A 144,179-nucleotide genomic window follows, 5' to 3' on the forward strand; every position below is an offset into this window, starting at 1 on the left:
TATCAACAAGTCTCCTTTCTTTCTAGGATCATCTATCTGTCAAAGTGATTACATACACTCATACAGTATGCAATACTACACACCTGAGACCTGGTAATATGAGGTTTAACCTCCAAAACAGCATACTTATATGAATTGTAAAGATTACAAAACTGCTGTACTGTATATACATGATCCTCATTCAGAACCTGTGGAGCCAGGGTACCCAGCATGTAAGTCCATTTAGCTTATGATTTCAAAAGAGCTTTATCAAGATCCCCCTTTCTGACCCCCAGAGAAATGTGATTAATTCCCTCGAAGTTAGGTACGCAGCATTGCCTCCTGGTCTGGACGTCTGAAGGAAAAATCCCCTTATGTCTATAATGTTAAAACAGTTAAACTAGAGTAACTTTAATTCATCAATTTTTATATGGCTTTATAAAAATTGTGTGATAACCTTTTTAATGGTTTTACCTCAGTAGCGCTCTAGGATGCTCCCAGCCAAAGTTAGCTCACTGCTTATACGCTATGCAGCAGGCTGCCCTGTTTTAAAAACGTTTTTCCTTTCTGCGGTTGGCAGCGAAACACTGTTACAATGTTCACAATTGATACTTCACTTGTTACAACACTGATACAGGTTCACTCAGGGTATTAATGTGGTCCCCTTATACCTAGCGGGACATACACAGACAATTCTAGCACATTTACAGGCTTGCAGCAGCAGTGGGCTGCAGAGCTGACACTTCACATTTACCCCATTTGACTGAGGGGAACTTTGTTACATGACTTATACATGTGGTCCCCTTATACCTAGCGGGACACACACAGACCGTTCTAACACAATTACAGGGTTGCAGTCATTAGTGGGCTGCAGAGCTGACACTTTACATTTATCCACTATGACTCAGGGGAACCTTGATACATGTCTTATACAGCTGATACATAGCATTACTCTCGCCCCTTAGCCCTGAGGGGAGAGACACAGGCATTTTGAATATATTTGCAGTATTACCTCCCTTGCTGGGTGGCAGAGATGACACTCTACAATTCCCAATCTGGCTCAGGAGCACCCAGCCGGGCATAATATGATGGCTAGTGGTTTTATTTATTTATTTAATTGATTTGTTGGCTAGTGGTTTTATTTCTTGTTTGTTGAATAGGGGGTTTATTAATTTAATTCTTATGTTTTGGAATAACCTAATTTTTATTATTTTGCTGTTTTGGTGATAGATAATTTTTATTCATGTGTGCTATTAGGCTTTTTAATTCTTTTATTGTTGGGGTGTTTAGGTGCTTGTGTATTTCTTTTATTATTGTGTATTTTTGGCCTTAATGCTTTTTATTAGGTTGACCATTGAGTGCTATAGTGACTTATCATGCCCATATAATATGCGTATGATATACCACTGTGCCAGTTCAATGGGTAGAGGGTGGGAATAGTGTGTCCGGGGTGTGAATAGTGGGTCCGGGGTGGGTGGGTAGTTAGGCCTCCTGGTTGGGTAGCGGGGAACAGGGGTTAACCCCTTAATTACCATAGCGTTATTAATCGCTACGGTGATTAAGGGGTTAGGGGCCATTAGATTGGATTTTTTATATACTCTTGCTGGTAATAGAGGATATGGACCTGCAGTATGCTGATGAGGACGCCCTTCATGATGGCAGGGGTAAGTAGAAAGTTGTATGTACTTTATTTATGCTGGCTGGCTGTTTTATTTTGAATGGGCAAATAAGCTATTATCCATATTTGGATAATAGTTATTTTCCCCCTTAGTGTACTGTATTTGTTGGGGGGGTTGTTGGGGCAAGAGGAGATAGTAGTGTAGTTGTGGTTTTGAATGTTTATTGTGGGTAGCGATGATGGGGAAGTTTGTATTTGGCCCATGGTGGTTGTTTAAACCTACTGGATGGGTAGCGGGAGGGGTTAACCTCTTTATTAGCTTAGCAGTATTAACCGCTAAGGTAATGAAGGGGGTTTACTCCACCCGCAACCCCCCTGCAAGGCCTAAACACCCACCAAGGGCCAAAGACCACCTTCACCCACCCCCGCTACATACAATAAACATGGCACTGGTAGTTAACCCCTTCATTGCCGTAGTGGTCAGCTGCTAAGGTAATGAAGTTGCCTGTAAATGCATTTTTATTGAATGGGATTCATGCTTGGGGTCTCCAGGTGCTGAAATTAATGGGTATTAGCTCTGGAGACTCCCGGATCAATCCAAAGCAGGAAAAATTCATTTTTTTTCTAAGTCCTCTCTCACCACCTTCTCAGCAGGTTCTCCCCGGCCTCACACCTGGTGTGAGGATTTGGGCAGAAACTCGCCATTCTAGAGCCGCGATTAGCCTTGATAAACTAATTGAGGCTACTAGAATTACACGGGTTTCAGAACCTGACGATAAGTGGCTTATCGCCGCTCACCCGGCGATGTGTTTTGGACGGCTGAAAAAATGGGTGATTTATGCCTTTATTGCCCACTTATCGAGGCTTACAGAATAACAGTAGCATTTTTTCGAAAAAGACCTCAATAAGTGGGTTATCGAGGTTTATAGAATAGGCCCCTTAATGTTGATGTTCACTTTTTAGTCGACAATTTACTACATGTATATGTGTTAACTGTTACCTGTACCATTCATATATATAATTGACGAGTTACAATTAATAATTTGTTGTCACTATAAAATAATGTTACTTGATTTATGTTTTCACAATATAATGTTGTTGAATCGTTTGTTCTCATAATTGTTTCTGATTAAGGTCTACCTGTATTACCGCAATTTTTTTTTAAGCAGATAACTAATTCTGTAACCATGTAACTGACTAGCATATTGTTATGTACAGGGACTAACAAATTAAGTGGAGATATGTATATGTACAACACACATCACAGTGAAATGCTCAAAGAACTAGATTGGTCATCACTGGAGTCTAGGCACAAAGTTCACCTTTCCTGTCTTGCCTTCAAATACATTCTGGGCAAGCTACCCACCTATCTGAACAAGCTCCTCACCCCTATCACATGCAGCACTTATTGTCTGAGATCTGACTCCAAAAGACTGTTCTTGGTCCCAAGGTTCAACAAAGTATCTGGCCTCTCCTCCTCTTACCGTGCACCCCATAACTGGAACAACCTACCGGAGACTCTCACTGACGCCACCAGTCTAAGTTCTTTCAAAACTAAAGTCTCACATTTTAATCGGATACAATTAGTAGTGTGCTGTGGGACTCTCATGCTTGTTAACGAGGAAGGATTTAACCCTAACACTGCCTGCACTTACCAAGACTTATGTGCCAGGGCCAGGAAACCCATAGCCAGGGGCACTAGGCAACATATGTTTTTAGTCTTACCCAGAATAGAAATACAGATGCATTTATTAGTTATCCATCTAAAGAAGTATCTCTGACTTATAAGAATTAATAAAATAATACTGGCAAAACTATAACTTAAGGACATAGATGTGTAGATATGTATTCCAATAGGAATAATACACATGTATACCCTGGTTTATGAGAGTTATTGACACGATAGAGATGGCTTCAATCAAGTAAAGAGAAGTTTATTAGAGCAGCAAACAAAATATAACAATTACACGGTCGTACTAATTATACTTCCTTTGTACTTATTACAGGCCTAACAAAATATACAGTACCATTCATCCTATCTAATTATACAGTACATTGATATAAAACACAGATTTATATTTATAATATTTACAAGTGCACAAGAATTATGATCATATTTACCTGAAAAGAATGCCTTTTGGAATTCCAACAGGTCTCTCTAAACTCTCCCTCATGACTAACTAACTGACCCCTTCTCTGTTTAAATGTGTTTTACAGCACATTGCCCAACATGTAGGAAGTTTCTGAATGGTTGTGGAAAAATACAGGTCAAAAGTTTCCCGGGGTCTGATCTCTGCTGAGGAATTGTAATGCTTGTGCGAGCCCACAAACTAGACCAGACCCCAGTACTGAGGTGGGAAGGACAGTGCCATGTACACACAGTAGCGGGGGCGTGCCTAGAAAGCGGGTTGTTCACGTAGCCAGGTCTGGGTAGGAGAGAGAAGGTTAATCCAATATACTTGCCGAGGTCTGGGTTATAGAGAGCTGCGTAGTTGAAGTCCGTAAGCCAATGGTCTGGAGTAGAGAAGACAGCATAGTAGGAGTCAGTGAGCCTGGGTCGTGGATTGGAGAGGTAAACGTAGTGGAGGCAAGCCGGGGTCGGTACACGAAGGGTCAAACTGTGGAGAGACTAGGACAAGGCAAGGCAAAGCTAGACACAACAGAGGATCCGCACAAGGCTACACTTAGTTATGCTCAGCAATGCATCTGAGCACTGGCAGGGTATTTAAGCAACAGGAAGCCAATGGCACAGGAGGCAGAGCGGGGGCACGGTGCCAGCGGAGACCGGTATGGGTGCAGGAGGACAAGGGGCTCATTAGGGCTTGACGCGCAGCTGGGGTTTGTTGTGCGACATCACACGTGCGCGCCACGAGCGGAGAAGGCACAGCGGGTCTGAGGGGGCGGAGCCAAAGTCCGTGATGAGCAGTAAAAGGAGCGGGTGCACGCGCGCTCTGTAATGAGAGCGGGGTTGCGCGCACCAGCGGGAAGGGGAGCGGAGGCAGCGGCGGCTGCAGTACTTTGGGTAAGAGTGGAGGGAACACGTCACGTGGGACGTGTTCCCCGATTCTTCACAGGAATATGCATCTCTTTTCCCTGGGGTCTAAATATTAATTACCGAACAGAAAGGGTGTTTGAAGTTCTAGGAGACAAACATAAGAATGGATATTCCAAGGGTGTGGAGTAAACAAACCTTTTGTTTGTCAAAACCCCTCACTTCTTGCATCTCAATGTAATGTGTTTGTTCAAGGTGCAGCTAATCAGATGTACTATATTCATATCTACATCAAAGACTGCTTGTGAGTCCTGTACAAGCAATCCTCTCGGGTAACACTGCCCACCCTCTCTACCCCAAACAACTGTCTGTCATATGTGACATCACAGGCCTTATAAAAGACCCGTCACGTCTCATTTGACAGGAAAAAGACGACAAGTCAACATCAGCGAGACCTGTTCAAGAAAGAAGAAAAGAAAGAAGCTCTACTCACCGGTAACTCCTCTACAAGCAATAGAGGATGGTGGACTTCTGTGCATCATGCTGTACTTCAAACTGAGGATCATTGCTTCTTGGGTCAAGAGTTGTTGGTGCTGCAGTTGAATGGGGAGAATGAGCCTTCATCCCGGCACTGGTAAGAAACACTTTGACTATAAGAAGCCCATTGGTTGCCAGTGTGGCTGTCTGTTCCCCCATTGTTGGCATAGGTAACCATAGTGAATCACAATCAATGGATTTCTTGCCATGTGTGTTTTTATTTTATTGTATTGTGAATTATTTTGTATTGTGTTTTTTTTTTTTTGCTACACAAATGGGCAAAAGTGCAATTAGTTATATTTGATATTATGGCTTTTGCCCAGTTGTGTGTGTGGTGATGGGGGTAGAGGGGGTGAGTGATGGGGGTAGTTGCCCCAGGGAGGGTTGTTAGGTGGAAGGGGTTAACGCCTTTATTATCATAGTAGTTACTACCCGCTAAGGTAATTAAGGGGTTACTAGCCTATAGCTTGTTTTTTTATTTTACTTTTAGTGCCAATGAAGACACGAACGTGGACGAATAGGAAGACGGCCTTCATCATTGCAGTTGTTAAGTACAACTTTTATTTACTATAGGGTGGCTGGCTATTGATTTTTTTTTTTAAATGGACAATAGCGCTTTTAGCTAGATCTGACTAACGGGGCTTTTGCCCATTACTGTGTTCAGTGGGGAGGGGGTTGTTGAGGGTCGAGGGGGTGTGTAGTAGGGTGGCCATTGATAGCCACATTGGAAATCTGTTGCCCCGTAAATGATTGTGATAGTATTTCCTAGGTATTTAATTTTATAGCACTGTGTAGTATGTGTACAGTATGTGTATATTTGAATGGGCAAATGCACAATTAGCCATATTTGGCTAATAGGGATTTTTCTCATTCCTTTGTGTGGTGGTGGTGGTGGTTGAGGGAGTAGTTGCTCCTTGATGGGTGTTTAGGCCTCTGGGGGTGTGGGGGGAAGGGGGTTATCGGGATGGGTTAACAACTTTATTACCTTATTATCTTAGTGGTTGTAACCACTAAGATAATGAAGGAGTTAAACCATCCCACAACCTACCCTGGGACAACTACCACCTTCACTCATTACCTCTACTGCCAACAAACCGGCTAGTGCTATTTAACCCCTTCATTGCCATAGCGGTTAGCCACTAAGGTAATGAAACTCAGTTGTGATGTTATTTTTATTACCTAGGATTGAAGCAAGGGGTCTCCGGAGCTAAAAGTAATGCGGATAAGCTCTGGAGACCTTCAGCTTCAATTCTATATAGTAAGAATAAATTATACTCTTTCGGACGCAAAGTGAAAATCCAATCTCGCCACCAGGTGACGATAAACAAAAATGAGTATTTCACTCGCAATTTGCACCTCGGAGATTTGTGAATAGCAATTCCTGGCCAAAAATTCGAGTTTCAGTATTTTTTGAGCTAGGCTTGTCAGAGCAAGAGTGCTAGATCATTAAAAAGCCATTTACAAGCGATTTACCCTCTACTCCCTAACCCGTCTAGACTAATGCCTAATATCCCTATCAGCCAAATGTGTCTAATAGTAGTTTTGGGCATTAAGCATAAAAAAATATATACAGTACTTTTTAAAATTATAACATTAAAAATAAGTTTTACACATAAAAAAATTGATTATCACTATTGATACCTAGGCCATCTAAATTGGGGTCTACATAGACAAATTGACAATCATTGTTGGCATGTTCTAGGAATTGTAGTACTTACCCCAGCATGGACGAAGGCCGTAACTTCTGAGATTCTTGACTGAAGCCACCCCGATCTGTGTACATAACTATTAATTGAATCATAACCAAGGCTCATAAAGATTCCTATGCACCTACATGTATTTTGCTCTTTTAACTCTTCTGAGGTATGTACATTATGCAAATATGTTATTTCAACTATTTCACGTGTTATTCATATATATTGCTGGGCATAACACAGGACTTAATGTTGATGTTCACTTTTTAGCTGACAATTTACTACATATATGTGTGTTTTAACTGTTACCTGTACCATTCATTTAATTTTGACGAGTTGCAGTTAATAATTTGTCATGTCACTATAAAATAATGTTACTTGATTTATGTTTTCACAATATAACGTTGTTGAATCGTTTGTTCTCATAATTATTTCTGATTAAGGTCTACCTGTATTAATGCAATCTTATTTTAAGCAGATAACTAATTCTGTAACCATGTAATTGCCTAGCTGCTAGCACATTGTTATGCACTGTACATGGACTAACAAATAAAGTGGAGATATGTACATGTTAATGTGTCTTTAAATTATGTGTTTTTCACGTATGAATGACAGTACCATGCCATATTATAATGCTGTGAAATAGTTTAGTATTCTTAAAGGTTTCTAATATATTCATTTAGGGGGCTAATAATGTGACTTAACTATTATGTGAAGAACAATCATTATCAGTGGGTGTGTTTTAATGTGTGTTGTTATTATTATTCATTTTATAATTGCTGATTGCAACAAAATATTGCACCATGCACTTTACTGTGTTGTCAGATCACATACTATTATTATTTATGAAAGCCCCACGTATAATTTTACTCATTGGCACCTGACCATTCACACATGTGTAAAATGCTAAAGAAGCAGGGCACAATTCTGAGAACACTTGTTAAACTTTATAACAAATAAAAAATATCACTTGTGAGCACATTTGCATGTCTCAGACAGGTCGGTAACTCTGCTTTTCACCATTATCTCCTAGCATACAATGCTTCCACTGCCACCAGGGATTCTGGGAAAGGACATGCAAATGTCCACTAATCTCCACCCCTCCACTAAAGTGTTACTAGTAAGGTTAGCATGTAAGGGGCCCCACCCTGTGTGTTGATGTTCATACAAGTAATATATAGGATCATTATAGGATCCTAAATGTTAACTTTCAACAAGTTATTTTAGCAATAATGACACGTAATGTCACGCACATTATGTGTTACATTAACTTTATGAGACATTTATGTGCATAAATAGAATTTAATTTTTTTTCAAAAGTAAACATTTTGTACTTGTGTCTGAGAATATTAACAGCTATCTATCAAGTATTGTATGTTACATGTATGTAATGTAAATCAGTTGACAATAGTGTACATAAATTGGACTAAGTCATGAACATTTAATTACCTGGTTCTTCATCAGGTAAAGCTCGCACAGTATCTCTGAGGTTTGCTATTCCCACGATGATTCCAGGGCACGATTGCCATGAGGGCATTCTCATAAGGTGTGTATAGGATCTTCATTCCAGGCCATCCACCGGTTTCTCTGTTGTGTCTCCTTTCCAGTTCCATCTTTTCTTTTAATGACGGCATATCGCTTTTTGCCATTTTGGAGAGGATGTGTCATGGTGCTAACGCTGTTAACTGTAATTGTTGGCATTTTTTATGGCCATTGACGTTTTAGACACCTTCTTCATAGCACACAACAAATGTTTTGGTTAACATGGTATTCCCATTGTCTGAGAATTATACATTTTTCAGATGCTGCTTCTCAGCTTCATCAGTGATATGTGCAGCTTGGGGGCCCTGTACAATTTCCTCCCGTGGGCCTCGGTGCTGTGTCCTGTCTCCCTCACTGCTCCTCCCACACCTATCTGATCTGTCCCTCTCTTCTCCTCCCCTGTCCTCCTACCCTGATCTCCTGCTACACTCACCTCTTTACCAGTAATTATACTCTCCTCCCCATCACTCCTCACACTCCTACCACCACTCCTCCTCACACTCCAACCACCAGTCCTTCCACTCCTCTGCGCCTCACTCTTCCTCATACTCCTCTGCTCCTCACACTCCTCCGCTCCTCACTATAATGATGCTCGTCTCCGATAGGAAGTGGAACCGCAGAGTTGAGGGGGTATATGATCACCGACCAGAGCCATGAGACAGTCCTGTAAATCGTAGTTGGGATGCACGCAGATGACAAGGCGGGTGACAGAGATGGAAGGTTAGGATAACAGGCTTTGGTCAAGGCAGGCAGCAGGGGTAAAAGCTCGGGGTCACAGGCTAGGGTAAGCAACAAGGAATCCACAGGAACAGGGCTAGTATACAGGAAGATGAAGTCACGGGGGCCAGGAACACACTGGATAGAATACCATGCTCAGGCCAGGGCTAGGAATAGCTGGCTACTTTTTAAAGGAGGAGGGTTTCTGGTGTTGGTTCAGGTGGGCAAGGCTCATTGTGTTTGACTGCCTGGGGCCCATCTTGCAGCTGAAAACGAGTTAGCCTAGTGGCCAGTGCGGTGCCTCACTATAGGTGAAGGATGCTTAGACATGAATCAGCAGTCCATTGGCATTAATGTAGATCCATTTGCGCAGGCAATTATCGTACGGTTTGACTCGGTTAATGTTCCTTCAGATCGGGTTTGGAGGGTTTGGGCGGATATGGCAGTCCGAGGCTAGTTTCAGGGGTTAAAGAGCACTGTTGGTGGCAGCTGGTTGGGGTAAGTGCAGGGTAACCTTGCCAGATGAGGTACAGTTGAGATTATGCCTGGTTGTGGCATGTCTGGCGAGTGGGCAGGGCTCATTGTGCTTTCAGTACCAAGAGATCATCTCACAACTGATGTTGACTCAGCTAAGAGGCTAGAGCAAATCTGCACAACTCCAGTCCTCGAGGGCCGCAAACAGGTCAGGTTTTCAGGATATCCCTACTTCAGCACAGCTGGCTCAATTAGTGGCTCAGTATAACTGAGCCACTAATTGAACTAGCTGTGCTGAAGTAGGGAAAACCTGGCCTGTTTGCGGCAATCGAGGACTGGAGTTGTGAAGGCCTCGGCTAGGACTTTGGATGGTCATGATTTAAGCGTCATTGACCTTATTGTATCTGTGGATGGAGCACTTTGGCAGGGTTAGCACCTCCCCTTTGCTGTATTTGAATAAACGCCGCGACCATTGTACCTCCAGACCTTTGTGTGTGTGTGCTTTATTTGCGGGATGTTTCGAGGAGGGATTGGGGAAGCAGCATCACAGGCTCTGAGGTCTAGGAGAGAGAGAGAGAAGGGATAGAGAGAAAGAGAAGGGGAGAGAGAGAGAAGGGGGGAGAGAGAGAAGGGGAGAGAAAGAGAAGGGGGTGAAAAAGAGCGAGCGAGAGAGAGAGAGAGAGAGAGAGGGGGGATAGAAAGAGAAGGAATGAATGGGGGGGGGGGCGAGAAGGGGGAGAGGGCGAGAAGGTGGGAGAGGGTGAGAAGGTGAGAGAGTGGAGATGGGAAGTGAGAATGAGAGAGAAGGGTGGGAGAGAGCACAGAGGGGAGAGTGAGAGCAGAGGTTGGAGTAATAGAGAAGGGGGAACGAGGGAGAGAAGAGCGAGAGTGAGTGCGAGAGAAGGGTAGAGTGAGGGGGAAAGAAGGGGGGAGAGAGAGAAGAGTGGAAGGGAGAGAAAAGAGTGGGAGAGGGAGAAGAAGGTTAGAGTGAGGGTGAAAGAAGGGGGGAGAGAGAGAAGGGTGGGAGAGTGAGAAAAAATAAACATTTACTTAGGATATCTTATTTTATTGCTTTGGTGGCATACTCAATTAAAACATGTACAGTGAGAATTGTATTTCTGCTCTTGTCAAGCATTGCGACACCTTATTTAAAGTCAGATCAAGGCAAGTAAAACCTGTTTTATGTATTCCTGCAGGCATATTTTCACAATCTAATGGTATAACAACACTTAATAAACTAGGACCTAAAATGACCTTGTAATTTTACCTATAGACCATAGGACTATAGTCCTGAAAGGGTTCTACAAATGTCCCCTGGAAACCACTATATCTATATTTTTCAAAATATTGTATGTCTGTCCCAAAGGCCATGAATACAGAAGAGATGGGGGAGCACAATAGTTGGAAACAGGCAGTGTTATAGAACTGATAATTGCTCTTTTTTAAGGTGAAGCAGTTATAACCTGAGTGGGTGTGGTGGCTCAGGTGTCTAATGTCTAATTGGGAGGGTGGACACACATGGGTGTATGTGTGTTGGTGTAAAAGTGGAATAAAGGTATTTAAGACTTACACGGCCTTGTGTAAGCCCAGTCGCATCAGAGTTTCTTTAGGAGTCCCGTGTACTTCTGATGAGGCTTTTCTTCTTGCGATGCTGGTTCTTCTTCTTGTTTTATAGTCCACTTGCTTCGTTGGTTCACAGTGCCGCTCCAGGGGAATTTCCTCTCGTATAAACAGAAAGGAGGATAGGGTTAACACATATAATTGTATACACGTCAGTGAGGGGGGTGGGATGGTGTGTTTATAAACCACCAAGAATTGTATTCTATATAATATAGTTTGGCACTCACACGGGCTAGTGTGAGTGTTATCCTATCTTGGTATCTTGTTCAAAAGAAGTTGCCCAATCAATATCAGGTGATGAAAGGGTAGGGTATGAAGGTATTAATAATAAATATATCACAATACTCACACGGGCCAGTGTGAGTACACACTTCTAGCAGTATCTTGTTCTTTTGTTCCAGTCGTCACCAATGGTGAAAATGGGGTTAACAGATAAAAGACACTAATGTCTGGGGGGTAAAAACACTATCTTTAATAAAAACATGAAAAATAAAACAAAACAAACTCAGAATACAAACGATTCTGTGGAAGGTGAATGCAAGGGGTAGGCAGTGTGGTGTATAGTTGTAGGGGGTCTCTCTTTTCCGCGTCCGGATGGAGAGCTGCGACTTCACCTCTGCCTCCTCTGTAGTGTGCTTTAAAATGTTCCAGGTGAAGAGCAACGCGTTTCGTCCAGGTACTGGACTTCCTCAGGCTCTGTGTATGTGGTATTCCTATTCCCAGCTTCTTTTATGCCAGGTTTAGCCAATCGTGGCCTAGGTGTGGTCTCCGTTCCATTTTCTGATGCGATGCGACGTCGCCATCTTGTGAAGTTGCGCGCGCATCCCATCTTCTATTGGTGTTGCGCGTGTAATGAATTCTAGTCATTGATAAAGTTATTCATTGTTGAGGGGTCGCGTGTCTTGCTGGCATGGGCAAGGCAGCCCCATGTCCTTAGTATTGTCCGTGGATGTCTCAATAAAGTTTGTTATTGAAAAAAAGTTTGGAATTGAAAAAAATGAAAAAATGAAAAAATGACGAATGTCCCAAAGGCCAATCTGATAAGGCCAATCTGATTGGTCAGTTGGTCTGTCACTCACCCTCTGGCCAATCAGATTGGTCCGTGGACCAGCCCCTCCCCGCACGCCTCATTGGTCACACTCACCCGCCGACACAGTTACCAACGCTGCCCCCCCACACCCACAGCAAACCCCAGCCTCTGCACCGCTCCTCGGCGCCACAGCCTCACCTCTCCCCACATTCCCCCCACACCCACAGCAAACCCCAGCCTCTGCACCGCTCCTCGGCGCCACAGCCTCACCTCTCCCCACATTCCCCCCACACCCACAGCAAACCCCAGCCTCTGCACCGCTCCTCGGCGCCACAGCCTCACCTCTCCCCACATTCCCCCCACACCCACAGCAAACCCCAGCCTCTGCACCGCTCCTCGGCGCCACAGCCTCACCTCAAACGCCCCCCTCCTCCACCTCACCTCTCGACACGCCGCCTCCCGCCGAGTAACCAACGCCGCCGCCTCTCACACGTTGCCGCCGCCTCACATACTACCGCCGGGGGCACCAGCAGAGCCAGGTACCTCACCATCCCCCCGTGGCCGAGGTGGCGCCAGCAGCTATCACCACCCCACAACCCCCTCCCCCCCCGCGGCCGAGGTGGCGCCAGCAGGTATCACCACCCCACAACCCCCCCCCCGTGGCCGAGGTGGCGCCAGCAGGTATCGACCCCCCCGCCCAGCCCCTGTTCGTGACAGGGCAGAGGAAAAAGCAGAGGGAGGGTGGGGACGACACACAACAACAAACTGACTGACACACGAACTGCCTGTCTGAAACACACACACACAAACACAGACTGACAAACACACACTGACTGACACGCACACACAAACACACACAATGATGCGCACACACAGACTAACACGCACGCACACACCCACTGATTGACGCACACACCCACTGACTGACGCACACACACTGACTGACGCACACACACACACTGACTGATGCACGCACACACACTGACTGACGCGCACGCACACACACACACCCTGACTGACGCGCACGCACACATACTGACTGACGCGCACACACACTGACTGACGCGCACACACACACCCACTGACTGACGCACACACACACCCATTGACTGACGCGCACACACACACTGACTGACGCGCACACACAGACTGGCGCTCACACACACACCCACTGACTGGCGCGCACACACACTGACTGACGTACACACTGACTGACGTGCGCGCACACACACTGACACGCGCACACACACACTGACTGACGCATGCGCACAAACACTGACTGACGCGCGCGCACACACGCCCACTGACTGACGCACACATACACTAATGACGCCCACACACACACTGACTGACGCACACACACACACACTGACTAACGCACACACACACACTGACTGACTGACTGACGCACACACACTGACTGACTGACGCATACACACACACACACACTGACTGACTGACGCACACACACACACACTGACTGACTGACGCACACACACTGACTGACTGACACACACACTGACTGACTGACACACACACACACTGACTGACGTGCACACACACCCACTGACTGACGCGCACACACACCCACTGACTGACACACACACACACTGACTGACGCACACACACACACTGATGCGCACACACACGCACACACACACACACACACTGACTGACGCGCGTGCACACACACTGACTGACGTGCACGCACACACACTGACTGACGCGCACGCACACACACAGACTGACAAACACACACACTGACTGACGCGCACACACAAAAACACACAATGATGCGCACACACAGACTAGCACGCGCGCACACACACACCCACTGACTGACGTGCACACACACCCACTGACTGACGTGCACACACACCCACTGACTGACGCGCACACACACCCACTGACTGACGCGCACACACACCCACTGACTGACGCACAAACACACTGACTGATGCGCACACACACACACACTGACTGACGCGCGTGCACACACACTGACTGACGTGCACGCACACACACTGACTGACGCACGCACACACACTGACTGACACACACACTGACTGACAAACACACACACACACTGACTGACGTGCACACACACCCACTGACTGACGCGCACACACACCCACTGACTGACACACACACACACTGACTGACGCACACACACACACTGATGCGCACACACACGCACACACACACACACACACTGACTGACGCGCGTGCACACACACTGACTGACGTGCACGCACACACACTGACTGACGCGCACGCACATACACAGACTGACAAACACACACACTGACTGACGCGCACACACAAAAACACACAATGATGCGCACACACAGACTAGCGCGCGCGCACACACACACCCACTGACTGACGTGCACACACACCCACTGACTGACGTGCACACACACCCACTGACTGACGCGCACACACACCCACTGACTGACGCGCACACACACCCACTGACTGACGCACAAACACACTGACTGATGCGCACACACACACACACTGACTGACGCGCGTGCACACACACTGACTGACGTGCACGCACACACACTGACTGACGCACGCACACACACTGACTGACGCGCGCGCACACACACTGACTGACGCGCATGCACACATACTGAATGACGCGCACACACACACCCACTGACTGACGCACACACACACCCACTGACGGACGCGCACACACCCACTGACTGACGCGCACACACCCACTGACAGACGCGCACACACAGACTGGCACGCACACACACACCCACTGATTGGGGGCGCACACACACTCATTGATGTACACACTGACTGACGCGCGCGCACACACACTGACTGACGCGCGCGCACACACTGACTGATGCGCGCGCGCACACACTGACTGATGCGCGCGCGCACACACTGACAGACGCGCACGCACACACGCCACTGACTGACGCACACATACACTGACTGACGCGCCAACACACACTCACTGACGCACACACACACTGACTGACGCACACACAGTGACTGACTGACGCACACACACACTGACTGACTGACGCACACACACTGACTGACTGACTGACGCACTCACACTGACTGACGCACACACACACTGACTGACGCGCACACACTGCATGAAGCTGTAAAGGAGGGGGGAATGGAGCTGGAAAGGGGTCGGGGTACCGGACCGCTAAATGGTTGGGGAGGGACCGGACCGGTAAATGGGGGGGGAGGGACCGGACCTGTTAAAGGGGGTGGGGGGCTGGATTGATGGGAACGGGGGACAAACAGAGAGGGGGGAGACAGGGGAAGAGAGAGGGGTAGACAGGGGAAGAGAGAGAGAGAGTGGGGGAGGAGAGTGGAGAGAGTGAGGAGCAGGAACATAACATCCCGGGCAACGCCGGGTCTCTCAGCTAGTATATATATATAGAATGGAAGGGCTCCGGCGCAACTGCGCATGACAGACTCCAAGAGGTCCCGGATGAATTCAATAAACTTTATTGGCACAAGAAAACAATAGGGCTACACCACGATCTCCCTCTCTACGCGTTTCACCCTCTGGAATAGGGCTTCGTCTCGGAGTGGGGAGACGTGGTATTGTCTGAACATTTATAATAAAAAGCCCGTGAAAACGGGTGAAGATTATTAACCCCTTCATGGAAAAATTGCACATAGCAACATGACATTATCATGCAAATGTTTACAAAATACATATCCTTTAAATAGAAGCCTGCATAGTGGGTTATATCTATAATAACCACATATGGCTTATCTTATGGCTAGTCAATTAACATGAAGGTACCTTAAAAAACTGTTTGCAACATTTCAAAGTGGTGCTTTGCCCCTGATCCTATTAATCCATTAATAAACATGCAGCCTCAAATCATTTGATCTAGGTAAAGCATAAGTTGATGCATATAACACTAGTGTTAAATGGTAAGTAATAAAGAGAAACTGCTAGTTGGAATCATAATATTTATACAGGGGAAATGGCAAGAAAAAGAGGGGAAAAAAGGAGGAAAAGGGAAAGTGAGGGGGTGGGGGAGGGAGGGAAAGGGAAGCCAAGGGGAAAGGGAAAGGGAAAGAAACCAAGGAAGAAACAGACACGGTGAATACCTAATAGAATATCTTGATCAAATAATTACTCTATAATTTTAAAATTAAAATATGCAGAAAAACACGACATGTCACAAAAACCTTTATAAACAAGGAGATACACCTAATGTTATATTATAAGAAACAACGTAAATCCCATTCCATATTGATTCCATGGGTTGCAGGGTGTTTAATGCAAAAATCCAATGAGCCTCTCGTTGATACAAGATTTTTATCCGATCTCCTCCACGAGGAGGTAAAGGAATATGCTCAATGGCTACACATTGCAAAGAACCTACTAAACCCAATGGACAAGTGTTAAAATGTGAGGATACCGGATGCATCATATCATGATTACGTATAAGTCTCAAGTGCTCTAAAATGCGAATCTTAAGCACTCTGCTAGTAAGACCAACGTATTGTTTCTTACATCCACATTGTAATAGGTAAACCACAAAAGATGTCTGACAAGACATAAAGGATTTAATTGTAATGTTACGTGTTTCGTCACGGTTGGCATAATGTGTTGATTTTCTCATAAAGGAACAGATCTTACAATAACCGCATTTAAACGAACCCTGTAATTTAGGAAATAAGGATAATCTGTTTTTCTTATGGGTATTGGGCTGTAGCATACTTGGTGACAAAAGATTGCCTAGTGTAGCCGCTTTGCGAAAGACTACACGAGGGCCAGTGCAAACCATTTCTTGTAGCAATGGGTCCAAGGATAATGTGGCCCAATGCTTCTGAATTATTGATTTAATGGCATTGGCTTGTTCGCTGAAATTGGTAATAAAGTAGGGCGCATCAGTGCCCTCAAACGGCATACCTGGGTCAGATCTATTTACATTCATATTGATTAGCAAATCTCTGTCATTGCCCAGGGCTATTTCATAAGCTGTATCTAGGTCCTTTTTGGCATACCCTCTCGCCAGAAATCTGTCCCTCATCTCACCCGCCCTGTGTCTAAAGGCATCAAGAGAGGAACAGTTCTGACGCAAGCGAAGGAACTGGCCTCTCGGGATGCCTCTAACCAGAGGGCGGGAGTGACAACTTTTAGCATGGAGTAATGAATTCCTGGCATTTTCTTTCCTAAAAATATCAGATTGGATAAAAAGGGGGCACAACGGTGGTTCTCGACAGGGATGATTATGTGTCAGAAGCTCAGCGGCAGCTTGATTATCCTTTCTTGTTCTTATTATTTTCTTGTTCTTATTATATTGACTTGGATTTTTTTGTCTTCTATTTGTGATCTTAGATACACGTTCATCACAGTCCATTGATTTAACTGTTTCCAGTGTCTCTTGAAGCGCAAGATCATCATAGCCCCTGGCTTTGAATCTTTTTAATAATTCATCTGCCTGTCTTTGGAAAATTTCTTCTGTAGAGCATAATCTCCGCCCCATAATCTGAGCCCCTCACAGGACCCAAAGGCCTCGGTCCCGCTGCGCTCGTTGGCGCGGGCGGCCACACGCGAGTTCCCCACCAGCAGGGGAATCCTGTGGAGCCGGTCCCGGTCCCCCCTGGCTGCACAGCTTACTGCACGCTGTGGCGCGTCAGCCCCTATGAGACACAAGAAAATGGTGATCCCTAGCGTTGACGCATCACGTGGTGTGGCTGTGAGCCAATGGGGAGGGGAGGCTTCAGGAGGAGGAGAGGCTTCGGGGAGCGGGGAGCGGGGAGGAGTGTGGAGTGACAGCAGCGTGCGTGCCTGTCTGTGTGTGTGTATGTGTGTGCCTGAGTGCGTGAGTGCCTGCCTCTGTGTGTGTGTCTGAGTGCGTGTGTGCCTGCCTCTGTCTGTGTGTGTGTGTGTATGAGTGCGTGAGTGCCTGCCTGCGTGTGTGTGCGTGTGTGTGTGTGTATGAGTGTGTGTGTGTTTTACTTACCATCAGCAGCTCCAGCCCGAGCCCGTGGAGGGAGGGGGGGGAGAGTAGCGGGTCCCTCCGCTCAAGCCACGCCGCCCCTCCCTGTCAAGCCTCCCACTCCCGCCCACCTCCCGCTCCGGCTCCCGCTCCCTACAGACTGCATATCGCGGTCTGTGTATGTCAGCGCACCGCCTGTCTGCAGTGCGGGCGCGCTGACTCTGGGAGCGGGGCCTTAGCCTAACACAATGATCACACATAGTATACAATAGAAATACCTTTACTGGCACATAATTATATCTTAACGCTCTACTAATGACTACTAAGAATACAACTACTCTCATGCCTCGCACGGCAGTACCCCACCACCGGGTTACCCCACACCGTGTCCACAGGATTATATGAGCCCCTTGGGCACTCTACCACCGTAGTGTCCACAAGTTATAGCCCCCACCCTTGTCCTGTGGTCAGCGCTGCCACTATGATGTATGTACTTTTTTGGTGAACTTTAAATGATATAGGTACCTGCCGGGTGCTCCAGCACCCGGGCGCGCCAATTGTACTACAAGGGATCCGCCAATCCAGCGATATCCTCCTCGACGAGCCCGCCTCCGCGTGGGGTGGTGTCCCGTTGGTTTCTCCCACCTTGAAGACAGTCTCTGTTTCAGCAAAGATGATTTGGTCCCAGACCACACGTATCCGATCTGCGCAGTGTGCAGCTGTGTCCCTGATATACTTAATAACTAATGGGGCAAAATCCCTACCTAAGGGCCTGTCCCTGTAGCCACCACAAGCTAATTGGTGGAGTCAGGTCTAGCTGGGGCCTAGGGGAAATCTGGCCTAGTGCAGAGGGTCACAGACCCCTGCACAAATACCTCCTAACCCTATCCTGTCCCAGCACCAACTGACTCTTCCTTTTTCATTGCGCAAAATAGTATCTCCTCCTGCAGGAGACCTGGCCGTGCGATTGGCTCCCTGGCATCATGTGGTACTCCTGACCCGAAGCACTATGGAGCTTGTGGTCCCCGTGGATTCTATTCCTCTGTACCACTCCTTGTACTCTCCTCCACACCACTCCTCACATTCCTACCACCACTCCTCCTAACACTCCAACCACCAGTCCTTCCGCTCCTCACTCTTCCTCATACGCCTCTGCTCCTCATACTCCTCGGCTCCTCACTATAACGATGATCGTCTACAATAGGAAGTAGAACCGCAGAGCTGAGGTGGTATATGATCACCGACCTTAGCCAGGAGACAGTCCTGTTAGAGTAAATTGTTGTCGGGATGCACGCAGAGGTCAAGGCGGGTGGTACAGATGGAAGGTCAGGATAACAGGCTTTGGTCAAGGCAGGCAGCAGAGGTGCAAGCTCGGGGTCACAGACTAGGGTCGGCAACAAGGAATCCACAGGAACAGGGCTAGTATACAGGAAGAAGAAGTCACTGGGGTCAGGGACACACTGGATAGAATACCATGCTCAGACCAGGGCTAGGACTAGCTGGCTACTTTTGAAAGGAGGAGGGGTTCTGATGTTGGCTCAAGTGGGCAGGGCTCATTGTGTTTGACTGCCTGGGGCCCATCTCGCAGCTGACAACGAGTTAGCTTAGCGGCCAGTGCGGTGCCTCGTTTTAGGTGAAGGATGCTTACACATGTGCCAGCAGTCCATTGGCATTAATGTAGATTAATTTGAGCAGGCACCCTTCAGATCGGGTTTGGAAGGTTTTGGCGGATCTGACAGTCCGTTGGTGGAGGCTAGTTAGGGTAAGTGAAGGGTGAAGGATAACCTTGCGAGGTGAGGCACAGTTGAGATTATGCCTGGTGTTGGCATGTCTGGCTCATGGTGCTTTCAATACCAGGAGCTCATCTCACAACTGATGTTGTCTCAGCTGAGAGGCTAGGACTTTGGATGGTCCTGGCTAGCAGGTCATGATTTAAGCATCATTGACCTTACTGTTTCTGTGGATGGAGCACTCTGGCAGGGTTATCACCTCCCCATTGCTTTAATTGGATAAAAGCCATGGCAATTGTACCTCCAGACCTTTGTGCGTTATTTGCGGGGAGTTTCGGGGAGGGGTTGGGAATGCAGCATCACCGGCACTGAAGAAAGCATTGAGCCCCAGGTAAAGTGTGGCATGACCACAAGGCCCAAGCTCTCCACTCCTGCCCAGACTCCACTCCTGCCCAGGGAGAGTGGGAGAGTGGGGTGCAGTGGGGTAGTAGGGGTCATAGACAAGCAGTGAGGGGTGGTCCCGCATCCCTTACTGTGTTTTTCCCACCCTCCCCTGTTTGTTAAATTCTGTTTTGTGTGCGTTATACTTGTATTAAATATATTTAATTTTTAGGTATCTGTTGGGGTTATGCTGCTCTATCGTGGTGGCTGATTGGGGGGTAAGTGCAGGGTAACCTTGCCCGACAGGTCTCGGTTACTGTAATGCCTGGTGGTGGCATGGTTGGTGAGTAGGCAGGGCTCATTGTGCTTTGAGTACGTGGGACCCATCTCGCGGCTATTGTAGGGTCAGCTGAGAGACTGGGACTATGGACGGTCATGGCTAGTGGGCCATGATTTATGTGTTATTGGCCTTATCTGTGGGTGGAGCACTCTGGCAGGCTTAGCACCTCCCTTTGCTGTATTTGAATAAAAGCCGCGACCATTGTACCTCCCGACCTCTGTGTGTGTGCTTTATTTGCAGGATGTTTTGAGGAGGGATTGGGGAGGCAGCATCACAGGCTCTGAGGTCAAGGAGAGAGAGAGAGAAAAGGGATCAAGAGAAAGAGAAGGGGGGAGAGAGAAAGAGAAGGGGGAGAGAAAGAGAAGGGGGAGAGAGAGAGAAGGGGAGAGAAGGAGAAGGGGGGAAAGAGAGAGAGAAGGGGGAAGAGAGAGAGATGGGGGGAGAAAGAGAAGGCGAGAATGAGGAGGGGGTGAGTAGGGGAGAAAGTGGAGATGGGGAGTGAGAATGAGAGAGAAGGGTGGGAGAGAGCACAGAGGGGAGAGTGAGAGCTTAGCGGGGAGAGAGAAAGGGGAACAAGGGAGAGAAGGAGTGAGTGAGTGAGTGAGTGAGTGAGTTAGAGAGAAGGGTTGAATGAGGGAGAGAAAAGGGGGAGTGAGGGTTAAAGAAGGGGGAGAGAGAGAAGGGGAGTGAGAGAGAGAAGGGTGGAAGAGAGAGAAAAGGGTGGAAGAGGGAGGGAGAAGGGTAGGAGAGGGAGAGAAAGTAAACATTTACTTATGCAATCTTATTTTATTGCTTAGGTGGCATACTCAATCAAAACATGTACAATGGGAATTGTATTTCTGCAATATGATTATGTATTTCTGCAATATGCTCTCTTGTCAAGCATTACGAGACCTTATTTGAACTCAGATCAAGGCAAGTAAAACCTGTTTTAGTACTCCTGTCAGCATATTTTCACAATCTAATGATATAACAACACTTAATAAACCAGGTGTGATGGTGAGGGGGTACCCAGGCCATTAATAAAGGTATTTGGCCCGGCTGGGTGCCCATGAGCCATATTGGGAAAATATAGATTGTCAGCTCTGCAGCCCAGTAATGGCAAAAACACTATGCATTCAATAAACATGTATGTGTGTCTCCCACATAATTTCTGCAGCCAGAATTTCTCAGGATATTCCACGCTATAGACACCGCAACAGCAGCGGGTCAACAGCGATGGTGCTCACCGGAACAGGAGTGTCGATCTCCGGATCCACCCTGGCAGATGAATCTCCACCAGCAGCTCTGGAGGAATTGTCATAGCAGCATTGGAAAAAGTACTGGCCGTTACTTCTGTGGCCAATGCACCCACGTTGAGTTGCTGGGCTGATGCACCCGCATTGAGCTGCTCAGCTGATGCCCCCACGTTGAGCTACTGGCCTGATGCACCTGTGTAGCGGGCCAGTTCCTTCACCATCAAGGAGTGCGAGAAGGTTCATTTCTCCCCGGCCACCTCAGAGACAGGTAAGTCCCACTTAAATTTGCAGTATGGAGCAGGACTGGGAAGGCGACTTTCTGTCCCGGCAGCATTCTCCAGCGATTCGGCTCCGGAGACGGAGTAGTGATCCCCGCAGTGAGTTATGGTGGGAGCACCTGGCACAGGGTGGAACAGTTCACATATCAAGGCCAGATAACCTTTACCTATGCCCACCGGTAGCCTTTCTACACATAATTGTAGTTGTCGAATCACATTGAGGACATTTTGTTCCAGTCCTGGATAGGTCGTAGTATCGACCTACCCCAGCGGTTGGAAGTAAGGCACATCGCACTGCTTGCAGTGTGAAGTAACCTCCAGTTCTCCTCCCGGCCAGTCTCATATACTGTAGGGCACAGCAGTTGAAGGAAATCCTTTCCATCGATATTAAGCAGCAAGATCCCTCCAGGTAGTCTTTGGGCTGTTTGTTCAGCCATGATAGCAGACGAGGTAGCACGGACCAAATCAGACACTGTTCTGACTTGGGTAGTCACCACGTGCGTATGTTTTGTGTGATAGCTGCATCTGGCTACACCCCACATGGTGGCAAGTAGGTCAGTGTCTCCTCCCTCTTGTAGATCCAGGAGTCCCAGACACTGCAGAAAGGGTCCAGATAGGGCTTTGGCGCCAAGCCCCAAATAACTTGCAAAACTAGTGCTTGTATCTTAGCTGTGCAAAATCTGTGCACGGTTCTCCCGATTTTGGCGGGAACCACACTCAGACCTCAGGATCCTCCTTGGCTGATCCAATTTCAATTTGTGCATGCTGATAGCTCCTTCTTGAGGGTTCTGGTCCCGGGCCAGACATCCACATATGGCAGCTCCGCATGCACTAATAGGACAGTAGTTGAGGTTACACTGGAGACCCCAATCTTGGAGCTCTAGTCCGTCAGAGTCATCCCTGGGCGATCTCCGCATGCCATCGGCTGATACCATGTTTTTCACACACATCTCAGCCCTGGAACAGTTCCATAAAGGGTAGTACATGCTGTCATTGCCTTCTTGGGGGTTCTGACCTGGGACAAATATCCACACCTGGCCAACTCCACGTGCACTCGGCTGATACCATGGGGTGCAAGCACATCTCAGCCCTGGAACAAGCAACAAAGTCGTGGGGTACACACTGATAATCTCAATCTTGGAGCTCTAGTCCGTCAGAGTCATCCCTGGGCGATCTCCGCGTGCCATCGGCTGATACCATGTTTTTCAGACACATCTCAGCCCTGGAACAGTTCCATAAAGGGGAGTACATGCTGGCATTGCCTCTTGGGGGTTCTGACCTGGGACAAATATCCACACCTGGCCAACTCCACGTGCACTCGGCTGATACCATGGGGTGCAAGCACATCTCAGCCCTGGAACAAGCAACAAAGTCGTGGGGTACACACTGATAATCTCAATCTTGGAGCTCTAGACCAGAGACATCCCTGGGCTATTACCACATGCACCCGGTTGATACCATGTTTTTCAAGTACATCTCAGCCTTAGAACAATGCAGAGGGACATGGCTCTGATACAGTGATTTTCAGGCACTTCTCAGATATAGAATGTGTCCCAGTCGTCTAATGGCTCTAATACAGTGAGTGCCCCCTTCACTTTTCATATTAGCAGAGGTGAGTTTGCAATCATGAACTGATACTACCCCAGGAACCACCTCAGGGAGCTTCTCTGTTTGCAACAGTTGTGAATATGTGGCTTGGATACAGTGACTGGTCCTTCACTTCTCCCTCAGCATATATCCCATTCCTCTTTTCTGTACTGCCTGTCCCTTATTGTCCATCTTAGCAGCGCCTCCAAATGTAACACCCCTATCCCCTCCTCCCCTAAGGAAGATCTGATGGTACTTGTGTATTCTGGTACAAGGGTGCTCATCTTTATGCTCACAGAAGGGCTGAGTCTCCGCATTGGTATGGGTTGTAGGATAACAGGACATGTTTTCAGGATGGTGCAGTGCCTCCATCCTGCAGGACTCTGCCAAAGACAGGGATTCATCCCCACTGGAACCTTGGTAGTAAATGAGTCACAGGTCAGGAATGGTTGTTGCGGGGGACCAAGACTTATACCCAAATTAATACCGGGATTCTGGACTGAGCACACAAGATGAGTAAAATAAATTGTAATTTATTTCTTTTCAGACAAACACACAAATCTTCACAATACACTGGATTAAACCCTTACTGGGATGGGGGAACGAAATCAAATGTCATTGGAACGAAACAAAGTCTCGGGGAACCCCTGCACGCTCACAAGTGGGTGTGCAAATTGATCCGTGTAACAGTTCCTTACTAGGGGCGGAACTTGACAGCCCGCTATCTCCGCCAAAAGGAATACGTTTGTTCAGTCCTTACAGGGTTCGTTCAGGAACACTTAGCTCTAACGAATTCCAGAAGAGGGTGTAAATCTTCGTTGTAGGTTAACCTTCCACACTCCGGAACTGCTGACGCTAAACCTTGGACGTTTCTTGGCAAAATCTTAGATGAATCTGCTAGGGACTGGCCAGTAGGCATTTTTATTGTATTGTATTGTATTGTATGTCTTTATTTATATAGCGCCATTAGTGTACATAGCGCTTCACAGTAGTAATACATGTGGTAATCAAATAAATAACAGATAATATAAATAACAGATCATGGGAATAAGTGCTTTAGACATAAAAGTAACATTTCGGAAGAGGAGTCCCTGCCCTGAGGAGCTTACATTCTAATTGGTAGGTAGGGAGAACGTACAGAGACAGTAGGAGGGAGTTCTGGTAAGTGCGTCTGCAGGGGGCCAATCTTTATGTATCCTGTGTTCAGAATATCCACAGTGCTATTCATATGCTTCTTTAAGCAAGTGTGTCTTAAGGTGGGTCTTAAAGGTGGATAGAGAGGGTGCTAGTCGGGTACTGAGGGGAAGGGCATTCCAGAGGTGTGGGGCAGTCAGTGAAAAAGGTTTAAGGCGGGAGAGGGCTTTAGATACAAAGGGGGTAGAAAGTAGACATCCTTGAGCAGAACGCAAGAGTCGGGATGGTGCATAGCGAGAAATTAGGGCTGAGATGTAAGGAGGAGCAGAAGAGTGTAAAGCTTTAAAAGTGAGGAGAAGAATGGAGTGTGAGATGCGGGATTTGATCGGAAGCCAGGAGAGGGATTTCATGAGGGGAGATGCTGAGACAGATCTAGGAAAGAGTAGAGTGATTCTGGCAGCAGCATTTAGGATTGATTGTAGGGGAGACAGGTGAGAGGCAGGAAGGCCAGACAGCAGGAGGTTACAGTAATCAAGACGGGAGAGAATGAGGGCCTGAGTCAGAGTTTTAGCAGTCGAACAACAGAGGAAAGGGCGTATCTTAGTTATATTGCGGAGGAAAAAGCGACAAGTTTTAGAAATGTTTTGAATGTGAGGGGCGAATGTGAGAGAGGAGTCGAGTGTGACCCCTAGGCAGCGTGCTTGGGCTACTGGGTGAATGATTGTAGTTCCAACAGTAATGTGGAAGGAAGTAGTAGGGCCAGGTTTGGGAGGAAGTATGAGGAGCTCTGTTTTAGCCATGTTGAGTTTAAGGCGTCGGAGGGCCATCCAGGATGATATAGCAGAGAGACATTCAGAAACTTTGGTTTGTACAGCAGGTGTAAGGTCAGGTGTTGAAAAGTATATTTGTGTGTCGTCGGCATAGAGGTGATAATTAAACCCAAAAGATGTTATTAAGTCACCTAGAGAGAGTGTGTACAGAGAAAAGAGAAGAGGTCCCAGGACAGAGCCCTGGGGTACCCCCACAGAGAGATCAATGGAGGAGGAGGAGGAGGTGTTAGCAGAAGAGACACTAAAAGTACGATGGGAGAGGTAGGATGAGATCCAGGATAGAGCTTTGTTCCGAATACCTAGAGTATGGAGAATGTGGAGGAGAAGAGGGTGGTCCACTGTGTCAAATGCTGCAGAGAGGTCGAGTAATATGAGCAGAGTGTAATGACCTCTGTCTTTGGCAGCATGGAGGTCGTCAGTTATTTTGGTGAGGGCTGTTTCGGTGGAGTGAGCAGTGCGGAAGCCAGATTGTAGAGGGTCTAGGAGAGAATAGGTGTTGAGAAAATGGAGCAAGCGAGAGAATACAAGACGTTCAAGTAATTTAGAGGCAAAAGGCAGGAGGGAGACAGGTCGATAGTTAGAAAGACAGGTAGGGTCAAGCTTGCTGTTTTTGAGTAATGGTATGACTGTTGCATGTTTGAAGGAGGATGGAAAGGTTCCAGAGCAGAGGGAGGAGTTAAAAATGTGTGTAAGCGTAGGGATTATAGTAGGAGCTAGAGGTTTTAGGAGATGGGAGGGAATGGGGTCAAGGGTCCTATACCTAACATGCACAACCAATCCTGCCCATGGGAACATTTCTCCCACCTATCCCCGACTTGCCAGTACTTTGCAAAGAGGGCAGAAGTTGCTTCCCGGTTTGCACGGAGCATGTGCTAACCTCACACTTAAGCTCCTTAGCATACCGGGTCCCACCCCTTACCTGGCGACAGCAAGTCTGGGGTTTGGCTACCAAGTGTGAAGCGCCCATACTTCACAGCGGTATCTGGTACTTACAATATGCCGACCATCCTAACACCTTGGATGTCTGAGGCTTTTCAGCTCCGAGCTTCTCATAGACGCACCCTGCAGGGTGCCTTTGAAGCACGGAGATGAAAAATCCCTCAGCTCATTCAACCTTAACATATTTACATGTTAAAGGATTCAGGACAGGAAAGGTTTCTTGCCTTTACATTTTAAAAACACTATACAATACAGTTTATTCATAAATGTATGTTCTGCTTGTGCAACAATTATAAATCTTATATGTATGTTGATGGTTTCTTTTTACTTAGCTGCACTCCAAAAATTAGAGTGCTAGCTTTTTCCTACCGCAAGTTATCCACTTAATTGAACGGGCTGTGATGTGGACTGCGGTTTGACCTGGTTCCCACGCCAATACGTTCAGCTTAAGTGGCTAATGAAACCGGTGGATACATTCTGACAGAAAAGCACTTCAGCTTGACCGCAAACACTTATCCAATTGACTTTGCGGTTTAGAGGTCTACGACTTAGGAAGTGATATCTATACTTCAAAGCGGCCACCCATTCATAGGCACGCTTCTTCACTTAGCGCTTGGTTCAGCGCTAGAGGCTCCCCCTTATGTCACAAACATAGTAAGTACATTTTCTTTCATTTATTCTACAGTAGCTAGTGGCTAAGCTGCAAAATAGGGACAATAACGGTAGTGTAGAGGAAAACATGTTATGATGGGGACAATACCGTTTAACTCCTTCAGTCCCAACAGGGATTAGGGTTAACCAGCTGGGCATACTACCTTTATTATTGGCCTGATTAACCCCCTCCTCCACAAGGGTATAACAAGATTTATTGGCAGACCAGCACATAAAGTTGCTTCACTCTCTCATGCAAGAGAGGTGCAGTCAATAGATGTCCCTAAGACACACTCCTCCCAAACTGCATGCCTCCGTCCCCTAACAAGGCCCCCAGGAGCTTTCCAGAACTTGTGGATGTCAACAACAAGTTCGTCTTTATTTTTGGGTGTAGCATGTGTTCTTAACTAAAGAATGTATAAATCAATTAATTGGTATACAACCCGGCCTGATGAAATCAGCCAAGATCCTGGAGGTGCTCCATGAACAGTGGGATCAAATATATGAAAAATAAAAACAAACACAAAACATAGCGTAATACTGTAACAGATAAACGAACTAAAATAGACAAACGCTACACAATACAATGAGCTATCAAGATCTACAATACTAATGAAAGCAAACAGGTGAATGGCACAAATGAGTGACATTTATTAAAACACAAATTTAAAATATATATTAATATCCATATATGAAATGTCCCATATAGACCACAGATAAAAAAAAAAGAAAAATAGTTGCGCCAACCGTAATTAAGATGAAATGTAAAGTTCAGTCCCACATAAAAGATGGAGTCCTGCTGCCAGAGTTTCTTAGAGGTGATTCACTAACCTCTATAGTTAACAGTCATAAAAGAAAAGGATTCCCCGGCGCGTGGTTCCACTTTAGCTCCGGGACACATGAAATTATAAAGGAAAAAAACACAATCAGAAGTATTTAAAATACAATAAAAAACCTTGATTGAACTTGATAGAAAATACACTTACATAAAACAATGTTTCTTCAATAGGGATAGGGGAGACTTCCTGGTGATACAAACAGCCAGCAGTTTAAGGCATTGGGAAGGATACATCCAGAATCCACAAGCCGTCCTCCAGAGTCCCTGGTTGTCAGTGTGGATCCTGCTCCAGCAGTCAGAGTAGTTCTTTGCAGGGATATACCAGCATTGGTTGATTTCCTGGTGCTTGTGCACAGACCAGGTCTCTCCCTCGGGCTGTTCTCCTTGCCACAGCTTCCGTGTTCCCCCTTCGCGCATGCGCGTCAGTCGCAGTGCTGCCTCCAAAATGAATGAAGCTGCAATTCCTCAATACGGTGGCCTGTGATGCCCAAAATTTGTCAAACGCGTTTCGCCCTTTGTCACTGAGGAAGCCAACCAGGGACTCTGGAGGACAGCTTGTGGATTCTGGATGCATCCTTCTCAATGCCTTAAACTGCTGGCTGTTTGTATCACCAGGAAGTCTCCCCTATCCCTATTATTTATTTATACATTCTTTATTTTTCATATCACTGTTAATATTGCAGTTACTATTGCTTTATATTATATAGATTTTCGGGCGCCAGAAATATCTTTTTCACTACGGTTACTTTTCTCTGACCAGATAGTCAGAGTTCTATTTCAGGCAGCCGCCTGATATCTTATGACAAAGATGAGATATTAGGGGGTCTGGCATAACAACATAACAGCATTTAGGATGAAGCCATTTTGTGTGAATATTTCAATCCGCCATCTTGTCTTGTCTTTGTGAGTCTAATTTCTGTGTTTCATTTCTGTATAAACAAATGTGTGAAGCAGAGAATGGTATGTTTTCGCTCTTATTGACTCTTCCTCATCCAATCAGCTTCAAATTGAAAGTGTAAACAGGCTAAAAGTTATGAGAACCCATGAGATAAGCTTAGATTCTTGCAGTAGAATTTATTCTCATAACATATTGCTAGGCGACAGAATAAGCACATCCCATTTAACCCCAGAATGGTTTCTAGCTGACAGGTAGTTATACAATATTATTATGTATTACAAAATGACATCAGCTTTAGTATTGTTATGTATTACAAAATGAGGTAATGTTTAGTGACGTGCAAGCCCCCCCATAAAGGGGTGGAGCTTTAGGATTTAGGGTATAAATATATGGCATATCGTGTTATTATTTAGAGAGCTTTTGTTTTGAAGCTGTCTCCGTTGTGCACTTGACTTGAATAAATTCACGTGTTATTCTGTTTCAAAATAACCTCACACTGTGTTTTTTATTTACGCTTTCCACAGATGGCGCAATCCGAAGTAGGGACTCAATATCATCGGAATCGAGCACCCGGATGAAACACTCCTCCATCACTCAAACCTGAGCTCACATATGAATCAAGGTAAGGCTACCTGCATTTTTTAGACAAACAGCCTGATTAAATAGTTTTGAGTGGTGCGGGGAGCTGATTTTTGAACGGTGTCTTATCTGATGTGACGAGTAAGAATCCCTAGCAGTTTCACGTGAATTTATTATTCTCTGTTCCTGTATTCATTTTAAAGTGTAAGAGTTGTTAAGAGTTGTTAGGGGCTAAGGTAAGAGTCCCATTAAAGGTTTTGGTGTTTTGGTGATGAAAGTGAGTGTTTTTGTGCTTAAAGGGATTGTTTTCAGACCGTCCTGGGTTGTGATAAATATTTTTGTTGTCTGAGCAGGAAGGGTCCCTGTTTGTACATTTGCTCTGTTTTTGTCATTTACTTACCAAGTGAGTTCATGGATATCTGGTTAGAAAGTCTTATCTGTATCCATGTTATAAAAGTATAAGGTTTATCAGGACTGGGTTGGACCCGCTGAAGTGATTCAAGTTTTTCTTTGGTATAGTTATAATGAGAAAATGTGATTGGGGAACAGTCTCGTGACAGGTCCTTATCTGCATATTTACACTATTCAGAACAATAACATGCCAAAAGAGTTGTACGTAATCAGCTTGCGTTGATTATTGTAACGCTAAATTGTACAGGTCAATTAACAGTTGATTGCTGTAGCCGAAGTATTGTACAGGTCAATTAAATTTGATTTCTGTAACCGAAGAAGTATTGTACAGGTCAATTAAATTTGATTTCTGTAACAGGGGAATAATGGGAAACCAAAAATTCTCAAAGGATTGTGTGTCTGCAGACGAAAATAATAAAGAATGAATACAGAGAACGAAAAGAGACAATATAAATATTTTGTTGGCCAGTGAATGGCACTGTTTTTGTTTGTACTATTATCAACTAATTACGCAGATGTTTAAATGAAAGAGGGGTCTTTTTCTGTGGGATTGATAAGCTCAGGGAGCGCCGTCTCGTGTGTTTTTGAATCCCACAGGGAAACATACCTTACATTAATATGGGACAAAAGAATTCTGTTGAGGGACAGAAGGGTCCCGCTGTATTAATTTTTACCATTGCCAGGACAGAAGTTAATATAATAACAAGTGAAAAAGAAAGTGAATAGGAAAGAAATAGCAAGTGAATTTGCCGATAGATAATTAAGGCATATGTGGTGTTGAGGAAGTAGATATTGAGGGTTATTTTTATGACAGGTTTATATGCAAAAAAAATTGGGATAAAATTAGAGACTGTGTGTATATTGTTTGGAAGGGACAGAAAGTGTTATAAGTGTAAAAAGGTAGGACATGTTGCCAGTAATTGCAGAGCAGCCCTAAGAGAGAGAGTAGAAGAAAAAGAATGGAATTGAAAAGATTTGTTCGTACTGGCCACACGAATAGGTCTTTTGAACCAGAAAATATTCTTTTTCCTTCTGTTCTAATGGCAACTAGAAAGAGAATAAAAGCAGGTTATTTATATGAGAAGCTGATTCGCTGTGTAGGAGAGAAGTTTGTGTCTATGTTCTTTGGGTGTCTGTATTGTGTGTGTTCTGTATTGTGTGTAACCAGTAAAAACACATGGAATATTTTGTGTTTAAAAATATGGGTAAAAGCTCATAAGCATTGTTTGAAGTATATATTGTATTGTATGTTTTCATGTATAGAACGCCATTAATAGGCTCAGCGCTTCACAGGAGTGGTTCATGTCGTAATGATATAGTTATCAAATGGTAAAGGTAAGAGGTCATAGAATAAGTGATCCAGACAGAAAAGTAAAAGTTGAGCAAAGAGAAGTCACTGCTCTGAGGAGCTTACAATCTACTTGGTAGGTAGGGAGAGCATACAGAAACAGTAGGACTTGATTAGAAACCAGGAGAGGAATTTCAGGAGGGGAAACGCAGAATCAGAGTTTAAAGAGTAGAGTAATTCTCGCAGCAGCGTTTGGGATAGATAGTAGGGAAGACAGGTGAAAGTCAGGAAGCTGGGATAGCAGGGGATTACAGTAATCAAGAGGGGAGAGAATGAGGGTCTGAATCAGAGTTTTTAATAGTTGAGCAACAGAGGAACAGGTGTATCTTTGTGATCTTGTGGAGGAAAAAGCGACAGTTATAGAAATGTTTTGAATGAGAGAGGAGTTGGGAGTGACCCCTAAGCAGCATGCTTGAGCTACTGGATGGAAGATTCAAGAGTAATGTGGAAGGAGATAATAGGGTCAGGTTTGGGAGGAAGTATGAGGAACTCTGTTTTTGCCATGTTAAATTTAAGGCGAAAGAGGGTCTTCCAGGATGAGATAACAGAGAGACATTCAGAAACGTAGGTTTGTATGGCAGGTGTAAGGTCAGGGATTGAAAAGTAAATGGTGGTGTTGTCAGCATAGAGGTGATATTTAAACCTAAGAGATGTTATTAGGTCACCTAGAGAGAGTGTGTACAGAGAAAAGAGAAGAGTGTGGTCCACAGAGGCAAATGCTTCAGAGAGGTGGAGTAATAGGAGCAGAGTGTGATGACCTCTGTCTTGGGCAGCATGTAGTTCATGAGTTATTTTAGTGAGAATTGTCTCCGTGGAGGGAGCAGTGCAGAAGTCATATTGTAGAGGGTTAAGGAGAGAATGGGTGTGAGAAAATGGAGCAAGCAGGAGAATGCAAGACAAGTTCAGTAGTTAGAAAGAGAGGTAGGGTCAAACTTGCTATTTTTGAGTCATGGTATAACTATTACATGTTTGAAGGAGAATGGAAATGTAGCAGATTAGAGGGAGAAGAGGAGATCAACAGTGATGGTGACACTCTTTTGAGGCAGTCGAAAAAGAGTTAAGGAAAGCAGGTAGAGAGTTGGAAGCAAAGTAGGATAGGAGGAAAAAGAGGGAATGTTCTGGTGTATGGATTCAACCTCTTTCTTAAAAATAGTCAGCAAAAGTCCTGAGGTGAGATGAAGGAAGAATTTGTGTGGGGTAGACTTATGAGTGTTGATTAATGGAAAGAAATAGGTTTGTGTAGCTTGAGAAAGGACAGAATTGCAACAGAATAGCATAAATTTGTAGTGAATTAAATCAGTGAAACTATGAAAGTTCATACAGAAGGCATTAAAGAGAACTGAGTGGAGGGAGATAGCATGAGCGTGTGGCGTTATTTGTGTGTTAAGAAGTTATATGAACCTCAGCTATATAAAAGCCCGTTGGTTAATTTTTGAAAGGTCATAAAAAATGTAGTTCTTAGGGCTCTGGATAAAGCTCCATGTATTTAAACTTTAAGCAAAAGTTCCAATCCAATAATAATTATTTTTCAGGAGGAAGCCGTGGTGTACCGTATCTTATCTTTTCAGGGTCAATTGGCGAAACGCCCAGAAACAAAATGGCTCTTTGCCCAGAAACAAGTCTTATAGAAAATATTTTTTCTTTAGTCAGATGAATATGCAGAGTGTCTTTAAAATGATAAAGCTGACCGTGTGCTCAGCACTGTGCAAAGAGATTATATAAAGCAAGACATTAGTGTGAAGTCTTATACAAAATCATTTGTCTATTAACTGAATATGTGATATATTTTATAACTTTTAACCATTTATTTTTCCATAGGTGTACAATTTTATTATAAGCAGTAGTTATTGTTAAAATATTTGTAGAATGTTTTGCCAAAGTGGTGCATTGGGAGTCACCTCTCATTTTTGGATATGTTCTAGGTATAGAGTTAAAGGACAGGTGATACATAGTTACAAATACAATTACATAAGTGAGCAGGGTATATATTATATGCAAGGCATTTCACATTTTAGCAGAATAGTTACAATGGAGTGTTTGGGGTGGAGGCCTGACTGGAATTGGCTAGGGGTATTTGTCTTAGTATAGTAATTGTTTAATTGGGAGTGAACACATTTTTGTCCATGACTTTGGATAGTAGTGTATTGCAATGTATGACTTATATATATAGCGTCAATAATGTTCTCAGCACTTCATAAAGAATACAGTAGAGGGAATTATGATAGAATAGTAAGTGCAGCAAAATCAGACAATAGGAAAGGAAATCCCTGCCCTTAAGAGCTTACAATCTAAGGTTTAAGGGAAATTTACAGAGATAGCAGGTGAGGGAATAAGTGCTGTAGATGGCAGTGCTTGGCCACAATGGGTGTGGTAGGAGTGACTGTGTGTGAAATAATAGCCATGAGTGCAGGCTATTGGGATGTTTAATTTGTGGGGCAAGTTTTAAGGTTAGTTAGTATTTTATGAAAAAGTTGATACCATTTGCATCGGAGGAGATGATAGTGAGGCATGAATGAGAGCAAGTGTGTATTGGGAGAAGAGATATTGGTCTGTAGTTTGAGACAGTGTTTTTGTCCCCACTTTTGAAGATTGGGACAGCTCTGGTAGTTTTCCAGGTCTTAGGGATATGGCCTGTAGACAGGATAGAGTTGATTATGGAAGCAATTGGTTTGACAATGACTGAGGCCCAAAGCCTTAGGAACTTAGATTGTAGTACAGTAAAGTCCACATTAGCTGCTTAGTTTTAAATATGAGGAGCATTAATAGGAGATACCTCTGTCTATATGCGGATGTTAAGACAGTAGTCAGTAGTTCAAAAGAACAAATTAAGGACCATCTATTGGTAATAAAACAATTAATAAGTATTGTATGCCACTAATATATTTTTTGAGTCTCTCTAGGCATAAGGTATGATAAAAGTGCACCTACACGAGACGAAGTTAAAGGTCAAGTAGTTCCTAAACGAGCATGCTCTTCATCCCAGATGAAAGGGCCCATACTAACCACCAATACAGCAATTAAAGTGGCAGAGTTCTTTCCCTGGACCCAAAGTACAGTAAAGCTCATTCCAGCTCCACCAAAGACCAAAGTCATCTAAAGCACAGCCGCATCAAGTTAACGTCTTGCCGAGTCAAAACTCTAACCGTTAACCAACGAGGAAAATAAGATACCAGGCAGAGGCCTGGTCTTATCAGGAACATTTCATTTTTTCAAAGACTCAAAACATTTTATTTTTCAGAGACTCAATATTTTTATTCTTTAGAGTGTGTTTAAGTTAGAAATTTAAGGTGTATGTAGAATTGAGCCTTGATGGGAGGATTGGTTTCCTGGAAGCGTGGCTTGTGAAAGCTCTTGTATGTGTTTTGGCAGTACTCATCACTCTCTATGTATGTGTCATGTGCAGCAAAACTTTGATCCAGAAGTGTGTTGCACCTCCACCGAGAGGAGGGGGTCACCCAGGGGGTGTGTCAGCCACAAGGATAGGATCATAAGTCAGCCATGTTGACCATCGCAGACATTGTCTGTTCTGATATTCAGAGTGAATGATGTATACAATGCGTGCAGAGGTGAGGATCATGCATTTCGCTTCCACAGATACCAAACCCCTTCAATTCTCAGTAATAGCTGAAAATATATGATGATAGAGATAGATGCAATTTCCTTTATCTAGCAACTGCATATCCAAAGAAAGGTTGCTTGCATAAAATAAGGTTTTTAGTATTATGTGTATAATTTCTGTATTTTCCAATTTTTTAAGGGAACCTCTTTAAAGGGTGTATCACACACTAGGAACAAGAATCAATTTATGGGTCAAGTGTCTCCACCAAACAATGAAACCTGTGTAAAAATGTATGTTCAGTCAGATAACAATTTACAGGAAGGATGTGGCCTTAATTTTGCAGTTTTTAATTTCATCATTAAACCAAGAACAGGTTCAGATCAGGCTTATGGCCTTACAAAACAGAATGGCTTTAGATTACATTTTAGCATCAAAAGGAGGTGTATGTGCCCTAATTAAAGAACAATGTTGTGTTTTCATCCAAGATCAGAGTGGCTAGGTACAACATGAGTTAGATAAGATAGGAGAAATTCAAGAAAGACTTAGGAAGGAAGGTGACACAGACTGGGACCTTTTGGGGCTGACTGGATAGGTGGGATCACTAGGAGCGAAATTTTTGAATGCGGTAATGTGTGTGAGTGTGATACCCGTTGTCATCTATGTTTGTGTTACGTTTGTCAAAGCCATGATCCACAAATATGCAACCCCCTCTGCAGACATGATGCCATTGTTTGCTGAACCAATCTACAGCAGTCCCTTGAAGACAGAAGATGCCAAGTACAATGTTCTAACTCCGGAAAAGAATTTGGCTATAACGCCATACTACGAGACTATGACTACATTTGGCAGGCACCCTCGTGCACTGTCCTACACCCTCAAGCAGCATTATGAGATGATGGAGCACCCTTGTGCCTCCCAACGTGTTTCTGGACTAACATCATACCAATAATTCTAAAAAAAACAATGTTTTAAAGAATCAGAGGAGGGACTGACAAAGATGAGATATTAGGGGGTCTGGCATAACAACATAACAGCATTTAGGATGAAGCCATTTTGTGTGAATATTTCAATCCGCCATCTTGTCTTGTCTTTGTGAGTCTAATTTCTGTGTTTCATTTCTGTATAAACAAATGTGTGAAGCAGAGAATGGTATGTTTTCGCTCTTATTGACTCTTCCTCATCCAATCAGCTTCAAATTGAAAGTGTAAACAGGCTAAAAGTTATGAGAACCCATGAGATAAGCTTAGATTCTTGCAGTAGAATTTATTCTCATAACATATTGCTAGGCGACAGAATAAGCACATCCCATTTAACCCCAGAATGGTTTCTAGCTGACAGGTAGTTATACAATATTATTATGTATTACAAAATGACATCAGCTTTAGTATTGTTATGTATTACAAAATGAGGTAATGTTTAGTGACGTGCAAGCCCCCCCATAAAGGGGTGGAGCTTTAGGATTTAGGGTATAAATATATGGCATATCGTGTTATTATTTAGAGAGCTTTTGTTTTGAAGCTGTCTCCGTTGTGCACTTGACTTGAATAAATTCACGTGTTATTCTGTTTCAAAATAACCTCACACTGTGTTTTTTATTTACGCTTTCCACAGATGGCGCAATCCGAAGTAGGGACTCAATATCATCGGAATCGAGCACCCGGATGAAACACTCCTCCATCACTCAAACCTGAGCTCACATATGAATCAAGGTAAGGCTACCTGCATTTTTTAGACAAACAGCCTGATTAAATAGTTTTGAGTGGTGCGGGGAGCTGATTTTTGAACGGTGTCTTATCTGATGTGACGAGTAAGAATCCCTAGCAGTTTCACGTGAATTTATTATTCTCTGTTCCTGTATTCATTTTAAAGTGTAAGAGTTGTTAAGAGTTGTTAGGGGCTAAGGTAAGAGTCCCATTAAAGGTTTTGGTGTTTTGGTGATGAAAGTGAGTGTTTTTGTGCTTAAAGGGATTGTTTTCAGACCGTCCTGGGTTGTGATAAATATTTTTGTTGTCTGAGCAGGAAGGGTCCCTGTTTGTACATTTGCTCTGTTTTTGTCATTTACTTACCAAGTGAGTTCATGGATATCTGGTTAGAAAGTCTTATCTGTATCCATGTTATAAAAGTATAAGGTTTATCAGGACTGGGTTGGACCCGCTGAAGTGATTCAAGTTTTTCTTTGGTATAGTTATAATGAGAAAATGTGATTGGGGAACAGTCTCGTGACAGGTCCTTATCTGCATATTTACACTATTCAGAACAATAACATGCCAAAAGAGTTGTACGTAATCAGCTTGCGTTGATTATTGTAACGCTAAATTGTACAGGTCAATTAACAGTTGATTGCTGTAGCCGAAGTATTGTACAGGTCAATTAAATTTGATTTCTGTAACCGAAGAAGTATTGTACAGGTCAATTAAATTTGATTTCTGTAACAGGGGAATAATGGGAAACCAAAAATTCTCAAAGGATTGTGTGTCTGCAGACGAAAATAATAAAGAATGAATACAGAGAACGAAAAGAGACAATATAAATATTTTGTTGGCCAGTGAATGGCACTGTTTTTGTTTGTACTATTATCAACTAATTGCGCAGATGTTTAAATGAAAGAGGGGTCTTTTTCTGTGGGATTGATAAGCTCAGGGAGCGCCGTCTCGTGTGTTTTTGAATCCCACAGGGAAACATACCTTACATTAATATGGGACAAAAGAATTCTGTTGAGGGACAGAAGGGTCCCGCTGTATTAATTTTTACCATTGCCAGGACAGAAGTTAATATAATAACAAGTGAAAAAGAAAGTGAATAGGAAAGAAATAGCAAGTGAATTTGCCGATAGATAATTAAGGCATATGTGGTGTTGAGGAAGTAGATATTGAGGGTTATTTTTATGACAGGTTTATATGCAAAAAAAATTGGGATAAAATTAGAGACTGTGTGTATATTGTTTGGAAGGGACAGAAAGTGTTATAAGTGTAAAAAGGTAGGACATGTTGCCAGTAATTGCAGAGCAGCCCTAAGAGAGAGAGTAGAAGAAAAAGAATGGAATTGAAAAGATTTGTTCGTACTGGCCACACGAATAGGTCTTTTGAACCAGAAAATATTCTTTTTCCTTCTGTTCTAATGGCAACTAGAAAGAGAATAAAAGCAGGTTATTTATATGAGAAGCTGATTCGCTGTGTAGGAGAGAAGTTTGTGTCTATGTTCTTTGGGTGTCTGTATTGTGTGTGTTCTGTATTGTGTGTAACCAGTAAAAACACATGGAATATTTTGTGTTTAAAAATATGGGTAAAAGCTCATAAGCATTGTTTGAAGTATATATTGTATTGTATGTTTTCATGTATAGAACGCCATTAATAGGCTCAGCGCTTCACAGGAGTGGTTCATGTCGTAATGATATAGTTATCAAATGGTAAAGGTAAGAGGTCATAGAATAAGTGATCCAGACAGAAAAGTAAAAGTTGAGCAAAGAGAAGTCACTGCTCTGAGGAGCTTACAATCTACTTGGTAGGTAGGGAGAGCATACAGAAACAGTAGGACTTGATTAGAAACCAGGAGAGGAATTTCAGGAGGGGAAACGCAGAATCAGAGTTTAAAGAGTAGAGTAATTCTCGCAGCAGCGTTTGGGATAGATAGTAGGGAAGACAGGTGAAAGTCAGGAAGCTGGGATAGCAGGGGATTACAGTAATCAAGAGGGGAGAGAATGAGGGTCTGAATCAGAGTTTTTAATAGTTGAGCAACAGAGGAACAGGTGTATCTTTGTGATCTTGTGGAGGAAAAAGCGACAGTTATAGAAATGTTTTGAATGAGAGAGGAGTTGGGAGTGACCCCTAAGCAGCATGCTTGAGCTACTGGATGGAAGATTCAAGAGTAATGTGGAAGGAGATAATAGGGTCAGGTTTGGGAGGAAGTATGAGGAACTCTGTTTTTGCCATGTTAAATTTAAGGCGAAAGAGGGTCTTCCAGGATGAGATAACAGAGAGACATTCAGAAACGTAGGTTTGTATGGCAGGTGTAAGGTCAGGGATTGAAAAGTAAATGGTGGTGTTGTCAGCATAGAGGTGATATTTAAACCTAAGAGATGTTATTAGGTCACCTAGAGAGAGTGTGTACAGAGAAAAGAGAAGAGTGTGGTCCACAGAGGCAAATGCTTCAGAGAGGTGGAGTAATAGGAGCAGAGTGTGATGACCTCTGTCTTGGGCAGCATGTAGTTCATGAGTTATTTTAGTGAGAATTGTCTCCGTGGAGGGAGCAGTGCAGAAGTCAGATTGTAGAGGGTTAAGGAGAGAATGGGTGTGAGAAAATGGAGCAAGCAGGAGAATGCAAGACAAGTTCAGTAGTTAGAAAGAGAGGTAGGGTCAAACTTGCTATTTTTGAGTCATGGTATAACTATTACATGTTTGAAGGAGAATGGAAATGTAGCAGATTAGAGGGAGAAGAGGAGATCAACAGTGATGGTGACACTCTTTTGAGGCAGTCGAAAAAGAGTTAAGGAAAGCAGGTAGAGAGTTGGAAGCAAAGTAGGATAGGAGGAAAAAGAGGGAATGTTCTGGTGTATGGATTCAACCTCTTTCTTAAAAATAGTCAGCAAAAGTCCTGAGGTGAGATGAAGGAAGAATTTGTGTGGGGTAGACTTATGAGTGTTGATTAATGGAAAGAAATAGGTTTGTGTAGCTTGAGAAAGGACAGAATTGCAACAGAATAGCATAAATTTGTAGTGAATTAAATCAGTGAAACTATGAAAGTTCATACAGAAGGCATTAAAGAGAACTGAGTGGAGGGAGATAGCATGAGCGTGTGGCGTTATTTGTGTGTTAAGAAGTTATATGAACCTCAGCTATATAAAAGCCCGTTGGTTAATTTTTGAAAGGTCATAAAAAATGTAGTTCTTAGGGCTCTGGATAAAGCTCCATGTATTTAAACTTTAAGCAAAAGTTCCAATCCAATAATAATTATTTTTCAGGAGGAAGCCGTGGTGTACCGTATCTTATCTTTTCAGGGTCAATTGGCGAAACGCCCAGAAACAAAATGGCTCTTTGCCCAGAAACAAGTCTTATAGAAAATATTTTTTCTTTAGTCAGATGAATATGCAGAGTGTCTTTAAAATGATAAAGCTGACCGTGTGCTCAGCACTGTGCAAAGAGATTATATAAAGCAAGACATTAGTGTGAAGTCTTATACAAAATCATTTGTCTATTAACTGAATATGTGATATATTTTATAACTTTTAACCATTTATTTTTCCATAGGTGTACAATTTTATTATAAGCAGTAGTTATTGTTAAAATATTTGTAGAATGTTTTGCCAAAGTGGTGCATTGGGAGTCACCTCTCATTTTTGGATATGTTCTAGGTATAGAGTTAAAGGACAGGTGATACATAGTTACAAATACAATTACATAAGTGAGCAGGGTATATATTATATGCAAGGCATTTCACATTTTAGCAGAATAGTTACAATGGAGTGTTTGGGGTGGAGGCCTGACTGGAATTGGCTAGGGGTATTTGTCTTAGTATAGTAATTGTTTAATTGGGAGTGAACACATTTTTGTCCATGACTTTGGATAGTAGTGTATTGCAATGTATGACTTATATATATAGCGTCAATAATGTTCTCAGCACTTCATAAAGAATACAGTAGAGGGAATTATGATAGAATAGTAAGTGCAGCAAAATCAGACAATAGGAAAGGAAATCCCTGCCCTTAAGAGCTTACAATCTAAGGTTTAAGGGAAATTTACAGAGATAGCAGGTGAGGGAATAAGTGCTGTAGATGGCAGTGCTTGGCCACAATGGGTGTGGTAGGAGTGACTGTGTGTGAAATAATAGCCATGAGTGCAGGCTATTGGGATGTTTAATTTGTGGGGCAAGTTTTAAGGTTAGTTAGTATTTTATGAAAAGGTTGATACCATTTGCATCGGAGGAGATGATAGTGAGGCATGAATGAGAGCAAGTGTGTATTGGGAGAAGAGATATTGGTCTGTAGTTTGAGACAGTGTTTTTGTCCCCACTTTTGAAGATTGGGACAGCTCTGGTAGTTTTCCAGGTCTTAGGGATATGGCCTGTAGACAGGATAGAGTTGATTATGGAAGCAATTGGTTTGACAATGACTGAGGCCCAAAGCCTTAGGAACTTAGATTGTAGTACAGTAAAGTCCACATTAGCTGCTTAGTTTTAAATATGAGGAGCATTAATAGGAGATACCTCTGTCTATATGCGGATGTTAAGACAGTAGTCAGTAGTTCAAAAGAACAAATTAAGGACCATCTATTGGTAATAAAACAATTAATAAGTATTGTATGCCACTAATATATTTTTTGAGTCTCTCTAGGCATAAGGTATGATAAAAGTGCACCTACACGAGACGAAGTTAAAGGTCAAGTAGTTCCTAAACGAGCATGCTCTTCATCCCAGATGAAAGGGCCCATACTAACCACCAATACAGCAATTAAAGTGGCAGAGTTCTTTCCCTGGACCCAAAGTACAGTAAAGCTCATTCCAGCTCCACCAAAGACCAAAGTCATCTAAAGCACAGCCGCATCAAGTTAACGTCTTGCCGAGTCAAAACTCTAACCGTTAACCAACGAGGAAAATAAGATACCAGGCAGAGGCCTGGTCTTATCAGGAACATTTCATTTTTTCAAAGACTCAAAACATTTTATTTTTCAGAGACTCAATATTTTTATTCTTTAGAGTGTGTTTAAGTTAGAAATTTAAGGTGTATGTAGAATTGAGCCTTGATGGGAGGATTGGTTTCCTGGAAGCGTGGCTTGTGAAAGCTCTTGTATGTGTTTTGGCAGTACTCATCACTCTCTATGTATGTGTCATGTGCAGCAAAACTTTGATCCAGAAGTGTGTTGCACCTCCACCGAGAGGAGGGGGTCACCCAGGGGGTGTGTCAGCCACAAGGATAGGATCATAAGTCAGCCATGTTGACCATCGCAGACATTGTCTGTTCTGATATTCAGAGTGAATGATGTATACAATGCGTGCAGAGGTGAGGATCATGCATTTCGCTTCCACAGATACCAAACCCCTTCAATTCTCAGTAATAGCTGAAAATATATGATGATAGAGATAGATGCAATTTCCTTTATCTAGCAACTGCATATCCAAAGAAAGGTTGCTTGCATAAAATAAGGTTTTTAGTATTATGTGTATAATTTCTGTATTTTCCAATTTTTTAAGGGAACCTCTTTAAAGGGTGTATCACACACTAGGAACAAGAATCAATTTATGGGTCAAGTGTCTCCACCAAACAATGAAACCTGTGTAAAAATGTATGTTCAGTCAGATAACAATTTACAGGAAGGATGTGGCCTTAATTTTGCAGTTTTTAATTTCATCATTAAACCAAGAACAGGTTCAGATCAGGCTTATGGCCTTACAAAACAGAATGGCTTTAGATTACATTTTAGCATCAAAAGGAGGTGTATGTGCCCTAATTAAAGAACAATGTTGTGTTTTCATCCAAGATCAGAGTGGCTAGGTACAACATGAGTTAGATAAGATAGGAGAAATTCAAGAAAGACTTAGGAAGGAAGGTGACACAGACTGGGACCTTTTGGGGCTGACTGGATAGGTGGGATCACTAGGAGCGAAATTTTTGAATGCGGTAATGTGTGTGAGTGTGATACCCGTTGTCATCTATGTTTGTGTTACGTTTGTCAAAGCCATGATCCACAAATATGCAACCCCCTCTGCAGACATGATGCCATTGTTTGCTGAACCAATCTACAGCAGTCCCTTGAAGACAGAAGATGCCAAGTACAATGTTCTAACTCCGGAAAAGAATTTGGCTATAACGCCATACTACGAGACTATGACTACATTTGGCAGGCACCCTCGTGCACTGTCCTACACCCTCAAGCAGCATTATGAGATGATGGAGCACCCTTGTGCCTCCCAACGTGTTTCTGGACTAACATCATACCAATAATTCTAAAAAAAACAATGTTTTAAAGAATCAGAGGAGGGACTGACAAAGATGAGATATTAGGGGGTCTGGCATAACAACATAACAGCATTTAGGATGAAGCCATTTTGTGTGAATATTTCAATCCGCCATCTTGTCTTGTCTTTGTGAGTCTAATTTCTGTGTTTCATTTCTGTATAAACAAATGTGTGAAGCAGAGAATGGTATGTTTTCGCTCTTATTGACTCTTCCTCATCCAATCAGCTTCAAATTGAAAGTGTAAACAGGCTAAAAGTTATGAGAACCCATGAGATAAGCTTAGATTCTTGCAGTAGAATTTATTCTCATAACATATTGCTAGGCGACAGAATAAGCACATCCCATTTAACCCCAGAATGGTTTCTAGCTGACAGGTAGTTATACAATATTATTATGTATTACAAAATGACATCAGCTTTAGTATTGTTATGTATTACAAAATGAGGTAATGTTTAGTGACGTGCAAGCCCCCCCATAAAGGGGTGGAGCTTTAGGATTTAGGGTATAAATATATGGCATATCGTGTTATTATTTAGAGAGCTTTTGTTTTGAAGCTGTCTCCGTTGTGCACTTGACTTGAATAAATTCACGTGTTATTCTGTTTCAAAATAACCTCACACTGTGTTTTTTATTTACGCTTTCCACAGATGGCGCAATCCGAAGTAGGGACTCAATATCATCGGAATCGAGCACCCGGATGAAACACTCCTCCATCACTCAAACCTGAGCTCACATATGAATCAAGGTAAGGCTACCTGCATTTTTTAGACAAACAGCCTGATTAAATAGTTTTGAGTGGTGCGGGGAGCTGATTTTTGAACGGTGTCTTATCTGATGTGACGAGTAAGAATCCCTAGCAGTTTCACGTGAATTTATTATTCTCTGTTCCTGTATTCATTTTAAAGTGTAAGAGTTGTTAAGAGTTGTTAGGGGCTAAGGTAAGAGTCCCATTAAAGGTTTTGGTGTTTTGGTGATGAAAGTGAGTGTTTTTGTGCTTAAAGGGATTGTTTTCAGACCGTCCTGGGTTGTGATAAATATTTTTGTTGTCTGAGCAGGAAGGGTCCCTGTTTGTACATTTGCTCTGTTTTTGTCATTTACTTACCAAGTGAGTTCATGGATATCTGGTTAGAAAGTCTTATCTGTATCCATGTTATAAAAGTATAAGGTTTATCAGGACTGGGTTGGACCCGCTGAAGTGATTCAAGTTTTTCTTTGGTATAGTTATAATGAGAAAATGTGATTGGGGAACAGTCTCGTGACAGGTCCTTATCTGCATATTTACACTATTCAGAACAATAACATGCCAAAAGAGTTGTACGTAATCAGCTTGCGTTGATTATTGTAACGCTAAATTGTACAGGTCAATTAACAGTTGATTGCTGTAGCCGAAGTATTGTACAGGTCAATTAAATTTGATTTCTGTAACCGAAGAAGTATTGTACAGGTCAATTAAATTTGATTTCTGTAACAGGGGAATAATGGGAAACCAAAAATTCTCAAAGGATTGTGTGTCTGCAGACGAAAATAATAAAGAATGAATACAGAGAACGAAAAGAGACAATATAAATATTTTGTTGGCCAGTGAATGGCACTGTTTTTGTTTGTACTATTATCAACTAATTGCGCAGATGTTTAAATGAAAGAGGGGTCTTTTTCTGTGGGATTGATAAGCTCAGGGAGCGCCGTCTCGTGTGTTTTTGAATCCCACAGGGAAACATACCTTACATTAATATGGGACAAAAGAATTCTGTTGAGGGACAGAAGGGTCCCGCTGTATTAATTTTTACCATTGCCAGGACAGAAGTTAATATAATAACAAGTGAAAAAGAAAGTGAATAGGAAAGAAATAGCAAGTGAATTTGCCGATAGATAATTAAGGCATATGTGGTGTTGAGGAAGTAGATATTGAGGGTTATTTTTATGACAGGTTTATATGCAAAAAAAATTGGGATAAAATTAGAGACTGTGTGTATATTGTTTGGAAGGGACAGAAAGTGTTATAAGTGTAAAAAGGTAGGACATGTTGCCAGTAATTGCAGAGCAGCCCTAAGAGAGAGAGTAGAAGAAAAAGAATGGAATTGAAAAGATTTGTTCGTACTGGCCACACGAATAGGTCTTTTGAACCAGAAAATATTCTTTTTCCTTCTGTTCTAATGGCAACTAGAAAGAGAATAAAAGCAGGTTATTTATATGAGAAGCTGATTCGCTGTGTAGGAGAGAAGTTTGTGTCTATGTTCTTTGGGTGTCTGTATTGTGTGTGTTCTGTATTGTGTGTAACCAGTAAAAACACATGGAATATTTTGTGTTTAAAAATATGGGTAAAAGCTCATAAGCATTGTTTGAAGTATATATTGTATTGTATGTTTTCATGTATAGAACGCCATTAATAGGCTCAGCGCTTCACAGGAGTGGTTCATGTCGTAATGATATAGTTATCAAATGGTAAAGGTAAGAGGTCATAGAATAAGTGATCCAGACAGAAAAGTAAAAGTTGAGCAAAGAGAAGTCACTGCTCTGAGGAGCTTACAATCTACTTGGTAGGTAGGGAGAGCATACAGAAACAGTAGGACTTGATTAGAAACCAGGAGAGGAATTTCAGGAGGGGAAACGCAGAATCAGAGTTTAAAGAGTAGAGTAATTCTCGCAGCAGCGTTTGGGATAGATAGTAGGGAAGACAGGTGAAAGTCAGGAAGCTGGGATAGCAGGGGATTACAGTAATCAAGAGGGGAGAGAATGAGGGTCTGAATCAGAGTTTTTAATAGTTGAGCAACAGAGGAACAGGTGTATCTTTGTGATCTTGTGGAGGAAAAAGCGACAGTTATAGAAATGTTTTGAATGAGAGAGGAGTTGGGAGTGACCCCTAAGCAGCATGCTTGAGCTACTGGATGGAAGATTCAAGAGTAATGTGGAAGGAGATAATAGGGTCAGGTTTGGGAGGAAGTATGAGGAACTCTGTTTTTGCCATGTTAAATTTAAGGCGAAAGAGGGTCTTCCAGGATGAGATAACAGAGAGACATTCAGAAACGTAGGTTTGTATGGCAGGTGTAAGGTCAGGGATTGAAAAGTAAATGGTGGTGTTGTCAGCATAGAGGTGATATTTAAACCTAAGAGATGTTATTAGGTCACCTAGAGAGAGTGTGTACAGAGAAAAGAGAAGAGTGTGGTCCACAGAGGCAAATGCTTCAGAGAGGTGGAGTAATAGGAGCAGAGTGTGATGACCTCTGTCTTGGGCAGCATGTAGTTCATGAGTTATTTTAGTGAGAATTGTCTCCGTGGAGGGAGCAGTGCAGAAGTCAGATTGTAGAGGGTTAAGGAGAGAATGGGTGTGAGAAAATGGAGCAAGCAGGAGAATGCAAGACAAGTTCAGTAGTTAGAAAGAGAGGTAGGGTCAAACTTGCTATTTTTGAGTCATGGTATAACTATTACATGTTTGAAGGAGAATGGAAATGTAGCAGATTAGAGGGAGAAGAGGAGATCAACAGTGATGGTGACACTCTTTTGAGGCAGTCGAAAAAGAGTTAAGGAAAGCAGGTAGAGAGTTGGAAGCAAAGTAGGATAGGAGGAAAAAGAGGGAATGTTCTGGTGTATGGATTCAACCTCTTTCTTAAAAATAGTCAGCAAAAGTCCTGAGGTGAGATGAAGGAAGAATTTGTGTGGGGTAGACTTATGAGTGTTGATTAATGGAAAGAAATAGGTTTGTGTAGCTTGAGAAAGGACAGAATTGCAACAGAATAGCATAAATTTGTAGTGAATTAAATCAGTGAAACTATGAAAGTTCATACAGAAGGCATTAAAGAGAACTGAGTGGAGGGAGATAGCATGAGCGTGTGGCGTTATTTGTGTGTTAAGAAGTTATATGAACCTCAGCTATATAAAAGCCCGTTGGTTAATTTTTGAAAGGTCATAAAAAATGTAGTTCTTAGGGCTCTGGATAAAGCTCCATGTATTTAAACTTTAAGCAAAAGTTCCAATCCAATAATAATTATTTTTCAGGAGGAAGCCGTGGTGTACCGTATCTTATCTTTTCAGGGTCAATTGGCGAAACGCCCAGAAACAAAATGGCTCTTTGCCCAGAAACAAGTCTTATAGAAAATATTTTTTCTTTAGTCAGATGAATATGCAGAGTGTCTTTAAAATGATAAAGCTGACCGTGTGCTCAGCACTGTGCAAAGAGATTATATAAAGCAAGACATTAGTGTGAAGTCTTATACAAAATCATTTGTCTATTAACTGAATATGTGATATATTTTATAACTTTTAACCATTTATTTTTCCATAGGTGTACAATTTTATTATAAGCAGTAGTTATTGTTAAAATATTTGTAGAATGTTTTGCCAAAGTGGTGCATTGGGAGTCACCTCTCATTTTTGGATATGTTCTAGGTATAGAGTTAAAGGACAGGTGATACATAGTTACAAATACAATTACATAAGTGAGCAGGGTATATATTATATGCAAGGCATTTCACATTTTAGCAGAATAGTTACAATGGAGTGTTTGGGGTGGAGGCCTGACTGGAATTGGCTAGGGGTATTTGTCTTAGTATAGTAATTGTTTAATTGGGAGTGAACACATTTTTGTCCATGACTTTGGATAGTAGTGTATTGCAATGTATGACTTATATATATAGCGTCAATAATGTTCTCAGCACTTCATAAAGAATACAGTAGAGGGAATTATGATAGAATAGTAAGTGCAGCAAAATCAGACAATAGGAAAGGAAATCCCTGCCCTTAAGAGCTTACAATCTAAGGTTTAAGGGAAATTTACAGAGATAGCAGGTGAGGGAATAAGTGCTGTAGATGGCAGTGCTTGGCCACAATGGGTGTGGTAGGAGTGACTGTGTGTGAAATAATAGCCATGAGTGCAGGCTATTGGGATGTTTAATTTGTGGGGCAAGTTTTAAGGTTAGTTAGTATTTTATGAAAAGGTTGATACCATTTGCATCGGAGGAGATGATAGTGAGGCATGAATGAGAGCAAGTGTGTATTGGGAGAAGAGATATTGGTCTGTAGTTTGAGACAGTGTTTTTGTCCCCACTTTTGAAGATTGGGACAGCTCTGGTAGTTTTCCACGTCTTAGGGATATGGCCTGTAGACAGGATAGAGTTGATTATGGAAGCAATTGGTTTGACAATGACTGAGGCCCAAAGCCTTAGGAACTTAGATTGTAGTACAGTAAAGTCCACATTAGCTGCTTAGTTTTAAATATGAGGAGCATTAATAGGAGATACCTCTGTCTATATGCGGATGTTAAGACAGTAGTCAGTAGTTCAAAAGAACAAATTAAGGACCATCTATTGGTAATAAAACAATTAATAAGTATTGTATGCCACTAATATATTTTTTGAGTCTCTCTAGGCATAAGGTATGATAAAAGTGCACCTACACGAGACGAAGTTAAAGGTCAAGTAGTTCCTAAACGAGCATGCTCTTCATCCCAGATGAAAGGGCCCATACTAACCACCAATACAGCAATTAAAGTGGCAGAGTTCTTTCCCTGGACCCAAAGTACAGTAAAGCTCATTCCAGCTCCACCAAAGACCAAAGTCATCTAAAGCACAGCCGCATCAAGTTAACGTCTTGCCGAGTCAAAACTCTAACCGTTAACCAACGAGGAAAATAAGATACCAGGCAGAGGCCTGGTCTTATCAGGAACATTTCATTTTTTCAAAGACTCAAAACATTTTATTTTTCAGAGACTCAATATTTTTATTCTTTAGAGTGTGTTTAAGTTAGAAATTTAAGGTGTATGTACAATTGAGCCTTGATGGGAGGATTGGTTTCCTGGAAGCGTGGCTTGTGAAAGCTCTTGTATGTGTTTTGGCAGTACTCATCACTCTCTATGTATGTGTCATGTGCAGCAAAACTTTGATCCAGAAGTGTGTTGCACCTCCACCGAGAGGAGGGGGTCACCCAGGGGGTGTGTCAGCCACAAGGATAGGATCATAAGTCAGCCATGTTGACCATCGCAGACATTGTCTGTTCTGATATTCAGAGTGAATGATGTATACAATGCGTGCAGAGGTGAGGATCATGCATTTCGCTTCCACAGATACCAAACCCCTTCAATTCTCAGTAATAGCTGAAAATATATGATGATAGAGATAGATGCAATTTCCTTTATCTAGCAACTGCATATCCAAAGAAAGGTTGCTTGCATAAAATAAGGTTTTTAGTATTATGTGTATAATTTCTGTATTTTCCAATTTTTTAAGGGAACCTCTTTAAAGGGTGTATCACACACTAGGAACAAGAATCAATTTATGGGTCAAGTGTCTCCACCAAACAATGAAACCTGTGTAAAAATGTATGTTCAGTCAGATAACAATTTACAGGAAGGATGTGGCCTTAATTTTGCAGTTTTTAATTTCATCATTAAACCAAGAACAGGTTCAGATCAGGCTTATGGCCTTACAAAACAGAATGGCTTTAGATTACATTTTAGCATCAAAAGGAGGTGTATGTGCCCTAATTAAAGAACAATGTTGTGTTTTCATCCAAGATCAGAGTGGCTAGGTACAACATGAGTTAGATAAGATAGGAGAAATTCAAGAAAGACTTAGGAAGGAAGGTGACACAGACTGGGACCTTTTGGGGCTGACTGGATAGGTGGGATCACTAGGAGCGAAATTTTTGAATGCGGTAATGTGTGTGAGTGTGATACCCGTTGTCATCTATGTTTGTGTTACGTTTGTCAAAGCCATGATCCACAAATATGCAACCCCCTCTGCAGACATGATGCCATTGTTTGCTGAACCAATCTACAGCAGTCCCTTGAAGACAGAAGATGCCAAGTACAATGTTCTAACTCCGGAAAAGAATTTGGCTATAACGCCATACTACGAGACTATGACTACATTTGGCAGGCACCCTCGTGCACTGTCCTACACCCTCAAGCAGCATTATGAGATGATGGAGCACCCTTGTGCCTCCCAACGTGTTTCTGGACTAACATCATACCAATAATTCTAAAAAAAACAATGTTTTAAAGAATCAGAGGAGGGACTGACAAAGATGAGATATTAGGGGGTCTGGCATAACAACATAACAGCATTTAGGATGAAGCCATTTTGTGTGAATATTTCAATCCGCCATCTTGTCTTGTCTTTGTGAGTCTAATTTCTGTGTTTCATTTCTGTATAAACAAATGTGTGAAGCAGAGAATGGTATGTTTTCGCTCTTATTGACTCTTCCTCATCCAATCAGCTTCAAATTGAAAGTGTAAACAGGCTAAAAGTTATGAGAACCCATGAGATAAGCTTAGATTCTTGCAGTAGAATTTATTCTCATAACATATTGCTAGGCGACAGAATAAGCACATCCCATTTAACCCCAGAATGGTTTCTAGCTGACAGGTAGTTATACAATATTATTATGTATTACAAAATGACATCAGCTTTAGTATTGTTATGTATTACAAAATGAGGTAATGTTTAGTGACGTGCAAGCCCCCCCATAAAGGGGTGGAGGTTTAGGATTTAGGGTATAAATATATGGCATATCGTGTTATTATTTAGAGAGCTTTTGTTTTGAAGCTGTCTCCGTTGTGCACTTGACTTGAATAAATTCACGTGTTATTCTGTTTCAAAATAACCTCACACTGTGTTTTTTATTTACGCTTTCCACAGATGGCGCAATCCGAAGTAGGGACTCAATATCATCGGAATCGAGCACCCGGATGAAACACTCCTCCATCACTCAAACCTGAGCTCACATATGAATCAAGGTAAGGCGACCTGCATTTTTTAGACAAACAGCCTGATTAAATAGTTTTGAGTGGTGCGGGGAGCTGATTTTTGAACGGTGTCTTATCTGATGTGACGAGTAAGAATCCCTAGCAGTTTCACGTGAATTTATTATTCTCTGTTCCTGTATTCATTTTAAAGTGTAAGAGTTGTTAAGAGTTGTTAGGGGCTAAGGTAAGAGTCCCATTAAAGGTTTTGGTGTTTTGGTGATGAAAGTGAGTGTTTTTGTGCTTAAAGGGATTGTTTTCAGACCGTCCTGGGTTGTGATAAATATTTTTGTTGTCTGAGCAGGAAGGGTCCCTGTTTGTACATTTGCTCTGTTTTTGTCATTTACTTACCAAGTGAGTTCATGGATATCTGGTTAGAAAGTCTTATCTGTATCCATGTTATAAAAGTATAAGGTTTATCAGGACTGGGTTGGACCCGCTGAAGTGATTCAAGTTTTTCTTTGGTATAGTTATAATGAGAAAATGTGATTGGGGAACAGTCTCGTGACAGGTCCTTATCTGCATATTTACACTATTCAGAACAATAACATGCCAAAAGAGTTGTACGTAATCAGCTTGCGTTGATTATTGTAACGCTAAATTGTACAGGTCAATTAACAGTTGATTGCTGTAGCCGAAGTATTGTACAGGTCAATTAAATTTGATTTCTGTAACCGAAGAAGTATTGTACAGGTCAATTAAATTTGATTTCTGTAACAGGGGAATAATGGGAAACCAAAAATTCTCAAAGGATTGTGTGTCTGCAGACGAAAATAATAAAGAATGAATACAGAGAACGAAAAGAGACAATATAAATATTTTGTTGGCCAGTGAATGGCACTGTTTTTGTTTGTACTATTATCAACTAATTGCGCAGATGTTTAAATGAAAGAGGGGTCTTTTTCTGTGGGATTGATAAGCTCAGGGAGCGCCGTCTCGTGTGTTTTTGAATCCCACAGGGAAACATACCTTACATTAATATGGGACAAAAGAATTCTGTTGAGGGACAGAAGGGTCCCGCTGTATTAATTTTTACCATTGCCAGGACAGAAGTTAATATAATAACAAGTGAAAAAGAAAGTGAATAGGAAAGAAATAGCAAGTGAATTTGCCGATAGATAATTAAGGCATATGTGGTGTTGAGGAAGTAGATATTGAGGGTTATTTTTATGACAGGTTTATATGCAAAAAAAATTGGGATAAAATTAGAGACTGTGTGTATATTGTTTGGAAGGGACAGAAAGTGTTATAAGTGTAAAAAGGTAGGACATGTTGCCAGTAATTGCAGAGCAGCCCTAAGAGAGAGAGTAGAAGAAAAAGAATGGAATTGAAAAGATTTGTTCGTACTGGCCACACGAATAGGTCTTTTGAACCAGAAAATATTCTTTTTCCTTCTGTTCTAATGGCAACTAGAAAGAGAATAAAAGCAGGTTATTTATATGAGAAGCTGATTCGCTGTGTAGGAGAGAAGTTTGTGTCTATGTTCTTTGGGTGTCTGTATTGTGTGTGTTCTGTATTGTGTGTAACCAGTAAAAACACATGGAATATTTTGTGTTTAAAAATATGGGTAAAAGCTCATAAGCATTGTTTGAAGTATATATTGTATTGTATGTTTTCATGTATAGAACGCCATTAATAGGCTCAGCGCTTCACAGGAGTGGTTCATGTCGTAATGATATAGTTATCAAATGGTAAAGGTAAGAGGTCATAGAATAAGTGATCCAGACAGAAAAGTAAAAGTTGAGCAAAGAGAAGTCACTGCTCTGAGGAGCTTACAATCTACTTGGTAGGTAGGGAGAGCATACAGAAACAGTAGGACTTGATTAGAAACCAGGAGAGGAATTTCAGGAGGGGAAACGCAGAATCAGAGTTTAAAGAGTAGAGTAATTCTCGCAGCAGCGTTTGGGATAGATAGTAGGGAAGACAGGTGAAAGTCAGGAAGCTGGGATAGCAGGGGATTACAGTAATCAAGAGGGGAGAGAATGAGGGTCTGAATCAGAGTTTTTAATAGTTGAGCAACAGAGGAACAGTTGTATCTTTGTGATCTTGTGGAGGAAAAAGCGACAGTTATAGAAATGTTTTGAATGAGAGAGGAGTTGGGAGTGACCCCTAAGCAGCATGCTTGAGCTACTGGATGGAAGATTCAAGAGTAATGTGGAAGGAGATAATAGGGTCAGGTTTGGGAGGAAGTATGAGGAACTCTGTTTTTGCCATGTTAAATTTAAGGCGAAAGAGGGTCTTCCAGGATGAGATAACAGAGAGACATTCAGAAACGTAGGTTTGTATGGCAGGTGTAAGGTCAGGGATTGAAAAGTAAATGGTGGTGTTGTCAGCATAGAGGTGATATTTAAACCTAAGAGATGTTATTAGGTCACCTAGAGAGAGTGTGTACAGAGAAAAGAGAAGAGTGTGGTCCACAGAGGCAAATGCTTCAGAGAGGTGGAGTAATAGGAGCAGAGTGTGATGACCTCTGTCTTGGGCAGCATGTAGTTCATGAGTTATTTTAGTGAGAATTGTCTCCGTGGAGGGAGCAGTGCAGAAGTCAGATTGTAGAGGGTTAAGGAGAGAATGGGTGTGAGAAAATGGAGCAAGCAGGAGAATGCAAGACAAGTTCAGTAGTTAGAAAGAGAGGTAGGGTCAAACTTGCTATTTTTGAGTCATGGTATAACTATTACATGTTTGAAGGAGAATGGAAATGTAGCAGATTAGAGGGAGAAGAGGAGATCAACAGTGATGGTGACACTCTTTTGAGGCAGTCGAAAAAGAGTTAAGGAAAGCAGGTAGAGAGTTGGAAGCAAAGTAGGATAGGAGGAAAAAGAGGGAATGTTCTGGTGTATGGATTCAACTTCTTTCTTAAAAATAGTCAGCAAAAGTCCTGAGGTGAGATGAAGGAAGAATTTGTGTGGGGTAGACTTATGAGTGTTGATTAATGGAAAGAAATAGGTTTGTGTAGCTTGAGAAAGGACAGAATTGCAACAGAATAGCATAAATTTGTAGTGAATTAAATCAGTGAAACTATGAAAGTTCATACAGAAGGCATTAAAGAGAACTGAGTGGAGGGAGATAGCATGAGCGTGTGGCGTTATTTGTGTGTTAAGAAGTTATATGAACCTCAGCTATATAAAAGCCCGTTGGTTAATTTTTGAAAGGTCATAAAAAATGTAGTTCTTAGGGCTCTGGATAAAGCTCCATGTATTTAAACTTTAAGCAAAAGTTCCAATCCAATAATAATTATTTTTCAGGAGGAAGCCGTGGTGTACCGTATCTTATCTTTTCAGGGTCAATTGGCGAAACGCCCAGAAACAAAATGGCTCTTTGCCCAGAAACAAGTCTTATAGAAAATATTTTTTCTTTAGTCAGATGAATATGCAGAGTGTCTTTAAAATGATAAAGCTGACCGTGTGCTCAGCACTGTGCAAAGAGATTATATAAAGCAAGACATTAGTGTGAAGTCTTATACAAAATCATTTGTCTATTAACTGAATATGTGATATATTTTATAACTTTTAACCATTTATTTTTCCATAGGTGTACAATTTTATTATAAGCAGTAGTTATTGTTAAAATATTTGTAGAATGTTTTGCCAAAGTGGTGCATTGGGAGTCACCTCTCATTTTTGGATATGTTCTAGGTATAGAGTTAAAGGACAGGTGATACATAGTTACAAATACAATTACATAAGTGAGCAGGGTATATATTATATGCAAGGCATTTCACATTTTAGCAGAATAGTTACAATGGAGTGTTTGGGGTGGAGGCCTGACTGGAATTGGCTAGGGGTATTTGTCTTAGTATAGTAATTGTTTAATTGGGAGTGAACACATTTTTGTCCATGACTTTGGATAGTAGTGTATTGCAATGTATGACTTATATATATAGCGTCAATAATGTTCTCAGCACTTCATAAAGAATACAGTAGAGGGAATTATGATAGAATAGTAAGTGCAGCAAAATCAGACAATAGGAAAGGAAATCCCTGCCCTTAAGAGCTTACAATCTAAGGTTTAAGGGAAATTTACAGAGATAGCAGGTGAGGGAATAAGTGCTGTAGATGGCAGTGCTTGGCCACAATGGGTGTGGTAGGAGTGACTGTGTGTGAAATAATAGCCATGAGTGCAGGCTATTGGGATGTTTAATTTGTGGGGCAAGTTTTAAGGTTAGTTAGTATTTTATGAAAAGGTTGATACCATTTGCATCGGAGGAGATGATAGTGAGGCATGAATGAGAGCAAGTGTGTATTGGGAGAAGAGATATTGGTCTGTAGTTTGAGACAGTGTTTTTGTCCCCACTTTTGAAGATTGGGACAGCTCTGGTAGTTTTCCACGTCTTAGGGATATGGCCTGTAGACAGGATAGAGTTGATTATGGAAGCAATTGGTTTGACAATGACTGAGGCCCAAAGCCTTAGGAACTTAGATTGTAGTACAGTAAAGTCCACATTAGCTGCTTAGTTTTAAATATGAGGAGCATTAATAGGAGATACCTCTGTCTATATGCGGATGTTAAGACAGTAGTCAGTAGTTCAAAAGAACAAATTAAGGACCATCTATTGGTAATAAAACAATTAATAAGTATTGTATGCCACTAATATATTTTTTGAGTCTCTCTAGGCATAAGGTATGATAAAAGTGCACCTACACGAGACGAAGTTAAAGGTCAAGTAGTTCCTAAACGAGCATGCTCTTCATCCCAGATGAAAGGGCCCATACTAACCACCAATACAGCAATTAAAGTGGCAGAGTTCTTTCCCTGGACCCAAAGTACAGTAAAGCTCATTCCAGCTCCACCAAAGACCAAAGTCATCTAAAGCACAGCCGCATCAAGTTAACGTCTTGCCGAGTCAAAACTCTAACCGTTAACCAACGAGGAAAATAAGATACCAGGCAGAGGCCTGGTCTTATCAGGAACATTTCATTTTTTCAAAGACTCAAAACATTTTATTTTTCAGAGACTCAATATTTTTATTCTTTAGAGTGTGTTTAAGTTAGAAATTTAAGGTGTATGTACAATTGAGCCTTGATGGGAGGATTGGTTTCCTGGAAGCGTGGCTTGTGAAAGCTCTTGTATGTGTTTTGGCAGTACTCATCACTCTCTATGTATGTGTCATGTGCAGCAAAACTTTGATCCAGAAGTGTGTTGCACCTCCACCGAGAGGAGGGGGTCACCCAGGGGGTGTGTCAGCCACAAGGATAGGATCATAAGTCAGCCATGTTGACCATCGCAGACATTGTCTGTTCTGATATTCAGAGTGAATGATGTATACAATGCGTGCAGAGGTGAGGATCATGCATTTCGCTTCCACAGATACCAAACCCCTTCAATTCTCAGTAATAGCTGAAAATATATGATGATAGAGATAGATGCAATTTCCTTTATCTAGCAACTGCATATCCAAAGAAAGGTTGCTTGCATAAAATAAGGTTTTTAGTATTATGTGTATAATTTCTGTATTTTCCAATTTTTTAAGGGAACCTCTTTAAAGGGTGTATCACACACTAGGAACAAGAATCAATTTATGGGTCAAGTGTCTCCACCAAACAATGAAACCTGTGTAAAAATGTATGTTCAGTCAGATAACAATTTACAGGAAGGATGTGGCCTTAATTTTGCAGTTTTTAATTTCATCATTAAACCAAGAACAGGTTCAGATCAGGCTTATGGCCTTACAAAACAGAATGGCTTTAGATTACATTTTAGCATCAAAAGGAGGTGTATGTGCCCTAATTAAAGAACAATGTTGTGTTTTCATCCAAGATCAGAGTGGCTAGGTACAACATGAGTTAGATAAGATAGGAGAAATTCAAGAAAGACTTAGGAAGGAAGGTGACACAGACTGGGACCTTTTGGGGCTGACAGGATAGGTGGGATCACTAGGAGCGAAATTTTTGAATGCGGTAATGTGTGTGAGTGTGATACCCGTTGTCATCTATGTTTGTGTTACGTTTGTCAAAGCCATGATCCACAAATATGCAACCCCCTCTGCAGACATGATGCCATTGTTTGCTGAACCAATCTACAGCAGTCCCTTGAAGACAGAAGATGCCAAGTACAATGTTCTAACTCCGGAAAAGAATTTGGCTATAACGCCATACTACGAGACTATGACTACATTTGGCAGGCACCCTCGTGCACTGTCCTACACCCTCAAGCAGCATTATGAGATGATGGAGCACCCTTGTGCCTCCCAACGTGTTTCTGGACTAACATCATACCAATAATTCTAAAAAAAACAATGTTTTAAAGAATCAGAGGAGGGACTGACAAAGATGAGATATTAGGGGGTCTGGCATAACAACATAACAGCATTTAGGATGAAGCCATTTTGTGTGAATATTTCAATCCGCCATCTTGTCTTGTCTTTGTGAGTCTAATTTCTGTGTTTCATTTCTGTATAAACAAATGTGTGAAGCAGAGAATGGTATGTTTTCGCTCTTATTGACTCTTCCTCATCCAATCAGCTTCAAATTGAAAGTGTAAACAGGCTAAAAGTTATGAGAACCCATGAGATAAGCTTAGATTCTTGCAGTAGAATTTATTCTCATAACATATTGCTAGGCGACAGAATAAGCACATCCCATTTAACCCCAGAATGGTTTCTAGCTGACAGGTAGTTATACAATATTATTATGTATTACAAAATGACATCAGCTTTAGTATTGTTATGTATTACAAAATGAGGTAATGTTTAGTGACGTGCAAGCCCCCCCATAAAGGGGTGGAGCTTTAGGATTTAGGGTATAAATATATGGCATATCGTGTTATTATTTAGAGAGCTTTTGTTTTGAAGCTGTCTCCGTTGTGCACTTGACTTGAATAAATTCACGTGTTATTCTGTTTCAAAATAACCTCACACTGTGTTTTTTATTTACGCTTTCCACACTTATATTATTGAGATTATCTGGGTTTTTTGTACATTAACTTATTATTTTAATTCACTATTATACACACCATTTATTATTAATATTTTATTCTATATTCTTTAGAATTAGCGCTACCTATCTGTTTTTTCATGTGTTCTTAACTGTTGCTTTAGTGCCTGCCAAACCAGTTCTATTGGGTTCATATTAGCCAAATCTGGTGAGGTACTTTCCAAGTTCATTCCATTCTGCATTATAAATGCAGCTGAAATGGTATGTGTATGCTCATTGTCATTAAAGAAACGATGCCCAGAAGCAAAGTGTATTGCAATATATAGTATTATAGTGCTGCCTGTGTATATAGTATAATATATAGTGCTGCCTGTATAATAATATCATCTTGGAAGAACAATTTGTATACAATCAAATAATTTGACAACTCAACCCAAGACTCATCGAACAATATTTACCAAGTACAGTAACTTTAAACATTATGTAAAAATGTATTTCGTAAAACACATGGCTTTCCTATTCCAGTATTGCACTACAGTACTTACACACTCCACTCAATCCCCTCCGGCATATACTATATATTGTATGTAGCCCTGTTTCCTCCTAAACACAGAGAGCTACTGGTGCTGCCTTTTACCTGTTGGCTCACAGGGGCCTAAGCCTCCACCACGGGGAGCCTGGGGTGATGTACTTACAATCTTGGTGCAGCGCCTCCATCTGACAGGGATCCAACGTAGTGGGAGGAGCACTTCACAGGACCCAAACACAATGATCACACATAGTATAAAATAGAAATACCTTTACTGGCACATAATTATATCTTTGCGCTCTACTAATGACTACTAAGAATACAACTACCCTCATGCCTCGCACAGCAGTACACCCCCACACACCGTGTCCACAGGATTATATGAGGTCCTTGGGCACTCTACCACCGTAGTGTCCACAAGTTATAGCCCCCACCCTTGTCCTGTGGTCAGCGCTGCCACTATGATGTATGTACTTTGTTGGTGTACTTTAAATGATATAGGTACCTGCCGGGTGCTCCAGCACCCGGGCGCGCCAATTGTACTACAAGGCATCCGCCAATCCAGCGATATCCTCCTCGACGAGCCCACCTCCGCGTGGGGTGGTGTCCCGTTGATTTGTCCCACCTTGAAGACAGTCTCTGTTTCAGCAAAGATGATCTGGTCCCAGACCACACGTATCAGATATGCGCAGTGTGCAGCTGTGTCCCTGATATACTTAATAACTAATGGGGCAAGGTCCCTACCTAAGGGCCTGTCCCTGTAGCTGCCACAAGATAATTGGCGGAGTCAGGCCTTGCTGGGGCCTAGGGGAAATCTGGCCTAGTGCAGAGGGTCATAGACCCCTGCACACATACCTCCTACCCCTATCTTGTCCCAGCACCAACTGACTCTTCCTTTTTCATTACGCAAAATAGTATCTCCTCCTGCAGGAGACATGGCCGCGCGATTGGCTCCCTGGCATCATGTGGTACTCTTGACCCTAACTACAATGGGGCTTGTAGTCCCCGTGGAGCCTATTCCTCTGTACCACTCCTTGTACTCTCCTCCACACCACTCCTCACATTCCTACCACCACTCCTCCTCACACTCCAACCACCAGTCCTTCCGCTCCTCACTCTTCCTCATACTCCTCTGCTCCTCATACTCCTCCGCTCCTCACTATAACGATGATCGTCTACAATAGGAAGTAGAACCGCAGAGCTAAGGTGGTATATGATCACGACCATAGCCAGGAGACAGTCCTGTTAGAGTAAATTGTTGTCGAGGTGCACGCAGAGGTCAAGGCGGGTGGTACAGATGGAAGGTCAGGATAACAGGCTTTGGTCAAGGCAGGGGCCCATCTCGCAGCTGACAACGAGTTAGCTTAGCGGCCAATGCGATACCTCGCTTTAGGTGAAGGATTCTTAGACATGTGTCAGCAGTCCATTGGCGTTAATGTAGATTCATTTGCGCAGGCAATTATCGCACGGTTTGTTAATGTTCCTTCAGACCGGGTTTGGAAGGTTTTGGCGGATCTGACAGTCCATTGGTGGAGGCTAGTTAGGGTAAGTGAAGGGTAACCTTGCGAGGTGAGGCACAGTTGAGATTATGCCTGGTGTTGGCATGTCTGGCTCATGGTGCTTTCAATACCAGGAGCTCATCTTACAACTGATGTTGTCTCAGCTGAGAGGCTAGGACTTTGGATGTCCTGGCTAGCAGGTCATGATTTAAGCATCATTGACCTTACTGTTTCTGTGGATGGAGCACTCTGGCAGGGTTATCACCTCCCCATTGCTTTAATTGGATAAAAGCCATGGCAATTGTACCTCCAGACCTTTGTGCGTTATTTGCGGGGTGTTTCGGGGAGGGGTTGGGAAAGCAGCATCACCGGCACTGAAGAAAGCATTGAGCCCCAGGTAAAGTGTGGCATGACCACAAGGCCCAAGCTCTCCACTCCTGCCCAGACACTCCGAGGAGAGTGGGGTGCAGTCGGGTAGTAGGGGTCATAGACAAGCAGTGAGGGGCGGTCCCGCATCCCTTACTGTGTTTTTCCCACCCTCCCCTGTTTGTTAAATTCTGTTTTGTGTGCGTTATACTTGTATTAAATATATTTAATTTTTAGGTGTCTGTTGGGGTTAGGCTGCTCTATCGTGGTGGCTGATTGGGGGGTAAGTGCAGGGTAACCTTGCCCGACAGGTCTCGATGCCTGGTGGTGGCATAGTTGGTGAGTAGGCAGGGCTCATTGTGCTTTGAGTACGTGGGACCCATCTCGCGGCTAATGTAGGGTCAGCTGAGAGACTGGGACTATGGACGGTTATGGCTAGTGGGCCATGATTTATGTGTTATTGGCCTTATCTGTGGGTGGAGCACTCTGGCAGGGTTAGCACCTCCACATTGCTGTATTTGAATAAAAGCCGCGACCATTGTATCTCCAGACCTTTGTGTGTGTGCTTTATTTGCAGGATGTTTTGAGGAGGGATTGGGGAGGCAGCATCACAGGCTCTTAGGTCAAGGAGAGAGAGAGAAGGGGTAGAGAGAAAGAGAAGGGGGGAGAGAGAGAGAAGGGGGGAGAAAGAGAAGGCGAGGAGGGGGTGAGAAGGGGAGAGAGGAGATGGGGAGTGAGAATGAGAGAGAAGGGTAGGAGAGAGCACAGAGGGGAGAGTGAGAGCAGAGAGGGGAGAGAGAAAGGGGAATGAGGGAGAGAAGGGTTGTGAGTGAGTGAGTGAGTGAGAGAGAAGGGTTGAGTGAGTGAGAGAGAAGGGTTGAGTGAGGGAGAGAAAAAGGGGAGTGAGTGTTAAAGAAGGGGGAGAGAGAGAAGGGGAGTGAGAGAGAGAGAAGGATGGAAGAGAGAGAAAAGGGTGGGAGAGGGAGAGAGAAGAGTAGGAGAGGGAGAGAAAATAAACATTTACTTATGCAAGCTTATTTTATTGCTTAGGTGGCATACTCAATCAAAACATGTACAGTGGGAATTGTATTTCTGCAATATGATTTTTAATATTGCTTCTGTCTTGTCAAGCATTACGAGACCTTATTTGAAGTCAGATCAAGTCAAGTAAAACCTGTTTTAGTACTTCTGTCAGCATATTTTCACAATCTAATGGTATAACAACACTTAATAAACCAGGTGTGATGGTGAGGGGGTACCCAGGCCATTAATAAAGGTATTTGGACCGGCTGGGTGCCCATGAGCCATATTGGGAAAATGTAGATTGTCAGCTCTGCAGCCCAGTAATGGCAAAAACACTATGCATTCAATAAACATGTATGTGTGTCTCCCACATAATTTCTGCAGCCAGAATTTCTCAGGATATTCCATGCTATAGACACCGCAACAGCAGCGGGTCAACAGCGATGGTGCTCACCGGAACAGGAGTGTGGATCTCCAGATCCACCCTGGCAGATGAATCTCCACCAGCAGCTCTGGAGGAATTGTCATAGCAGCATTGGAAAAAGTACTGGCCGTTACTTCTGTGGCCAATGCACCCACGTTGAGTTGCTGGGCTGATGCACCCGCATTGAGCTGCTCAGCTGATGCCCCCACGTTGAGCTACTGGCCTGATGCACCTGTGTTGCGGGCCTGTTCCTTCACCATCAAGGAGTGCGAGAAGGTTCATTTCTCCCCGGCCACCTCAGAGACAGGTAAGTCCCACTTAAATTTGCAGTATGGAGCAGGACTGGGAAGGCGACTTTCTGTCCCGGCAGCATTCTCCAGCGATTCGGCTCCGGAGACGGAGTAGTGATCCCCGCAGTAAGTTATGGTGGGAGCACCTGGCACGGGGTGGAACAGTTCACATATCAAGGCCAGATAACCTTTACCTACGTCCACCGGTAGCCTTTCTACACATAATTATAGTTGTTGAGTCACATTGAGGACATTTTGTTCCAGTCCTGGATAGGTCGTAGTATCGACCTGCCCCAGCGGTTGGAAGTAAGGCACATCGCACTGCTTGCAGTGTGAAGTAACCTCCAGTTCTCCTCCCAGGCAGTCTCATATAGGGCACAGCAGTTGAAGGAAATCCTTTCCATCGATATTAAGCAGCAAGATCCCTCCAGGTAGTCTTTGGGCTGTTTGTTCAGCCATGATTGCAGACGAGGTAGCAGGGACCAAATCAGACACTGTTCTGACTTGGGTAGTCACCACGTGCGTATGTTGTGTGTGATAGATGCATCTGGCTACACCCCACGTGGTGGCAATTAGGTCAGTTTCTCCTCCCCCTTATAGATCCAGGAGTCCCAGACACTGCAGAAAGGGTGCAGATAGGGCTTTGGCGCCAAGCCCCAAATAACTTGCAAAACTGGTGCTTGTATCTTGCAAACTCTGTGCACGGTTCTCCCGATTTTGTCGGGAACCACTCTCAGACCTCAGGATCCTCCTTGGCTGATCCAATTTCAATTTGTGCATGCTGGTAGCTCCTTCTTGGGGGTTCTGGTCCCGGGCCAGACATCCACATATGGCAGCTCCGCATGCACTAATACGACAGTAGTTGAGGTCACACTGGACCCCAATCTTGGAGCTCTAGTCGGTCAGTCATCCCTGGGCGATCTCCGCGTGCCATCGGCTGATACCATGTTTTTCACACACATCTCAGCCCTGGAACAGTTCCATAAAGGGGAGTACATGCTGGCGTTGCCTTCTTGGGGGTTCTGACCCGGGACAAATATCCACACCTGGCCAACTCCACGTGCACTCGGCTGATACCATGGGGTGCAAGCACATCTCAGCCCTGGAACAAGCAACAAAGTCGTGGGGTACACACTGATAATCTCAATCTTGGAGCTCTAGAAAAGAGACATCCCTGGGCTATTACCACATGCACCCGGTTGATACCATGTTTTTAAAGTACATCTCAGCCTTAGAACAATGCAGAGGGACATGGCTCTGATACAGTGATTTTCAGGCACTTCTCAGATATAGCATGTGTCCCAGTCATCTAATGGCTCTAATACAGTGAGTGCCCCCTTCACTTTTCATATTAGCAGAGGTGAGTTTGCAATCATGAACTGATACTACCCCAGGAACCACCTCAGGGAGCTTCTCTGTTTGCAACAGTTGGGAATATGTGGCTTGGATACAGTGACTGGTCCTTCACTTCTCCCTCAGCATATATCCCATTCCTCTTTTCTGTACTGCCTGTCCCTTATTGTCCATCTTAGCAGCGCCTCCAAATGTAACACCCCTATCCCCTCCTCCCCTAAAGAAGATCTGATGGTACTGGTGTATTCTGGTACAAGGGTGCTCATCTGTATGCTCACAGAAGGGCTGAGTCTCCGCATTGGTATGGGTTGTAGGATAACAGGACATGTTTTCAGGATGGTGCAGTGCCTCCATCCTGCAGGACTCTGCCAAAGACAGGGATTCATCCCCACTGGAACCTTGGTAGTAAATGAGTCACAGGTCAGGAATGGTTGTTGCGGGAGACCAAGACTTATACCCAAATTAATACCGGGATTCTGGACTGAGCACACAGACAAACACACAAATCTTCACAATACACTGGATTAAACACTTACTGGGATGGGGGAACGAAATCAAATGTCATTGGAACGAAACAATGTCTCTGGGAACCCCTGCACGCACACAAGTGGGTGCGCAAATTGATCCGTGTAACAGTTCCTGGCTAGGGGCACAACTTGCCAGCCCGCTATCTCCGCCAAAAGGAATACGTTTGTTCAGTCCTTACAGGGTTCGTTCGGGAACACTTAGCTCTAACGAATTCCAGAAGAGGGTGTAAATCTTCGTTGTAGGTTAACCTTCCACACTCCGGAACCGCTGACGCTAAACCTTGGACGTTTCTTGGCAAAATCTTAGATGAATCTGCTAGGGACTGGCCAGTAGGCATTTTTATAGGGTTACGGGTCCTATACCTAACATGCATAACCAATCCTGCCCATGGGAACATTTCTCCCACCTATCCCCGACTTGCCAGTACTTTGCAAAGAGGGCAGAAGTTGCTTCCCGGTTTGCACGGAGCATGTGCTAACCTCACACTTGAGCTCCTTAGCATACCGGGTCCCACCCCTTACCTGGCGACAGCAAGTCTGGGGTTTGGCTACCAAGTGTGAAGCGCCCATACTTCACAGCGGTATCTGGTACTTACAATATGTCGACCATCCTAACACCTTGGATGTCTGAGGCTTTTCAGCTCCGAGCTTCTCATAGACGCACCCTGCAGGGTGCCTTTGAAGCACGGAGATGAAAAATCCCTCAGCTCATTCAACCTTAACATATTTACATGTTAAAGGATTCAGGAAAGGAAAGGCTTCCTGCCTTTACATTTTAAAAACACTATACAATACAGTTTATTCATAAATGTATGTTCTGCTTGTGCAACAATTATAAATCTTATATGTATGTTGATGGTTTCTTTTTACTTAGCTGCACTCCAAAAATTAGAGTGCAAGCTTTTTCCTACCGCAAGTTATCCACTTAATTGAACGGGCTGCGATGGGGACTGCGGTTTGACCTGGTTCCCACGCCAATACGTTCAGCTGAAGTGGGTAATTTTGTGGATACATTCTGACAGAAAAGCACTTCAGCTAGACCGCAAACACTTATCCAATTGACTTTGCGGTTTAGAGGTCTACGGCTTAGGAAGTGATATCTATACTTCAAAGCGGCCACCCATTCATAGGCACGCTTCTTCACTTAGCGCTTGGTTCAGCGCTAGAGTCTCCCCCTTATGTCACAAACATAGTAAGCACATTTTCTTTCATTTATTCTACAGCAGCTAGTGACTAAGCTGCAAAATAGGGACAATAACGGTAGTGTAGGGGAAAACATGTTATGATGGGGACAATACAGTTTAACCCCTTCAGTCCCAACAGGGATTAGGGTTAACCAGCCGGGCGTAATACCTTTATTATTGGCCTGATTAACCCCCTCCTCCACAAGGGTATAACAAGATTTATTGGCAGACCAGCACATAAAGTTGCTTCACTCTCTCATGCAAGAGAGGTGCAGTCAATAGATGTCCCCAAGACACACTCCTCCCAAACTGCATGCCTCCGTCCCCTGACAAGGCCCCCAGGAGCTTTCCAGAACTTGTGGATGTCAACAACAAGTTCGTTTTTATTTTTGGGTGTAGCATGTGTTATTAACTAAAGAATGTATAAATAAATAAATTGGTATACAACCCGGCCTGATGAAATCAGCCAAGATCCTGGAGGTGCTCCATGAACAGTGGGATCAAATATATGAAAAATAAAAACAAACACAAAACATAGCGTAATACTGTAACATATAAATGAACTTAAATAGACAAACGCTTCACAATACAATGAACTTTCAAGATCTACAATACTAATGGAAGTCGACAGGTGAATGGCACAAATGAGTGACATTTATTAAAACACAAATTTAAAATATATATTAATATCCATATATGAAATGTCCCATATAGACCACAGTTGTGAAATACCCATTTACCAGATGGAAAGTGGTAATGTGCAGTGGATAGATTGGAGAGTATCCCCTCTCATCTGTAGTGCTGGGAACTTCCTAGGTAGCTGCTTGACCCCTTGGTATGGCTAAGAAAACATCAAGGCAGATGGATCCACGACCATGCAGAGATGCACAAGTGGTCCCTGATACTCAGCTGCTGTTTGAGAGCCCACTCGCTGTTCTGTGCCATACACCTTCTGGAAGCGTTCGGAGGCCGGCCCTTGTGCATCTCTGCACTCTCTCTAGTTCTATAATGTCTTTTCTTAGGATTGGTGCCCAAAATTGTACTCCATATTCAATGTGTGGTCTTACTAATGCTTTGTAAAGGGCATAATTATGTTTACTTCCCTTCCATCCATTGCCTGTTTTATGCAAGATAAGATCTTGTTTGCCTTTGCAGCTACAGAATGACATTGGGCACTATTGCTAAGCCTGCTGTCTACAGGCACTCCTAAATCCTTCTCCATCAAGGATTCCCCCAATATATCCCCATTTCATTTGTAAGTCGCCTTTTTATTCTTGCATCCCAAATGCATAACCTTACATTTATCTGTATTAAACCTCATTTGCCATTTACCTGCCCAGGTTTCCAGTCTTTACAAGTCCTTCTGAAGAGAAATTACATCCTGCTCTGATTCTATTACCTTACACAATTTAGTATCATCAGCAAAGATGGAGACTTTGCGCTCGATGCCAACCTCAAGGTCATTAATAAACAAGTTAAAAAGCAGGGGTCCCAGTACCGATCCCTGAGGTACTCCACTCGCGACTTTAGCCCAACCTGAAAAAGTTCAATTTATGACAACCCTCTGTTGTCTGTCCTTTAACCAGTTTTCAATTCAGGTGCATATATTATTACTCCAATGTTCCTTATTTTGTACACCAACCTATTGTGTGAAACCGTATCAAAAGCCTTTGCAAAATCTAAGTAGACCACATCAACTGCATTTCCCTGGTCTAAATTCCTACTTACCTCCTCAAAGAAACAAATAAGGTTAGTTTGGCAAGATCTATCCTTCATAAATCCATGCTGACTATTACTAATAATTTTGTTTTCCATTAAGTATTCCTGAATGTTATCTCGTATTAAACCTTCAAGTAGTTTCCCTACTATTGAAGTCAGGCTTACAGGTCTGTAATTTCCCGGTTGTGCTCTAGCTCCATTTTGAAATATAGGCACCACATCTGCTTTACGCCAATCTTGTGGTACTGAGCCTGTGGAAATGGAGTCCTTGAATATTAAATATAATGGTTTGCTTATTACTGAGCTTAACTCCTTGAAAACTCTTGGATGTATGCCATCGGGGCCAGGTGCCTTATTTACTTTAATTTTTTCAAGTCGCTTATGAACTTCTTCCTCAGTTAACCAATTGTTCATTAATATGGAGATTGTGGCTTCCTCCTGCGGCACTACTATTGAACTTGATTCTTCCCTGGTAAACACAGAGGCAAAGAATTTGTTTAATACCTCAGCTTTTTCCTTATCTCCAATAATCTGCCTACCCATCTCACACTGAAAGGGTCCTATATTTTCTTTTCTCATTTTTTTGTTATTAATGTACTTAAAGAACTTTTTAGGGTTGACCTTACTTTCTATTGCAATGCTTTTTTCATTATCCATTTTTGCTAATTTGATTGCCCTTTTGCAATTTTTGTTACATTCCTTATAATTCTGATACGATGTCTCCATCCCTTCTGACTTAAAGAATCTAAACGCCTTCCTCTTCTTGTCCATTTCCTCCCCTACCTGTTTATTTAGCACATTGGTTTTGACTTATTTCTTTTATACTTATAAGTGGGCTTTTCTAACAATGTTTTAAAGACTGACCATTTATCTTCTACCCTTTTCCCTGCAAAAACATCATCCCATTGTATTACTACTAGATTAGACCTCAGTTTATTAAAATCTGCCTTACTAAAGATTAAGGTCTTTGTTGAACTCAAGAAATCTATTTTTTGATAATTTATTTCAAATTAGACCATGTTATGATCACTGTTACCCAAATGTTCCAGGACTTGAATATTTGTTATTACTTCTACATTGTTTGATATGACCAAATCCAGTATTGCCCCTCTCCTGGTTGGTTCCTCAATAATTTGGGTCATATAATTGTCTTTAAGCACCCCCAAAAACATTTTGTTGTAACGCTAATCTCATTGCCCCAGTCTATGTCTGGATAGTTAAAAAAAAACATTATGCAAATATGACCCAGTTTTGATGCCTTTTCCATTTGCAAAAGTATTTTAGCTTCCTCAATCTCACAGATATTTGGTGGTTTATAGCATATTCCCACAAACATTTTCTTAATACTTTTACCTCCACTGCTAATTTATGTCCACAAAGTCTCTACATTTTCATCATTCCCTTCATAAACATCATCCCTTATAATAGGTTTTAGATCCGGTTTAACATATAAACATACTCCACCTCTCCTTCTATTTGTTCGATCCTTCCGAAAAAGGGAATAACCCTCTAAATTAACTGTCCAGTCATGAGTTTCATCCCACCATGTTTCAGCAATGCCTATGATATCATACTGCTCCCTTGCAGCTATTAATTCAAGCTCCCCCATTTTATCTGTCAGGCTTCTTGCATTAGCAAGCATGCATTTAAGTTTTTTTTTAAGCCTGTACTATTATCTTATCTGCTCCTTCCTTTCTGCGCCCACTTGGTTTAGTCTTTAGAAGTTTTCTAGTATATCTGTATTTACAATGGGTATCTCACTCCTTGTCAAACTCGCACTTGCCCCCATTCTACCTCCATACCACCTTGTATCCTCCTCTATTCCATTTAGTTCATTGTCTGTTTCATTCCCCTCCCCCCTCCATCCTAGTTTAAAATCTCCTCCAACCTTTTTAGCATTCTCCCCCTAGCACAGAAGATCCCTCTTAATTGAGGTGCAATCCGTCTCTAGAATATAGATGGCACCTCTCAGAAAAGGAGTCCCAGTGCTCTAAAAACCCAAACCCCTCCTTCCTGCACCACTTTCTTAGCCATTCATTAACCTCTTTGATCTCTGACTGTCTCCCTGCGGTAGTGCATGGCACTGGTAGTATTTCAGAAAATACTACCTTGTAGGTCCTTACCTTAAGCTTTTGGCCTAGATCCCTGTAATCATTTTTTAGGACCCTCCATCTTTCTCTAACTTTGTCATTGGTGCCAACGTGTACCAAGACCGCCGGGTCAATCCCAGCCCCCCCCTAACAATCTGTCTACCCGATCCGCAATGTGCCGAACCCGAGCACCCGGGAGACAACAAACTGTTCGGTTCATGCGGTCACGGCAACAGATTGCCCTATCTACCTTCCTAATAATGGAGTCCCTTACCACCACAATCTTTCTTTGTATCTGAGCATCCTGAGTCCCCACTGTGCTGCAGGAACTATTCCCCTGGCTGCTAGAGGAATTAGTCTCCCCCAGCCTTGACATTTCTGCCCCGACATTCCCAAAATCTTCACTCAACATGGCAAATCTATTGGGATGTGTCAGCTCAGAAACAACCTGCCTCTCCCTATTGCCCCTGCTTCCGCTTCTAACTGTCACCCAGCTACCTACCTGCTCCTCTCTAATGGCAACCAAGCTACCTACCTGCTCCTCACTAACAGCGCCACCATCTGCACCACTAGTCGAAGCAAGGGCCTGCTCAGTGAGCTCTAATTCCCTTTCAAGATTGCCAATGTCCCTCAATATTGAAAGTTGCCTCTTCAGATCAGCAATATCTGATTCTAAAGAGACCACACGCTCACACCTCTCACAGCGGTATGCTCCTTGGAACAGCTGCTCCAAGTGCACATACATGTGGCAAGATGTGCATTTAGTGGCATTTTCAATCCTGCTCATTCTAGCAACTATGAAGTTTAGAAGTACTAACAGTAAACTGTACTTCAATATACTATACCCTGTTTAACCGCGTCCTTGTTCAAACTGCTTCTGGTTCTAACTGCACACACTTTAAACAACCAGCAATTCAAATCAACCACACGGATCAGTCAGTACACGCAAGCTCAGAATTCGTTAGAAGCCTCTGTTTATATAGGGACACCCACCAGGTGTGTTAGGTTATCAATTAACCAACCACACCCACTCTGCCTCAGGCAGGAGAACGGGGGGGGGAGGGGGGAAGTTACAGGCTTCAAATTACAGCACACTTTAAAAATAAATTAACCCACTGCACACTCCCCAAAAACAGTCACCCCTGCTAGTATACCCAGTACTTCCCTTTCCTTCTGGTTCTAACTGCACACACTTTAAACAACCAGCACTTCAAATCAACCACAGGGATCAGTCAGTACACGCAAGCTGATGTACTTACAATCTTGGTGCAGCGCCTCCACCTGAGAGGTATCCCAAAGTAGTGGGAGGAGACTGCATGACAGCCCCAGCGCTCGTTCCCTCACCCCTGTCCTAGGACCTGGCATCAAATGACGCCGTGGGTCATGTGACGTCACGTGACCCCACAGCGTCATTTGATGCGCGTTGCCATGGCTTCACGTCACATGACCTACGGTGTCGTTTGACGCCGTGTTGCCATGGCGACACGTCGCTGAACAACCGGCAGAGAGCAGGTAAGAGAAGTTACAGAGGCCTCACGCCTCCCCCGGTATTTAATTTAAGTTGCATTGGGGAAGAGTGCAGGGCCTCTGTAATCGCTGCACCCCCCCCATGAAAATCTTGTGCCCCCCAGTTTGCGCACCCATGGCATGATGGAGAACTCTTTACAAAATAAACATGCAGAGGGATCTGCCCCTTTAACTAGTGTTTTACACAGTAAAGGTGTACTTGACTCTGCCAAAGGTCTATCCAACTCTCATCTCATGGTCCTAACACAGGTATGTTTATACCATGCTTGAAGGAAGGCGAGTCTGACACGAAAACGTTTCTTAAAGTAGATTGCATTTAGTGGCTCAGCACGCAATTAGTAATAATAGTACAGCATTGCCTTCGTGTGCTGAAGATAGGCCCCTGGGGTGGACAAATGATCTCTCCTAAAGCACTAGTATATATACTTGGAGAAGCACATTATCTCTACTTCATTCTCAATTCATTCTTACTCATGCATATTACATGTTCCTGCACCCTAGTTCTATCTTATGTCAGCACTTTCTTGTTATGTCCTTTCTGTGGCTTAGTGTGGTGGGCTTGGTGGGCGTGTTCCTTTGATAGCGGTGAGTCGAAGTAATCATGTTGCAAAACATCTTTATCTTCGGCAAGATCAATTATCCATAAACTTTGTGCAATTCTTTTTATTTGCCTATATCTTGATAAGATTTTTTGCTCATCTTCTTCAAACCAACCTTATTCTGTATTAAAACATGAACCCATCCCTTGCTGGTCCATGCTTGCACAGTCTCATCCTATTACTCCGTCTCTCTCTTATGGTCTCTTTTCGGCCCTTGCAATACAACAATGCTGCTGCATCAAGATTGACCTCACTTCAGTGATTTTCTCTTCTCAGAGCATCCACTATTGTTTGGTTTACCTGCAATCAAATTGTGAAAGATGTTACAAAACACTCCTTTAACAAAATGTAACAATCGCTGCTCTGTGCATGTGTAGTAAGCAGTGTAACATCAATTCCACCTCGCTGCAGCCACTGTTGAACCTGAACCTTGTTTTTTCCTCTCCTCTTCATGTCTTGCAATTTTTTGCATTGTGAACTTGTTTGCAAAAATGCTGGTGCAGTATACAGAATGTTGCAAAAGATCACCAAATCATTGCATAAAATGTGCCAGTCTCTGGATATGAGCGGACGTTTGTGACACCCAGGTACAGAAAAATGAAGCCATAAACCAATCAAAATGATCGAATTATCGACCTCTTACAACCAATTATCTAATGCCAATACTACACTATCTTAATCAGGTGATGACTCACGACTATAATAAGAGGTGCAGTTTTACATGTCCCCCAAGCCTCTTTTGAGACCTTTTCCCTAGCACACTATTGCCGTACAGCACTGTGCAGTAGCATAAATCCTGAAAAATGATATGGTGCACGCATTGTTAATGTCATATTTCATTGTCCAAAAAGTAAATATGTTCATAAGACTTCAGCTGCCATGTCCTACATTTTGCCTGTTTACTACACTCTGTAGCAATTTAAATAAAAGCGTATTTATTAATACAATACTGAGCTCTAAAGAAAAATGTCAACAGGTAAAAAGAAAGTTAGCAATAGACATAAGGAAACAACACAAAAATGTTTTGCAGTATGGTAAACATGATATTTTGCGTAATTTTTTTGTCACGGCTGTTTTATTACATGACGAGTTGTTTCATATAATGATATGTCTTCTGTGTAAGAAAAGGACACACCTGTCTTTATTTCCTTTAAGACTGTGTGCCAATACAATGCAAATTACTCCACCTATATATTTTGTCTCATATAAATAGATGGGTGATAGAAATAAACTTGATGCTACTGGTAGCTGGAGGCAGTCATGGACATCTTTAGTAAGTACCTCTTCTCTTTGGTGGTCACCTTTAAATTGCAACTACCATGTGTTGTCTTTTTCAGTATTTCCAGCAATAACTTACTTACAGATAGGGCTTTCAATGTCTACTTTAGATAGGTGTGGTGCCACCTTTAGAGATTTGTTTAGCATTTTCTATAGGTAAATGGGAAGAAAATGCTAAAATGTAGTTAAGTGATGAGAAAACAGGCATGTTCTTGTTAGTACATATATGTGGATGTTAGTGGAAATAGAACCCCTGTAGCATGACACTGTTGAAGTCTTTCTATACAATAGTTGTTTATAGTGAAATATAACAAATATATTGCAGTGGACACAGAACAGATATCTTGGTATACACATGTAACATATATTAATGTTGCACTATGCCTTATCTTTTTATAGCTCAAGTATTAAATGTATCTTTGATGTAAAAAGAGTAAGAATTTACTGCTTGTCTTTGGAGGTTTTGTGGAAAAGTTTCAAACGTCTTTTTTGTTTTTATCTCAAATCAGTAAAAAAATTAGTAACAAATTCTGATTCCTTTTTTTACCTCTATGAAAAAAAACTAAATGTTTAATCAAAAACGTGGGTGCTAATTTAAATTGTATAGCATATTGTATAAAAGAGGAAAAGCAGGTTGCACGCATAAGAACACATGTCATGCGTGCACTACAATCCTGGGGATCCCACAGTTTTGCTATTGTTTATTTTACTTACATTTGTTTTTTCCCCAGTGCTTCTCTCACTTTCATTCATAGCAACAATATGTGGGTCCAATGGTGATTTAGGCATACTGAAGGGTTGCTTTGAAGATCCTGAATATGAGGAGTTACTTGATATTGCCAAGAATGGATTGCACAGAAGCAAGTCACCCCGTCGAAAACATATTGTAATTGTTGGTGCAGGAATGGCTGGACTTTCGGCAGCAAAGGTTTTATTGGAAGCTGGTCACAGAGTAAGCAGCTGAACTTTTAGCAACGCAGAGTAAAATCTCATTATCCTCTCACAATTGCACCCACATCCATAGTATCATCCATAGTATCTATCAAGTATGTAGATCTTCAGAATGTACATACAAATAATACTTTTCAGCTATACCTCTGCTCACTTATAGCATTTCTTTAACACTTACAGATTCTTTGAGGAGCAATCACATTATACACATGATACACACGATACACACAAAAATACAAACACACACACATATAGCTTTTTTTCAGGAGTTCTGTGCCTTTTTTCCGTAACCATGTGATACATTTAATGTGATACATTATTGTGATCATTTAAAAAAAATGTTTTATGTTTTATAAAACGATTAGAATGTAATAATTATTATTTACAAAATTAATAACATACATCTGAAACTAATTTGAAATAAATTACCTCACATCAGAAGTCCCTCACCTTATTCTAGAAATAAATCACTGTACATATCAATATACAGTAATAGGCTTCCTCAGAAAGATTCATGCACAAAATCAAATGTTATGTGTTTCCTCTGAGAAATAAATACATTTTTATTTTCAATGAGCATGTGCTTATACTGTTATCATATACTTGTTTATCTAATATTAGCCCCATCATTACAAAAAGAATAAAGGGAAATTAATTATGAAAGAAACCTCCTTAAAGGAGCATTCTCTCTTGCCATTTTGTGTTGTAATAAATGTAGTTGTTCTATAAATTAAAGACAGTGTAATTGTCTAAGCTGCCAATCGATCCGTTCTCCCGTGATTGATCGGCAAAGATCAGCAAAGATTCTGCCCAACATGGCTGCCTATTTCAGAAGAAGAAGTGCTGGGCTTTTCTAAATGGTTGCTCTAGAAAGCCAAGGAAGCTTAATACATTGAAACTCAATGAAAAGAGCATAAAGAGTGGGGAAAACGCAGTAAGGTTGATCTACTACTACACAACTGATTTACAAAGATTTGAAAAAAAATATTCTACTTGCCTACACCGTTTCTACATTTATCTCATGCGACTGTTCGATGCCATTAGTTCACTTGGTGCTTGGTTAAAATTCTCTAGAACGCTCTGACAACAGAAGTTTTCTCATTTACTGCTCCCATCTTTGAAACTCCCACATAATTTCCCAACACATCTTCACCCAGCCCTCAGGGCACCACTGAAAGCCCAAGTTTGGATTCTCATAGATTGTGATACCTGTCAATGGACCAACAAACAGGTTTTTCATAGATGAAGCATTCATACATTTAAAACTATACAGGTTTCTTTTTCCTGTGTACTGAGCTGACCCTGAGACTGTGCTGAATGAAGCACATTTAACGTCATTAAAACCTTATTCTCTTCTTTATAACAACATGTACATTGGTCCTGATGGTGACAGTTCATATTTAGTTTGTGGGGGAGAAGTGGAGGGGAAATTAATTTTCAGAGAAGCACCTAGATTTTTAAACTTTAGAACTTTAAAATCAGTTTATTTTATGTCCACTTCATTTTTTTAAATGTTATTTTTACAATTTTGATGAGATTCTGCAAAACTAGTTTTTAAATCAACATTTAGCAAAGATTGCATAGTACTGGCATATTTCACAGTTATGTAATGTGATCAGGGTGATACAGTCTAGAGTATTTACCCTGTAAAAGGTTTTCCCCACCCTCTGGGAGATCTCTCTTTTTCAGGGTGTCTTGTGCTGGTTACCTGCTGGCTCAGAGAATCGCTGAGTTTCCGCTGGTGTTAGTGGGGAAGACAGGACAGGTTTTTGGGGTGATGGTTGGTTCTTTCTCAGTGGTGCGGCGCCTCCATCTCCAGCAGGATCCAGGAGTACTGGAGAAAATCTCTGCAGGAGAACTCTCTTCTGCTAACTCCCCCTGATTAATTGCAGTCTCAGGCAGGAGTATATTATATAACTGAATCACTTTATTCTTCACATCACTAAATACAGCATGTAACTGGGTTCACTTCTCTTCCCTCCTCTGAAAGGTCCCGGAATCAACCCAGGAGGCTTGAGGCCCTAATGGTCTATCCTCTGCTCTTCCCCCATCCCCTGGTAGGATGAGGGGTTGTTTTCCACTCCCCTAAGGGAGGGGATGGAAGGTGGTCAGAGCCCTGACTCCATGCTCCCTGGAACTCCCTCTCAGCAGAGAGAACCACTACATTTAGGTAGTGCAACCCTTTATATACCCAGGGGGGAGGTCCAAGGTCTGAGCCCCTGATAGGACAGAACACACACCCAGTCCCACCCCCCTGTCACTCAAGGGAGCTGCTTACTGCAGGGGAAACCCCGGATTAATCCTAACACTGCCTGCACTGGTACCAGGGTTTATGTGTTAGGTGAATAAAACAGATAATGCGCTCATTAGTGGTAATATATATGTTAAGTGATATTGTGAACAAATATATATACAACCTTAATAGGGAGGTTTTATGCTGCAGTTTCAGGGGGATGGCTCAGCTGTCCAACTAATACAGAAAAAAGAAAAAAACAGCGCAAAAAAACCTCATGGTGTAGTATTTAAAAAATATTTATAGAATAAAAAAGGTGATTATTGCACGTACATCAGGATAAAGCATATAACAACAGGACATGTTTTGGACATGTTACCACTCTGGGAAACTGCTCCGTGTAGGCTCACTGTCTCTCTGGATGGTCCTCTTATCTTCAATAACCGTCCCAGCAAGGGGTGCGCACCTCATTAGGAATTCACCCCACAGTGTGAGTCTCTGGTCTCCAGCGGGTCACTCGGCGGGAAGTTCAAACCTCTGTGAGGGATCTCCCGTCAGCTGTGATTGCAACAAGCGCTTAACTTCGGTGCTTCTGTCTCTGTGGTCTCTCTGCTGCAGTCGGATCTCAGGGTCTCCTATGTTTGCAATGGTCTGATTTCCAGCTTTGTAGTGTTCAAACACTTCGTTGGTCCATTAAAAGGTATTGTATCTCAACCTAACACAAAAACACATACAGCTTGATCTGGAAAGGAAACTTTTGAAAACCCCAAATATAATGTATCCAGGGTGCTCTGTAAATGGGAAACACATTCAATCCATATTTTATATTTCAGGTCACTGTACTGGAGGCCAGTAAACGTATAGGAGGTCGTGTTGAAACACACAGAGATCCAGATGGCTGGTATGGAGAGCTGGGGCCCATGCGTTTGCCACTTCCTCACAGGTACAAATATATGCAACCAGTTATGATTTTGCTGGAAGAGGGATATCTAATTGCTTATAAGTGACCAGCACATACCAAAGATCGCAACATTGTATTCTAGAGGAGAGGAATTAGCAATAATTACTTAAGTTTATATTATAGTTTATTTTAGACAAGAAATGCCATTCTAGGGCTCTGTTTTTGTTATCTTATTTTAAGTGTTTGTCAATATACTAGCTTTGAATTACAGAGACTGCTTTTATATAGGAATTGCAATAAGCCATATAACATTCTCCAATATGCATAAAATATGCTTTTTTATTTAGGTTTCTCTGCAAATCTCTCCACAAAAGTGTAGATAAGAAAAACAACAAAAACTAGTTCCACAGATAATGCAATGTATACAAAGAGCTTACAATCTAACTCCCTGTTCCTCCGGCACCAAAATGAAAGTGAATATTTGTGCATCATTGTAACCAAATCATACCAGTCCAAAGATATCGACGTCAAATATTCAAAATACATGTCTGTTCATTCTTATAGGATTGTACGTGAATATATACAACAGCTCGGTCTAAAACTGAACCCATTTATTACATCAGATGAGGACAATTTTTATTTGTTTAACAATATAAGAAAAACACAGAAGGATGTCATGGTGAATCCAAACTTATTCGAATTTGATCTCAGTCCTTCAGAGGAAGGGAAATCTATTAGTACCCTGTACGATGAATCAGTGCAAAAGGTATGTGTTACTTCTTTACTAATTGGATTGGATATATATTGAAAGTTAAAACAAAATTGTGAAGTAGTGAATACAGTACATGTGACACCATTAAAGGAAAATTATGTAGTTGACAGCTGAAACCATCATAGTTATGCTAGAATGTTTCCTGCCATATATTTATTCCATGGCATAGTCCGTGGCCAATCAAGCACAATGGACAAATGTCTACTAACAAGATAATCATAAACATGTCTGGCAGCTCTGTCTCCAATGTATGAAACATTCCTTCTACGACCAAGTGAACAAAAGACCGTGACCTATTTAATGAGGTAAATATAGGTGTCCCGACAAGTATTTTAAAATGCTAAACGTTAATGTCTCCATAGTAAGGAAATACTGGAGTTTATAATCTTTGCTTAATCCCTAGAGAGATGACTGTTTGCAAACGGTGGTAAATGGAACATTCTGATGTTCTCCTTTTTCTTGTGTTACTTAATCTAATTATGTCGTCATTAGCCAAGAGATAAAGTGGAAAAGCAATAATTACCAGATAAGATTTTGAATTACACGGACCCAAAGGAAATAGAAACCTATTTATTAAAAAATATTTACTTCAGGTGTGATTGCATCTTTATATTAAAGTCCATAACATTAAAATGTTGTAAAAATAAATCATATTAAAAAAATAAATATATACATAAATACAGGCCTGGAAAAATATCACTAACATCCACCAGTCCAGATAAAAAGTGAATCCTCCCCCCATTTACATTTATACCCACACAGATCCCCTTTTCTCTTGACCACACGGCTTAAAGCTGCAGTTCAGGCAATATCCTGCATGTGTGTTTTTTTTAATAAATCAGTTCTGTAGTAAGAAAAAATACTTTTAGCATTTTCTTTTTTTTAAAAAACAACTTTGAAAGACCAATTTTCTTGTATTCTATTTTAACAAGCGTGCTTGTTCTTATAGCAACGATTTACATTCCCCATATTTAAAGATGTCGCCAAACTTTGCCGATCAATAGACGGAGAACGAATTGACCGGCAGCTATGCAGTTCTTTAGGTAATTAGAGATTGCCCACATGAAACTATTGAAGTAAAAAAATAAATTAAAACAAAAAAGACTGAACTGCAGCTTTAAAGGCCGGAGCTACAGGCTGTGTAGAGGAAAAGTGTCTGTAACTCATCTACCCCTTTAAGTGGAAGCCGTAACCAAGACAGTACAGCTTACATGTGATAAGGATAACAATGTTACTACATTACAGACTATTCCATTAGACTTTGCTAGGGGAAAATGATTTTCCTGAGACAAGCAATGGTAAAATCTAACATTAATTTCGGGATGGTATAAAGTATTACAGTATTATGGAGTAAGATTGAAACAATTTAAATAAAAAGACAGACACAATTAGAAGAAAAATTGTACAAAACATATGAGCAGGAGGCAGCCACATTAACACTTTTGCAACCAGATACCTGCAACACATTTCAGAGCAATTACAGCATCATTTTACCGCTGTATAAATTAGTGGTAGGCAACATCAGATTCCTCAAAGGCTGTATGAGTGGTCCTTAAGTCATCAAAAGGGCCGCACATCACACACAGACACATATACAGTAAACTATATAAACAAAAATAAATGTTTGTCCGCAGCACTCCTCTACAGTTACAAATACTTTCTTTATTGAATCCAGCAGAACATACAGTACAAAAACTCCACGCGTCCACCCGTTTCTGAAGTGATCAGTGGACTACTGATTGCTCACGGAGGGGGCGTGGCCATGATGTCACGCAGCTGGTTCGCCCTCATTGTCTGAACCACCGCAGTGACGTGCCGCGCCAAAAGACACATTTCTTGTCTTTGGTAATGGGGTTGCGCCATCTCGCTTTGTAAGCGCGTGCACACACACTGACTGTGGCCGGCCCCAACGAGGGCCAACTCTTTGTTTGTGCCGCGCACTACATCGCGCTCACTGGGGACGAGGCATTACACTGCTAGGTAATTAACAAAGTCATTAGGCAGCTCAGGGATTAGGAAGAAGCTATGAACCACACCAGCAACACCTCAACTCTATGCTGTGATGGTCAGCGGTTGGGGCCTGCAGGTGAAGCCTCTGAGGGCCACATGTAGCCCATGAGCCGCCTGTTGACGACAAATGATATAAATCCTTAGTAAGACCACACCTTGAAATGGAGTATGATTTGGGGCATTATAGACCTGAAAATGTACAGAGAAGAGTCACAATTGAATAAAGGGACTGATAAGGTCAGACATGAAAAAGGCTATCCAAATTAGATTTGTTTGCATTAGAAAACTGGCTACGATAAAGGGAATATGATGATTTACATATATATTCAAGGTCCGTAGAATGAACGTTTAAGTTACATTTTCATCCCAAGGACAGTACAAAAACCACAATGTCCTCCTTTAAGCTCTTTCACGTGGGAGTTTCCTAACCAGCCAATCAGAGCGATGCTGGACTTTGTGAATCCAGGCAAGCGGGGTGCTGAATCAACCAATGGGCATGTGCAACTTGGCACCTCTGCCCCTGGTTCCCTCAATGCCCCCCGCGGTGACAGGCTCCTCCAAGTCTGACAGAACAACTGGCCGACAGGACTTGGGGGCTCAGCCTGTTCCTGCTGCCCATCTGCTTTTCACACCTCAGACATCCTCTGTGGCTTTCATCTCCGATGTCCTGTTCAGACTTACTGGCACCGAGTTGGTAGCCCCAGTGGCCGGTCAGAACATTAGTTCTGAATGTCCCAGCTCATTTACTGTGCACAAAGCATATGTGTACTTAACACACTTTGTTAATAAAATATTAACTTTAAAAACCTAAGTCTTTCTGGTATGGGGAATAGAATAAAAAGCTGCACTTTGTTTTCACTAGCCATATTCCCCACACACTATTGCATAGACAGTATGGATTATAAGAATCCTCTCACAACCTTATAATGTTTGGTTGGAGCACCTCATTACCCCTATACCGGTTCCAGATGACCTGGTAATTTACTGGGTATCCCATTAACCTAAGGACCCTTGACTGTTCCAGGGACACCTCACATCCCTGTGCCCCTTTTTCCTTTGTAGTCTGTGCTGAAGCAGGGAACCAACCCATGAACCCCTATGCAGGTGACTGGTGCATTAACTGGTGGTTCTGGGTGACTGGGGCATTAACTGGGCACCCCACTTAACCAAGGGACCCCACATAGTTACCAGGACACTTTGCATCCCTATGCCCCATTTACCGTTCTAGGCTATGCTGAAGCAGGGAACCAACCCATGAACCCCTATGCAAGTTCTGGGTGACTGGGGCATTAACTGAGTTTCCACATTAACCTAGGGACCCCTTGACTGTTTCAGGGACACCTCACATCCCTATGCCCCATTTACCTTTCAGATCTGTGCTAAAGCAGGGAACCCCTAGTGGTGAGTCGTGCAAGCGTTTTCAAAGGGAGATTTTGCTGGGACAATGTGCCTATATGTATCCAGAAATCAAGCATGTTTCTCGGGTACATTTTTGGGGTGTCCAGCAACTCTCGACCCCGGCTACCTAGACACATTCTGACAACACTTTCTCCGCAAAACCCTCCTTGAAACTCATTCCACAGCAATCCCTGCTTGCTGACACTCATAGAAAGGTAAAAACACATCAAATACTTTATTGTCACACAATACATTTTATGCATTACACAGTATTGGGCTCAAGAGCTGACTCTTCTTGAACCCTTATTACGGATCAGGGGTAACCAAACGGGCTTAAACCTTTATTTGAGAGCCTGGTTACCGCCCTACCGTCACAATGACCACTCCTCGGCGTGATCACGCGATTGCAGCGTTACTGATGACGTGTACGGAAGAGGAGTCCTTCTCATTTTCCGTTCCTGCACTGGCCAGATCCCGTTAATCGCTCCACATGGGAGCAAAACGCAATCTTCCCTAGGAAAACAAGTTAAAAACCCATGATGTACTCACCACATTATGGGGCCCCTGGAGTCCAAGACCACATGACGCTCCTTAGTTGTAAAGTGATTTTAATAGTCATAAGTGGAACTACATTAACCACCATCTGTCATGATATACTATGTACATCTTTTTTTGTCCAGCTGCTTGATGAAATGAAAGGAAAAGAGTGCCCTGAAATACTGGAACAATTCAACAAAGCTTCCAAACAGGTACACTTCAAGCTATTCTTACATGACTTTTGATTTTGCATTTTGTCCCTATACAACACTGTATTTGAAAACCATTATATTGACAGTACCAAATTAGCATTGTAACAAGCGCAGAAACTAGTAATATCACTGAATACGAACACACTAATTGAGAACATTCTAGTGGATATGAATATTGAAATATTACTAATTACCAAAATGCAAGAAAAGCTGCTACATTGTACATTGAATAGTGAATGGCGAGGATTAAAAATGGTAGATCAACAAGGCAGAAAAGAAGGTAATAGTAATAAAGTAGGATAAAATAATAAGACTGCATGGATTAATTTATGTTGTATATGTTAAAGACTGATGATAGTCTCACTTGGGGACTATACACAATATTTTTTATTCATTCATGCTTGCAATCTTATTTTATCTTACATTTTTCATTTGCAACACAGCAGAGTTTGTACTTTATATATTTTTTGCGTTTTATAAATAGGGCACTTTATTGCTACTGATATTTGTTTTCTTTTAAAAGGCTTTCCTGGTTGAAGAAGGAAGTCTTAGCCGAGGCGCTGTCCATATGCTCGGGGACTACATGAATATGAGAGCTCAGTACTACATCTCATTTTTTGAATCTATTCTAGGAGAGATTATTTTCAATAACACCAGGTAAAAAAGAAAATCTGACATGGGTATTATATAAGTAATAATACTTTGTATCCAGGTAGTGGTTAATCTATTTCCCATTCTATTTCACCAGGCTTGATGAGATAACTGGAGGTTTCGATCAGTTACCCTTGGCCATTTACAGTCATCTAGGAAATGTGGTCCGCTTAAACTCTACAGTGGTAAATGTATTGAGAAGGCAGAATTCTGTTATTGTGCAGTACCGCAAAGATAAATCCTCTGCCATAATAAGTACAGCTGCTGACTATGTGATCATCACAGCTACTGCAAAAGCTACCAGGCGGATTGCATTCAATCCTCCTCTTAGTAACAGTAAGAATGATGCGCTGAGTTATGTCCACTATGTAAGCTCAACAAAGATTTTGTTAGCATGCACTGAGCCATTCTGGGAGAAAGATGGTATATACGGAGGAAGGTCCAGTACTAATCGTCCATCACGCTTTATTTTTTACCCAAGTCATAATTTCACTAGTGGAGTAGGTGTCCTTCTGGCTTCCTACACCCTGGCAGATGATTCAATGTTCTTTGCAGCACTTAGTAATGAAGAATGTGTCAATGTGATATTGGAAGATTTAGCAGCCATCCATAAAAGGCCAAAAGAAGAACTCAGAGCATTGTGTCCAAAGGCAGTGGTGAAGAAGTGGAGCCTGGACCCATATTCTATGGGTGCATTTGCCTATTTCACCCCTTACCAATTTGGGGAAATATTTGAACAGTTATCACAAAATGAAGGAAAAATTTATTTTGCAGGGGAACATACATCTTATCCCCATGGCTGGATCGACACGGCAATAAAAAGTGGTCTAAAAGCAGCAAGAGATATCCACAGAGACGCCAATATGTTTTTACATAAGTAATTGCCATAGTGCAAAATCCTGATTGGGAGCACAGCAAGAGAAGGTTAACCAAGTTAATTGCCAATTTCATATGATTCATACCTTTTCTTATAAAAATTAAAGTGTTATTGCTTTTCAGCAGATGTCACTATATAGAAGTATAACAACTGGTATTTTAATTTTCTAATAATTTGTTATTTAGGTTGCAGGTTGCTAAATCTATACAAAAAGAATGTCAATTTTGCTTGTCAATTGTTTGTACACATAGTCCTAATTTTACGATTTATGGTGACAATTTTTTTAACAGTTTATTTTAATCCCCTTTTATTATTTGTACAGAGTTTAATCAATCACATACTAGGTTGGAAAACTAGCTATTACAAAAACAGCTTATCTTACTTAATACTGTAACTTACACAGTTATAAAATCAATATTTTAAAAATACAATAAAGATATTTTACAACTATTCTGGTGCATTGTGTTTGTTATGTTTATTATGAACTGGTGTGTTTGTGTGTGTGTGTGTGTGTGTGTGTGTGTGTGTGTGTGTGTGTGTGTGTGTGTGTGTGTGTGTGTATACAAAACAGCAAAGTAACCTAGTTTGGGCACTCTTACATCACCTGGATCATTTGATGAGTAGTCTAAAACTTATATCTTTATTAGTATCCAGTTAAAATAATGGTGGTTAAAAAATGATTAAACAAACACTTATCCTGTTGTAAAGACACTGGTGTTGTGTCCAGGATATAATTTGATTGCAGTGAGAGATGCGTATCGGATCAATCACCAGCCACTCTGCGAGAAGATTACCTCACAGGTAATTGTCCACTATCCTTAAGCAAGGACAAGCAAGCCGGGGTAACAGAATACTGCTGATGTTGTGTTCAAAAGGAGACCTTGAGGTTGATCAAACTAAGGGTAGCCTTGATCATGATATACATAGTGGCTGGCCCTTTAAAACCGGTCTGTGTGTGGTATCCTGCAGACCAAAATTAGTATCTATAAATGTACCTGTATAAGGGTAGGGAGCATAATTCTCAGCCTATTGTGGGGGTAACAATGTGCACACCCCTGGCTGGACAACCTAATAGGGTGTATAGGAAATGTATGCTGAGTCAAGAGATACTGTGAAAATGACCCATACATGGTGTCATAAATTGAACACAAATAAAAAGCTAAAATACATTGTCTGTATTTGAAGCGTGAATGGATGTCAACAAAAGGGAACAGGTTTTTGGGGGTGCTTAAAGACAATTATATGACCCAAATTATTGAGGAACCAACCAGGAGAGGGGCAGTACTGGATTTGGTCATATCAAACAATGTAGAAGTAATAACAAATATTCAAGTCCTGGAACATTTGGGTAACAGTGATCATACTGTAACATGGTCTCTTTTGAAATAAATTACCAAAAAACAGATTACTTGGGTTCAACAAAGACCTTAAAGTTTAGAAAGGCAGATTTTAATAAACAGGTCTAATCTACAAGTAATACATTGGGATTATGTTTTTGCAGGGAAAATGTAGAAGATAAATGGGCAGTCTTTAAAACATTGTTAGAAAAGCACACTTATCAGTGTATACCCTTGGGTAATAAGTATAAAAGAAATACGTCAAAACCAATGTGGCTAAATAAACAGGTAGGGGAGGAAATGGACAAGAAGAGGAAGGCGCTTAGATTCTTTAAGTCAGAAGGGACGGAGACATCGTATCAGAATTATAAGGAATGTAACAAAAATTGCAAAAGGGCAATCAAATTAGCAAAAATGGATAATGAAAAAAGCATTGCAATAGAAAGTAAGGTCAACCCTAAAAAGTTCTTTAAGTACCTTAATAACAAAAACAAATGAGAAAAGAAAATATAGAACCCTTTCAGTGTGAGATGGGTAGGCAGATTATTGGAGATAAGGAAAAAGCAGAGGTATTAAACAAATTCTTTGCCTCTGTGTTAACCTGGGAGGAATCAAGTTCAATATTAGTGCCGCAGAGGGAAGCCACAACCTCCATATTAATGAACAATTGGTTAACTGAGGAAGAAATTCATAAGCGACTTGAAAAAATTAAAGTAAATAAGGCACATGGCCCTGATGGCATACATCCAAGAGTTCTCAAGGAGTTAAGTTCAGTAATAGCCAAACCATTATATTTAACATTCAAGGACTCCATTTCCAAAGGCTCAGTACCACAAGATTGGCGTAAAGCAGATGTGGTGCCTAGATTTAAAAAGGGAGCTAGATCACATGCAGGGATTTACAGGCCTGTAAGCCTGACTTCAATAGTGGGGAAACTACTTGAAGGTTTAACACGGGATAATATTCAGGAATACCTAATGGAGAACCAAATTATTAGTAATAGTCAGCATGGATTTATGAAAGATAGATCTTGCCAAACTAACCTTATTTGTTTCTTTGAGGAGGTAAGTAGGAATTTAGACCAGGATAATGCAGTTGATGTGGTCTACTTAGATTTTGCATAGGCTTTTGATACGGTTTCACACAAGAGGTTGGTGTACAAAATATAGAAAATTGGACTCCGTAATAATATATGCACCTGGATTGAAAACTGGTTAAAGGACAGACAACAGAGGGTTGTCATAAATTGAACTTTTTCAAGTTGGGCTAAAGTCGTGAGTGGAGTACCTCAGGGATCGGTACTGGGACCCCTGCTTTTTAACTTTTTTATTAATGCCCTTGAGGTTGGCATCGAGAGCAAAGTCTCCATCTTTGCTGATGATACTAAATTGTGTAAGGTAATAGAATCAGAGCAGGGTGTAATTTTTCTTCAGAAGGACTTGGAGAGACTGGAAACTTGGGCAGGTAAATGGCAGATGAGGTTTAATACAGATAAATGTAAGGTTATGCATTTGGGATGCAAGAATAAAAAGGCGAATTACAAATTAAATGGGGATACATTGGGGGAATCCTTGATGGAGAAGGATTTAGGAGTGCTTGTAGACAGCAGGCTTAGCAATAGTGCCCAAAGTCATGCAGTAGCTGCAAAGGCAAACAAGATCTTATCTTGCATCAAACGGGCAATGGATGGAAGGGAAGTAAACATAATTATACCCCTTTACAAAGCATTAGTATGACCACACCTTGAACATGGAGTACAATTTTGGGCACCAATCCTAAGAAAAGACATTATGGAACTAGAGAGAGTGCAGAGAAGAGCCACCAAATTAATAAAGGGGGTGGAAAATCTAACTTATGAGGAGAGGCTAGCTAAATTAGATTTATTTACATTAGAAAAGAGGCGTCTAAAAGGGGATATGATAACTACAGGTAAACCCCGTTATAACGCGGCCCTCGGGGTCCACCCCGAGACCACCGCGTTAGTAACGGGGTCGCGGAAAAAAAATTGCCCGCCGCATCGGCGCATCATCATCCTCTCCCTCCAGCAGCACCCTTCACCCCGCGGGACAGGAGATGGGAGCGGGGATGTCCCTCCGGTCCCCACTTCCCCCTGTCACCGCGTGACAGCCCGCGGGACAGGAGATGGCAGCGGGAAACGGGGTGAGTACACCAACATTTAGTGTGTGTGTGTGTGTGTGTGTGTGTGTGTGTGTGTGTATGTGTGTGTGTGTGTGTGTGTGTGTGTGTGTGTGTGTGTGTGTGTGTGTGTGTGTGTGTGGTGTTAAAATGGCGGCTGAAGGACAAAAGATGTTAAATCCAGCAACGAAAGGGTTAACCAGCAATAGGCCAGGCAGTAAGCTGCAGGTACCCTTGGGCAGGAGAAGGGTTTAAAGGGATGCCTCAGGCAGGGCTGTACATGATTCATGCTGCCTTCCCATGGCGAGGGGGGGGGTGGGCTGCTGACATGTGAGGGGGGGGTGGGCTGATGACATGTGAGGGGGGGTGGGCTGCTTACATGTGAGGGGGGGTGGGCTGCTGACATGTGAGGGGGGGTGGGCTGCTGACATGTGAGGGGGGGGTGGGCTGCTGACATCTGAGGGTGGGGTGGGCTGCTGACATGTGGGGGGGTGGGCTGCTGACATCTGAGTGCTGCGAGAGCTGTGTGCTGTGAGCTGTGTGTAGTGAGAGTGTGTGCAGTGTGTAGTGAGTGTGTGTGCAGTATGCAGTGTGTGCAGTGAGAGTGTGTGCAGTGAGAGTGTGTGCTGTGTGCAGTGTGCAGTGTGAGCAGTGTGTGCAGTGAGAGTGTGTGCAGTGTGAGCAGTGAGTATGCAGTGTGTGCAGTGAAAGTGTGTGCTGTGTGCAGTGAGCAGTGTGAGCAGTGTGTGCAGTGAGCGTGTGTGCAGTGTGCAGTGTGTGCAGTGTGTGCAGTGAGCAGTGTGTGCAGTGAGAGTGTGTGTTGTGTGCAGTGTGCAGTGTGTGCAGTGGGTGCAGTGAGAGTGTGTGTTGTGTGCAGTGTGCAGTGTATGCAGTGTGAGCAGTGTGTGTGCAGTGAGAGTGTGTGTTGTGTGCAGTGTGCAGTGGGTGCAGTGAGCAGTGGGTGCAGTGAGAGTGTGTGTTGTGTGCAGTGTGTGCAGTGTGTGCAGTGTGTGCAGTGAGAGTGTGTGCAGTGAGAGTGTGTGCAGTGTGTGCAGTGTGCATTAAAAAAAAAATTAAAACGGGAGCCACGGGAAAACCGCGTTATAACCGAATCGCGGTATAACGAGGCGCGTTATAACGGGGTTTACCTGTATATACAAATATATTCGGGGAAAATACAAGGAGCTTTTCAAACTATTCATCCCAAGGGCAGTACAAAGGACTCTGGGGCATCCCTTAAGGTTGGAGAAAAGGAGATTTCACAGCAACAAAGGAAATGGTTCTTTACAGTAAGGGCAGTTAAAATGTGGAATTCATTACCCATGGAGACTGTGATGGCAGATACAATAGATTTGTTCAAAAAAAGGTTGGACATCTTTTTAGATAGGAAAGGTATACAGGGATATACCAAATAAGTATACATGGGAAAGATGTTGATTTAGGGATTAATCTGATAGCCAATTCTTGGAGTCAGGAAGGCATTTATTTTTCCCCTTATGAGATATCATTGGATGATGTGACTATGGGGTTTTGTTTGCCTTCCCCTGGATCAATAAGTTTAGATATATGATAAAATATCTGTTGTCTAAATTTAGCATAGGTTGAACTTGATGGACGGAAGTCTCATCTACTATGTAACTATGTAACAAGATTAATTGTTCTTATTAGCCTGTGTTTGTTTGTATTGTATATGTTAAGTGTTTGTCTAGTGTTTTGTGTGTTAGTCTGTTGATTGTTATATATTAGCAGTATACACTATGATTATTCTTTGCGTTTGATTTTACATGTACAGTACGTGGTGCCATCTACGGATAGTTTCAAGCTGGCTTTAGATCTATAAGATCCATCCCCATCAAGGCTTCCACGTGGTCATATTCATCAGTCTATTTGGATATTTATTTGGACTTTAAGGCGCCGGTTTGTATGTTTCTTCACTACTACCAATGGGCTATATCCACTCTACCTTACTGCATGTTGCCTGCGTTTTCTGTCACTTATTCATGTGTTACTTGGTCAGGCGGCACACTTAGTAGCAGATACCAGCTCTCACGTTATTAACACTGTGTTCTCTTCGTGACTGATCACTACGGTTTTAAGCATATGTTTGGCAAATTAGGCTTTGTACATTGATGTGCGTGCTCACATTTACTGTGGTATATTCTGCTAACCTATTTTGACCCTGTGTGTACATTTGCACATTAACACTTACCTTCTATGGTTCCAACGAGAATACTACTCCCCCCACAGATCATACATGGTCACGCTGCCAGGAGTTCATTGACCTCATTGAGGATTATTCTGTCAACACACGGCTTCATCCAGCTGTGTCATTGCTCAGCTAACACCATCACTTACAACATTAACTGAGTAGGGGGTTCTTGTGTACTCGCTGAGTTTCACTTATACACATATGTAGTGACATCCATTCACGCTACAAATACCGACACTGTATTTTAGCTTTTTATTTGTGTTCAATTTATGACATCATCTATAGGTAATTTACACAGTATCTATTGACTCAGCATACATTTCCTATACACCCTATTAGGTTGTCCAGCCAGGGGTGTGCACATTGTTACCCCACAATAGGCTGAGAATTATGCTCCCTACCCTTATACAGGTACATTTATAGATACTAATTTTGGTCTGCAGGATACCACACACAGACCGGTTTTAAAGGGCCAGCCACTATGTATATCATGATCAAGGCTACCTCAAGGTCTCCTTTTGAACACAACATCAGCAGTATTCTGTTACCCCGGCTTGCTTGTCCTTGCTTAAGGATAGTGGACAATTATTTCCATAGTGCAACCCTGTGAGGTAATCTTCTCACAGAGTGGCTGGTGATTGATCCGATACGCATCTCTCACTGCAATCAAATTAAATCCTGGACACAACACCAGTGTCTTTACAACAGGATAAGTGTTTGTTTAATCATTTTTTAACCACCATTGTTTTAACTGGATACTAATAAAGATATAAGTTTTAGACTACTCATCAAATCATCCAGGTGATGTAAGAGTGCCCAAACTAGGTTACTTTGCTGTTTTGTTTTCAAGTCATTTATTTACCTAGGGAGCACCACCATCACACACTACACTTTGAGCTGTTGCAGGGGTCACCCTTCTAGTTGCCGTATATATATATATATATATATATATATACACATGAAGGTCAGTCAGCACACTGCAGTAGAAAAGGTTATAATAGCAGATGCTAGTCCCATAGAAAATAAGTATGATACGAACCAATCCAAAGACCAGTAAAGAGACAGCACACCGCACGGGGTTAATCCAAAAATCTATATTCACAACATGAAATACACGTAAGCCAACGTTTCGGTCCCACAGAGAGACCTTCCTCAGGGCCGTGCAACCCACAAGTGCAAGTGACCACACATATATACCCTCACCCATAGTGCAATGCAAACAAAGGGAACCAATCACCAACATGCAATCAGACAGAATATGCAACATAGCTGTGCTCCGTGCCCCCTCCCCTGTTACCTGATTATCCAAATGACTCATCATGACATGAGAGTAGGCACTTAAACTATTAGGAGAAAGACACCCTTTAGACACTGGTCCCAGGGTCTACTGCCCTTGCGGGGGAAGGTCGCGCGCCGCGCATCTGCAGTGGGCCAAAACATATTGACTGCCGGAGCGCCAGCAAGGAGAGTACGCCGCGCATCACAGCTGTGAGCAGACGCCCTGAGGAAGGTCTCTCTGTGGGACCGAAACGTTGGCTTACGTGTATTTCATGTTGTGAATATAGATTTTTGGATTAACCCCGTGCGGTGTGCTGTCTCTTTACTGGTCTTTGGATTGGTTCGTATCATACTTATTTTCTATGGGACTAGCATCTGCTATTATAACCTTTTCTACTGCAGTGTGCTGACTGACCTTCATGTGAATTTATGCTTTATGGGTTGTGCACCTACGTACTCTATTCATTGCTGTACATTCCCTGCGATGGCCTAGCGGGGAGTTGTATTTAGGAAACACTTGGCCTCATCTACATATTCTATCTGCATATGGTTGTGACTATTTGTTATATGTGCAATGGAGGAATTTGCTGACATCACAGGCATTTTTTCGTCCCTATCGGATGTGGCGGGTTTCAGTGATGCAGAGGTCGCACAGATCCGCTTCACAGAGTCCTTTGATGATGTAGCAGGACCTGACAAGGCGGCTGATGTTTTCAATGAGCTCATTAAATTGAAGAAACGTGAAGTGGATTTTTATTTACATGGCCTCACCCTGTCACACTACCACAAAGCGAGGATGCTGCCAAGGGGGTTCAGGGTGAAAAATCAGCCTACCATTGGCAGATGTGACATGGATTTCTGCAAACGCTGGATAGCCATTTTAAACAAATGTTCTTTCGATCTAATGATTCTAGTCATTGACCAATCAAGCAAGGAAATTGCCAAATTGAAAAAGGACATTGCAGTAATAGAAACCAAACATGTGGACACCCTGGCAGCGGACACGGATACCAACTGGCTGGATAAGATGCAGAATACCATTGATGCCTATAGGGCAAATTTAATCAAGTTTAAGAAGGAGAAGCTCCGGCAGGTGACTGCGGACTACAAGGAGCGCAACGTCTACCGATGGCTCCTGGGGCTGGGTGAGACGAAGAGCGGTAGAAGCGGTCCACAGCGACGATACCAGCCTCGGTCTAGGCGGGGTGATGCCGCCAGGATGGGCTACACGACCAGTGATACTGATGCATCAGATGCCCCGGACAACACCTCCATGGAGCCTTTTTTAGGTCCGGGCGATGGCGGTCGAGCGAGAACTCTCCCGCAGGGCACAACGCGCACAGACCCATCAGGAGAGGTGGCCGGAGATTGGCGGTATCCCGTGCGCGAAGGAAAAGCGACAAGGGGCACCAGGCAAGCGAGACAATCTATCGGACCACTCACTGACACCGGCAGAGGTTAGCATTTTACAGAAAGGCTTATCATTTGTGCCAACCCATATGCAGGATTCCTTTGACTGGGAGGTTGATATGTACAGACTGCACAGACAATTGAAGTTAAAGGATTTCTTCTCTAAGAATATTGATATTAACTCTTCTGGAGACATTACCCCAAATCCATTTAAGACCAGGAGCACCTTTGACCCGCACTCACTGAACCCCAACATAGCTGCATTTATGAACTTGGTGACGAAAGACACACGGAAAATTCTGAAGAATCATAAGACCAGCTTTTTTAATACATCGAGAGAGGAGAGAGCTGCCCTGAGAATGCTACGGGAGAACAAGGGGATTATAGTGAGAGCAGCAGACAAGGGTGGAGGGATTGTGGTTTTAAATTATCAATACTATAAGCAGGAGATTGAGCAACAGCTTGCAGTTGTACATCATTATAGACGCCTCCCGGGGGATCCGACGATAGCCTACAAGAAGGAGATTGATGGCATCATCCGATTGGGCTTGAATAATGCCTGGATCACAGAAGAAACCAGTAAATTCCTGACTCAGGACCACCCTGTGATGCCAGTATTATACACACTACCCAAAGTACACAAATCTATAGTCGCACCACCGGGCAGACCCATCATCTCGGCCCGTGGGTCGCTGTGCCACCCCCTCTCGCAATTTGTGGACTTCTATCTACAGCCACTGGTGGTTGGAATGGGTTCATACATCAAGGACACCACGGACTTTATTGAGCAGCTCAGCCATCTTTCCGTTAACACAGCAGAATGTATTCTTGCTACGCTAGATGTGTCCAGCCTGTACACCAACATTCCCCATGCAGGGGGCTTAGAAGCAGTACGCACAAAATTGGAAGAACAGGGAGTCGAACAGGGTCCACCAGTTGACTTTCTCATGTTGCTCATTGAGGTCATCCTCCATAAGAACTTCTTTAAATTTGAGAAACACTACTACTTGCAACTTACGGGCACTGCCATGGGCTCAAATATGGCACCGTCGTACGCTAATCTGTTTATGGATTTGTATGAACGGTTGCACATATTAACTGACACCACGCATGGACGGCATATCGTCAAATACCTTCGCTATATTGACGACATCTTCATTCTGTGGACGGGCAGTGAAGAGGAGCTGCTGACATTTGTTTCTGATTTAAACAATATCCCCTCCACAATCCGTTTTACCCTCAACTACAGCTACCAGGAAATCGCTTTTTTAGACACCATAGTGTACAAAATTGGAGGCACGCTGGCTACTAGAATATACCGGAAGAGTACAGACAAGAACTCCCTTCTTTGTGCAGCCAGCCACCATCCTGTACCACTCAAGAGGGGTCTCCCATACTCCCAGTTTCTCCGAGTGAAAAGAATCACCACTGATCCAGAAGAATCCCAAAGGGCCTTGGCCCAAATGGCCGCACGCTTCCGGGAGAGGGGCTATTCGGCCAAGGACATCAATTTTGCCTTGCAAAAGGTTGGACAGGTTGATAGGGGTGAACTATTGATACCTTCGACAGGCAGACCGGTGAGCAACAGGCTCAATATAGTCAGTACATTCAGTACTGCTACCAACAGCATTAAGCGCTGCATTCGGGGCAATTGGCGCATCCTGGAGAATGACGAGAGGATTGGTGCATATGCTAGAGAGCCACCTCTATTCTGCTTTCGTCGGGGACCAAACATTGGTGACATGGTCACTGGATCTGACCCAATAGACAAATATGCCACACCCACCACTTGGTTAGCCAAAAAACCTGGTTCGTACCGCTGTCATGGCTGTACCAACTGCAACTATATGCAGCTGGGCCCTAGCTACAATCACCCGCATAGTGGCGCACCGATTAAAATCAAACAACAACTGAACTGTGAGTGTAAATTCGTGGTGTACCTTATTAAGTGTCCTTGTGGATTGCTGTACATCGGGAAGACTGTAAGGATGCTGAAAGAACGCATGGCCATGCACCGTTCAAACATCAGAAAAGCCCTACTGAGTGATGCCTCTGATGTAGACCTGAAGTGCCTACCTGTGGCTAGACATTTCAAGGAAAAAAGGCATACACTGGCCACACTTCGTTGTATGCCTATTCTGCAGGTTCCAGTCCCCCCCCGTGGGGGCGACAGGGGCAGGACTTTGCTTAAACAGGAAGCAAGGCTTATCTATGAACTAAGAACTATGACACCTGGTGGCCTAAATGAGGAACTTTCACTTAGCTGCTTTTTGTAGCAGTCTCCCTGCTTTCACTTGATTTTGCATTATGCCTTTTTTATGTTTGTCACTCATACTCTGTTGCATCACTCCCTCTGCACTTTTGCACTTCCTTTGTCCTTATATACTATGGTGATGCTATGCGCTCCTTGTGCTCTATACCTTTACCTGTCCCCCTGTGGTTCACCTTAACGCTCTGTGTATTACTATTCTGCTTAGCCCATTATTACTGTCAGTGTGTGGGTAACTGTGCACCGAGGCGGTTTTTCAGACTGCGCATGTGCGTTTTGCGCTGCCGGCGTCCCTGGTGGCCAGGGAGAGTCAATGAGGCGTCTGCTCACAGCTGTGATGCGCGGCGTACTCTCCTTGCTGGCGCTCCGGCAGTCAATATGTTTTGGCCCACTGCAGATGCGCGGCGCGCGACCTTCCCCCGCAAGGGCAGTAGACCCTGGGACCAGTGTCTAAAGGGTGTCTTTCTCCTAATAGTTTAAGTGCCTACTCTCATGTCATGATGAGTCATTTGGATAATCAGGTAACAGGGGAGGGGGCACGGAGCACAGCTATGTTGCATATTCTGTCTGATTGCATGTTGGTGATTGGTTCCCTTTGTTTGCATTGCACTATGGGTGAGGGTATATATGTGTGGTCACTTGCACTTGTGGGTTGCACGGCCCTGAGGAAGGTCTCTCTGTGGGACCGAAACGTTGGCTTACGTGTATTTCATGTTGTGAATATAGATTTTTGGATTAACCCCGTGCGGTGTGCTGTCTCTTTACTGGTCTTTGGATTGGTTCGTATCATATATATATATATATATATATATATATATATATATATATATATATATATATACACGCAGGGCCCGACAAATGGATTCACCCACTTGCCTGGTGCAAGTGCATTTTAGCCGCAAACGAGCCGTCCGCCATCATAGATGTAGCCAGGTCCCTGTCAATGCGGGGGCGTGCGCGAGCACAGTGTGCCTCTCTCTTTAATGCGGCCGGTTGCTGGGGACACGCGCGGCCCGTTGCTAGGGCCGGGTCGCTTTGCTGCGGTCCCGGCGGCTCGGGGAGCAGGGCGCCGCCTTTGCGAGTGGAGTTGCGCATGCGCAGGAGCCAGAAGCGCGTGAGGCCCACAGACAGCTCGCGCATGCGCAGTAAGGACAGTCAGCCCCAGGGTGCACAGGGGCAGAGCCACATGACCCCAGGGAGCCAATAGGGCTACAGTATCTCCCTGCTCAGGGATGGATACATTTTGCGGGCTTGGAGCATGCTAGTTAGTTGGTGACCGGAGCAGGAGGTAGGGTGCAGGAGTCAGTGACTCTCTGCACTAGGTCAGCAGCCCCCTAGGCCCCAGATAGCCCTGATTCACAGTAGCTGAGTGTTGTAGGGACAGGCCCCAGGTTAGGGACCCTGCCCCTTATCAGTATCCAGAGAAAGTTAGGGACACAGCGGACGCTGCGTTTCCCTCTTGAGGATTGGGCTCAGACCTCCGCTGCGGCTGCAGCAGTAATCCGGGTGGAATCGCCCTGGATGGTGGTTCCGGTGTCTTCGCTCATCGGATCCTTTGTGAAGCCCGAGCACTGGAGTGCTCGGCAGGTAATCCGTATCAACAAGTGCACCAACAATCCTATTAGCTTTAATAGTGATTGCGCAGTCACCCATATCCTCTCTCTTTAGACTGTGGGACATTGTGTGGGATTACTGGACACGGGGTGGGATCACCCGGTGTAAGGGGGGTAGCGTCCTGCGAGACGCAGTAGTTAGTGTCTCCTCTAGGGAGGGACACCTGTTGATATTATATGCAAGTATGTTCTATGCTCGCAAGTAAAGTCATTGGTTGTATTATATGCTGTTGTGTGATCTATATATACATATTGACCTGCGAGGATCACTCCCCCTCGGGTGGGAGCCATCGCAGGTGGAGGCACTGCACTGAGTACGAGGTTACTCTTATTATTACTATTCGTGCCCCAGGCTCCCCGTGGTGGAGGCATAGGCCCCCTGTGAGCCTAACAGGTAATGTACCACACCTGGTAACACTAAGTTCCCCGCACACACACATTATATGCGATTGTATGGGGGAATACCCGTTACATGTGGAGGCGCTGCTGAGATAAAGACCTTGGGTGTCCTATATTATTTTGGTATCAAATTGTCCGATTTAAAACGCCATCATGTCCGTGCCGTCAAAGCAAGATGTCAATGACTGGGCCTTAGCGCATCAAGTATCCCCAAGACGCACGCTTGCAGTGGCGGGAGTAGCAAATGATACAGACTTATCCACAGTGCGCACACAAGTCAGAAATTGCCCGGGGTTGACCACCGCCCGGGTGGTAGACTATAAACTGGATGCTGACGGCCGGGGGGTTACCTATCTCCTGGTCACCATGCGTGACATATGCTTAGAGACTGTTCCCCATGTATTAAACCTACCCGAGCCCTCCGCAGAGGACTGTCTCATGATCTATCCTGACACCCAAGCTTCCGAAGAAGCGTCCACTAGTAATGGACCGCACACGAGCCAGCGGGTGACCAGTACTCCTTACAGGGTAGACCCCCCTAAGGTCTCTTTCACCCCGAGCGGGTTAGGAGGTGTCGCCAGCTGGGCGAGGAGCCCACCCACCTCGCCTACCCCTGATAGACGGCCTGGCGGGCCCCCAACGATGCCTAGCATAGGAGCTGGGACCAGTAGTCAGACCCTTAGTGGAGATCTTTCCGTGAATATTATAGCCTCCCAACTAGTAGAAGCTGTAACCATCTCGGCCCAAGCACAGAACTACTGGAAACTCAAGGCCTTTTCTGGGATTCTGCCGACGCCTGCGGGAGAAGAAGGGATCGAGGCATGGAACGACCATACGCTCCAAGCAATAGCGGAGTGGTCGTGCTCCGAAGCCAGCAAAAGACAGAGGCTGGTCGAGTGCCTCCGAGGCCCAGCCGCCCGGCTTGTACAGATGCAGCGTGACATAGAAGGAGAAGTTACGGCACAGGAACTAGTGGAAATGCTCACTCAGTCCTATACCCGAGAAGACGACGAAGATGAGCTAATGGCGCAGTTTAAAGCTCTTCACCAAAAAGAAGGAGAGGATTTATCTGCCTTCGCTCGTGAACTACAGCTGTCCCTGGGGACCCTCGTGACCAAGAATATAATTTCCGCCGCCGAAGCAGAACAATACCGACTCAAACAGCTACTCAAGGGGTCGTTGCCTGATCACAACATAGCTATAATGATGCGGGCCGCACCGATCGCTGTAGTACCACCCAGCTACATGGAATTAATGGGTTACATCAGAGGACATGAGGTGCAGCGACATTTCCATGAATCAAAAAGGACCAAAGCTACCATCAAAGGTGACACCTCGGTTCCCTCTGCCCCAAAGGGTAAGAAATCTTCCACCCTGGAGGAGGAAGTGACTCACAAGTTGCCTGCCAGAGATGGTCGTGTTCCCTAGAGGTCATCTTCCACGTACAAGGGTCGTTCTGAACGCCGCAACGTAGTTTGCTACAACTGCGGGAAGAAGGGCCACTTCTCCAACGCTTGTCCGGAGAGGGAGGACCCTCCGGAGGAAAAAACCCCCGATAGAAGAAACCCAGCCTGGTCAATGGTATGCCGAGTACAAACTGCCGAGTCTGACTCAGAACCCCCTCCGGGAACCGCAGATGTCCCTGCTGATGCCGGTCCCGGTAATGACGCCTTTCTCAGGGAAGTTTACAGTCAAGTAGGCCCCGCGGCCATCGTACCTGTTGTACTGGAGGAGATCTATGCATCGGCACTGCTGGACACGGGATCACAAGTGACCATCATATACCGCAAGTTCTATGACCAGCACCTCAGACACTGCACCCTGAGGACGGCCGATCATATGAAAGTAAGGGGTTAAGTAATGAAGACTACCCCATCGATTGGATTGTAAGGGTCCAACTGGAAATACTCCAACTGAACACTGGCAAGAGACACCCCATGCATGTAGCGGCAATGGTATGCCCGGAGCCCCAAGACCAGTGCAAGTATCCGATCAACTTGGGCATCAACACTGATATAGTGCAAGCTGTAATCCGAGCGTACCTGAAAGAGACTAACGAGTTGCCGCTAGCCAATTCTCTCCTAGATCCTGTCCTACGAGAAGAGTGCAACCGGGTATATGCCCTGGAGCGTCACGGGGATCTCTACAATCGGCAACGCAGACTGATGACCATATTACCAGGGGGAGTGCAAAGGATGGCCTTCTGGTGGTGTTATCCCGAACGAGATGAGAGCGATCAGCTTTTCTCTCTGGAGAGTACCCCTGAGGAAGAAGTTAGAGAGAGTATAGGGTACTACCCGAAGTGAGGGAGTGGACGATTAAAATCCCTCTACGAACCCACGTGTATGTGCAGAATCTCTCCCCCTTTCCGATGAAATTTGATGCCGACCAGAGTTTGGGTTGCATATATCCGGTCAGCCCTGTGGAAACAATGCACCAGTTGAATGCGGCGGCAGTGAATGAGTGGTTAGTCGATCTGGACTTCAACTTCGGCGAGTCGACGATGCCCACCAAGTGGAAAGAACGGCTGACAACCCAGTTGAATAAATGACGGACTGTGTTCTCCACGAGTGAGATGGATGTGGGTTGCAGTCGCAGCGCCCAACATGCCATTCGACTGAGTGATGCCACCCTGTTCCGGGAACGCTCTCGTCGCATTGCCCCGTGGGATGTGGACGATGTGAGGAACGCCATACAGGACATGGAAACCGCTGGGATTTTGAAGGAGTCTCAAGGGCCCTACGCGTCACCCATAGTGGTGGTGCGGAAAAAGAACGGATCCGTACGACTGTGTGTCGACTATCGAACTCTGAACAATCGTACGATACCGGATCAGTACAACCTTCCATGCATTGAAGAGATCCTGAATGCTCTGAACAGAAGCCAATGGTTCAGCGTGCTCGATCTACGATCTGGGTACTATCAGGTACCTATGAATGCAGAGGATCAGGAGAAAACAGCCTTTGTCTGCCCCCTTGGGTTCTACCAATTTACACGTATGCCCCAAGGTATATGTGGGGCCCTGGCTACCTTCCAACGACTGATGGAAAAGACTATCGAGGACATGAGCCCTCGGGAGTGTCTTGTATACCTGGACGACATCATTGTCTTCGGAAAAACTCTGGAGGAGCATGAAGAAAGGCTGCTTAAAGTAATAGACCGTCTTGGAAAGGAAGGGCTGAAATTGTCCCTAGACAAGTGCCGGTTTTGTCACACCTCTGTGACCTACGTGCGGCACATCATGTCGGCTCAAGGGATCGCCACCGACCCCGCCAAAGTAGAAGCGGTCGTGAACTGGCCGCGTCCCGAGAATGTCACAGAACTACGATCCTTCCTGGGGTTCTGTGGGTATTACCGTCGCTTCGTGGAAGGGTACTTTAGTAGAGCAAAACCCCTGAACAATCTGTTGAAAATATACCCCGAAGAGACCAGAAGGAAGGCCGTATCGTCCCGCCAACCGTTTGGTGATAAATGGACGTCTGAGTGTGAACAGGCCTTCCTGAAATTGAAGAAATGTCTGAGCGAAGTATCATTAGGCAAGCCATTGAAAAGAAGAACCCAGCCCTTCTGAAGCGTGCTCCCTATGACTTGGTGGCCTTGCTCATGCGGGAAGTGGACAAATTCGAAATAGACAACTGCTTACTCTATCGAGTGTTGCAATACCACAACCACCCGGATAGGTGACAACTAGTCCTCCCTAAGAACTTGCAATACATGGTGTTGAAGTCTCTACATGATGAGCATGGACATCTCGGAGTAGAGAAGACCTTTGGGTTGGTCAGAGACTGCTTTTTCTGGCCCAAGATGTGAGAGGCCGTCGAACACCACTGTCACCGTTGTACTAGGTGTATACAGCGCAAGACCCTGCCTACCAGAGCCGCACCCATGGGCCATCTGAAGAGTTCTGGCCCAATGGATCTTGTGTGTATGGACTTTCAGTGCATTGAGCCCGATAGCCGGGGAATATGCAACTGCTGGTCATCACGGACCATTACACCCGGTATGCCCAGGCCTTCCCCACAAAAGATCAGAAAGCCATCACAGTGGCAAAAATATTATGGGAAAAGTACTTTGTGCATTATGGTCTTCCCAACCGCCTTCACTCAGACCAAGGCCGGGACTTCGAGAGCACGTTGATCCGAGAACTGCTCAAAATGCTGAACATCGCCAAATCACGAACGACATCATATCACCCCGAAGGAGATGCACTGCCAGAATGATTTAATCGAACCTTACTGGACATGCTCGGAACTCTACAGAGTGCTCAGAAAACTGAATGGAGTCGACACGTGGAGGCCCTGGTGCATGCGTACAATTGTACCCGACACGAGTCAACTGGATTCTCCCCATACTTCCTCATGTTTGGGCGAGAGGCGAGATTGCCAGTGGATGTACGTCTTAGAGTCTCAACGGATGGGATACACAATGCTACCCATTTCAAATACATGCAAAGACTTAAGGACAGTTTGCAGCAGGCCTATCAACAGGCTGAGAAATCTACGGCTAAGCTGAACGCTGGCAATAAAGATGATACGACCATAAGGTCAAATATTGGGAGCTTCGTCCTGGGGACGCTGTGTTGCTTCAGAATCTGGGAGTCCCGGGAAAACACAAATTTGCCGACCGATGGAGAGACGGTGTATATGAAATAGAATCCCAGATGCCTGGCCTCCCGGTCTATCGCATCAAAGACACTAAAGGCCGGGTAAAGGTATGGCACTGTAATCATCTTCTCCCCATTCCACAAGTGGGAGATGAGGAAGCAGAGATACTTGCCACACCGCTCAACGGTGAGTCCGACTTATCAGAGATGGGTCAAGAGACTGTCAATAACGAGACCCACTCTTAAACTCCTGAAGATCCTATGGAAGGACCCTCTCAAGGGAATACTCCGCAGAAGGGGCATCTCCCGGAGGAGCTATGGGTAAAGGGCCCCGTAGGCCAATGCCTACTAAGGTGGCACCAACAGGCCAGCCTTTGGATCCACAGAGTCCGTGCATTGTGCCTAACAGAGACTGTTCAGAGACATTTCTCCCCTCAAGGTAAGAGGCTGAGCCTCAGGACTGTGTTTATTACTCCCCCAAGGGAGTTGCAGAAGAACAGCTCCGCCGGAACCAAAGAGTCAGGTACCCTCCAACTCGGGTAACCTATGATCAAATTGGGGCACCCCATTATGAGGCTCAGCAGTGGTCTCGGAGCAAGATCCAATCTGTGATTGTGATGCTCACAGAATTGTGCAATATTGTTTAGAGTCGTGCATGTGCTAAGTTATATGATCAAACTGCATTTTTATTATATAATATCTGTACGGGGTGAGTTATGTATCCCAAGCGAGGACGTTGGGGTTTTTACCAGGGGGAGGATGTAGCCAGGTCCCCTGTTGGTGCGGGGGTGTGCGCGAGCCACAGCGCACCTCTCTCTTTAATGCGGCCGGTTGCTGGGGTCGCGTTGCTGCGGTCCCGGCGGCTCGGGGAGCAGGGCGCCGCCATTGCGAGTGGAGTTGCGCATGCGCAGGAGCCAGAAGCGCGGGAGGCCCACAGACAGCTCGCGCATGCGCAGTAAGGACAGTCAGCCCCAGGGTGCACAGGGGCAGAGCCACATGACCCCAGGGAGCCAATAGGGCTACAGTATCTCCCTGCTCAGGGATGGATACATTTCGCGGGCTTGGAGCACGCCAGTTAGTTGGTGACCGGAGCAGCTAGGGGAAGGAGGTAGAGTGCAGAAGTCAGTGACTCTCTGCACTAGGCCAGCAGCCCCCTAGGCCCCAGATAGCCCTGAGTCACAGTAGCTGAGTGTTGTAGGGACAGGCCCCAGGTTAGGGACCCTGCCCCTTATCAGTATCCAGAGAAAGTTAGGGACATAGCGGACGCTGCGTTTCCCTCTTGAGGTTTGGGCTCAGACCTCTGCTGCGGCTGCAGCAGTCATCCGGGTGGGATCGCCCTGGATGGTGGTTCTGGTGTCTTCGCTCATCGGATCCTTTGTGAAGCCCGTTGCACGCCCGAGCACTGGAGTGCTCGGCAGGTAATCTATATCAACAAGTGCACCAACAATCCTATTAGCTTTAATAGTGACTGCGCAGTCACCCATATCCTCTCTCTTTAGACTGTGGGACATTGTGTCGGATTACTGGACACGGGGTGGGATCACCCGGTGTAAGGGGGGTAGCGTCCTGCGAGACGCAGTAGTTAGTGTCTCCTCTAGGGAGGGACACCTGTTGATATTATATGCAAGTACGTTCTATGCTCGCAAGTAAAGTCATTGGTTGTATTATATGCTGTTGTGTGATCTATATATACATATTGTCCTGTGAGGATCACTCCCCCTCGGGTGGAAGCCATCGCAGGTGGAGGCGCTGCACCGAGTACGAGGTTACTCTTATTATTACTATTCGTGCCCCAGGCTCCCCGTGGCGGAGGCTTAGGCCCCCTGTGAGCCTAACAGGTAACGCACCACACCTGGTAACACTAAGTTCCCCGCACACACATTATATGCGATTGTATTGGGGAATACCCGTTACATATATATAAAAATATACACTTTTCCGGCTGGCAGTCCCTGTCAGTAGTAAATTCCGTCACTCGGCAGAGCTGCAGACCTCGCCCCCCTCCGCGGTGCTTCCACCCTGTAGGCGCAAACAAAGGAGCATTGATCTCTGGAGAGGAGAAGCCGTCCCTGGACAGATCCAGCGAGAAGTAGTGTGTGTTTGTGTGTATGTGTGTGTCGGGTGAGGAGTCAGAGCCCCGGGAGGAGTGTATGTGAGGAGGGGGGGAAGACAGCGACACCGGCCTCCAGTCCTCCCCCCTCACAGACCATTGAGCCGGAACAGTGACAGCCTCGGTACGTATATATATATATATACACACACACGCACACCACATAAAAATAAACAACCCTCCCCAATACATATAAAAAATACTCCAAGCCCCCCAATACATATACAAATTCCCCCAAGCCCCCCAATACATAACAAAATACCCCAAAGCCCCCGATACATATAAAAATTCCCCCAATACATATAACAATAACCCCAGGCTCTATAATACATATAAAATTTCACCCAAGTCCCGCAATACATATAACAATACCCCCAAGCCCCCAATACATATAACAATACCCCAAAGCTACATAATACATATAACAATTCCCCCAAGCCCCCCAATACATATAACAATATCCCAAAGAACCATAATACATATAAAAATTCCCTATAGAGAAACCCCCGCTACTGCTTACAATGGTGAGTTAATAATGATGCGTGTAGGTGTTAATGGGGCAATGCTAGGAATGATGAACAAAGGAGAAAAGAACCCCAGTAAAGCACTCATACACTGTGTTGAGATGATGGTGTAAATTTAAAAACTAGACTTTATTAGAACCATATTAAAACAATGGGGATTAATATAGGATTAAACTTTGTTTTACTACGCTTAATTACCTAAGGGATATGATAGTCCCTAGGTAGGTAGTTGTTGTTTAGTGTTGCTTGAGTTCACTAGCCCCCAGCCACCTATGTTAGGGAAGCCTGGGGGAAAACTAGAATGAGGGATTATAGTTACTATCCTTATATGGAATGCCAAATTATATACAGGTATACCCCGCTTTAAGGACATATCGCCCAATAGGCAAATGGCAGCTCCCGCATGCACCTGTCAGCACGTCCTGAACAGCAATACCGGCTCCCTACCTGTCCCGAAGCTGTGCGCAAACGGGAGACTATAGAGCCTGTTACAAATGCGTTATTTATATCAGTTATGCACGTATATGACGATTGCAGTGCAGTACATGCAGCAATAAGTGGGAAAAAGGGAGTGCTTCACTTTAAGTACATTTTCGCTTTACATACATGCTCCGGTCTCATTACGTACGTTAATGCGGGGTATGCCTGTACTTGTAGTGCATTTGGTGCAATAGTATTGAAATGACACTGCTAATGGTTGGTTGGTTGCACAGCCTATGGTTAGCAATTGAGTGTCATTTTAATCTTGATACGACAATGCATCTATGTTGCCTTAAGGTTAAATGAACAGTATAACAGTACTGCCCTAAAGATGTACATCAACGGTAGCTCTAGTCTAGGTCATGTTAGTAGAACCTGTAGCTATAGTTGGTAATGCACGGTAATAGTTATAGTAAAATGTGCTGCACTTCTAAGACCTGTTGCTAACTGCAGTAGGTGATAGACTAGATAGAACACTGTGTAGACAAATGGTGGCAGTTGCTTGATAATCTGCCCCAGACCTAAAAGGGTGTGCTATTTATCCATATAAGGTAGTAAACTGACTTGATCAATAGATTGAAATGAACATAATCTCTGACATAGAGCACCATGTATACACTGATTGCTATACCTGAAAAGCCCTGGATGAGGGGTTAATCTGCAGTGTGTAGTGATGTAAAGCACCAGTAGGTATATATATAATAATTGAGTTCACCAATTGTAAAATGTGAACTTTGCCTTACTAGCCCTGATTGGAGCTACTCTGCAGTAGCAGTGAATGGTACTGAGCAACAGCACAGGTAAGTATACTCTACAGTATCTGTGTACTTGTCAGTATATGATATGTATAATCCCTAAAAGGAAGGCTCCCTTAGAACATTGGGTAATACAGGAGTATGAACTGTGCAAGAACTGAGTCTTAGCGCTGACTTGCTCTGTCATTGATTCTGAAAATACCCCCAAGCCCCTCCATACAAATAAAAAAATACTTTCCCCCCTCTTTCCCCCCTCTTTCCCCCCCCCCCCCAATACATATGTAACAGTTTTTCTGAACCGGCCGGACCCACCCAATCTCATATTGGCCCCTGTGGTCTAACCAGTCCCCATTACAGTGTGATGTCTGGTGGTGCACCTGTTGGCAACAGGACTCCTGAGTCTCCCGCATGATGTTGTATTGGGGATTGCCAACCCAGACAGGCAGCTGAGGTAGTGTGCTTGAGTCCTACCTAGATCCAGTGCAGCGCCTCCACCTCATCAGGATCCCAGCGTCCGCTTGTGGATGGTCCTGGTGAGGAACTCCTCTGTGGTGCAGCCCCCTGTGTAATCACTCCACACTTACACACGAGGGTATCTTTTATCAGAGTCATCTTTATTAGTACGGAGGGCCAGCTGCCCTCCACAATGGGTGAACTTAGCCCTCCATTGTTCACCGTACTTCCCTTTGAAAGGTATTGTCCTCCTAATGTAGGGATTCCCTATCCCCGCAGGGATATCTATTCTGCGCCAGGTCCCTGGTCACAGTCTCATTAGTCCTGTAGTGTACCAACTCTGAACTCCTCCAACTACTTAGCAACAATCTCTGAACTAACTTCCAACTCCTCCTACCTCTAACTTTTGATCAGTGCTGTGCCTTATGTATCCTCTGGAGGCTGACACAACTCTGACATCACCAACCAGAGAGTCAGAACCTGTGACCACTCCCATCCATACATAGGGCACCTCACCAGGGTGTGAGGGCAAACCTCCATAATTACTGCTGGCATGCCCATAACTTACCAGGCCTTACTGTCAGCAGGAGAGATGACTGCAGCCATTTTACAGCATGGTTACACATATTAAAAAAAGACTTACCTTGTGGATGATCAGGCCAGGTCCAGTGGATGCCGGTAGGTGTGGGTGGGAAGGTAGATGCTGGTAGGGGTCGGGGAAAAGTGGATGCCGGTGGGGGGGAGGGGAAGGTGATGCCGGTGGGGGGAGGGGAAGGTGGATGCCGGTGGAGGGAGGGGAAATGGATGATGGTGGGGTGTGTAGGTGCCGATGGGGGGTGTGGGTGCCGGTGGGGGGGGGGGAAAGGTGGATGCAGGTAGGGGGAGAGGAGTGAGGAGCCGGCTGGATAAGGCTGGTGAGGGCCGCGTTCGCTAGGCCCAAAACGCTGCGCATAGGAGTGGAGACCGAGAGTGAGGGTGGGCACGGAGGATGGTCTGCCGGTCTGGATGCTGGGTTGGATGATGCCGGTAGGTGTGGGGGCCTGGGGGGAAGTGGAAGGTGGATGCCGGTTGGGGGGGGAAGGTGGATGCCGGTTGGGGGGGGGAAGGTGGATGCCGGTTGGGGGGGAAGGTTGATGCCGGTTGGGGGGGAAGGTTGATGCCAGTGGGGGGAGGAGGTGGATGCCAGTGGGGGCAAGGCCCTGGCTGGGGAGGGTGCGCGGAGGACAGTGCTGATGCCGGTAGTGGGAGGGGAAGGTGGATGCTGGTTAGGATGAGGGAAAGGTGCGGTGGATGCCGGTAGGGGTGAGGGGAAAGTGCGGTGGATGCCGGTAGGGGTGAGGGGAAGGTGCGGTGGATGCCGTTAGGGGTGAGGGGAAAGTGAGGTGGATTCCAGTAGGGGTGAGTGGAAGGTGGATGCCGGTAGCGGTGAGGGGAAGGTGAGGTGGATGCTGGTAGGGGTGAGGGGAAGGTGGATGCCGGTAGGGGTGAGGGGAAGGTGGATGCCGGTAGGGGTGAGGGGAAGGTACGGTGGATGCCAGTAGGGGTGAGTGGAAGGTGGATGCCGGTAGGGGTGAGGGGAAGGTGCGGTGGATGCCGGTAGGGGTGAGGAGAAGGTGAATGCCGGTAGGGGTGAGGGGAAGGTAAGATGGATGCCGGTAAGTGGGCCCGTGGTGGCTCTCAACTGGACGGGGACACACTACACAGACTGAGACCAATAAAACACAGAGAAGGACACACACACACACACACACACCAGTCAGCATGTACTTACTGATTATGTTGTATGTGAATAAGCAGCTGCACAGCCGGGAACATTCAAACTCGCTTCTCCCGCCTGTGCAGTTGCTAATATTAACTTGTAGTACATCCCACTCCCAGCCCATGAGGAGGGTCCTGATTGGATTCCCTCTCCTTGTATATTTTTCTTTTTTGATACAGGCTTTTTTTTAGACTCGTGGCAGCCGGGCCCCCTTGACTCAATGGGCCCGGGATGCCAGTTCCTTCTGTCCTCCCATTTTGGCGGGCCTGGATGGCAGTGAGATAGACCTGGGGAGGGGGGGGGCAGTGAGAGAGACCTGGGGAGGGGGGGCAGTGAGAGAGACCTGGGGAGGGGGGCAGTGAGAGAGACCTGGGGAGGGGGGGCAGTGAGAGAGACCTGGGGAGGGGGGGAAGTGAGAGAGACCTGGGTAGGGGGCGTGGCAGTGAGATAGACCTGGGGAGGGGGGGGGCAGTGAAAGAGACCTGGGGAGGGGGGGCAGTGAGAGAGACCTGGGGAGGGGGGGCAGTGAGAGAGACCTGGGGAGGGGGCAGTGAGAGAGACCTGGGGAGGGGGGGCAGTGAGACCGACCTGGGGAGGGGGGGCAGTGAGAGAGACCTGGAGAGGAGGGGGGGCAGTGAGAGAGACCTCGGGTGGCAGTGAGAGAGACCTGGGTAGGGGGGAGGGGCGGCAGTGAGAGAGACCTGGGGAGGGGGGGGGCAGTGAGAGAGACCTGGGTAGGGGGGGGCGGCAGTGAGATAGGCCTGGGGAGGGGGGGCAGTGAGAGAGACCTGGGGAGGGGGGGCAGTGAGAGAGACCTGGGGAGGGGGGGCAGTGAGAGAGACCTGGGGAGGGGGGGCAGTGAGAGAGACCTGGGGAGGGGGGGCAGTGAGAGACCTGGGGAGGGGGGGCAGTGAGAGAGACCTGGGGAGGGGGGAGCCAGTGAGAGAGACCTGGGGAGGGGGGGCAGTGAGAGAGACCTCGGGTGGCAGTGAGAGAGACCTGGGTAGGGGGGAGGGGCGGCAGTGAGAGAGACCTGGGGAGGGGGGGGCCAGTGAGAGAGACCTGGGGAGGGGGAGGGGCGGCAGTGAGAGAGACCTGGGAAGGGGGAGGGGCAGTGAGAGAGGCCTGGGGAGGGGGGCAGTGAGAGAGACCTCGGGTGGCAGTGAGAGAGACCTGGGTAGGGGGGAGGGGCGGCAGTGAGAGAGACCTGGGGAGAGGGGCAGTGAGAGAGACCTGGGGAGGGGGGCAGTTAGAGAGAGACCTGGGGAGGGGGGGCAGTGAGAGAGACCTGGGGAGGGGGGGCAGTTAGAGATACCTGGGGTGGCAGTGAGAGAGACCTGGGAGGGGGGGCAATGAGAGAGACCTGGGGAGGGGAGTGGCCGTGAGAGATATATATTGTTACGATATAAATTCTCATTCATACATTTTAATATAATAAATGTATTTCTAACACTATAGTATTGTATAAATGTAATACAATAAATAAACTCTATTATCAAAAACAAAAGTTATTAGTTTTTTTTATTAGGTATATATGCCCTTTAAAAAAATGGGGGCGGAACCCTTTCATATGTCTTAGACAGGTCTGCAACCCTGCTTTTCACCATTATCTCCTAGCATACAGTGCTTCCACTGCAGCAAGGGATTCTGTGAAATGACATGCAAATGAGCACACAGTGCCACCTTTTGTCTCAAGTCCACATTACATGGAAAACCCTTAAGCCAATGCATGCTGCTTTAAACATAGCTTTTAAACATAGCCTGGGATGATATGCAAAGCCAATAAACCCACCCACAGACAGACTGTTTTGACCTTGTGGGTCTCTTCAATGTGAGGTTGGTTGTACTGGCTTTGCAATTTGAGACATAAGTAGGTCTTCACCACACATTATTTAAGTTTTGGTGAGTGAAAAGGTGACTAAAATCCCTCCACTATATAACATATACAAATATTACTTGTGAGCACATTCACAAGTCTTAGACAGGTCTGCAACCCTGCTTTTTGCCATTATCACCTAGCATACAGTGCTTCCACTGCAGCAAATATATATATATATAAATGGGTTCCATGTGTATGTATATTCCAGGCAAAAGGTGACACATTGTGTGCTCATTTGTATGTCATTTCCCAGAATCCCTTGCTGCAATGGGAGCACTGTATCCTAGGTGATAATGGTTGAAAGGCAGGGGTGCAGACCTGTCTAAGACATGTGAATGTGCTCACAAGTGATATTCTTTATTGGCTATATGCTATACGGTGAAGGTTTTTTGTTGCCTTTTTCACCCACCATAACTTAAAATGTAATGGTATAGATACAGATATAGTTATATCCTTGGTCAACTCCTCATTTCAAAGCAACACACATATATCAAGTATTACCTTGCAGAATTCTGTCCATGGTAAAGAAAGCACATCATTAAAATAAAATAATTGTAAAATTAGCACAACACTGGGTGTTATTTTGTCAAATAAAATGATGTAGTAAAATTAACTGACAAAATGCTGCCTTTTTAAGTGAAATGAACTAGATTGTTATGCCTAGGTGTTAAATGTCACCGACACACACACACACACACACACACACACACACACACACACACACACACACACACACACACACACACACACACACACACACACACACACACACACACACACACACGTGTGTATATAGCGTCTGGGAATATGGTGCAGGTAGCTGCTGTGTGTGTGGCATATCTGGGCCACTTGATACCGGGACGAACACGGTGAATTGCCCCCTGCAAAATAATTTGCCAGTCAGCACGTTAACAAAATCGGCCAAGTTTAGGGTGGCGAAAATGTCTGGCTTTTACAATCTGCCACTATGTCACTTGATAAAAACTTTTGAGGTCAAAACGTTGTATTGGCTCAATAAATGATTTTAGATTTGCAGAAATCCGTTGTGCCCTGTGTTCCTTCTACTTTTAACAATCTGAACCAGATGTAAGAAGCCTCAATATAGCCTGCAACACATTAAAATTCAACTGTGACACAAATTTTAAAAATATTAGTGAAGTACAATGGTGAATACCTGTCTAATGTTATTGCAAATCCAGTAAATATTGCTAAATGTACAGTAAGTTGGATGCATACATTCCATGCTTAATATATTTATTTATTTCACTGGAAATATTTTTTTCACCAGCAATGCTTTAATAGCTATTTTTACCTCCTTATTTCTCAAAGTATAAATAATTGGATTTAACAAAGGGGTAAAAATGGTATAAAATACAGAAACCATTTTATCTGCTGCATATGCTACAGTGGGTCTTACATAGATAAAAACACATGATCCAAAGAATAAGGTCACCACAATAAGGTGGGAGGCACACGTTGAAAAGGTTTTCCCCATCCCTTCCCCAGATTGAGTCTTTAGTATTGTGGTAATGATTCTCATATAAGACGTAAGTAACACAATGGAGCAAATTAAAGAGATCATCCCACTGTTTGCAACAAACACTATTTCAATAATGAAGATGTCAGAGCAGGCTAATACTAACAAAGGGTGTATATCGCAGAAAAAATGATCTATATTATTGGGGCCACAAAAGGTTAGTTGGCATGTCAAAACGGTTTGGATGATAGAATGCAAAAAACTTGCTGCCCAGCAAACTGCTTCAAGCCAATAACAAACGTTTCGGTTCATGATACTAGTGTAGCGCAATGGGTTACATATTGCCACATACCGGTCATAGGCCATAACTGCAAGAAGAATGCCTTCTGTGCCTGCAAAGAAATGTAGAAAGAACAGCTGTGTAACGCAAGCACCAGAAGAAATAGTGTCACTTTTTGAAAGGAAGTCTATTAGAATTTTGGGGATAGTCACTGATGCATAGCACAGGTCTAAAAAAGACAGCCTGCCCAGGAAATAATACATGGCAGATTGAAGACGTGGTTCTACTTGGACTGTTATCATGATGAGAAGGTTTCCAGTCAATATCAGAATATACACAGCAAGCAGACAAATGAACAATGCAATCCTCAGTTTGGGGAAATTGGATAGCCCTAGGAGAGTGAATTCCACGACAGTGCTTTGATTTGCTGCCTTCATCTTCCCTGCTATATTCCTACTTCTTTCCTAGGGAATCACAGTAATAATAAAAAAAAACAGTTAATATAGTAACATAGTAGAGGCAGAACACTTCACAAGAAACAACTGTGCAGGTAGAATTTGTGTTGATTGGTGCATGCCCTTAATAGAGTGTGGCCACACTGTTCAACCAGACAAGAAACGGAAAAAGGAATAAGGACAGACCTCCAGGAGATCTTGAAATCTTTACAAGGACAAGACAAAAACATTCCCAATTCGGTGAAAAAAATCCTAACATTTCCTTTTGCTAGAGCTTGCAATCCCATTAAAATATTTCTGGTCACTCAGGGCCTTTCATCAGGTGTTGCTTTTTGTATGTGTGTGTGTTGTGTATATTTGTACTGTGTGTGAATGAGAGAATTAATTATTTAAAAGAAGACACGTTTCAATTCTGCAGAAATGTAGAAATGCCTGTATGTAATACTATTGGGAATAATCAATAGCCTCTACTTGGACTTTCTAACGGTCTTCCCCCAAAAGGATTGAGGGCCATTAATTAGCAATCCTTAATCCAATCCCGATTATTGTAGGTGAATCCCTACTTGCAAGAGAGGAAATCTGAGATTGTAATATACAAAAAAGATGAAGAGGGTGATGTAACAAGACAATTGATGTTAATTACAAACATGTTCATATTTGATCTCTTAGGGGCTTATTCAGGATCCCCCATTTATTTCAATTGGGAACTTTCAACGGAGACGATACGAATGCTTGTTTCAGCAAATATACTGTAGAATAAGCTATAGTTGGGCAATCCAATCCAAATCCGTTTCCCATATTTTACCGAATTTGCCATTCAAAATCCGTTTTGCGGTGTAAAATCTGCCGACGGATTGTTACAGTTTCAATCTGCGCAGATTAATCCAAATCCGCCATTGGATACAATCCGCTGGTGGATTTTAACAATCCATCCGCGGATTGCAATCCACTGACAGATTATTAAAATCCGTCAGCGGATTGCAGAATCCGTGGATGGATTGTTGGTGTTAAAAAAACAAATCCGCAAAAGGCAGATCCCCATGTTTGAGACGCGGAAATCCGCAGACAAAAGGAACAGGACGATTTGTGGTGAATCCAAATCCGGCCAAAAAATTTGCCCATCTCTACAATAAGCCCTTCAGCATCAATACTACCATTTTGCCCATGTGCATCAACATCAGGAACATTTTCCCTCATTTAGTGTGTGTCAATTATTCACCTTTTTCTGTCATCAAAACAAAACGGTCAGGTCTGCCCTGGGTTAATTTCCCTGGTTAAAATCTACTTCAAATTTAAAGAAAACCCCCTTGTTATGTTTCATGTTACCAGAAAGTGGTGCAGTGCATTGAAACAAAGTTTCGTATGTATTGCTATTTCACCCATTAAAGTGGAAACATTTACATACTAAAACATATTCACACCAGAGCTTGACCCCAGTGATATTGCAGTTAAATAGTTGGCCACTCGCTACCTCAGCAGTATTGTAAAGCAATTGTTTTTTTAACCTTTTTTTGTTTATGGAACCCTATAATTATATTGTGAAACTCTGCGGAACCCCAACCATCTCTAATAGTGCGGCTGAGATCAGATGCATTGTAAGGAAACCAAACCCTCTCTAATAGCGTGTCTGAGATCAGATGCATTGTAAGGAAACCAAACCCTCTCTAATAGCGCGGCTGAGATCAGATACATTGTAAGGAATCCCAACCCTCTCTAATAGCGTGTCTGAGATCAGATGCATTGTAAGGAACCCCAACCCTCTCTAATAGCCCGTTTGAGATCAGATGCATTGTAAGGAACCCCAACCCTCTCTAATAGTGTGTCTGAGATCAGATGCATTGTAAGGAACCCCAACCCTCTCTAATAGCGCGTCTGAGATCAGATGCATTGTAAGGAACCCCAACCCTCTCTAATAGCGCGTCTGAGATCAGATACATTGTAAGGAATCCCAACCCTCTCTAATAGCGCATCTGAGATCAGATGTATTGTAAATTATTCCATATTTGGTACAATTTTTAAATGACCTGAAAATTGCAGGGAACACATTAGAGATGCCCGGTTCCTAGGAACATCTGTTGAAAAAACACTGTTGTAGAGTATAGCCACTATTCAATGGGTGTGTAGGCACAAAGGAGAAAATCCTGAAGGATGTCCAAGAAACTAACAATTGCTTTAAATAAAATGTGTTCTTTGGAAATACTCCTGTTGATGCGGTGCAGCACTTTTCTCATACATTCTGGGAAATGGTAACCAGAATAACACTAAACAGCAAAAACATTACTCATAATAACATGGCAATTATTTTTAACACTGCTCCAAATTATTTTTACTTTAACATTTAGATTAATTGAAATTAGAACAGAATGATGTGTACTTTTTTATTTAGAACTAGTGTTAGTGAATATAAATGAGCAGTCTTTCTGGGGTTGACCGTGGCGGATGATTTTGGCGCACTCTCTCTTGGGCACAGACGTTTTATTCTAGTACATACCATTAACACCTGCACACCAAGTGCAGGCCATTCCTGTGTGCCCAAAAAAATGAGAAACAAATCCCTTTTGATGGTGATGACACAGACTGAGACATTTCAGGTTCATAGGCTTCTTAGAGTGTCATTTATCAAAGTCTGCCGGCTGCAAAGATTGGAGGGAAAAAACTGCACCAAATTCCTAGACTTTTTGTTGACATGGAAAACACATTTTTTGTTGTTGTAAATCTGGTGCAGCATTCTTGCCCCACTTTTGCCCCAGACATGCAGCCAGGAGACTTGGATAAATAACCCCCATATGCGGTCTGGTCAATTGAGTAACTCAGATTTTTGGTAAAGTCTTCAGTACTTACCTAGATCAATATACCAACACAATAGCGTATTCCATAGCAAAAAGGAAAAGTCTTATTCTACAGAGTAAATGTTATATGTAATCTGGGATCAAACCATGAAGCTTTGCTAAGGTGATTTAATAATGTCTCTTGCATATCTCTACAGTACAGCACACATAGAAGGTGAAACTATTGTCCACATAACTGGCATTCAAAAAGCAACCTTCTATAATGTATAAGAATGACCGTATTAACGACTGAATAAGCGACCAGAGACATTGGTGAATATCCTTACTGTAAAAATGTTGGTTAAAGACATTGGTTTTTCAGCCAATACCTGACAATGAGATCAGAAATATTGATAATAAAATTGATCAATATAAACAAAAATAATAGACAGCACTCACACAAATAGATAAATATATATAGAGCGGGGTGCCACGGTCTAGAGAGGGCCCAATCCCTCTCAAACACAATATAGTACTGAAAAAAATCCAGCACACCCTAATAATAGATTCAAAGTCAATGGTATATAACCAAATTGAAAATGTAATCAGTGCACAAATGAATCAAACAACTGACAACGCCACACTGAGTGAACAGAAAACACATAGGTAGGAACCTATGTGGGATGTGCAGGAGGATAAGGGATAAAAGGAAAATTAGAATAAGGTGGGAAAAGGAAGGGAAGGTGGGGTGAAGGGTGGAGAGGGGGAAAAACAACATAAAAGTGGGTCAAGAAGGGAAAGTTGTTTTGCCCCCTCTCCACCCTTCATCCCACCTTCCCTTCCTTTTCCCACCTTATTCTAATTTTCCTTTTATCCCTTATCCTCCTGCACATCCCACATATGTTCCTACCTATGGGTTTTCTGTTCACTCAGTGTGGCGTTGTCAGTTGTTTGATTCATTTGTGCACTGATTAAATTTTCTACTTGGTTATATACCATTGACTTTGAATCTATTATAAGGGTGTGCTGGATTTTTTGCAGTACTATAAAATTGATCAATGTTTATTTTGTTTTATTACCTTTATTTATAAATCTGTTTCACTTTCTCACTGAAGAAATTGGTGTTGTCATAATATCTACAGTATATATCACCCTCAATTCCTCCTATATACCTATCCTCCATGAAACAGACATATTATTTTAAAGCAGACACACTCACTTATAGTTTTTTTTTGTCAACTTGAGTGACTTGAGCTGCAGTCAACCAGGGTTTGAACAAAACTGCCTACAAGATAACCCTAGTTGAAAATAAAATGTGATTCACACAGTGGATCTAGACCTCACTAGTACATATAGTTATTTTATTTAAAGCCTAACTATCATATATAAAGAATGGAGCAAACTACACTTATATGCCAAAATGTTTCGTTTATTGTTATAGTTTAGTTTTGCATTGTGTTTTCACTGTATGTTCAACCAAACCTTCAGAATGTTTTTTTATAATGTTGTTTTGTGTTAGATATTTAACTAGATGGTCTGGGGTAAATATGAATAGGTTTGAGATAATGCTGCTATTTAATGTTCTTGTTTGATTTATATTGTAGCCAACATTTGATGTTGTTATGCTATGAAAACAGAAAGCTAGAGGTTCTTTTTAAAACTAGTTTACACCAGAATAAGTGACTTGAAAACTGTTAAAGCTGATTATTATAAAGCACCATTAGAGCTTGCTAAATATTACCCCCATACTTGATGTGCTAGTATTCTGGAATGCCGACAGCATTTAACACATTCTTTCTCTAAGTGTTGGTTTTTCTTTTTTTCCATTTGTACAAAATCTGTGTCTGCACCAGGAACCCCTGCAAATGTACAGCTTGTGAATGAGAATTTCTATTGCTTGCCTTAGAACACAATCCATTCAAAATACACATACAGTTGTCCATCAAGTTTTCTTTTCTAGCTGTAGTCTGTCTCTGGTATTGTGTTATTTCAACATTGAACAATTTAAAAAAACTTGTTTGTGCACCCCCCAAAACACAACCCTGTAGTAAGTACAGTATGTGTAACAAATGTAAATGTCTTAAACTCACCATTCAGTAGATGTTCTTGGCACTTAAATTCAGTAACTCAATCCTGATGGACGTAGACACAGATTCTCTGCACTAGCAAACAAAGAAGGCTGAAGATAAAATAACTGATGTTTTTAGTCATTCTTTAGCAAAGGCTGTACCCTAAGAATATCAGTGTCAATGTCTGAAGAGGTGGCAGTTGTTATAAACCTACATTCATAGTCTCTGTGTGATTAGAAGGACAGCATGGGAAATGTTCCCTTGACGGTAACTTTAAACTCTAGTCATATAATAATGCCCTTCAGATCATCTACAAACACACAGAGATAAACCTAGGGAATTACATTAGGATGAACCATAAAGGTTAGGACGTCCAAAAAGTAACAATCCAAATATTGCGTGATGGAGACAATTCTCCTGTGTTTTCACCTTTCTCTTCAAAACAAATCAAGCGAGAACCTCTGGGAGTTTTTAATTAGGCCACCTAATGTCAGGTTTCCCAAGCCATGTTTGTAAGGTTACATTTGATGTCAGTATTTCAGGGGAACACACTGATATTCTGTACTGTAGACCAGGGGAGCGCAATCTTTTTCCCCTGTGCCCCCCTGCCGGCTGTCCTGCTCTCCATGCGCCCCCCTCCCTCCGCCTTACCGTGGTCCCAGCGTCTGGGAGTCATGACGTCACATTGCCATAGGAACGCGACGTCACATGACCCCACGTCGACATTTGACGCTGCATTGCGTCTCCAGATGCCGGCTGAACCACGGTAATTAAGGTTTACAGCGGCCTTCACCGCTTCCCCGGCACTTCATTTAAGTGCCTTCGAGAAGCGCTCGGGGCCTCTGTAACCCCGTGCCCCCCACAGTTTGCGCACCGCTGCTGTAGATCATTGTAAACTAAGAGGACACTGGGAATAATCTATATATATATATTTGAAAATGTTGTATGTGCCTGTCCCTATGGGCAATCTGATTTGTCCGTCGGTCTGCCACTCAGCCTCTGGCCAATCAGATTGCTCTGTGGCCCGCCCCCTCGCATTGGCTTGCTTGCTTCTGTGGCCTCGACCGGCCCTCCTCCTCCTCGCACCGCCGCCCGGCCACTCTCTTTTACTCCCTCCTGTTCTCTGTCTCCCTGTCTCCCGCTGAGTCCCCCTGCCCCCGGGTATCACCCCCACCAGGTATTGCCCCCTGTGTAGGTCCCCCCTCCCTTTCCCCGGTGCCCCCCTGTCACCTGCCTGTTGCACGTGTGCTCTGAGCCGTCCAGCTGCCTGGCAGTGCGTGCACGCTGCGGCTGCTCCCGCTCCTCAGGCAGCAAACTGTCCTCCCGACGCCGGCTCGTGCATGCTCCGGGGCGCCATGCGCCCGGTGGACTGTGCTCCATGGTCTGCCCCCCACACCCGGTACCGCGGCTGCTCCCGCTCCTCGGGCGGCAAACTGTCCTCCCGACGCCGGGTCGCGCACGCTCCGAGTCGCCCGGCGGCCTGCACTGCATGCTCCGTGCCCCACGCCTGGGACCGACCGGTCGGAGCGCCCAGATTGGAGAGAGGCGCCTTCTGGACCGGTGGGAGCTCGGAGAATGGACGGAGGGGGCTGGTGTCCCCCGGTGGGGCGGATGGGCGTGGCTGCAGCATCCTCACTGCAGTTGTTGTTGGTGCCTGAGGACATGTCTCACAGTGTGTTTGTGTGCGTCTCACAGTGTGTGCGTGTGTGTGTGTGTTACAGTGTGTGTATGTGTGTGTGTGTTACAGTATGTGTGTGTGTCACAGTATGTGTGTGTGTCACAGTATGTGTGTGTGTGTGTGTCTGTCACTGTGTGTGTGTATCTGTCACTGTGTGTGTGTGTGTGTTTGTCTCTGTGTGTGTGTGTCACTGTGTGTGTGTGTCTCACTGTGTGTGTGTGTGTGTCTCACTGTGTGTGTGTCTCACTGTGTGTGTGTGTGTGTGTCTCACTGTGTGTGTGTTTCTCACTGTGTGTGTGTCAGGACGAGCTCACCTCAAACAAGGCGGGACCGTGGTGCTGAGGTGGGATAGGATATAACGCCACCCACAGCCATGAGGGCACGTCTTGAGAGTAGAGTGGTCTGGGAGTCCGAGTCGGTGCAGGAGAGGTACGGATGGTAGAGGGTGCTGTTAGCCAAGTCCGGGGTTAGAGAGAGAGACGTAATAATTTTACCATTTGCCGGGTTCGGTGTGCCAGAGGTGCGGAGAGTCGTATTGCCGTAAGCCAAGTTCGGGATGCAGGAGGTGCGGAGGGTCGTAGAGGAAGCCGGTTCGGTACACGAGGAAGACGTCAAAACAAGACAAGACAAGACAGGACTAGGGAGGCAGAGAGTGATGAGAACAACTGGTTCTATGCTCAGCCGACGAGTCAGTGAAACTGTACGGTATATATAGGAGAGAGGGTCCAATGGCAGCGCAGCAAGGTGGGGGTCTGTGGAAGGGCCAGGCTACGGCAGGGATAGGTCCAGCATGAGTCCCAGGGGAGGAGCCCAGTAGTAAGGCTGCATTTGATTGCAGCAATGGGTTGAGGTGCAGTGCCTTTAAGGGGTTGGTGCGCCTCCATTTGGCCTCGCCTCCGTGTAGCTGCGCTTGCGGGTGCATGACCGGGCATACCCGCAGGACCAACACTAGAAGAGGAGCATTGGCGTGCGCGCACGCGCCCACGTGGAGCTGCGATCGGCGTCCTGGAGGGAGGCTGCCTGCGTGCCGCGGGGGGACCCGGTGGAGCTGCAGGTGAGTGGGGAGCACGCCGAGGGCGGCGTGACTCCCGGCTCATTACAGTGTGTGTGTGTGTCTCACTGTGTGTGTGTGTCTCACGGTGTGTGTGTCTAACGGTGTGTGTGTCTCACTGTGTGTGTGTCTCACTGTGTGTGTGTGTCTCACTGTGTGTGTGTCTCACTGTGTGTATGTCTCACTGTGTGTGTGTCTCACTGTGTGTGTGTCTCACTGTGTGTGTGTCTCACTGTGTGTGTGTCTCACTGTTTGTGTGTATCTCACTGTTTGTGTGTGTCTCACTGTGTGCCGCGCATGGGGGGGGGAACGGAGCTGCTCGGGGGACATGCGCCCGGAGCTGTGTAGGGGGGGGGACACGGCCAGAGCTGTGTAGTGGGGGGGAATGGCCGGCGCTGTGCAGGGGGGGGAGGACTGGAGCTGCGTGGTGGGGAGGACTGGAGCTGCGCGGGGGGGGGAGGCAGAGAGGGATGGGGGGAGTGGAGAGAGGAGGGAGCAGGAGGTGTTGGTCCCGGGTAGCGCTGTGTCTCTCAGCTAGTAACTCATATAACACACTAAGGGGTCTATGCAGTAAGCAGCAAAAAAAAGCATTAGCCAGTTCTGGAACTAGCCATGTTTTTGGCGTGTTAAACTTGCTGTATACTGTAAGGGCCGAATCCCTGGCGAATGAATGTGCCACCACCATTTGATAAAATGGCTAGTAACCTTCTATTCTTGCATTCCGACAACCACCAAACCTCAAACAGAAATTAGTCAGCAGAAAACTTCACAGCGATTTTAAAAACATGGATAATGGCACAAAACCGTGCAGCAACAAACGCTGCTAACTCTGCAAACATATTTGCCAGGATCCCACAGCCAGTCACAACCATAGAACATTCAATGTTAAAGGTTCATACAGCTGCACATCCAGGAATTTAGTGTATATGATTCAGTGCAACAAATGTGACCAAGGTTGCTACATTGGGGAAACCAGCCAAAAACTACAAGGAAGAATGAATATGCACAGACACTCTATACTCCATCACGAAGAAGGAAGATACTGCTCACCTGTGGGACATCACTTCTCACAACCAGATCATTCCATAAATGATCTAAAAATCAAAATCCTCAATGGAATGTTTAAAAGCACCCAAGAACGGAAAACATTTGAACTCAGAATGATAAGACTCTTTGACACCAAAACCAAAGGACTTAATGCGGACATGGGTTTTCTCACACCCTATCAAAATTGCTTGTAATTATCCTGCTTGCCTCTATTCTTATCCACACTTTCTCTCCCCCCCCCCCAGTATCCCTCCCCCTCCCCACATTTCTTTGACACTGTCCCCTGGCTTCAAACACTTAACACCCTACCTTATCTACAGTAAATATCTGTTGTTTTTTGTTTTTTCCTCTCTCCACACTGTTTTAGCCATTGAACCATTTGTATATCAGTATTGCTTGACCTGAAGGAGAGAGGATAACTCTCGAAAGCTTGTCCTATGACATAAATTGTTAGTCCAATAAAAAAGGTATCACCGAATACTGAAGAACTAATTTATTCTGCACTATATATATATATATATATTTATATATATTTATGTATATATATGTATATATATATATATATATATATATATATATATATATATATATATATATATATGTATATATATATATATATATATATATATATATATATATATATATATATATATATATATATATATATATATATATATATATACAGTGTTCGACAAACCTATACATTTGCTCGCCCCGGGCAAGTGGATTTAACCCCCGGGCGAGTAAATATTGGCCCAAGCAGCACACGTTTGGTACTAGGTGGCGAGTAGATTTTTTTGTGTGGCGAGTAGATTTTTTGGTGATTTGTCAACCACTGTATATATATATACACACATGATGATCCAATATACAAATAAATGTCTTAGGGTTAACAAAAACATGCTTAAATAAAAATACCACTTCTCCATAACATCCACAATGAAATACAATGCTATTTCCTAAAGAAATCAAATGTAATCATCCAATCTAAAGCATCAAATGCCATCAAAAGCCTCAAATTCCACTCTAAACATTGCATTTACATTGAATACATGATGCATAATATTTAAGCTACATGTAGACGCTGCAAATCAATGGAATTAGTCAATTTATTCATGGACAGGGTATATAATACCGGACCTTTCCCCTCTCCTGACTTCCCTTTGAGAAAGTCACCCGTGGTGTGACGAAACGCGTCAGGGAGCGTCATTACGTCAGACGCATGACACTGACGTCATCACCGCGCGCTGGGACTCACTGACCCGCGCGATTGTTGCAGAGGCTTCCCAGCTTGGAACAACTCCACAGGACTCCCCCATTGATGCAGAGAAGAACTACTATCCTGGCTTTGGATTGGGACGTCACCCTGGGACTGCACAGACCATGAGGCTGCAGTTCTAAACCGGATGGTGGTGATTATATATCACAGAATGCTTTTTTATATTGTACCTTTGTAAGTGCAATTCTTATTCCCCTCCCTCCCTTCCCCTTATTAAATTTTACAATTTTACGCTATGGGTGTGCGCTCTCTCTTCCCCCTTTTCTTCTAGATTCCCTGTGGATGTGGTTTGTCCACTTTGAGAGCAGCCGGAGACCCTCTATACCAGAACTTATTGGATTCATTGGACAATTTCAGGACTGGTTTTTATACCTCCTTTTTTTCCCTATTTGTGGAGATATACATTTGTTGTATGAGTATTTATATTTGTTTTTTATTGTAAGCTTGGTTTTAGGTTTTGTTATATTATAATTGATTTATTATTCATTTTGATTTTCATATATATTTTTCATTTTTACATTTTTTTCATTTTTATTGTCATATTTCAATTTGTTTATATATACCTAATTCACAGAGTATTTACTCCTAGTGAGTCACACTACATATCTACTACCATTTGCAGAGGCGCAGCTCAGTCTTCTTTCTTTGTGTTCGTCCTAATATATATATACATATATATATATATATATATATATATATATATATATATATATATATATATATATATATAGTATACACAAAGAAGCGAATACCGCATCACTACCAATAAGTAAAGCAAGGTCTAAACCTACCTAAGTCAGAAAAATATATCTGAAATAGTTATAACAAAAATGTAAGCTGTAGGTGGTGCTAGAGGAAGAAGATAAATATGAAAACACAAAAAAAGAAAACCTCTAAAGTAGCACTCAGACAAATGTTTGCAAAGAATAAAAGGGGTACTTTAATTGAATTAGAAAAAAATAACAGACATACAAACAACTAACTGGAGAGCCTGCCTGACTAATGAATAATAAAAAAACCAATGGACAAAGAAAAACAGAAAAACATAGAATGCAACATATAATAATGGACCCAAAAAGAAATAATGCCCTTAAGAAACTAGCTTACTGTGGGAACAAAAGTTCCCACAATAAGGCAATATAGACCGGCCGGTCACCACATGTATAAGAAACTATAGAGCATCACAGGTCTACATATATATGCATGAAAAAATTCTTACAGAAAATAACATGAGTGTTATACTGATAGCAGTAAAGAATATCACTAGCAAGGTGTAAACCTATTGCAACTCAGGTAATGCTAGGGCAAAGGAGACATACAGGTATGTATATTTAGTGACCCAAATACATATATTAAAGCAGATGGGAAACAAAAACAGGGAGGGATATAATAACCCAAGATACTCAGCTCCTTGATGTAAAGATACTGCATACAAAGATCAGCACAGCACAGTCCACTGGAAAAGTCCAAAAATATAGGACTTAGTTGGTTGTCCAAAATAGGGCAGAGGCAGGCAGGATCAACAGCAGCAAAAATTAAAATTAGCCCACTAACGCGTTTCGGCAACTAAGCCTTCCTCACGAGTGGTACTAAGGCTATGTGGCAGGGGCATTTAAATAGTAAGCAGACAATTGCAAAATTCGCGCCAAAAAACACATGAAGCACATATAATCAATTTCATTACTTAATACAAGCTCCTGATTAGTGTCGGCGGTGTTCCGGCAGCTGTGTACAAAGGTGTTTTAGTGCTGGGGTAATCCCAGTATCCACTTCCTGAAGCGAGGTGTCCTATCAAACTCTCGCGAGAGTTGTGCACCAAGCTCCACACATGGGCACTTGTAGTATAGCTGTTGCGCCCGCCATCTTGGTTGTGGTCATAGGATTTTGCCATTAGTGACATCATTATCATGAGTGAACAGTCTCACGAGACTTATCCCTTACATCCCGCACATGCGCTGTGTATATTGCTCTGTTACGGCGGCCATTTTTGAAAGGGTAAGGTAGCCCTCAGAGGAGTTCTATTCCTCATTGAACAATAGCGTAGGGGCAAGTTCTCGCGCATGGGCAGCACATGTTAAGGTGCCCAGACATCTTATTCAAAGTGTCACAGCAAGATGATTTGACCAATTTAGATAGCAGTGGAAGCGTCCTTTGTATATTCATGACACCTTTAATTCACAGTGCAGCAGTCACCCATTAAGGCATTTGTATGGTGCATCTTTGGTAGGAATTTCATCCTTAAGAATATCCTCTCTGATTGGTTGGGATCCTGGTCTTTTTGTAGGTGGATACCCATACGCATGGGGGGAATGGTATAACATCTGGACAATAGGGTAACATCTCAAGAAATTACAGAGACAGCCTGCATATAGGGGATAAAGGCTGATCTATGATGACGAGAGAAAAGAAAACGAAGGTTAAAGCAATGTTTACAGAACATCCCGCAGCTTGCTCAAAACACATCAATGATACTATGATTGGGAAACAGAAAAATAAAAGTAAGTGTTAATATACCAAAATATCCACAAATATAATAAAAGGAGGACGGTAATCACGGAAAACTGTCAAGACTGCTAATAAATTAATTATAAAAAACAAATCATAACCTAATTCCTTTAAACCAAAAATCCTCCATAAAACGTATATAACACTATTACTTAAATGTTTCCATAAAGAGTCCGCAGTAGCTTCCTATGTTTAAAAAACAAAATAGAGTTTTGAAATGCAGTAAAGGCAAAAATAGTAAATGATGTAATAAACAGGTCACATTATAGGAACATAGAAAAACCCAAATAGTCATTGAGACCATTTGGGAGCATTGAACCTAGCATAACAATCCACCTGCATTCGTGTTGTAAGAGTGTTCTCTCCAAATCTCCCCCGCGTATTCCCAGGGATACACGCTCTATTGCAAATGCAGAGAGAAGCGAATTGTCTGCGTTGTGTTCCTGCAAAAAGTGTTTAGCTACCATTGTAATTTTTTTAAGGGATTCTAGGTCCCTATGGGCTGTCTTGATGTTCCTACTATGTTCCATTATCCTAAAGCGCACCTCCCTAGTTGTCATACCTACATATATCTTATTGCAGGGACATGTAAGGCAGTAGATTACTCCTTTTGATCGACAATTCAGAAATTGCTTTATTGTAAACTCCTTTGTGCCCTTGCTATCCTTAAAGGTAGATGTTGGTTTTGTAAACTTACAGGCAGGACAGCCACCACATCTAAAGAAGCCCTTCTTATCAAAAGTGGACAAAAATGTGGTAGTACTCGATATAGAGTAGTGGCTGTGAACTAATTTGTCTTTTAAGTTTGGTGATCTTCTGCTTGTAAGTTCCACTTTGGGGCCTAATTTCTGTTGAAGATCAGAATCAATCATGAGAATGGGCCAATGTTTTTGAAGGATTTCACGTACCTGATTCCATTGTTGATTGTACGTGCCTATAAATCTTATTTTATTGGAATCCTGATATTTTTGTTTTGGTTTCAAAAGAGATACCCGGCTCATACCTTTACTACGTTCGTATCCTTTCTTGATGGTAGAATGGCTATATCCTCGATTCTTAAATCTACTTTTCATTTCTATTGCTCTTGATTCATAGACACAGGGATCAGAGCAATTTCGCTTTAGGCGAATGAATTCACCAGTAGGGACTCCAGCAATTTGGTGGGATGGGTGGGAACTTGAGGCGTGCAAGATAGCGTTGGTAGCAGTCTCTTTCCTGAAAATATCTGTGCCAAGATGCCCATTACTCTCAATCTTAATACAGAGATCTAAAAAGTCAACCGAGGTAGGACTGACTTTAGATGTTAACTTGATATTGAGACTGTTGTGGTTGAGCACAGCGACAAATCGCTCAAAATCCTCCGCACTGCCCTGCCAGAGGATCAGAACATCGTCGATGTATCTCAACCACAACAGTACCCGATCAGTCATAGCCCTATTAGGCTCTGAGAATACCACCTCTCGTTCCCACCAACCTAGAAAAAGATTTGCATACGAGGGGGCACATGCCGCCCCCATTGCTACGCTATTGTTCAATGAGGAATAGAACTCCTCTGAGGGCTACCTTACCCTTTCAAAAATGGCCGCTGTAACAGAGCAATATACACAGCGCATGTGCGGGATGTAAGGGATAAGTCCCGTGACATGTTCACTCATGATAATGATGTCACTAATGGCAAAATCCTATGACCACAACCAAGATGGCGGGCGCAACAGCTATACTACAAGTGCCCATGTGTGGAGCTTGGTGCACAACTCTCGCGAGAGTTTGATAGGACACCTCGCTTCAGGAAGTGGATACTGGGATTACCCCAGCACTAAAACACCTTTGTACACAGCTGCCGGAACACCGCCGACACTAATCAGGAGCTTGTATTAAGTAATGAAATTGATTATATGTGCTTCATGTGTTTTTTGGCGCGAATTTTGCAATTGTCTGCTTACTATTTAAATGCCCCTGCCACATAGCCTTAGTACCACTCGTGAGGAAGGCTTAGTTGCCGAAACGCGTTAGTGGGCTAATTTTAATTTTTGCTGCTGTTGATCCTGCCTGCCTCTGCCCTATTTTGGACAACCAACTAAGTCCTATATTTTTGGACTTTTCCAGTGGACTGTGCTGTGCTGATCTTTGTATGCAGTATCTTTACATCAAGGAGCTGAGTATCTTGGGTTATTATATCCCTCCCTGTTTTTGTTTCCCATCTGCTTTAATATATGTATTTGGGTCACTAAATATACATACCTGTATGTCTCCTTTGCCCTAGCATTACCTGAGTTGCAATAGGTTTACACCTTGCTAGTGATATTCTTTACTGCTATCAGTATAACACTCATGTTATTTTCTGTAAGAATTTTTTCATGCATATATATGTAGACCTGTGATGCTCTATAGTTTCTTATACATGTGGTGACCGGCCGGTCTATATTGCCTTATTGTGGGAACTTTTGTTCCCACAGTAAGCTAGTTTCTTAAGGGCATTATTTCTTTTTGGGTCCATTATTATATGTTGCATTCTATGTTTTTCTGTTTTTCTTTGTCCATTGGTTTTTTTATTATTCATTAGTCAGGCAGGCTCTCCAGTTAGTTGTTTGTATGTCTGTTATTTTTTTCTAATTCAATTAAAGTACCCCTTTTATTCTTTGCAAACATTTGTCTGAGTGCTACTTTAGAGGTTTTCTTTTTTTGTGTTTTTATATATATATATATATATATATATATATATATATATATATATATATAAATATATAAATATATATATATATATATATATATAAATATATATATATATATATCAACTGTAAATATTCCTGTATATTCATTTGTGTTAACCCACTGACTTTGCATCTCCCAAGTCCTTGCTTAAAAGCTGTGTTTAAAGCAGCATGCATTGACTAAGGGTTGCTCATGTAATGTGAGCATTAGATAAAAAGTGGCACTGTGTGCTCATTTGCATGTCATATCCCAGAATCCCTTGCTGCAGTGGAAGTGCTGTTTGCTGGGTGATAATGGTGAAAGACAGGGTTGCAGACCTGTCTAAGACATGCAAATGAATATACAGGAATATTTACAGTTGCTTTATGGAGGGTTTTAGTCACTTTTTTTACCCACCATAACCTTAATAGTCGTATATATATATATATATATATATATATATATATATATATATATATATATTGTTACTTTTTTTTTTTTTTATGATGAAGCCACTGTACAAAGGAATGTGTGACGGGTGGGTATGTGGCCAGGATGGCTTAACCCCTTAATTACCTTTGCGGTTAGTACCCGATAAGGTGATTAAGGGGTTCATTGATATGTGAATGTAATTGTACTGTATTGGCTATGTATTATTTTGGCAACGGACCACAAGGATGATGCTGGCGACGGGGCCTTCTTATTGATGAGGCAGTAGAATTTTCTTTATTTTACTATGCTAGTTAATGTGTTTAATAATGGCCAAATAATCTATTATCCCTATCTGGATAATAGTTATTTGGCACATTATTGTACTGAATGTGTTGGGGTGGGGGGAGGGGGTATTGGCCTCAAGGGAATGTGGGTAGGCCTCCCTTGTGGGTAGTGGGTGAGGGTGGTTAGGCCTCACGGGGTGGGGGAGGGTATGTGGGTGATGGTGGGTTAACCCCTTAATGACTGTAGCAGTTAATAATCACTATGGTGATTAAGGAGTTAGGGGACATTACATTGGATGTTTTTATTCTTGTGTCTGTTTTGCAGAAGCGGATGGGGCATTAGCAGGATGAAGATGAGGTTGGCCTTCATCGTGGCAGCCGGACAAGGGTGAGTGCTATATGTATTTAATGTATTTATTGTTGTTTATGTATTTTAAATGGGCACATTCACTATTATCCATTTGTGGATAATAGTAATTGTGCCCATTACTATACTGTATGTTAGGGGGGTATAGGTGTTGTTGGTGTAATATATATATATATATATATATATATATATATATATATATATATATATATACTTATTGTGGGGCTGTTGTGTGTGGTTTATTTTTATTGTGGGTAGCGGTGGTGGGTGAGGGGGGTATTAGCCCCAACGGTGGTTTGTTTAGGGCTTGCGGGTGGGTAGCGGGAGGGTTTAACCCCTTCATGACCGTAGCGGTATTAACCGCTACGGTCGTGAAGGGGTTAAGTGCACCCGCAACCCACCCGCAAGCCCTAAACAACCACCAAGGGCCAAATACCCCCTTCACCCACCCCCGCTACCCACAATAAAGCTGGCACGGTGGCTTAACACCTTCATTGCCTTAGCGGTTAGCCGCTAAGGTAATGAAGTGGCCTTTAAATGCATTTTTCCTGCCTCGGATGCATGCCGGGGGGCTCCGGTGCTGGTATTAATGGTATCAGCTCAGGAGACCCCCGACATCAATACCAGCCAGGAAAAAGGCCAGAATAATTTCTAAGTGACGATCCACCACTCATCAGCAGCCTCTCACCATCAACTACCCAACTTTTTTTGCCGTGCTGGATTCGGCATAAAAACGCCATTCTAGAGTGGCGAATAGCGGCGCAAAGCTACTCGCCACTACTAGAATACAGTGTGGTGGAAAATGTGTCTATGTTTGACGAAAAGTGCCTTCTCGCCTCGCCACTGGTGGGGAAAAAAAACCGCCAACAAAACTGGCGTTTTTTTAGATTCTCACCACTCTCTCGCCCCTTACTGAATAGGGGTAGGCATTTTTGGCGGGAAACGGGCGAGAAGTGCCTTTTCGCCGCTTACTGCATGAGGCCCTAAGACTTGAAATGAACCTATCATGGAGGTGTCAGAAAGTAGTTTGGCTGAGACAACAAAGGTTAATGAGATGTCACACAATTACTTTCAAGCATCTATTACTCAAAGCACATTCTCATAAGGGAGTTTGCCATACAGTAGGAAGTGTTACATACTATATGTCACGGGAGACCTGTACTTTTGACACCAAAACCTTCTGGGTTCATTATCACTAAGTACAGGACAAAGTAATCTAACAAACAAAGTTTACTCTGGGTAAACAAGCAAATACACAAATACACAATATAACATACACTTTCCACACTGAGATCCTGGGGGGGAGTCTATAGTCTCACTAGGTGCAGGGACCCGCTTCAAATGGGTTTACCCTGTCTGCTTCTCTGCTTCAGGATATCAGAGTGCTGAACACACAGCAGCCACTCTGACATGTATCTCCAGCTGGTCACAGTCAAACTCCACACTCCTTCCCAGAGTGTCTCTCAGATGGACTAGTACTCTGATCAGCAGTGTCCCTTATATATCCCTTGGTGGCTATCCTTTAACATTGAGCAAGTGCAGCTAGTCAAGACAAACAGTGCCTGGAGCTCAGACCTGGTAACTGATTCTATTAACTAGTCTCCTACTTTTGTCCTGATCATATCTTTTCTATGGACAGCTCAGTTTAATGGATTACAGAAACGCCCTCCATATAAATGATAGGAACAGGTACATAACATAATTTGCATTTCATCAACACACAATACCAAGTATCTAAGCTGGGGGGAATTGCTAACACAGGAATAAATACAGACATAAGGTATGTATGTAAAATACAGGGCATAGAATTACACACAGCTAGCCCACATTCCCTGTACTTCCCCAGACATTACATACATTGGGCTGAAATATAAATTACTTAGCCAGCCAAGTAATGTGGTTTTATGGGTAACTAGCTGGGATTTCTCTTTATTAGGTCAGCCAGCTACCCCTACCGTCACACAGTACTTGCATTATTTTTTGTTTGCCTTCCTCCTCTGCATCAATATACCGTAAGTACAAAAATAGGATAAAGTATCTGTCATGTCAATTTAGCATAGGTTGAACTTGATTGATGTATGTCTTTTTTTTAGCCTCATCTACTATGTAACTATGTAAATATTGCAACAGCCAAACATGTGCAATGGTTATATGCTAGTTAATGATGTCTGTTTCTTTGTTTCATGTCATACCATATTTATGTTTCAAAATTCCTTTACCTATTTAGGGGCCTATGCTAGTAGCCTTCATAAACCAACTCGCTGGTCCTGAAACGCCACAGTTTTTTCAGTGTTATTATCACGGTATTCAGAAAGCTCCGAAGACCTGAGATAGCAAAATGCCCAAAACTGGCGAGGAGCCAGCAATTTGATGTTTGCCTTTCTCGAAAGTTCTCACCGTGGATCTGCAGCGATGTGGCCCAGCTGCAGAGAGAGCTGCACAGAGAGAGCCACCTCTCCCTGCACATATCTCACCAGCGATCGCAGGCTTTAAATAAAAATGTTAATACTAGTGTACGTGAGCAGGGGGTCTCTGGAGCAGAACTGCATTGATTTGTGGTCCGGGTACCCCAGGCTTCCCGGGACACAGGCCCTGTTGTTGGGTGCCGGTATCACCTATGCATTTAAATGTCTTGCGTCACATGACAGTGGCTAGCCGCTAAGGCAATGAAAGGGTTCAACCTCAATAGCCTTTTTATTGGGGGCAGAGGAAATGGATGGAGGGGGTAGTAGCCCCAGGATGGGTGGGTAGGCCTGCCTGGAAGGTTGCGGGAGGTGTTAACCCTTTCACTACCATAGTGGCGGGAACCGCTATTAATGAAGGGGTTAACCAGTTCCGCTAGCTGCCCCCCCTCCCCCTGGTAGGCTTAAAGACAAAACCTTGGGGCAACTACTCCCTTCTCCCAATCCCTCAACCCCCAAGAAACAAAAATAAACACAACAACCCTAATACCCACCTCCTCTACGCCTGACAACCCCCCCCCCCCCCCCCAACACATACAGTACAAAAATCTTCTATATGTACTACCGGGTGGGTAGCGAGGAAGGGTTAAGTGGTTAGGGGCCATTAGATTGTATTTTCTCTTGTACTCTTGCTGCCAACGGAGGACATGGACCTGGAGTATGCTGACAAGGACGCCCCTCAAAGTAATGGGTGGGAGAGGGAAAGCAATGGGCGGGGAGAGAAAGAGCAATGGGGGGGAGAGAGCAATGGGGGAGAGAAAGAGAGCAATGGGGGGGGGAGAGAGATGAGGGAAGGGGGAGAGAGAGGGAGGGTCAGGAAAGAGAGGAGGGAAGGGGGTAGAGAGAAAATGGAGACAGAGAGAGAGAGACACACATACAGAAACAGACAGTCCCTATCCAGCCAATGACACGCCCCCTCCCGTAATAGCCACGCCTGCCCGCTCCTGCTCTAAAAAATTTGCAGGACACCGATCGCTCATGCTTGGAGAGCAGGTGACGTCACAGCTCTCCAAGCATGAGCAAGCTCAGCGGCAACCCTGCTTTTCACCATTATCTCCTAGCATACAGTGCTTCCACTGCATTAAGGGATTCTGTGAAATGACATTCAAATGAGCACACAGTGCCACCTTTTGTCTCAAGTCCACATTACATGGAAAACCCTTAAGCCAATGCATGCTGCTTTAAACACAGCTTTTAAACATAGCCTGGGACGAGATGCAAAACACCACCCACAGAAAGACTGTTTTGACCTTGTGGGTCTCATCAATGTGAGGTTGGTTGTACTGGCTTTGCAATTTGAGACATAAGTAGGTCTTCACCACACATTATTTAAGTTTTGGTGGGTGAAAAGGTGACTAAAATCCCTCCACCATATTGCATATACAAATATTACTTGTGAGCACATTCACAAGTCTTAGACAGGTCTACAACCCTGCTTTTTGCCATTATCACCTAGCATACAGTGCTTCCACTGCAGCAAATGTATATATATATATAAATGGGTTCCATGTGTATGTATATTCCAGGCAAAAGGTGACACATTGTGTGCTCATTTGTATGTCATTTCCCAGAATCCCTTGCTGCAATGGGAGCACTGTATCCTAGGTGATAATGGTTGAAAGGCAGGGGTGCAGACCTATCTTAGACATGTGAATGTGCTCACAAGTGATATTCTTTGGCTATATGCTACACGGTGGAGGTTTTTTGTTGCCTTTTTCACCCACCATAACTTAAAATGTAATGGTATAGATATAGATATAGTTATATCCTTGGTCAACTCCTCATTTCAAAGCAACACAAATATATCAAGTATTACCTTGCAGAATTCTGTCCATGGTAAAGAAAGCACATCATTAAAATAAAATAATTGTAAAATGAACTGACAAAATGCTGCCTTTTTAAGTGAAATGAACTAGATTGTTATGCCTAGGTGTTAAATGTCACTGCCACACACACATACACACACACACACACTTATATAGCGTCTGGGAATATGGTGCAGGTAGCTGCTGTGTGTGTGGCAAATCTGGGCCACTTGATACCGGGACGGACACGGTGAATTGCCCCCTGCAAAATAAATTGCCAGTCAGCACGTTAACAAAATTCGCCAAGTTTAGGGTGGCAAAAATGTCTGGCTTTTAACAATCTGCCACTATGTCACTTGATAAAGACCTTTGAGGTCAAAACGTTGTGTTGGCTCAATAAATGTGTTTAGATTTGCAGAAATCCGTTGTGCCCTGTGTTCCTTCTACTTTTAACAATCTGAACCAGATGTAAGAAGCCTCAATATAGCCTGCAACACATTAAAATTCAACTGTGACACAAATTTTAAAAATATTAGTCAAGTACAATGGTGAATGCCTGTCTAATGTTATTGCAAATCCAGTAAATATTGCTAAATGAACAGTAAGTAGGATGCATACATTCCATGCTTAATATATTTATTTATTTCACTGGAAATATTTTTTTCACCAGCAATGCTTTAATAGCTATTTTTACCTCCTTATTTCTCAAAGTATAAATAATTGGATTTAACAAAGGGGTAAAAATGGTATAAAATACAGAAACCATTTTATCTGCTGCATATGCTACAGTGGGTCTTAAATAGATAAAAACACATGGGCCAAAGAATAAGGTCACCACAATAAGGTGGGAGCCACACGTTGAAAAGGTTTTCCCCATCCCTTCCCCAGAGTGAGTCTTTAGTATAGTGGTAATGATTCTCATATAAGACGTAAGTAACACAATGAAGCAAATTAAAGAGATCATCCCACTGTTTGCAACAAACACTATTTCAATAATGAAGATGTCAGAGCAGGCTAATACTGACAAAGGGTGTATATCGCAGAAAAAATGATCTATATTATTGGGGCCACAAAAGGTTAGTTGGCATGTCAAAACGGTTTGGATGATAGAATGCAAAAAACTTGCTGCCCAGCAAACTGCTTCAAGCCAATAACAAACGTTTCGGTTCATGATACTAGAGTAGCGCAATGGGTTACATATTGCCACATACCGGTCATAGGCCATAACTGCAAGAAGAATGCTTTCTGTGCCTGCAAAGAAATGTAGAAAGAACAGCTGTGTAACGCAAGCACCAGAAGAAATAGTGTCACTTTTTGAAAGGAAGTCTATTAGAATTTTGGGGATAGTCACTGATGCATAGCACAGGTCTACAAAAGACAGCCTGCCGAGGAAATAATACATGGCAGATTTAAGACGTGGTTCTACGTGGACTGTTATCATGATGAGAAGGTTTCCAGTCAATATCAGAATATACACAGCAAGCAGAAAAATGAACAACGCAATCCTCAGTTTGGGGAAATTGGATAGCCCTAGGAGAGTGAATTCCACGACAGTGCTTTGATTTGCTGCCTTCATCTTCCCTGCTATATTCCTGTTTCTTTCCTGGGGAATCACAGTAATAAACAAACAAACAGTTAATACAGTAACATGGTAGAGGCAGAACACTTCACAAGAAAACAACTGTGCAGGTAGAATTTGTGTTGATTGGTGCATGCCCTTAATAGAGTGTGGCCACACTGTTCAACCAGACAAGAAATGGAAAAAGGAATAAGGACAGACCTCCAAGAGATCTTAAAATCTTTACAGGGACGAGACAAAAACATTCCCAATTCGGTGAAAAAAATCCTAACATTTCCTTTTGCTAGAGCTTGCAATTCCATTAAAACATTTCTGGTCACTCAGCACCTTTCATCAGGTGTTGCTTTTTGTAGTGTGTGTGTTGTGTATATTTGTACTGTGTGTGAATGAGAGAATTAATTATTTCAAAGAAGACACGTTTCAATTCTGCAGAAATGTAGAACTGCCTGTATGTAATACTATTGGGAATAATCAATAGCCTCTACCAGGACTTTCTAACGGTCTTCCCCCAAATGGATTTAGGGCCATTAGCAATCGTTAATCCAATCCCAATTATTGCAGGTGAATTCCTACTTGCAAGAGAGGAAATCTGAGATTGTAATATACAAAAAAGATGAAGAGGGTGATGTATCAAGACAATTGATGTGAATTAAAAACATGTTCATATTTTATCTCTTAGGGGCCCTGGGTAAATTTCCCTGGTTAAAATCTACTTCAAATTTAAAGAAAACCCCTTGTTATATTTCATGTTACCAGAAAGTGGTGCAGTGCATTAAAACAAAGTTTCTTATGTATTGCTATTTCACCCATTAAAGTGGAAACATTTACATACTAAAACATATTCACACCAGAGCTTGCCCCCAGTGATCTTGCAGTTAATTAGTTGGCCACTCGCTACCTCAGCAGTATTGTAAAGCAGTTTTTTTTTTAAACCTTTTTTTGTTTAAGGAACCTGCAACAGGGGAGTAATCCCTGTTCAAGTAATGTGCCTTTAATCTAGCAGTGTGGTGGTTAACTGCTGGTAGTCAATTAATAAACACCACCTGTCTGATTTAGATTGCTTACAAAAGCCTGTCTTGTGAGACAGGAAGTGACTCCTTAGCTCACTTGTGGGCTGTACTTTGGAGACAGAGCAGGGGTTCTTGAGTCTCCCAGGAGAGACTGACCAAGAAAACACAGATCTCTGGAGCTGACTTGTCTTGAGCTCTGCCAGAAGACACAGCATAGCTGATTTCAAGACACAGGGAAAACTTCTAAACCTGAATGCTGACACACCCTGAGGGAAGGGAGCTGAACCAGGAACTGAGAAGATTTTCCCTCCAAGAAACAGATAAGACTTTCATTCTTAAGAGACTTCTTATATCTGCTTATTTCATGCTATATGTTTTGGGGCTGCGAGACATGCTTAACTAAGGGAGTTGTGACTTGCATAGAATTTCACTAGAACCACTCCCAAGTGAATAGAAGCTTTGTTCCCACCCCCCTGTGTTTGGATGGTTTCCTGATGAAAAGGAAAAGGCACAATAAAGCCTTGTTATAATTTCACCTTATAAAGTCTCCAATTGTGTACCTCTGTGAACGTCTGTCTACAGAACCCTATAATTATATTATGAAATTCTGTGGAACCCCAAACCTCTATATATTTGCACATCTGAGATCAGATGCATTGTAAGGAACGCCAACCCTCTCTAATAGCGTGTCTGTTATCAGATGCATTGTAAGGAACCCCAACCCTCTCTAATAGCACTTCTGAGATCAGATGCATTGTAAGGAATCCCAACCCTCTCTAATATCACATCTGAGATCAGATGCATTGTAAGGAATCCCAACAATGCATACATACCAATTACTCCTGCACAACAAGTGCAGGCCATTCCTGTGTGCCAAAAAAATGAGAAACAAATCCCTTTTGATGGTGATGACACAGACTGAGACATTTCGGGTTCATAGGCTTCTTAGAGTGTCATTTATCAAAGTCTGCCGGCTGCAAAATTGGAGGGAAAAAACTGCACCAAATTCCTAGACTTTTTTTTGACATTGAAAACACATTTTTTGTTGTTGTAAATCTGGTGCAGCATTCTTGCCCCACTTTTGCCCCAGACTTGCAGCCAGGAGACGTGGATAAATAACCCGGATATGCGGTCTGGTCAATTGAGTAACTCAGATTTTTTGTAAAGTTTTCTGTACTTACCTAGATCAATATACCAACACAATAGCGTATTCCATAGCAAAAAGGAAAAGTCTTATTCTACAGAGTAAATGTTATATGTAATCTGGGATCAAACCATGAAGCTTTGCTAAGGTGATTTAATAATGTCTCTTGCATATCTCTACAGTACAGCACACATAGAAGGTGAAACTATTGTCCACATAACTGGCATTCAAAAAGCAACCTTCTATAATGTATAAGAATGACCGTATTAACGACTGAATAAGCAACCAGAGACATTGGTGAATATCCTTACTGTAAAATCATGCAGTTGATACCCAATGTTGGTTAAAGACATTGGTTTTTCAGCCAATATGCGACAATGAGAACAGAAATATTAATAATAAAATTGATCAATGTTTGTTTTGTTTTATTACATTTATTTATAAATTTGTTTGACTTTCTCACTGAAGAAATAGGCGTTGTCATAATAGCTACAGTATATATCACCTTGCATTCCTCCTATATACCTATCCTCCATGAAACAGACATATTATTTTAAAGCAGACACACTCACTTATAGTTTTTATTGTCAACTTGAAGTGGGTTGTTAGTATACAGCACTTGTGATTATTTCCTCTGTGGTTATGGCAGTGGCTTGAGCTGCAGTCAACCAGGGTTTGAATAAAACTGCCTACAAGATAAGCCTAGTTGAAAAGAAAATGTGATTCACACAGTGTATCTAGACCTCACTAGTATGTACATATAGCTATTGTATTTAAAATTGGGCACTACTATATATATATATATATATATATATATATATATATATATATATATATATATATATATATATATATACATATTGTATATATAAGAGAGAGAGAGAATACTGACACTATGCCCAATATTAGCACATTGTCATTGAGTGTTTCAGTTTGCATTTACGTAACAGAACAAGGTAAGGATCGAATATACAACCGCTCCGTTAACGGAGCGGTTGTATATTCGATCCTTACCTTGTTCTATTGCTGTCTGTGAGGATCTGTTACACCACCGGAGGCCAAACAGGAGATGCTTCTGGCAGCGTCAGGGAAGCAGCTGGAAGGAGGGGGATCAAGACGGTGTTTCATCGTGAGTAGAGGGTACTCCACACCGGGCTTAGCCGGGGCTAGGGGGACTTAGTGATTGCATATCACAATATTCTGTCCCTGCTGTGTTCCCCTCTTGTTACCCCCAGTAATCCGCAATTATATTGTTACGGCATAGCCCTTTAATCCTTATTATCCGGTGTCAACTCCCTTCATCACATTATATTTTCATGCGTTACAAGCATTATTGCTAGACCTCCTGGAGCTTGTACACGGTTCTTTTCTGTGTTCTGCATTTACGTAACAGTGGCTTGAATTGTAGAAGCTTCTCCTACCATTGAGGTCAGGGCCCTATATGGTACTTACTATTTAAAGCCTAATTATCTTATACAAAGAATGGAGCAAACTACACTTATATGGCAAAATGTTTAGTTTATTGTTATAGTTTAGTTTTGCATTGTGTTTTCACTGTATGTTCAAACAAACCATCAGAATGGTTTATTATAATGTTGTTTTGTGTTAGATATTTAACTAGATGGTCTGGGGTAAATATGAATAGGTTTGAGATAATGCTACTATTTAATGTTCTTGTTTGATTTTTATTGTAGCCAACATTTGATGTTTTTATGCTATGAAAACAGAAAGCTTGAGGTTCTTTTTAAAACTAGTTTACACCAGAATAAGTATCTTGAAAACTGTTAAAGCTGATTATTATAAAGCACCATTAGAGCTTGCTAAATATTACTCCCATACTTGATGTGCTAATATTCTAGAATGCCGACAGCATTTAACACATTCTTTCTCTACGTGTTGGTTTTTCTTTTTTTCCATTTGTACAAAATCTGTGTCAGCACCAGGAACCCCTGCAAATGTACAGCTTGTGAATGAGAATTTCTATTGCTTAGAACACAATCCATTCAAAATACACATACAGTTGTCCATCAAGTTTTCTTTTCTAGCTGTAGCCTGCCTCTGGTATTGTGTTATTTCAACATTTAACAATTTCAAGAACTTGTTTGTGCACCCCCCAAAACACAACCCTGTAGTAAGTACAGTATGTGTAACAAATGTAAATGTCTTAAACTCACCATTCAGTAGATGTTCTTGGCACTTAAATTCAGTAACTCAATCCCGATGAATGTAGACACAGATTCTCTGCACTAGCAAACAAAGAAGGCTGAAGATAAAATAATTGATGTTTTTAGTAATTCTTTAGCAAAGGCTGTACCCTAAGAATATCAGTATATTAGATACTCAACATATATGTAAATGATCAATCAATTGTGCACTCAACTGAGAACCATATAAAAGGATGCCTTATAATAAAGATGAAAATTCTCCATAAAAACACTGCCAAACTCATATATTTTCACAATATGTAATCTTCATATTAAAGATATTTCTTGGTTTATTTTAAAGTTAATATAATACAAACATGAATTGAATGCCAACTTCACTACACTATCAGAAATGATATCATTACATGAAAATTACAGTTATTGTTGTATATGCACCAGGCTGCACATGTCAATGTCTGAAGAGGTGGCAGTTGTTATAAACCTACATTCATAGTCTCTGTGTGATTAGAAGGACAGCATGGGAAATGTTCCCTTGACGGTAATTTAAAACTCTAGTCATATAATAATGCCCTTCAGATCATCTACAAACACACAGAGATATACCTAGGGAATTACATTAGGATGAACCTTAAAGTTTAGGACTTCCAAAAAGTAACAATCCAAATATTGCGTGATGGAGACAATTCTCCTGTGTTTTCACTTTTCTCTTCAAAACAAATCAAGCGAGAACCTCTGGGAGTTTTTAATTAGGCCACCTAATGTCAGGTTTCCCAAGCCATGTTTGTAAGGTTACATTTGATGTCAGTATTTCAGGGGAACACACTGACATTCTGTACTGTAGACCAGGGGAGCGCAATCTTTTTCCCCTGCGCCCCCCTGCCGGCTGTCCTGCTCTCCACGCGCCCCCCTCCCTCCCTCCGCCTTACCGTGGTCCCAGCGTCTGGGCGTCATGACATCACATTGCCATAGGAACGCGACGTCACATAACCCCACAGCGTCATTTGACGCCGCGTTGCCATCCAGATGCCGAATGAACCACGGTAATTAAGGTTTACAGCGGCCTTCACCGCTTCCACGGCACTTAATTTAAGTGTCTTCAGGAAGCGCTCTGTAAACCCCGTGCCCCCCACAGTTAATTTCGCGCCTACCGGTGGGGGGGCGCCCCCCAGTTTGCGCACCGCTGCTGTAGGTCATTGTAAACTAAGGGGACACTGGGAATAATAACTCATATAACACACTAAGACTTGAAATGAAGCTATCAGTCAGAAAGTAGTTTGGCTGAGACAACAAAGGTTAATGAGATGTCACACAATAACTTTCAAGCATCTACTACTCGAAGTACATTCTCATAAGGGAGTTTGCCATACAGTAGGAAGTGTTACATACTATATGTCACGGGAGACCAGTACTTTTGACACCGAAACTTTCTGGGTTCATTATCACTAAGTACAGGACAAAGTAATTTAACAAACGAAGTTTACTCTGGGTAAACCAGCAAATACACAAATACACAATATAACATACACTTTCCACACTGAGAACCTGGGGGGGGGGGGATTCTCTAGTCTCACTAGGTGCAGGGACCCGCTTCAAATGGGTTTACCCTGTCCGCTTCTCTGCTTCAGGATATCAGAGTGCTGAACACACAGCAGCCACTCTGACATGTATCTCCAGCTGGTCACAGTCAAACTCCACACTCCTTCCCAGAGTGTCTCTCAGATGGACTTCACACTCCTTCACAGAGTGTCTCTCAGATGGACTCCACACTCCACCCCAGAGTGTCTCTCAGATGGACTAGTACTCTGATCAGCAATGTCCCTTATATATCCCTTGGTGGCTATCCTTTAACATTGAGCACGTGCAGCTAGTCAAGACAAACAGTGCCTGGAGCTCAGACCTGGTAACTGATTTTATTAACTAGTCTCCTACCTTTGTCCTGATCATATCTTTTCTATGGAACAGCTCAGCTTAATGGATTACAGAAACTCCCTCCATAGAAATGATAGGAACAGGCACAAAACATAATTTGCATTTCATCAACACAAAATACCAAGTATTTAAGCTGGGGGGAATTGCTAACACAGGAATAAATACAGACATAAGGTATGTATGTAAAATACAGGGCGTAGAATTACACACAGCTAGCCCACATTCCCTGTACTTCCCCAGACATTACATACATTGGGCTGAAATATAAATTACTTAGCCAGCCAAGTAATGTGGTTTTATGGGTAACTTGCTGGGATTTCTCTTTATTAGGTCAGCCAGCTACCCCTACCGTCACACAGTACTTGCATTATTTTTTGTTTGCCTTCCTCCTCTGCATCAATATACCGTAAGTACAAATATAGGATAAAGTATCTGTCATCTAAATTTAGCATAGGTTGAACTTGATTGATGTATGTTTTTATTTCAACTTCATCTACTATGTAACTATGTAAATATTGCAACAGCCAAACATGTGCAATGGTTATATGCTAGTTAATGATGTCTGTTTCTTTGTTTCATGTTATACCATATTTATGTTTCCAAAATTCCTTTACCTATTTAGGGGCCTATGCTAGTAGCCTTCATAAACCAACTCGCTGGTCCTGAAACGCCACCAGTTTTTTCAGTGTTATTATCAAGGTATTCAGAAAGCTCCGAAGACCTGCGATAGCAAAATGCCCAAAACTGGCGAGGAGCCAGCAATTTGATGTTTGCCTTTCTCGAAAGTTCTCACCGTGGATCTGCAGCGATGTGGCCCAGCTGCAGAGAGAGCTGCACAGAGAGAGACACCTCTCCCTGCACATATCTCACCAGCGATCGCAGGCTTTAAATAAAAATGTTAATACTGTACTAGTGTACGTGAGCAGAACCGCATTGATTTGTGGTCCGGGGACCCCAGGCTTCCCTGGGACACAGGCCCTGTTGTCGGGTGCCGGTATCGCCTATGCATTTAAATGTCTTGCGTCACATTACAGTGGCTAGCCGCTAAGGCAATGAAGGTGTTCAACCTCAATAAAAGAAGAGAAATGTCCAAGGAATGCGATGCACAGCAGAAAAATAGCTAAACGCAGCTCTATGAAAACCGGCTAATTTATTGAAAAAACGAGCATGTTCACATTGCCAGACACACTCTGACACGTTTCATCCCGCTTGGGACTTTGTCAAAGAGTAAATGGTAAAGTGTCTGTGTGCTCCTCTATAAGACATTATCAGCTCTGCTTTTTGGCTCATTACAGACAGATCTAATTGGCATGCCCTCTGCACAGCTGAATGTTAATGAATGAGGGTGCCGTTTAGCCAATCCAGAGCTGAAGTACTCAGAGGCAGCATATGCATCACAGACACAGCTGATACAAAATTATAACAAACATATACACATAACCCAGAATATAAACTTCATAATGTAACAATACTGTCAGCATATGACATATAGATTGTAACATATAAATAAGGTTAAAACCACAAAAAAGCATATGTAAACATAAACAAGGAAAAAGAAAAAGAAATCCGATTGTGAGAATTATAACATAAGAATGAAAATTATAGTAATACTATTCATAATAAAGCTATTTACAACAATAATTGAATGCACACGCTATGACCAATAATAGGTCAAAGTATAAAAAAACTAAGTGAAGCAATCTAATATATAATAAATGAGATTGAATAAATTTAGAAATTTATAATCTAAATAATATAATATTAATTCTTAACATGATAGTGATCATATGTGAATAACATCATTCATCTCAGACCGAATGTGAAACCACATCAGAGTAACATAGTCACAAATAGGTAGATTAATGAGTAACAATATTAAACATAATAGAAAAATATCATTATATAGCTTATAACTAGATGTACAGTATACCAAAATATAGAAGCCATAAATGTATCATTTCTTGATTCATATAGGAGAAAAACTCCACTACCACCACTTTGATAATGGGAATGAAGTCCAATAATTACATACATACATGAATCAGAAATGTATATCAAAGAGTAGAAATGTATCACAAAATGAATAAAAAATTGGAGAAATACATATTCACAAAAGGGGGAGATGCACTGGACCACATCATAGCCTGAATCACTCAACCAAAAAATGTTTCAGTTCCCAATCCGTATTTATACCATTTGGGTGTAGTGTATTCATAGTATAAATCCAGTGCATCTCCCTCTTATTTAAAGCATTCAGCCTATCCCCACCTCTGGGATGACATGGAACATGTTCAATTCCTACAAAAGAGAAGTTAGAGATACCTCCTTGAGGACAGGCTGAAAAATGGCGAGAAACCGGATGTTTGTCATCTTTCTTTTTGATAAGGCGTACGTGCTCCATAATCCGTGACAGTAAGGTTCTCGTGGTACGTCCAATATATTTCTTATGGCACCCGCACTGTAAAAGATACACAACAAAACGTGTGACAATTAATAAAACTGTTAATACAATGATTAGATTTGTATGATTTGACATATTTGGTGGATTTAGAGAATTGGCAAATGGAACATCTACCACAAGTGAAGAAGCCTTTTGGGATCCCTTGGATCTCTTTGTAATTATCACCAGACTTAAACATACTAGGCAACAGATACCCAGCCAAAGTTCTACCTTTCTTGAAAGCAAATTTGGGGCCCTGTTGGACAATGGGCGAAATATCTTTGTCCAAAGACAACGTATTCCAATGTTTATGGATAATAGCTCTTATTTGCTGTGTCTGTCGAAAAAGTAGTAATGAAAATTGGACAATCGGTATCTTCCTTCGCATATTGTTTAGATGTAGTTCTATATTTAGTACGCCTCTGCATTTTCTGTAAAAGATCTGATCCATCAAGAGTTACTGCATGAAGATAGGCATCTCTAACATCCTGTGATGAATACCCTCTTTCAACAAACCGCCTACACATTTCTTTGGATTGAATTTGAAAGGCCTCTTCACTTGAACATAATTTTCTCAGCCTAATAAACTTTGTATTGGGGATACCCTTGATAAGGGATTTTGGATGACAGCTCTGGGCAGACAAAAGGGAGTTACGGGAATGTTCTTTCCTATAGATGTCAAATTGAATGGATTTGTCAACATCAATATATAAAGTGAGATCTAAATAATTAACATGGTGCAAATTGTGCTCAAACGTAAACCTCAAATTCAAATCGTTGGTATTTAGATACTCAATAAATGAAACCAGTGATTTATCATCCCCATCCCACACCAAAATCAAATCGTCAATGTAACGTTTATAAAATATAATGTGTTTCCGAAATAAATTAGAATCGTGATAAAGGTGCTGTAATTCCCATAAACCAATAAATAAATTAGCATATGAGGGTGCAAAGGAAGTCCCCATAGCCGTGCCCAATAACTGTAAATAAAAATGTGAATCAAATAAGAAATAGTTGTGAGTGAGGAGGAACGTGATAGACTCTAATAAAAAAGTGAACTGTGTGATCGACAAATCTGATGAATCCAAGAAGTGACGAATAGCCTGGAGACCATGTTTGTGTTCAATTATTGAATACAGAGAGGTCACATCAATCTCAATAGTCTGTTTATTGGGGGAAGAGGAAATGGATGAAGGGGGTAGTAGCCCCAGGGTGGGTGGGTAGGCCTGCCTGGAAGGTTGCGGGAGGAGTTAACCCCTTCACTACCATAACGGCGGGAACCACTATGTTAATGAAGGGGTTAACCAGTCCCGCTAGCCCCCCTCCCCGCCCCGGTAGGCCTAAAGACCAACCCTTGGGGCAACTACACCCTTCTCCCAATCCCTCAACCCCCAAGAAACAAAAATAAACACAACAACCCTACTACCCACCTCCGCTACGCTCGACAACCCCCCCAACACATACAGTACAAAAATCTTCTATATGTATGTCACAGTGACTTATGACAGGCTGTAATTTACACCAAATAACTGGGTTGAACTGGTACGAGACTTAGATATGATAAAATATAATTTATTCCTTGATAAAGGTGAACACACAAGATATACAAATAACAGGCAAAATATGGACACTTACTTAAGATGGAAATGATGAAACAGTCATATCTGGACTGGCAGTTCATACAGCAATCTTCATAATCATCAAGACACGAAAGACATGAAAGACAATAGCCATAGGCTGAGTCTGGTTCTTATACCATTATTTCCCATTGAACACAACCTAAACCCAGCCCCTCTCATAAATCAGTGGTGAGGTTGACAGTGTTCCTCAGAGTAAAACTCCTCCCGCCCAAGGACGTTTAAAAACTGTTTATCCTATCTAAATAACTTCATAACTTCAGTTCAGTCATACTTACTGGCACGTGAGACATATTAATACATTCCGGCACGCATGAAGCTCCCAATGAGACTAAATATTACCGTGTATAACTAAAATTAAGAGAGATATTAATATCTGTCGCTTAGGACCTGCTACACATCATATGTTTGTAATCGTTATGAGCGAATCAGTCCCACGAATACACATATGTAGCTTTTAGCACGTTCAGCCGAGGACATCTCATAATATTCTTATATTTAATAAGGTCACTCATTCTGATATCTGGAAAAAATAGGGTAACCCCAATTATCGAGGCCACTACCAGGCACTATGGAGTGTGTTTAGGAAAGAAGGTTTGACGCCGGTATATAGGTGATGCAGGTAATAAGGCAATATATGGGTATCTCCGATACTAACAAGGGGAGTGGGGTACTGGAAAACCGGTTAGAGGTACAAGGGGACACCTCCCAAGGGGGCGCCCCCAAGTAAATCACGGCCCGGCTACCAATATATCCTCACCTGTCTCCCCTGTGTATCGCGTGGAGGTCCCTTGAAAGCCGTTCCTGTTTGCGGCTGCAAGCTTGATCCTGGAGGTCCCTTGAAAGCCGTTCCTGTTTGCGGCTGCAAGCTTGATCCTGGAGGCTCTGTGTGCTGGGATTCTGCTTGCTGGCGTCTGCGTGCCCCAACCGGATATGACGTCACAGATGAAAAAAATAGAGATTGCTTCCGAGGTTCACAGCACCTTCACTCAGCCAGTTGTATGAATATAAAAAAGTTTATTAGTAACCAGCAATGTACAACAGCATGAACACTCTTACGCGTTTCGTCCAAGCCAGGACTTTTTCAAAGAGTGCTGTTCATGCACAATGTCCCAGTTCATATAGGGAGAGAGCTAGATCAACAGCCAATCATTCCTAAGGTCAGATAAATTATCACTGCTGAAATCAATTAGGTGATTCGCTATACTATAGGACTGTTTATATCACATCGCTCACTACATGAAGGGACATACAGACATGCAAATATTGCATACATTGTTAACAATATTAAAATGACAGCCTAATGCTGTATAAAATTAAAATCAAAATCATACAAAGCATTATGTTCAAATACTGGTATAAATAAAACATTAATAAATTGTATAATAATTAATCAATTAATTCAATCTGAAAGAAAGTGGATAGGAATTATAGCTTACATAATCATAGAAATAAATGAATAGTGTAACATAGAATTAATTCTCAAAACTTAATAAATGTTATAATACACAGTGTGGATATTTTGAATTAACATTATATTAATGATTTTTCTATAATGGGTAATGATACCCAAATAGACATAATTTGAACAGTAAGCACACCCTGAACACCTATCATACTGGGCCATCACCCCACCAAGAAGTGCTTGAGCTCCCAGTCTTGGTTGATTCCGGCCGGATGAAGTGTGTTCAGGGTGTACACCCAGTACATTTCCTGTTTATTCAATACACCTTCCCTATGTCCTCCTCTAGCATGACAAGGTATATGCTCAATAGCAGTATAGGAGAAATTATTTATACCTCCTTTGGGGCATCTAGAGAAGTGTCTAGGGACAGGGTGGGTAGTATCATTCCTTTTGATAAGTCTTACATGCTCTGCTATGCGAGTTTTGACAGGTCTAATTGTGCGTCCTACATACATTTTATTACAGCCACATCTTAAAAGATATATAGTAAAGGACGTATTGCAATTTAGAAACTCCTTAATAAAATGTTTTTTTGTGTTAGATTCT

At 43.1% G+C, this 144,179-nt stretch overlaps 3 protein-coding genes across 5 annotated transcripts; 1 reads left to right on the forward strand and 2 right to left on the reverse strand.

Moving 5' to 3' along the window:
- Positions 1-17,966: 17,966 nt before the first annotated feature.
- Positions 17,967-82,847, forward strand: LOC142497402 (L-amino-acid oxidase-like). 2 transcript variants are annotated; one of them, XM_075605148.1, is made up of 9 exons: positions 17,967-19,380; positions 60,892-61,595; positions 71,791-71,850; positions 72,587-72,807; positions 75,873-75,982; positions 76,505-76,706; positions 80,801-80,869; positions 81,393-81,526; positions 81,618-82,847. In XM_075605148.1, the coding sequence occupies exons 3-9, from the start codon at positions 71,838-71,840 to the stop codon at positions 82,399-82,401; spliced, it is 1,533 nt and encodes a 510-aa protein (XP_075461263.1). In that variant the 5' UTR covers positions 17,967-19,380; positions 60,892-61,595; positions 71,791-71,837; the 3' UTR covers positions 82,402-82,847. The 2 variants fall into 2 exon arrangements, with proteins under 2 accessions (XP_075461263.1, XP_075461262.1); XM_075605147.1 differs by lacking the exon at positions 17,967-19,380 and adding an exon at positions 58,338-59,182.
- Positions 82,848-108,869: 26,022 nt separating this feature from the next.
- On the reverse strand, positions 108,870-114,816 carry LOC142497406 (olfactory receptor 4Q3-like). The gene is made up of 2 exons (XM_075605160.1): positions 114,682-114,816; positions 108,870-109,832 (listed from the first exon to the last, which is right to left on the reverse strand). Exons 1-2 carry the CDS (start codon positions 114,682-114,684, stop codon positions 108,870-108,872), a joined length of 966 nt encoding a protein of 321 aa, XP_075461275.1. The 5' UTR covers positions 114,685-114,816.
- Positions 114,817-130,545: 15,729 nt separating this feature from the next.
- Positions 130,546-142,354, reverse strand: LOC142497405 (olfactory receptor 4Q3-like). 2 transcript variants are annotated; one of them, XM_075605157.1, is made up of 4 exons: positions 142,167-142,354; positions 140,411-140,546; positions 136,169-136,257; positions 130,546-131,864 (listed from the first exon to the last, which is right to left on the reverse strand). In XM_075605157.1, exons 3-4 carry the CDS (start codon positions 136,169-136,171, stop codon positions 130,902-130,904), a joined length of 966 nt encoding a protein of 321 aa, XP_075461272.1. In that variant the 5' UTR covers positions 136,172-136,257; positions 140,411-140,546; positions 142,167-142,354; the 3' UTR covers positions 130,546-130,901. The 2 variants fall into 2 exon arrangements, with proteins under 2 accessions (XP_075461272.1, XP_075461273.1); XM_075605158.1 differs by lacking the exon at positions 142,167-142,354 and having other exon boundaries at positions 140,411-140,549.
- Positions 142,355-144,179: the final 1,825 nt, after the last annotated feature.

The sequence above is a fragment of the Ascaphus truei genome, chromosome 6, assembly GCF_040206685.1.
Source record: "Ascaphus truei isolate aAscTru1 chromosome 6, aAscTru1.hap1, whole genome shotgun sequence".
NCBI lineage: Eukaryota > Metazoa > Chordata > Amphibia > Anura > Ascaphidae > Ascaphus > Ascaphus truei.

Coding starts and splice junctions, on each gene's coding strand:
- LOC142497402 (XM_075605148.1), top strand. Junction 72,808..75,872: donor TATTGGAAGCTGGTCACAGA/GTAAGCAGCTGA, acceptor TTTATATTTCAG/GTCACTGTACTGGAGGCCAG. Junction 76,707..80,800: donor ACGATGAATCAGTGCAAAAG/GTATGTGTTACT, acceptor TTTTTTGTCCAG/CTGCTTGATGAAATGAAAGG.